The sequence below is a fragment of the Capricornis sumatraensis genome, chromosome 2, assembly GCF_032405125.1.
Source record: "Capricornis sumatraensis isolate serow.1 chromosome 2, serow.2, whole genome shotgun sequence".
Classification (NCBI taxonomy): Eukaryota; Metazoa; Chordata; class Mammalia; order Artiodactyla; family Bovidae; genus Capricornis; species Capricornis sumatraensis.
In genome coordinates this window covers 152,954,186-153,098,364 of record NC_091070.1, presented here as the reverse complement: position 1 = coordinate 153,098,364, position 144,179 = coordinate 152,954,186, and the positions used below count along the sequence as shown (strand labels likewise).

At 37.0% G+C, this 144,179-nt stretch overlaps 1 protein-coding gene and 1 pseudogene across 1 annotated transcript; one reads left to right on the top strand and one right to left on the bottom strand.

Moving 5' to 3' along the window:
* Positions 1-25,173: 25,173 nt before the first annotated feature.
* HFM1 (helicase for meiosis 1) lies at positions 25,174-138,967 on the bottom strand. The gene is made up of 38 exons (XM_068966228.1): positions 138,897-138,967; positions 132,668-132,780; positions 131,141-131,450; positions 122,130-122,395; positions 121,819-121,866; positions 111,903-111,973; positions 111,338-111,470; positions 110,464-110,615; positions 109,830-109,907; positions 109,196-109,354; positions 106,701-106,901; positions 106,530-106,618; positions 101,749-101,792; positions 101,541-101,642; positions 101,011-101,156; positions 99,962-100,056; positions 99,222-99,355; positions 98,369-98,416; positions 96,374-96,454; positions 85,379-85,470; positions 83,827-83,933; positions 83,686-83,733; positions 75,153-75,250; positions 74,944-75,072; positions 67,647-67,732; positions 67,329-67,412; positions 67,047-67,204; positions 64,522-64,625; positions 63,926-64,072; positions 42,122-42,202; positions 41,764-41,879; positions 38,355-38,434; positions 37,382-37,488; positions 32,785-32,898; positions 31,320-31,410; positions 26,231-26,342; positions 25,986-26,137; positions 25,174-25,243 (listed from the first exon to the last, which is right to left on the bottom strand). Exons 1-38 carry the CDS (start codon positions 138,965-138,967, stop codon positions 25,174-25,176), a joined length of 4,317 nt encoding a protein of 1,438 aa, XP_068822329.1.
* LOC138072647 (LIM domain transcription factor LMO4 pseudogene) lies at positions 113,267-113,765 on the top strand (annotated as a pseudogene).
* Positions 138,968-144,179: the final 5,212 nt, after the last annotated feature.

Genomic DNA, 144,179 nt, shown 5'->3' with positions numbered 1-144,179 from the left:
ATGGTTTTTCCAGTAGTCATGTATGGATGTGAGAGTTGGACTGTGAAGAAAACTGAGCGCCGAAGAATTGATTCTTTTGAACTGTGGTGTTGAAGAAGACTCTTGAGAGTCCCTTGGACTGCAAGGAGATCCAACCAGTCCATCCTAAAGGAGATCAGTCCTGGGTGTTCATTGGAGGGACTGAAGTTGAAGCTGAAACTCCAATACTTTGGCCACCTGATGTGAAGAACTGACTCATTTGAAAAGACCCTGATGCTGGGAGGGATTGAGGGCAGGAGGAGAAGGGGACAACAGAGGATGAGATTGTTGGATGGCATCTCTGACACAATGGACATGGATTTGGGTAGACTCTGGGAGTTGGTGATGGACAGGGAGGCCTGGCGTGCTGCAGTTCATGATGTCACAAAGAGTTGGACATGACTGAGTGACTGAACTAAACTGAACTGATGATAGTTCAATTTTTAATTTCTTGAAGAACATTCAAAATTTACTAAAGTGGCTGCACCAATTTACAGTCCCACCAACAGTGCAGAAGTTTCCCTTTTATTCACATCCTTGCCAATGCTTGTTACTTCTTGACTTTTAGATGACAGCCATTCTGACAGATGTGAAGTGTTAACTCATAGTGGTTTGTATTTGCGTTTCCCTGATGATTAGTGATATTGAGAACCTTTTCATGTACCTGTTGGCCATTTGTACATCCTCTCTTAAAAAATGTCTGTTGAGGTTCTCTGAGGCCTTTCTTTCTCTCATATCTCATAATCTGTCAATAAACCCTACTGGCTCTACCTTAAAACTACACTCCAGGTTTGACCACTTATCACCATCACCACCAGCACATAGTGGTCCAGGCCACCCACATCTTTTGCCTAGATTCTGCCAGAACTTCCTGATTAGTCTTCCTTGTTCTCCTTTAGCCCATTCCCCACACAGCAGCCAGAATGACCCTGCTAAAATTAAAACATGCTGGGTCACCACTCAGCCCAGAACCCTTCCTACGACTTCCCACATGGTGCAGAGTAAAGCCAGGTCCTTACCAAGCCCTGCAAGGCAAAGCTGATTTCGTCCCAGCCCTGCCCCATTCCGGCCTCATTTCCTGCTTTTCCCTCCCACCTCTGCTCCTGCCCCAGAGGTCTCCCCACTCCTCCTCCGGTGCCAGCAGTGAGCTTCTACCTCATGCTTTTGTACTTGCCTTTCCTCCCTATCTAAGTTCAGACCTTCTCAGAGAAGCCTTGCCCTGGCCAGTCCAATAAACCCCACTCCAGACTCCTTTCATTCCCTTCCCTGCCTTATTTTTACTCTTTATCACTGCCTAACATACTAATATTTTATGTACTATGTCTTTGCTTTATTTTATCTATTTATTTTATGTCTCTTTCAGGCAAGCAAGAGATTTTTGTCTCTTTTCTTCACTACTGAGTCCTCATTGCCTCAAATAGTGCCTGGCATACAGTTATGTAATAAATGGGTGAATCCCCAGGCTCTGGGAGTGGGTCTTTGGTGAGAGCACAATGAAGGAAGGTGGAATTGCACTGTGCAAGTGGTGGAACCATGGTTTGTAGGGGAGACAAGCTCCTTGAAATGAGGGCCTGCCTCATGGTCCCCATGATTTCCTCAGCATCTGCCATATGGCTAGGCCCCAGCAGCTGCTCAGAAATATTCTTCCAATGAGCATACTTACTTTAGATTGAAGAAATCTGAAAAAAGGAATGGGGCAAATCCAATCAGAGTTGTGATTTTAGAATCTTCCTATAAATCCTCAGGTTACACAGGAGTCTGTCACCTGGGTACCCTCTTGTTAGGCCACCTTTTTCTTCAATTTTTAAATAAAAATACCTCAAGTCTTGTGGGGCACAAGCTATGGGAAGTCCAGTAACCTTACCCAAAGGATCTCAGTAAACCCCTGGGCCTCTGCTCTCTCAGTCACCCGTCTCACTAACCACTTGGGCCTGCCAACACTCCGCCTGACGTGTGTCAGCACCTTCTTGGGCTGCTCCCCTCTCTCGTCCCATGGAGACCACCCCTGTGAGCCCTGGTAATACAGCGTCTGCAGCAGGCTCATTCTAAGATCAGGGTTATACAACAAATTTGTTGGTGGTGGTTAGTCACTAGGTCATGTCTGACTCTTTTTGCAACCCCATAGGCTATAGCCTACCAGACTCCTCTGTCCATAGGATTTCTCAGCCAAGAATACTGGAGTGGGTTTGCCATTTCCTTCTCTAGGGGATCTTCCCGACCCAAGGATTGAACCCAGGTCTCCACATTGCAGGCAGATTCTTTACCAACTGAGCCACCAGGGAAGCCCCCTATACAACAATATATGAGACACTTAATATGAAAACTTGTTATCCCTGTTCCCAAAAGTTCTTTGTCTTCCCTCACACTGACCACCACTGCCCCCTGACCGGCCCCAGCCTGAGGTTTCTCGCTGCCCTACTTTTCTCCTCAGGCCACACAGACCCAGACAGGATAAGCCTGGCCTGTATGTATAGTTCTTTTCTTTGGGTCTGGCAGAGTTTCCGGAAACACCTTCGCCTCCCATGTTAGGACACTGAGACCAGGTCTTATAAAGCTGTTTCCATTTCAACTAACTGTGTGTGAATTTGGAAATATGGTTTGGATTATCTCAATTTATTATTTTGTGAGCACTATTTCCAACCTGGAAATGGTTACAAAATTGCTTCCTTCTCAACCCAAACGTGTGGTGGAAAAATTAAGAACAATTCAAATAGGTCTCACCTCACCCGAGAGCCAATAATTCAAACCACAAAGTCCCACTCAAACCCTGACTTTATCAGCCACTGTGGATTAAGGGGTGGGAAAAGAGAAGGTCGGGCACTGGAGGGGGTGCCCCAGCTGTTTGCATTCACTAGGCCATGGGGTGTGGGAGGGAATTAAAGCTACCAGAGACCTGCTTGCACCTCACTTCAATCATACTTGTCTTAGGGATCAAGTTGCAAAGAACCACTTGCGTCTAAGAGCAGGCTTCACTTTAGGAGGACAAGCTGGCCTCCCAGCCACCTCTGGAGGATCTCTAGCCTGAAGATCAGCAGTGTGTGAGGCTGGTGATTGCGGATCAACACTCGTTCTACTTCAGTTCACCTCACCCAGAGGTTCTCATAGTGTGGTCTCCACACCAGCCACATCAGCGTCAGGTTTACCTGGGAACGGATAGACACACACCTCTCAAATCCCACCCAGACCCACTGAATCAGCAAGCTTGGGAGTGGGGCCCAGGAATCTGTGTCTTCAAGACTGAGGACCACTGATTTGGCCTTCTGTACAGCCTCTGTGCAAAGTCAGGCCTTCCAGCCTGATGAAATCCGATCAATCCTTTTCATGTAAAAAAACAAAACAAAGAAAAAGAAGCCTAACTTTATTTTTACAGAGAGATGGACAAAAAAGGCACAGAGAGGATACTGATATGATGATCTAAATTACTGAGCACGGCAATGGTCTGCGTGTCCATATCTTTGGATGTCAGGTGCTAGTAAGGTCAGTCCTCCAGTGACCAGCAAAGGATGCACAAATGAATGAGGAAGTCCCGTGAACTGTCCACTGAGCTGTCACAATACCCCAGGGTCCTCTCTTAGAACCAACTCACTTTTAGGTGTACCTAATGGAAGCCGTGGCCCTCGCAAATCTGTGCCAAATTCTGTACCAACATCCCTCCATCTCACAACCCTAGGTAAGTATTTCTTCTTCATTTTATAAACAAGAAAACTCAGGAAATTAACTGTTCACGTTCACACAGGAAGTAAGTGATGGAGCTGGAATTCATCTTAGGATCTTGAACTGCAAAATGCCTGCTCTGTCTCAAGGCAAAATCCTGCCTTGTCTGATTAGAAGTGGTGAGGGGGTGTTTATAGGGCAGCACATAGGGCGCAGGAGAAGGAAATGCTCAGGCTATGTGTGTTAGTTGCTCAGTCGTGTCCGACTCTTTGCAACCCCATGGACTGTAGCCTACCAGGCTCCTCTGTGTGGGATTCTCTAGGAAAGAATACTAGAGTGGGTTGCCATTCCCTTCTCCAGGGGATCTTCCCAACCCAGGGATCAAACTTGCAGCTCCCACCTTGCAGGCAGATTCTATACTGTTTGAGCCGTCAGGGAAGCCAAGGCAAACTGGGGCCTGAAAACCAAAGAGTCCCAGCAGCCACTACTGAGTGGTAAACTGGTAACAAGAATTTATTTTCACAAAGACGTTCATATGTCTTCACTCAAATCTAAAAGGAAGGGAAATATGCAATTATTGTAGAAATGCTAAAATGCAATATGGTTACACTGAATGGATTAAAATTTAAATATCATTTAAGGAAGACTGAGGGAAAACAAACCCATTTACTGATGATGTTGGCTAGATAAAGTGTCCCTGCAGTATACTTCTATTAAGCACATGGTGAGCTTTTGAAGAATGGGTTTAGTCTTCAGTTCTGGACAGGTAAATAAATAGTGTATCCATTTCCTGTATTTCACCCCACAAACTCAAGCAATGATGCTCAAAGAATTACTTCTGCAGTCTGGACAGTCAGCATACACCTGGAAATGCACTTTAGAGAGTTTAACTGAAACCAACCAAAAGTCAGCACTGGTTATTACTATTATTGTTTTAATAAGCATCTTCAGCAAACCTACCAATCTTCCCTAAAAAAAAAAATCTAATTCTTTTTCCCTGGTGACAAGGGAATAACTTATGAAAATATTGCCTTGCAGTGCAAAGAATGATGCGATGGCAGACAACACTCAAATTGGCGATTATTTAGTACTCGGGCCTCCTGCCTGTTTCTAACATGTTGATTAGTTCTGCCCTTGCCAGGCGGGTTGTGTCTTCCATGTGAAATGCTAGAGAAAGCAGCAGCATTCCTATTCCAAGATGGAAGAAATATTAATTATTCCTTGGAATCCTGTGGAATGAAGTGGGATTTGTTTTTTCCTTCCTTTCCCCAAACATAACAGGAGAATTATTTCCTAATAATACTTCCAGTAGGCCAGACTAGTATAGATGGAACATAATTTTTAATAGGCAGTGGCCTGGAACCTGACAGATACTGGCAGAGTGGGTGCCCCTGTTTTAAAAAGCTGAATGTGGCTGACAGTAATATCACTGCTTCCTTACGTCTATTAGAGTCAGTGTAAGGTTAGACAAATACATTCCCACCAGCACAAAACAGCAACCTTCCAAAATGTATGTCAGTGGTGTATTTACAGCCAAATCCAGAAGGGGCTTGTACTTCTTACACTGCTCCCATTAATGAGACAAATGTCAGCATCCATAAGCTATTTTTTTTTCCTGCTTATCAAATCTTTCAAAAAATTGATAACTAGTCTTTATAGATTGTGAAAGTCAGATATAACTCTGACTGTATTACCTCACTGGACCCCTTGGGGTAAACTTATCACCTGGAAACCATTTTACATGGACAATTTGACTTTCATGTGGAGTGTCATAGTGTACCCTGGATGGAAATCTAAAATAAAATATCTGGACTACAGCCTTCCTCTTGGTGGGATTTATGATTCCCTCAGTACAATAATTTTGAAAATTGTATCCCTTATGCTACAAGACTTGATATATTATTAACTGCTTGAATTGGAAAAACTTTCCAATAGGCTTACGTGCTATCTAGAGGCATGGATTAATCTTTTTGGAACCACAAGCTTATCTCCAACTGTTTTTCAGCAGTCTAAACTGCCCACTTCATCTTCTGTCTAGAGCAGATGAGAGTGTCCATCTCCTCTCTGGCAGCAGAGCTGGGAGGCTCTGCTTTTAGCAAAGCTCTTCCGGAAGACGATGACCATTGACACACTAGAGAATCAGTTGTGCTCAGTTAATCACACCCCAGAGAGTCCTGCATCCACTGGTTCTGCTTCTATTTCTCATGGCATTTTCCGGTTTTAATTCTACTCTGGCAGAACTAAACTGGTGTACAGAGAATGCTGGTAGGAGGGAGTCGGTGGGGGCGGGGTGGTGCGGAATATTATTTTTGTGAACTTAGGGAACAGATTGTTTTTAACTTTAAGGGACTTGTGCTGCCACAGAGAAACTATCCACCTGTCTTCTGCTTTCATGGCCTCTCTTCTCATCCCAGACACTGCACCTTGAAAATCAGCCATGATTTTCTGGTATATAAGAACCACCAGACTCTCCAAAGGCAGAGAGGCCCAGAAAGCTTTCCATGGGGCTCTTCTTATAAGACTCCTTCCCTTCAGCCATGTCAGCTGGGTTGGAAATACATGGAATTATCTGTTTTACAGTCAATTCTGTATGTGGTCAAGATAAGGCTAACTGTCCTAATCTGGGGTCAGCTTCTATAAACATTAATTCTGGGGACATGAAAGTGCAGGGCTTGAGAGCACATTGCAGTAAAAACCAGCGTGTTCTACGGCCTAAGGTGCTGGGAACATGGGAACGTATTTAGGATCAGTCACATGGCTCAGCAGTAAAGAATCTGCCTATCAAGCAGGAGACATGTGGGTTTGACCCCCAGGTCAACAAGATCCCCTGGAGAAAGAAATGGCAACCCACTCCAGGATTCTTGCCTGGGAAGTCCCATGGACAGAGGATCCTGGTGGGCTACAGCCCATGGGGTCACAAAAGGGTCAGACACGACTTAGTGATTAAAAACAACGACACAAGAAAATCTGAAATTCCCTGAAATTTCACAGCTCATGTATGAAAGAATTAGAGGCTCTCTCCAATTTGATAACAATCCTAAAACTTTACGTGATGTTACATATAACATACTGTAAAGATGAAGTAAATTTTAAAAACTATCATTAATAAAAAACAAATTTTTATCAACTACATTACAGGGTAGACTGAACAGGTAGTCAGTTGTAGAGAAAGTGTTATAAAGGTGTATCCAATTAATCAATCAAAGTACGTTAGTTTTGTGGCTTTTGTGAGGCCTATAACTTGCTGTGTTGCTTCTTTTTTATTTGTTCTGCTTTTCTCTCCACTTAAGTAAATATTCACTTTGTACTCAATTTTGTATCAAAAATTTCCAAATTGAATGAACTTTAGGCTTCACAATATCTGGATCTACCCCTGGATGGGTTAATTGCCCTTCTGTAGTAATGGGATGCCAAATTTTGGGTAATATAATCATCTTCTATGTATAATTTAATCAATTGTAGGACTAAGCTTTATAGAATTTATAGTTTTAAAATCTTTATTAAACCTAGAGTTTTATATAATACCTCTTTATGGAAAATATATATAGCATATATCAGCAAATCAACATTGAGATACTTTTTTCAGGTTAACATAACAGAGTTCTGTAAAAGCTTTAAAGTTCTCTGTGAAATACATCTACTTATGGTGAGTTTCTCAGTTTTTCTTTTTACAGACTTCCCTGGTAGTGCAGTGGATGGGAATCCACCTGCCAATGCAGGGGATACAGTTTGAGCCCAAGAGGATTTCACATGCCTTGGAGCAGCTAAGCCCATGTACCACAACTTCTGAGCCTTCACTCTAGAGCCCGGGAGCCATAATTACTGAGTCCTGAGAGCCTAGAGCCTGTGCTTCACAAGAGAAGCCACCACAGTGAAAAGCCTGTGCACTGCAATGGAGAGTAGCCCCTGCTCGCCACAACTAGAGAAAGCCTGTTCACAGCTATGAAGACTCAGCACAACCTAAATAAATAAATTGCTCGTTTTCTTTGCTAGCTGTTTAATTATTTATTAGTCATCTTTAATTATCTCTTTTAAAAGTTTATATATACCAAGGACTTTTATCATCCAGTAAATGTTAACACTGAAGGTTTAAAAATATGTTGAGGATTAGTTAACTGACTCATTTAATGAATAAATAATGCAGTGATCAAATGCTGAATTGATATGGGTAAAGTCTGTAACTTAAAGGATCACAAGATACTATTTTTCTATAAGAAAATCTACAGTTATCACTTGAGGGATCATCATTTACAGGATAAATGTTCTCCCTGAAAGAGGTGCGGATTGGCTGGCAAGGTGAAGGGGCTGGTATGTATTTCTCTGGCTTTCCCAGCAGACAATATACAAGATAAATAAGCTCTATTTTGCAGGTGGGGAAGGAGCCAATAAGCATTGAACTCATGCTCAGCCAAAATTGGGGGCAAATTTCAGAGGAATTCCTCCAGCCAGCATTGGGGACACTTGCCTGGAAGCAGTACAGATGATTCCAGGGTCTGTCTCTTGCCAGCTGTGGACCTCAAGCCACAGGCCATTTTTAAACTTTCTCTGTGTTAACTTTAGGTGATGAAAGTCCTTGGTATATATTCACTTTCAAAAGAGATAATTAAAGATGACTAATAAATAATTAAACAACTAGCAAGGAAAAGAATTATTTATTTATTTATTTCGGCTGCACTGGGTCTTCATTGCTACACACAAATTTTCTCTAGTTGCAGCGAGCAAGGCCACTCTTCCTTGACCAGGAATTGAACCTGGATCCCCAGCATTGGGAGCATGAAGTCTTAGCCACTGGACCACAAGCAAAGTCCCCCTGTCCAATAATCTTTTAGCCAAGCTGTTGGAAAAATTTTAAAATATGGAAACTGGAGCTTCCCTTGAGTGAGTGACTAATTGCTCAGTCGTGTCTGACTCTTTGTGACCCCATGGACTGTAGCCCATCAGGCTCCTCTGTCCATGGGATTCTCCAGGCCAGAATACTGGAATGGATTGCCATTCCTTTCCCTAGGAGATCTTCCTGACCCAGGCAGAGTTCAAACTCGAGTCTCCCGTATTGCAGGCACATTCTTTCCCACCTGAGTCACCAGGGAAGTTTTTAGTCAAAGTGAAGTCGTTCAGTCGTGTCCGACTCTTCGCAACCCCATGGACTGTAGCCTACCAGGCTCCTCCATCCATGGGATTTTCCAGGCCAGAGTACTGGAGTGGGTTGCCATTTCTTTGGCTTTTCACAAACAAGGTTCACCCTGCAGAGGACAGAGTGAAAGCAGAGAAATCACTGCTGTCTCCTCCCCAGGAGGTTCCTGGGCATTCAACCCTCTTCGTTAGCTATGCAGAAAACCAAGTTTGCAGTTGGTAACTTTGGCTGTCACGGAGCCTATGCATTTGTAGAGCATTTAGCTTATTGACCTAAATGTTCCCATGTTTAGGGAAAAAAAAATGTAGTCTAATTAATTCACAATAAAAATCTTCTCATAGAAGATAAAACTCATCTAACCCAAACAGAATTGAATATGTGACAGCATGCAGTCATCAGCACGCAGCAGCCTTAAAAATTACAATATCTGACCTTAATATGTGTGAATCTATCAGGATTCCATTGTCGACATGTATATTTTTCAATATTCTTCTCTAAGCTGAAATCATGTCATTTATATGCAAATGACCACATCCTCAGCAGCTGCTGCTTCTCCGTTGAAGCGGAGGGACTTATTTGCACTTAATAAAGCCTCATAAATAGGTTTTGCTTCTAAAAGGGTGGGGAAGCAGGAAACCCATCATTGCCTTTTACAGTTACAAGCTTCTTTTTGTTTTGAAAGCGAGCGGACACCTCTAAGAGGACGGTTCTCAGTTACCAAAAGGAACAGGGCTCCTCACCCAGTCAGCTTGCCCCTCTTCTTCTTCGGAAACAAATGCTCCGTCCTTCTTGGTACCTTCTTCCCACCACAGCCATGGCCATCGCCAGTCTGCATCTGGGTTGTGATTGAATCCAGACTTTAGTACAAGGAGGACTGTTCTCTCAGTGGAACCTCCTGCCAGGTGGGAAGAGCAGGTGTCCAGCCCCAGGAAGACCCCTCAGGCCCCCTCAGGCTCTTCTGTTTGAAAGGAGAAAGAGGAGGAGGAGAATTCCTCCCCAAGTGGAGGAGAATTTTTCCTCTTATGAGTTATGAGTTTCCCTTTAAAACACTCCACACAGGGAAGGGACAGCATATGGGGACTGTTTGTACCCTCTGAGGGCTCAATCAAACAGCGTTAAAGGAACATTAAAAACTCGGCTTAATTCGTGGGGTAAGCACATAGAAATTCTCCTTCTCTCCTCCCACTCCCATCCTCCTAGCTGGTCTTCTTTGTCAACAGAATTGGATGGAGAAAGAAAAGACTATATGCATTAGGTGTCCATATAATATGAATTCTACCCATTTTCTATTAACGCTCCCATAAAACCTCCCAGGCTTCTACACTGGGGTCAACAGAAATGTCCCATTTACCATTTAAGACCACTTAGGACATGCTTTAAAAAAAAAGAAGAATATTATAGGATAATTGTCTCCTGCTGTTAGATGCTAAGATAAACCTGAGGCACTTATGAAAAATAAATAATGATGGGAAGCAGGTCATTTATTTTTAAAGCACTAAGCTGCTGATTTGGTAATAATGACCTATTATCTCTGTCAGAGTAATAGAGTGTTCCTGGAGTTTCAGTTCTGGTGTGTGTGCAACTGGCATGATAGAGATGATTACACTGTCTGATAAATGTGTATAATCATTGAATATACTGGTTGACAATACTATCATTAAATTGTCACCAGCTAGGCAAAGAGACAAATATCTCTACCATATCAACCTATCAGAGATGTTTATAACTGCGAAAACATCCAAACACAATACTAATGTAAAAGACACACACACACACACACACACACACACACACACACATACATATACACATAAAAATCCAGGCACTAGGAGCAAAATGTAGCCAGAGAAGAGCTGGCAAGAAGTGATACATGGTTCTTTAGTCAGGAGTCCTGGGCTCTAGTCTCATCTCTCCGAGCCTCAGTTTCTTTAATTTTAAAAATAGAGATCATATCTGTCCTGTGTACTTCACAATATTATTATCAGTATCAAAGTTGTAAAAAATACAAAAAACACAAAATATACAAAATGAGTATTATATGCTCAGTCATGTCTGACTCTTTGCAACACCATGGACTGTAGCCCACCAGGCTTCTCTGTACACAGGGTTCTCCAGGCAAGAATACTGGAGTGGGTTGCCATTTCCTCTTTCAGGGGATCTTCTTGACCCAGGAATCAAACCGTGTCTCTTACATCTGCATTTGCAGGGGGGTTCTTTATCGCTAGCAGCACCTGGGAAATCCCTGCAGTCTTTATCAGCATCCATTTCCAGAATTCTTTTCATTTTGCATCACTGAAACTTTGTGTCCACTAAATAATAACCTTCAAATCCCCTCTCCTCCCAGCCCCTGGCAACCACTATCCTATCTTCTGTCTCAATGAATTTGACTGCTCTAGGAATATAAATAGAATCATACAGAATTTATCCATTTGTGTCTCACTTATTACACTTTGCATAATGTCCTGAAAGTTCATTCATGTTGCAACATATGTCAGAATTTCCTTCCTTTTTAGCTTAATAATATTTCATTGTATATATAAGCTGTTCTTGCTTATCCATTTATCTGTTGATGACTACTTGGGTTCCTTCTACTTTCTGGCTATTGTGAATAATGTCATAGTTTATATGAATAGGAAAATAGAAGTATATTCTATTTATGAGTATTCTAAGTATGAATATGTTTCTTTAAGACTCACTTTCAATTCTTTTGGGTATATACCTAGAAGTGGAATTGCTGGATCACATGGTAATTCTATGGTTAATTTTTGAGGAACTCCCATACCGTTTTCTACAGTGTCTGCACCAGTTTACATTTCCACCAGCAGTGCACAAGGGTTCCAGTTTCTCCACGTTCTCAACAAGTCTTATTTTCTGTTGTTTTTTTTTTTTAATAATAGCCATCCTAATGGGTATAAGGTGGTATACACTGGTTTACTTTTAATACAATGATGTACAAGAACCATTGTGTAATATTATCATGAAAATTTTCACATTTGGGATGACATTTTCTTTTATTTTTATTGAAGTATAGTTGATTTACAAATGTGTTAGTTTCGGGTGTACAGCAAAGTCACTCAGTTATTACATATATATTATCTATTTTTTTTTCAGATTCTTTTTCCTTATAGGTTATTATAAAATATTGGAATGACATATTTTTTAACCATAGATTAGATACTAATTTGCCAAGTATGTTCACAACTACAGTTCAGAGTGACTTAGGAACTCCTCTAATACCTGTCATACATATATATATGAGAGGTATATTACAGATATAGCTTTAATGGAAATTTGCCCCCCAGAAATTATTTATATGCTAAATGATACATATAATTCATACATGCATGAAGAGTGATACTTAAGTTTTATAATTTATATGCATGTGTGATCAGTCTCTCAGCTGTGTATGATTCTTTGTGATCCCATGGACTGGAGCCAGTCAAGCTTCTCTGTCCACAGAATTTTCCAGGCAAGACTATTGGAATGGATTGCCATTTCCTCCTCCAGGGGATCTTCCAGATCCAGGCATCAAAGGTTACCACTGAGCCACCTAGGAAGGACCCAAGTCCCAAATGTTTTACTCTTGCTTAATTTTGCATACAGAATCGAGGATAAATAGATTAAAAGACACTGTGCATGGCTGTAAATACCTTTTTAAAAATGTTTTTAGGCTTTAAAAACCTGGGAGAGGGAAATTAACTCACAAAAGGACTGATTTCTTCCCATACTTAGGAACCCTCACCAACAGTCCATTTCGCAAAAGGCCTGAAAATAAACAGGAACAAAGTGAGCCTCTGCTGCAGGACCTCCAAGTCTTGCGTTACAGGCACAGGAAAGTCATTTCAATTCAATCAAAATGACATCAGTGTGGTTCTGTGCCATAAGCCCATTGGATTCTGCTATGACTTAGTGGCTTAAAACAACACAGATTTATCACTTACAGTTCTGGGGGTCAGAGGCCTCCTGGGGATAAAATCAAAGCTACTTGATTTTAAAATCCAGGGTTCCATTCCCTCCAGAGGATCTAGGGAGAGAATCCATATCCTTGCCTTTTCCAAATTCTAGAGGCTGCCTGCATCACTTAACTTGTGTGACCCCCTTCTCCATCATGGACTTCCCAGGTGGCTCAGATGGTAAAGAGTCCACCTGTCACACAGGAGACCCAGGTTCAATCCTTGGGTCAGGAAGATCTCCTGGGGAAGGGAATGGCTATCCACTCCAGTATTCTGGCCTGGGAAATTCCATGGACAAAGGAGCCTGGCAGGCTGTAATCCATGGGTCACAGAGAGTCAGACATGACTGAACAACTAACACTGCTACTACTCTCCATCAATGCGGCATCTTCAAATTCTCTCTTTCTCACCTGAGCTCTGCTTCCACCCTCACATCTCCGCTGATCTGACTCTCCTGCCTCCCTCTTTCATTTATAAGGACCCTCGTGAGTAGGCTGGGCTCACCCAGGATAATCTCCTCATCCTCTATCATCCAGGATAATCTCCTCATTTCAAAATCCTTAACTTCACATCTGCAAAGTTCCTTTTGCATGTTATGTGACATACTCACAGACTTGAGGATTAAAATGTGGACATCTTTGGGGGTCTTATTTTGTCTACCTCAGGGATGGATTACACATTCTTTCCTCAGTCATAGGGCCTAGATATTATCCGTATTTTAAGGTTAATACTTCAAATGGGACAAGCTGGCATTCAGAAAAGCCAGAGTTAATCAGATAAAAAGCAGATATCAGCATGCACTCTTTCACATCACCAAGAGAATCGAAACACTATGACAGTAAATTTGACTTCTTGTCATGTTGAATTCTTCCTTCAGTGCTACATTATCAGAAAGAGGCAGTATTGTTTTAATGTAATTTATATAGTGCCTTCCCCTGAGTGATGAACTGAATATTCCTTAGCATCCTTGGAGAATTAGGCTGTTTCTTTTTATCCCAGCTCAGCCACTCCAGCAATATAATATGCTGCACTATAATATCTGTGTGCGAGAAATAAATCACACTCACTAAATTTAAGGATGTTCACTTAAAGAAATTCCTTTGGAGTTTTTTTTTTTTTTTCTTCTCACTTGAAAATGCTCTTCTTTGGGTATTATAAAGCCATTGACCCATATTAGATTAATTAGGTCAATTAGCCTTTAGGTAGTAATTACCACTCAGATGGCTTTGAATAGTTCCTTTTTAATACAGGTGTGCCCTGAAGAGATTATCAAATTCCTGCCATATAGTAGAATTAAGGAAACATGCATTTAGCAGTTCTTTCTGCAATGTGGTTTGGGTAGAGCAGTGACACTGGGTAGAATAAGCTTAAGGACTTTACCTTTATGAGTTGCTTATTCAAATTCAACCATTGTTAAAAGCCACATGGGTTTTTTCCATTCAGAGAAGCTGTTGATAGCTCTGAATGCTGAGCCTAATTCAAAGCAACTCCCTCTCTTTTTCTAACCTGTCAATAGGAATTCCCACATTTTTAAACTGTCACTGGTCCCAGCACCTAAAATGGGACTCGCATCAGCCAACACATTTATCTGAAACTTTTTGCTTTCTGCTTCTCTCCTTTAACAACATTCCCATATTTATGTTAACATTGACAATAGCTGCCACTTAATGAGTATTTGCTAGGTTCCAGACATTTCACTTTTTAAAATGTTTCATTTATTTATTTATTTTGTCCCCTGGGTCTTAGTTGCAACACACGGGATATTTAGTTGCAGCATGTAGGATCTAGTTGTCTCACCAGGAATCATGCCACAGGCCCCTTGCATGGGGAGTATGGAATGTTAGCCACTGGGCCACCAGGAAAGTCTCCCATTGCACATTATTATGTTATTCATTATTCCTAATTGTTACCGTGAGTTAACAGCTATTTGTTGAAATATTTGCTCTAGATACTGGAGATAGTCAAGTGGATATCCTTTCTCCACATCATAGTTGAGGAAACTGAGGCAGAGGACCTTAGTGAGGTGCTCAGGCCCTGGACGGGGGTCGTTGCAGGCAGCCCAGGGGTTTACAGGGAGCCCAGGGTCTGTCTGGCTCTGCAGCATGGCTCCTCCCACCCCATCAGTCTGCTCCAGTGGGGAGAGGGGTACTGCAACTGCTGTCTCCTTTCAAAGCTGGGTTTGAAAACTCACCGGACTGTTTGGTACATAAGGTTGCTGCTGCTGCTGCTGCTAAGTCACTTCAGTCATGTCCAACTCTGTGCGACCCCATAGATGGCAGCCCACCAGGCTCCCCCATCCCTGGGATTCTCCAGGCAAGAACACTACAGTGGGTTGCCATTTCCTTCTCCAATGCATGAAAATGAAAAGTGAAAGTGAAGTTGCTCAGTTGTGTCTGACTCATAGCGACCCCATGGACCACAGCCTACCCAGCTCCTCCGTCCATGGGATTCTCCAGGCAAGAGTAGTGGAGTGGGGTGCCATTGCCTTCTCCAACATAAGGTTGCTAATGAACTCCAAATCTTTGAGGAAAGTTTAAAGGCACTTTAGGAACCAGGTTGAAAAATAGATAACTCAGAATTACTCAGAACACAAGTTTCACCCCTAGTAATTAAAGGTCTTAATTTTTTTTCAGGAGTCTGATACACATACAGGTGTAAAAAAGTTGATGTACTACTTAAATGAATACATATAAATGTCATGAGGCATAGTTATAGGTGCATCCTTGCTGCTGTTTCTAGGAAGTGAAAGTGAAAGTTGCTTAGTCCTGTCTGACTCTTTGCAACTCCATAAAGTTCATGGAATTCTCCAGGGCAGAATACTGGAGTGGGTAGACATTCCTTTCTCCAGGAGATCTTTCCAACCCAAGGATTGAACCCTGGTCTCCCACACTGTAGGCAGATTCTTTACCAGTTGAGCCAGCAGGGAAGCCCATCAGTTCAGTTCAGTTCACTTCAGTTGCTCAGTCGTGTCCGACTCTTCGCGACCCCATGAATCGCAGCACGCCAGGCCTCCCCGACCATCATCAACTCCCGGAGTTCACTCAGACTCACGTCCATCGAGTCCGTGATGCCATCCAGCCATCTCATCCTCTGTCGTCCCCTTCTCCTCCTGCCCCCAATCCCTCACAGCATCAGAGTCTTTTCCAATGAGTCAACTCTTCGCATGAGGTGGCCAAAGTACTGGAGCTTCAGCTTTAGCATCATTCCTTCCAAAGAAATTCCAGGGCTGATCTCCTTCAGAATGGACTGGCTGGATCTCCTTGCAGTCCAAGGGACTCTCAAGAGTCTTCTCCAACCCCACAGTTCAAAAGCATCAATTCTTTGGTGCACAGCCTTCTTCACAGTCCAACTCTCACATACATACATGACTACTGGAAAAACCATAGTACATTTCTGTATTATCTGAAATTTCTTTTATCCACATTTCCCATTTAGGTCACTCAAACCACCCTCCCAATGACAACAATTCTAACGCATGATATAAATCTTTTAGTTTGCCTATATTTCTACAAAATATTTTTTCTTGTTTTTTTTTTTGTACAGATATTTTAAATATACTTAGATAGCTTCACGTTCTATTTCTTAACATTTTTCACCTAGTACTGATTTTTAGGCCTCTGTTGCTATGTGTACTAGTCTATTGCTGAATTATTTTTTTTTAATATAAATTTATTTAATTGGAGGCTAATTACTTTACAATATTGTATTGGTTTTACCATACATCAACATGAATCCGTCATGGGTGTACATGTGTTCCCCATCCTGACAGCCCCCTCTCAGTTCCCTCCCCATACCATCCCTCTGGGTCATCCCAGTGCACCACCCCTGAGCACCCTGTATCATGCATTGAACCTGGACTGGCAATTCGTTTCACATATATAATACATGTTTCAATGCCATTCTCCCATATCATCCCACCCTCGCCCTCTCCCACAGAGTCCAAAAGACTGTTCTATACCTCTGTGTCTCTTTTGCTGTCTCGCATAGAGGGTTATCGTTACCATCTTTCTAAATTCCATATATATACGTTAGTATACTTTATTGGTGTTTTTCTTTCTGGCTTATTTCACTCTGTATAATCGGCTCCAGTTTCATCCATCTCATCAGAACTGATTTAAATGTATTCTTTTTAATGACTGAGTAATACTCCATTGTGTATATGTACCACAGCTTTCTTATCCATTCATCTGCTGACGGACATCTAGGTTGCTTCCATGCCCTGGCTATTATAAACAGTGTTGCAATGAACATTGGGGCACACATGTCTCTTTCAATTCTGGTTTCCTTGGTGTGTATGCCCAGCAGTGGGATTGCTGGGTCATATGGCAGTTCCATTTCATTTTTTAAGGAATCTCCACACTGTTCTCCATAGTGGCTGTACTAGTTTGCATTCCCACCAACAGTGTAACAGGGTTCCCTTTTCTCCACACCCTCTCCAGCATTTATTGCTTGTAGACTTTTGGATGGCAGCCATTCTGACTGGTGTGAAATGGTACCTCATTGTGGTTTTGATCTGCATTTCTCTGATAATGATGTTGAGCATCTTTTCATGTGTTTGTTAGCCATCTGTATGTCTTTGGAGAAATGTCTGTTTAGTTCTTTGGCCCACTTTTTGATTGGGTTGTTTATTTTTCTGGAATTGAGCTGCAGGAGTTGCTTGTATATTTTTGAGATTAATCTTTTGTCAGTTGCTTCATTTGCTATTATTTTCTCCCATTCTGAAGGCTATCTTTCCACCTTGCTTATAGTTTCCTTTGTTGTGCAGAACTTTTAATTTTAATTAGGTCCCACTTGTTTATTTTTGCTTTTATTTTCAATATTCTGGGAGGTGGATCATAGAGGATCCTGCTGTGGTTTATGTCTGAGAGTGTTTTGCCTATGTTCTCCTCTAAGAGTTTTATAGTTTCTGGTCTTATGTTTAGATCTTTAATCCATTTTGAGTTTATTTTTGTGTATGGTGTTAAAAGTGTTCTAGTTTCATTCTTTCACAAGTGGTTGACCAGTTTTCCCAGCACCACTTGTTAAAGAGATTGTCTTTTCTCCATTGTATATTCTTGCCTCCTTTGTCAAAGATAAGGTGTCCATGGGTGTGTGGATATATCTCTGGGCTTTCTATTTTGTTCCATTGATCTATATTTCTGTCTTTGTGCCAGTACCATACTGTCTTGATGACTGTGGCTTTGTAGTAGAGCCTGAATTATTTTCATAGTATAAGTACTATAAATAAGCATATGCTATTTTCATAATCAGAAAAAATCCAACAAAACTCTTTTTATTGAAAAGATTTCTTCTAACATAAGAGCATAAAATCATAAATTATATGATTTTGTAAATGGAATATCCAACTGGAGAATTATTTATTACACTGAAAATTTTATTTTTCTAAACACCTCTACTTTAGAAATGTATTTGGAATATGTAACTTCTTTCCATAATTGTAGAAAATGCAAAGAGAATATTTCTATGAAGATTCTAAAGTAATTTATTTTAGGAGGCAAAAATTTCAAAAGACAAAGTTATTTTTATAGTGGAAAGTAGTGAAATGAACTTAATAAAGTATGTTCTCACTATATATTAAAAATGAAATTAAAATCATTTAAAATAAAAGAAATATGACATCGCAATGCAAACAGAAATTGAGGAGAATCCCAGAAGGATAGGAAATAGTTGATGGACAGCACAGGAAAATGAAAAGACAACTGAAGGAAGTAATAAAGCCTATGGGGAAAAACTTGAAATTTATATACTGAAAGTTCATAATTTTCAACATAAAAATCTAATAACAACTGATAATCCCTTTCCTTTCTTTAAACTTTAATTTGAGGATAAAAATAGAACTTTAAGAATTACTTTATACAATCATATTTTTATAAGATAGATATCAAATACTCAGTAAGATTTGTGTTTAACTTTCAAACTTCTCCTCAAAACAGTATATTCATAGATGATAGATGCAGAAAAAAAATCACATGTAACTATTTATTATGGGGGAAAGTGGCAAGATGAGAGCCATATTTCAAGCAGATAATGCTTAAGTCCTATGATGCTGGAAAATGTCACAAATAACTGGGTTTCTTCTCTGTCTTTTTTAGGGTAGTTTTCACGTACAGCAGACAGAAAGCTTTATGACACAACACTAACAGACAAGACCAAGTTGTCTTTACAAAAAGGATTTTGTTGAACACAGGCTCTCCTCTCTCTCTTCAAAATATTGGGTTTCAAAATGAAGTCATTGACCTAGGAAAAATAAACAAATAGGCTTCAGGAATCTGAAGGCAGGACAAAAAGCAGGTTAAAGAACAGAAGCTTAAGTGTGAAAACCAAAAAACAAAATAATTACCTGAGGCTCAGTGCCAAATGGGAAGAAGAGATGTCTACTGATATTGACAGGTGACCTGCAAAGAGGACAACCCACTCCAGTATTCTTGCCTAGAAAAACCCCATGGACAGGAGCCTTGCAGGCTACAGTCCGTGGGGTCACAAAGAGTAGGACATGACTGAATCGACTCAGAATGCACATACACATGTATAAAATATATACATAATGAGAGAATTTACCTCAGAGGGCTAATGTAAAGATTAAGGGTATATGCCATCTATGTTCTATGTGCCAGATGGCCTTACTTAGGAAGTTTTTTTAAAAAAGAAAGCATGTTTAACATTTGAGCATCCACCTGAGACTCAGATCTGAATTTTATACTGGAGATTAGTATAGCTGCAATGTTTTCCATAGATCATATTAAGAAATGAAACTTCTTGCACAAATCTATCACTATTAATGATATAGTGAGCAGAAATATGGTCAAGAAGTTGTGCAAGAGAAAAATCAGAAAACAGATGCAGCTAGAAAGCCATTTGCTGAGGTGCAAATATTCAGTTGCAGAGAGCTAATTCCCAAACTAAAACTAAGGAGAAAAGGCATAAGTCATCATCACCATCCCCACCATCATCCCATGACTCAGATAGCTCAAGAGAGTCTCAGTCTTCTGATTCTGAAAGTGCTTCTGAAGAAAATTTTTAAAAAGAAAAAAGAAACATGAAAAAATTCCTGAAAACAGAAAAAAGGAAAAATTAAAGAAAAATGCATCTAGTGAAATGAAGCTGAAAATCTTGAACATGACTCCAGTCTATTGTCTACTCAGAAGAGATACTCCTATACTTGAAAACAGATTCTTACCAGGAACATGAGACCAGAACCTCAGTGGAAAAGGAAAACCAAAAATCAAATGGTCAAGAAAATGAGCATGTGCATGACAAAAATAAAAATTTGATCATGTTATCAAGCAACCCCTAGGACAAATGGAGGCAAAAGTGGATGAGTGAGTTGTACAGATTAATTTCTATTTTGTCTCAATTTTCAAGTTTAGAGACCTGTTGATGAATTTCCTTTATGTTATTTCTGTATTTTCATTGTTTTTAGGTTTTTGGCTTTTTTTTTCTTTTTAATGTGACTTAAACTTGAGCTGATCTTTTGATAATCTGTAACCTGAACAACTTGTCTTGCTAAAATTTTAATAAACTTGAAATGAAAAAAATTGTAGCGAAATTCTTTTAGCTTTAAAAATAGTTCTAATTGGTAAAAGTTGTTTCCAAAGTTAACAATTTAGAAATAATAAAAACAAAGGTGACTTTAGTCATTTGTATAGTTTTAAAGGTTTAAAGCCATCTACTGTCACAGGAGGTAACTTCAGGCAAAATGTTAATGTCAGCTGAATTTTAATTCCTCTTTTAATAAAACATTTTATAACTACAACATAAAATTCATGACTGTAGGTTTATGGACACTTTTCTAAATCTTTCAGAATGCTATGTGGGGTTTGGGTTATTTTGTTTGGATTTGTTTGGGTTCATTTTGTTTTTCCTAAGTATGTAGGGGTTTTTAAGGCAGGTGTTAGTTTAGGGAAAGGTTTCTGAATTGAAATGTGAAAATAAGAAAGACAAAGATTGCTCTTTTGAATTATCTGCTCTAATTTTTAAAAATTTTATGTATGTATTTATTTATTTAAGGTTGTGCTGGGCTTCACTGCATGCACGTTCTTCTCTAGTAGTGGTAAACGGGATATTCTCTAGTTGTGATGCATGGGCTTGTCATTGCTATGGCTTCTCATTGCAGAGCACAGGATCTAGGGTGTGCGGACTTCAGTAGTGTGGCACGTGGGCTTAGTAGCTGTGGCTCCTGGGCTCTAGAGCACAGGGTCAACAGTAGTGGCACACAGGCTTAGTTGCTATGAGGCATGTGGGATCTTCCTGGATCAGGGATTGAAACGTGTCTCCTGCATTGGCAGGTGGATTGTATTACTGAGCCGCCAGGGAAGCCTGAATTATTGCTTTTACGTTACGTTAATAAAACAAAACTCTATAGGGCATCTAAGTGCCTCTCAAAGCTACATAACAAAATACCCAGTTGATGTATGAGAATTATAAAGATAATTTAGACAGTTAGTGAAGAAAACAACCTATACTGAGAGGTAATTAAAGAAGAGCTATACCACCGTGCTACATTTAAAATAGGAAATATATGTGCAGAAAACCAAGTAATAATCATTACTCTTTTATAATTGTCTTCTGGAATGGATCCTCTTAAAATTCTGATATCATCCTCTTCTCTTCCTTTCCAGTGAAAACAAGTGCTTCTTACGCTTTAATGTGCACATAATCACCCGAGGATCTTGTTAAAATGCAGATTCTGACTCAGAAGGTCTGGAGGGAGGCCCAAGACCTTCTAATCAACTCCCAGGTATCTCCCATGTTACTGGTCTTCGGATCAGAGTTTAGGTAGCAAGGTCTTTAACTACTGGCAGCCAGGAGTTGAAATACCAAGAAATAGAAAGTGGCAGCATTTTCCCTTTTGTTTTGTTTGTTCCACTAACTAATCAAAACTCACACTAAATTCTTAGCTTACTCACTTAGCTTAATTCTAAGCTTAGCTTAGTTTACTCCTCTTTGCCCTGATTTCTTCCTCACTGGTACCTTTTCTATACATACCTGTTATTATCTAGGATGCACTCTCCCTCTAGATTAGGGGTCCTTGAACAGTTTAGTCCCTACAGTTCCTGTTCCTATTTTCTAGAAATGGAGTCTTGGTAAAGACACTATTTCATAATCTGCTAAGGAGTAAATTGTGATAACATCTAGAAAAGTGAGTAATCCAGCAATCATTTGTATTTGGCTTTAGAATGTATTAGAATGTGCCAAAGATTTACAATTATATTTTACTTATCATAATATTACAGTAGATTTGTGTGCTCTGACCATAAACCAACCAAGAATGTTGGCGAGGAAGGAATGGGAATGGAGGGGACCTCTGAAAGCATGAGGAAGTACATATAGGAGGGAGGTCTAAGATTAAAATCTTTTCTATGGATGATCTGTGGAAATCAAGAGTTCATTATTCAAGTCCCATGTGATTTAACACAACTCAGACATGACAACTAAATACTGTATTATCTCACCCCTTCCCAATGGGTTATTTGAAGTGCTGTTAAGGAATATTTATTTTCAGTACAAATAGTTACTTACCATTCATCGAACACATACTATGTATTAGTACTTAAACTAAGAACTTTCTATGTAGTGGCTTACTAAATTCTCACTCCATACCTATGAGGTAGCTGCCAAACAGCCAATTAAGGACATTTTTAATCAAAAAAAACTTCTGGAAATTTAACCCAACAAAGATTTTTGTGAAAACTCTGTTGTATGGTTCATTCTATAGGAATAAGTTAACCCAATGTATTTAGAGCATAGCTAATAAATAGGAAAATGAAGGGTTATTGTTCACTTCATGGAAAGAATACCCAGTGACTGTACTCCTTTAAGAGGTCAGTATACATAACAAGGTTTTGAATTACATATATTTAACATACACATACTTTTCCAGGTAAGCACTTGCTCAAATGGCAAATTATCTACCCAAGTGTTTCTAAAATTGGCCTGATGATAGAAAATGACCTGGAGTGCTTCTTAAAACCATAGAACTCCTAGTTCTGTTCACTGGTGATTCTGAATTAGTTGCTCTGAGATGAAGTCTGCCACGTTTGTGTACTTACTATATTATCCATACATTTCTTATGATGAGCAAAGTTTGGGAAACATCAGTTTGCGAGTAAAGTTCAAGCTTCTTATTTTAACATCTAAAGTCTTCCACAAAGTGACCTCAAGGTATAGATCAAACATCTACAACATTTACCTATGTTTATAATTATCTATTCATTATTCCTCCCTCAGAGCTTTGCTCACTGTCCCCTCAGCCTACAATGTCCTTCTCTCATGTATTTGCCCATCAAAATCTTATTCATCTTTCAAAGCTCAGTTCAAATTTTTATCCCTATAAAGGCTTCCTTGACCCCATAGTCAGGATAATTCTCTCTTACAGATTCCTATAGTTCCTTATTTTTAAAAAATACTCTTTATTTACTTTGGTTGAGCTGGGTCTTCGTTGCATACGCAAGCTTTCTCTAGGTGCGGCTAGCAGGGGCTACTCTTCATTGTGGTGCGGGCATCTCACTGTGGCGGCTTCTCTTGGTGTGGAGCACAGGCTCTCGGTGTACGGGCTTCAGTTGCAGCACAGGGGCTCAGCAATTGGGGTGAACTGTCTCTAGAGTGCAGACTCAGTAGTTGTGGTGCACAGGCTTAGCTGCTGCATGGCATGTGGAATCTTCCCAGACCAGATATTGAACCCATGTCCTCTGTGTTGGCAGGTGGACCCCTTCCACTGTACCATCAGGGAATTCCAGAACTCCTATAGTTCTTTAAATCTCTATTGCAGTGATTCTCAAAGTGTAGTCCCTGGAATAGCAGTATCAGCATCACTTGGGAATTTGTTAGAAGTGCAAATTCTAGGCCCCATCTCAGATCTATTGAATCAGAAACTGGGTATGGTGCTCAGCAATCTGTTTTCAAAGAAGCTCTCTAGAATATTCCAACACATCCTGAAACTTGAGGCCCACTTCTCTAATGTATTCTATATTTATTATTGTTATATTATAGGTCTTAACTTCTCTGCCAGAATGTAAAGCTCCATGAGAGCAAAAATAGTGTCTTCATCATTTGTATCCTTTGCACTACCAGGCACAGTACTTTTCACTTAGCAGATCACAATAAGTCTTCTTAAATTAAACTGCTATTTCTTTAGTGTCAAAGTCTATGTATGCTAGATGAGCAGACTGCAGTGAACCAATTTTTCATTTTAATGGTGTTTAATAACCTTTAAAGGTTGCAGCATGATTGATTCAGATGCAGAAACACCAACTGTAAAGACGACTAAAATAAGGGCTGGTTGCTCTTACTTTTCAACAGAGACAAAGTCTCTTAAACTTGTTCTAAGTTTAATACATATGATGCCTCATAAATGTTTACTAATAACAGCCAACAACCTCATCTTCTTCTCGACTTCTCTTGTCTCTAAGGCTTTTATATCTGAAGAAAAATTCCTAAAACTTTTGAAGTGGCTTCAACTTCACACTGTATCTATAAATAAATTAGATAATAAAAACTGCTTAGAGTGCCTATCGGGGAAGGCAATGGCACCCCACTCCAGTACTCTTGCTTGGAAAATCCCATGGACGGAGGAGCCTGGTAGGCTGCAGTCCATGGGGTTGCAAAGAGTCAAACACGACTGAGCGACTTCACTTTCACTTTTCACTTTCATGCATTGGAGAAGGAAATGGCAACCCACTCCAGTGTTCTTGCCTGGAGAATCCCAGGGACGGGGGAGCCTGGTGGGCTGCTGTCTATGGAGTTGCACAGAGTTGGACACAACTGAAGCAATTTAGCAGCAGCAGCAGCAGAGTGCCTATAATACTACATACTAATAAAGAAATCTGAGAGATAACTCACTGGAAAATAATATCAAATAACTTTTGCTGTATTAAAAATCAACATAACAAAGTTTTAGAATTCACCACATTAAAAAACAAGTTAAAGGAAGACAGTCTACACTGATTAACGTTTCCTTTATTGTTGCTTGAAATGATATAAGAATAGGTTCAGACAGTCACTGGATTCTCAAAAATTTTTAGTAAAAAAAAAATCCTTTAGTAAATTAATGGTGAAAAATTGATACAATAAATAGATTTACTGACCTACAAACATTTGGCCTTCACAGAATTTCTTCTTAAGAAAATATTAAATTGGTTCTGGTCTAAATCCAATTAATAACCAAATAATTATTTCTAAATGAAGTTTAATTATCAGCTTATGAAACAAAGCCACCATAAAAGTATTTTTCATGAAGTTACAATATTATGGGGGAAAAATCAGTCCAAATATTTTGTTGCAAAAAAAGCCAACAAAGTTGGTCAAATACAAGAAAAAAAAATCTGAACAAGTATGAACTACTTTTTAAAAATAAAAATCAAGCTTTGTAAGGTGTCTTTATACTTTGTCTTATTAATATAAAAAGCATTTTTGTCTGTTTCAGAAAATACCATCAAATATTCCCAGAAAGGACTTTATTTCGTCAGCTTCATCATCAGGATGATACCTACTGGGGGGAAAAACAAATGTAAAAGTAACTATTTTTATAACACAGATTTATAATAAATAATGTACTAAAAATATAAAATGGATAAACTTGAAGATTGCTGAGAGGTAATTTATCAAATGAACTTCAACAGGCATAATCTTATAGGACGTCTGGAGGAAATTAGAATTCATGAACTATGAAAGGTAGAGACAAGTATATTAGATAGATATTTCTTTAGACATATTAGAAAGTAGCACCATTTAATCACTGTCAACAGGTCTTGAAACCTTGACTATTCAAGAGGAAGAGGGAAACTGCTAAAAGTAACCATAAAAACGATCAGCAGTAGGGGCACTGATTAGACTTAACCAGACTTCTTCTTTGAACCTGTAGAATTATAACAGAAGTTGGGGGCTGAAATACAACTAGAACATTAGAAAAATTAGCTGATCTCATTTCTCAAGTGACCTCATATTTCATATTATCAACATATTGTATTCAAATTAGTAAAAAAGTTTATCAATGTAACACAGTGTTTTAATTACTAGCATCAAAAACATAGGTTCTCAAAAATTGAGATATTTGATATTTTGAATTATCTTAAGGAGCTTAGCTTACCAGCGGTCTAAAATTTTTACATCTTTAAGTAAATAAAACATTTAGGTTCTGATCCTTAAAATGAACCAAGGGAAAAGGAATGCTGAAATTCTTTGTAGAAAGCTTTCACTTGTATAGTCTTAAAATATTTTTAAAGAGTTCTTACCTGAAATCAATCTCCTTTTTACATTCATTTCTAATAAAGCAATCCACTTTCTTATTAAAATTTGAAGAGTTTGATATTTTTTCAGAGCGAGTAAAGCATAGCTTTTCAATCTCTGGTGACAGACTTTGTTGTTTTCTTTCTTGTAAATGGACCTATATTTTGAGGTTAAAAAAGTCAGCAACCATTGAAGGTTTAACTCTTCAGGCAGTATTTAAAATAAAAAAGAGAGAAGTGTTTCTTTTTATAATACTTGCATTTCCAGATTGTTGAGGTAATTGTGTCATGGAGGATGCACCAAACTTGGACACAGCAGAATTTGATAAACAAATATCTGGCTTCTCATGTGATGAAACAAAACTAAAAATCAAAATGAATTACTTGGTCAAATATGGCATATAAGAGAAACAAACCATTCTAATTTAGATCAACAGCAATTCTTTGGAAAATATGATTAGTTTATCATATTTATCACCCATAAAATTGATGCTCTATATCTTAGACTCATGGTGAAGTTGGTGTCTCTTTCTTTTTGACAAAAAAGCAATTTATATATTCCAAATTAAATACAAATACTACTTTTAAAGGCCTACAGAAACAATCATTCAGCAGTTTTCATTAGAATTGAGTCTTAATCATCTGTAATCAAGTAGCCCATAAATCTTCTCTAAATCCCACTTGCTTAACTTTCAGTATCCTTTCCCTATTTTGGTCTCACTGTAGACAGGCATCTCTAGTTATCTTCTCATGTGTAACTGTATCTTAGTGTTCATCTTTAGTCTTTTATATTAGATTCATTCATTAAAAGCATTTATGATTCACTACCATAAGCCACATATTGCACTAGGAGCTAAGTATAAGCGGTAAACAAATCTTTAGGAGGTGATCATCTACACAGGTGCAGACAATAAACAAACAGTAAACATAATTACAGATCCTGAAGTGATATGAAGCAAATGAACTGAGTAATAATATAGTAGATAACAGTGTGGAGCACAAACCCACTTTAAAAAGATGGTCATGGATGCCACTCTGAGGAGGTGACGATTTAAGCTCACACAGGCTAAAATGTGACAGTCATGCAAGGAGCCACAAATAGCAGATGGTGTAGGGAAGAACCACACATATTGCTAGGACAGAATCTTTCTATCTCTTATAGCAAGGAATGGCAAGGAATTAAAACAGTAAAAAGAGTATGAAAGGAAGAGCATGTGTCTCCTTTTCATCATAGACCCTCAGCGCTCACAGGCCTTCCCAGCAGCAACTTCTGGCACCAGTTTCTCAGAGGTTTCTTGATAGAAGTCCATTTTAAACCCACCTATTTTCTGTTGGTCACTTTTAAACTCTTCCAAAAATATTTGTACTTTTCTAAAGTTGTGGTACACAACACTGTTCATATGCCTTGTTACTTTCCTACTTTGATTTGCCTACTTTCTTGACACCCATGGCTTTTTTCCACTGTGATGCTTCTAATCTGTTTACTCTGTATGACTTAGAACCAATGAATGGAAATGATAAAAAGACAAATTTTAAAAGCTAGTGAATGACCTGAGAAATCCAAACATGAAACGAGCACTGTAGAATGAATAAGCTCCTGGTCACTGGAATTGTCTTGGTGGAAACAGCATGATTACTTGCTGGTAATGTTGGATGGTTATTCAAGGACCCAGTGGAAGGGAGACTAAATGACATTTAATTCCTTTCAACTCTGGAATTCTATGAAATCTATGATTCTGTGATGTTGATACTAATGTTCAGTAAAATGACTAAATAATAGCAAAATTATCATATGACACTTACAAACTTAAAAAACATTTTAAAGTAGGAGAAATAACTCTTTAGTAGAATACTGAACCCTGAATAAGAAGTTACCACTATTTCTTCTCTGTGGGAAAGTTTTGGTTCTGGCTATAACCTCTCTCTTAAGTTCTAATCAGGTGCAACATACAAATATATTTTACATTTCTACAAAGATACTTCATGTTGAACATTTCTAATATTATTTTTTTTTCAAATGTCTCATATGCTCTATATCCTTAAGTAATATTTATGTCTACCCACTTGTCATTTATTCTTCCCTGTTCCTTTACTGAAATATTCTATCTATTTCTAAATCTACTCTTGAAATGACTGAAAAATCCAATTTTATCTCTCAGTTTCTATCACCTCTGCCCCAGTTGAGGCCTTATCATAGCCTGCCTTTCTCACTGGCCACTATGCTCCTGGTGGTCCCACCCTCTACAATTCATTCTACATATCACTGCTGGAATGGTATTTTTCTGATTGAATTATATAATCTTAATAGTATAAGCTTAAATAGGCTTATATAGCTTTAAAATCTTGGATGGTTCTTCACTGGCTACCATGGAGATCAGAACCCAGAGCCGGCTAGGCTACAATGGGTATATAAGCATTATTATTATTTTTTGGATAAGGGGTGCTGCAGATACTTAAAAAAATTAGTTGTCAAAATTTAAATGTCAGGAGATGTCACATAAATTTTAGATTCTTAGCTTTTTTTAAAAATCAGAAAATCTGACAACACTAGACTTACAGTTCCTACACTGCAACATCTGGTTAACTCTGAGCCGTGGTTATTCCCTTTAGAGGGGGCACTCTGCAGTTACCCTTGGCCCATCAGATCTGGAAGCAGTTTGAGTCTGTGAACCCTGATGTACTGGATACAGCACAGGTATCTAAATATGGTATTCATGGCCCCTCACAGACCTCAGCAATCTCAGCCTTAATTCTGTGGCAACACTGACCCACTTTACTGACCTTTGAGCACCAGATGCCTTTTCAAACCTTATCCCTTTACATACACTTTTCTACCTGGAATGCATACAGTTCAATTGCTCAGTCATGTCCGACTCTTTGCGACCCCATGGACTGAGCATGCCAGGCCTCCCTGTCCATCACCAACTCCAGGAGTTTACTCAAACTCATGTTCATTGAGTCAGTGATGCCATCCAACCATCCCATCCTCTGTCATCCCCTTCTCTAGCCTTCAATTTTTCCTAGCATCAGGGTCAGTTCTTTGCATCAGGTGGTCAAAGTATTGCAGTTTCAGCTTCAGCATCAGTCCTTCCAATGAAAATTCAGACTGATTTCCTTTAGGATGGAATGGTTGGATCTCCTTGTAGTCCAAGGGACTCTCAAAAGCATTCTCCAACACCACAGTTCAAATCATCAGTTCTTTGGCACTCATCTTTCTTTATGGTCCAACTCTCACATCCATACATGACTACTGGAAAAACCATAGCCTTGACTAGATAGACATTTGTTGGCAAAGTAATGTCTCTGCTTTTTAATATGCTCTCTAGGTTGGTCATAGCTTTTCTTCCAAGAAGCAAGCATCTTTTAATTTCATGGCTGCAGTCACCACCTGGAGTGATTTTGGAGCCCAAGAAAAGAAAGTCTGCCACTGTTTCCATTGTTTCCCCATCTATTTGCCATGAAGCGATGGGACCAGATGCCATGATCTTAGTTTTCTGAATGCTGAACTTTAGGCCAACTTTTTCACTCTCCTCTTTCACTTTCATCAAGAGGCTCTTTAGTTCTTCTTCACTTTCTGCCATAAGAGTGGTGTCATCTGCATATCTGAGGTTGTTGATATTTCTCCCAGCAATCTTGATTCCAGCTGGTGCTTCATCCAGCCCAGTGTTTCTCATGATGTACTGTGCATAGAAGTTAAATAAGCAGGGTAATATTCAGCCTTGACATACTCCTTTCCTGATTTGGAACCAGTCTGTTGTTCCATGTCCAGTTCTAACTGTTGATTCTTGACCTGCATACAGATTTCTCAGGAGGCAGGTCAGGTGGTCTGGTATTCCCATCTCTCCCAGAATTTTCCAGTTTGTTGTGTTCCCGACAGTCAAAGGCTTTGGCGTAGTCAATACAGCAGAAATAGATGTTCTTCTGGAACTCTCTTGCTTTCTTGTTGATCCAACAGATGTTGGCATTTTGATCTTTGGTTCCTCTGCCTTTTTAAAATCCAGCTTGAACCTCTGGAAGTTTACGGTTCATGCACTATTGAAGTATCGCTTGGAGAATTTTGAGCATTACTTCACTAGTGTGTGAGATGAGTGCAATTGTGCGGTAGTTTGAGCATTCTTTGGCATTGCCTTTCTTTGGGATTGGAATGAAAACTGACTTTTTCCAGTTCTGTGGCCACTGCTGAGTTTCCAAGTTTGCTTGTATATTGACTGCAGCACTTTAACAGCATCATCTGTTAGGATTTGAAATAGATCAACTGGAATTCCATCACCTCCACTACCTTTGTTCGTAGTGGTGCTTCCTAAGGCCCACTTGACTTTGCATTCCAGGATGTCTGCCTCTAAGTGAGTAATCACATCATCGTGATTATCTGGGTCATGAAGCTCTTTTTTGTATAGTTCTTCTTTGTATTCTTGCCACCTCTTTTTAATATCTTCTGCTTCTGTTAGGTCCCTACCATTTCTGTCCTTTATTGTGCCCATCTTTGCATGAATTGTTCCCTTGGCATCTCGAATTTTCTTGAAGAGATTTCTAGTCTTTCCCATTTTGTTGTTTTTCTCTAATTCTCTGCATTGATCACTGAGGAAGGCTTTCTTATCACTCCTTGCTACTCTTTGGAACTCTGCATTCAAATAGGTATATCTTTCCTTTTCTCCTTTGCCTTTCACTTCTCTTCTTTTTTCAGCTATTAGTCTTTTTCTTTTATACCTGTTAAACTCAGTTCTGTTTTTGTAATGTTTATTTATTTTGGCTGTGTCTGATTTTAGATGCAACACACAGGATCTTTGGGATCTATGTTGCAGCAGGTGAGATCCTTCCGTTACGGCACGTGGGCTCAGAAGTTGCAGTGCATGAGCTTAGTTGCCCCACGGCATGTGGGATCTTAGTTCTCCAACTAGGGATCAACCTGTGTTCCTTACACTGGAAGGCAGATTCTCAACCACTGAACCACCAGGGAAGTCCATCTCCCTGTCAAACTCTTATTTGGTTTTCACATCTCGTGAAAAGTGAAGATTCCTCACCTCAGCCCCAGAGACCATGATTCAGTAAGTCTAGCATGGGGGCCCAAGAATGTGCATTTTTAATGTGTTCCCCTAGGAGTTGGACATAACTGAGTGACTAAGCGCACACACACACACACACACACACACACACAAGGTAATTTTGATTTGTGTGGTCTGACAAGAGGACTTTGAGAAACACTGCTCTAAGATTAAGAGGGCTTAGCTTGGCTGATACCCTACTGCTTCTCTGCCATCTAATGACATGATCCTCCTCTCTACTTACATGTCATAAAAATATAAAGTCGTAAGTATTTGAAACCAAAGTTCTAAAACTTGCCTCTTAGATGTTTCTCTTTGGAACTGGCCTTTTGATTCTTGGAATGGTAGCTTACTTTCCCCAGTACTTGAACTCAAAGTGTTTCCAAATCCTAGGTAAAGAGATAACATTTTGAAATAAAATACCAAGAAACAGATGAATAAAGATTTTCACAAGTTCTACAAGGACTCTCTCCAAACAGATATGATCTGGTTAAAGAGAGAATGAAAAATTCTCAATAATTAAATTTACTGTACATATATAAAACAAAGGAGTGAAGTTAATGGAGTAAAACTACATAACACATAGGTTAGCTTATTAGTTACTATATTAAAAAGCCCCCAAACCATTTTTATTCATTCATAAGCCATGTAAATGATTAAGTTGAAGTTATTCAATATTTTCAGTGATCTGCAAAGGGCTGACTTCCTGCTGTCAGCCATCCTTGGACAGAGTCTCTCCATCTCGCTATCTTGTCTTTTTTTTTTTTTTTTTTTGCTATCTTGTCTTATACTTACCAAGGTTTTCACTTCTCTGTTTTAGTGAAATAGGCTGAATTTGCCAGTAACTCAAAGGCCTAGTTCCATTATTTTTGGATTGTATATGATTTAAACACAATATCTAATACAGGAGAAACTAATCATTTCCTCTTAATTATTTATTCCTGAAAAGTCAATTCATGTATTATTTCTGCTAGAAATAATATTTTTATGTTGTTTACTAGCATATAAAAATATTTTTAAAAATAGAATATTTTAAAATATTTTAAAATATAGCAGTTGTTTACATGTCGATCCTAAACTCCCTAACTATTGCTTTCGCCCATCCTCCTCCCTGCCCCTCCCAACCCCAGCAACCAGCAAGGACCTAATGCTGGTCCTTGGAATTCTGCTCAATGTTATGTGGCAGCATGGATGTGATGGGAGTTGGGGGAGAATGGGTACATGTATATATATGGCTGAGTCCCTTCACTGTTCACCTGAAACTATCACAACATTGTTAATCAGCTGTACCCCAAGGCAAAATAAGTTGAAAAAAAATGGAACATTTTTGTCTTTCAAAAACATTACCAGAACATGTGAATCCTAAAATGGAGAGCAGGATAGTCTCTTTTACGAGGGAAAATTCAATAAATCTTAATTTGAATACAGCCTTTAACAAGAGAAGGGACAACAGAATAGAAAAAGCTCATTTGCTATATCATCATTATGGAATAATCTTGACCTCTGTCCTAGGGATAGGAAATGTTATTTGTGAGAGGGCCACATTTTTAGTTTTGCTAAAATTTATAATCTGAATAAATCAAAGCTAATTAAGTACATGCACCAAAAAGGCAAATAAAATTAGTTTCAAAAACTTGACTGAAAAACATTCGAGGAATTTCTCATGAATTATTTCATTCTAAAATACATACATTTCAAATAAAATACATATAATACATATATACAAAAATATATACAAATGAAATATATTTCATGCTATTTACCTGATGTTTTTGTCTTCTCAGTTTCAGCTGAAAAGCTAGTAATTTCTACTAAGTTTTCATCATCAAAGTCATCCCAAATTTCATTTCCGAATTCAAAGTTCACTTTCAAAACTTCTGAAAATGAGAAATTACTTTTAATTGTATCTGTCAAATTCTAGTTTCCAGATGCATTAAAATTTCTGTTGAACAGAATTGTTTGAGGGGCTTTTTCACTTGAAGTTGTAGAATAGGTCCATCAAGAAAAATCTGTCATGTGTTTGTATAAGTAAGTATGCTGCTGCTGCTAAGTCACTTCAGTCGTGTCCGACTCTGTGCGACCCCATGGATTGCAGCCTACCAGGCTCCTCTGTCCATGGGATTTTCCAGGTAAGAGTACTGGAGTGGGTTGCCATAGGTACTTTTAAAACCATAAGCATCATTATCTATTGACATATGAAACACATTTTTCAACTATTAATACTAAACAGAGGTCTTGAGTAGTAGTTTTCTAAAGCACTGGGGTCAAGCATTATTGAGTATTGTAGTCAACCAGTTTTATTTACTACATTACATGTAGTGATTGATTGCTACACTAAATTTAATTTTCAAGGTATTTTTATAGATAAAATTAATTTTCCTTCTTAATTCCTGCATAAGAATAATCTTATTCCAAGATTGGATTGTAATAGCTTCTAAAATGGGCTTCCTTCCCATCTCCTTTCCTTACAAGTAGTCAATTTTGAGTATTGCTATGAAAATATATCTTTATTTTTCTGCTGCTAAAATATCCTCAGTGTTATCCACTGTACATAACCTGGTTTTAGAGCCAGAATACCCATTGTATGTAGCCTGGGTTAGAGTCAGACTACCCAGGTGAAAATTCCACCTTTCTCATTTACTGGTTGGATAATATTAGACAAGTAATTTAAACTCTGAGCCTAGTTTTCTCTTCTGCAGAACAGGGATAATAATAGTACCTAACACATATGATTATTATGGAAACTAAATGTCTTTACCTGTGCAGTTTTCCATAGCAGTGTGTTAATAAATAGTGATAATTTGTTTCTCCAAAAAATCTTGTGTATATATATGTATTGTATGTATTTGTTATATGTAAAGGATGTGTGATTGCAGCCATGAAAATAAAAGACACTTGCTCTTTGGAAGGAAAGTTATGACCAACCTAGACAGCATATTAAAAAGCAGAGACATTACTTTGCCATTTCCTTCTGCAGGGGATCTTCCCAAGCTAGGGATTGAACATGGTCCTCCTGCACTGCAGGCAGACTTTACCCACTGAGCCACCAGGAATACAGATAATAGTAAAATGTAGTAGAATAATGAGGAAATGGTTAGTTTTAATATTTACAGTCTTAGTTTTTAATATAATTTATTTAATTGAAACTTTATATAAATAAACTTTAATAATGCCAGAAAGAATCCCCTCATACTCTTATAAGCTCACTCCAGTAAAATTTTTCTTCACTTTAAATAACCTCTACACTATCCAAAACTTTCTCTATCCTTTCACTCCAGCTTCAACTCCAGTTCACATTATTCTAATTTTGTACCTTGATAATACATACATATCTATGTTCTACAAAGAGAAGTAGGTACAAAGTGCAATAGAAATATAGAGAAGAGGACCATCTGGCTAGAGGGGCTGCTGCTGTTGAGTTGCTAAGTGAAGTGAAGTTGCTCAGTCGTGTCTGACTCTTTGCGACCCCATGGACTGTAGCCTATCAGGCTCCTCTGTCCATGGGATTTTCCAAGCAAAAATACGGGAGTGGGTTGCAATTTCCTTCTCCAGGGATCTCCCCTACCCAGGGATCGAACCCGGGTCTCCTACATTGTAGGCAGACGCTTTTACCGTTTGAGCCACCAGGGAAGCCTGGTGTTTAACTGCTAAGGTGAAGGTGAAGGTGAAGTCGCTCAGTCGTGTCTGACTCTTTGCGACCCTGTGGACTGTAACCTACCAGGCTTCTCCATCCATGGGATTCTCCATCCATGGGATTCTCCAAGCAAGAATACTGGAGTGGATTGCCATTTCCTTCTCCAGGGGATCTCCAGGGGATCTTCCTGACCCAGGGATCGAACCCGGGTCTCCTGCATTGCAGGCAGATGCTTTAACCTCTAAGCCACCAGGGAAGTCATGTCCAGTTCTTTTTCAACTCCATGGACTGTCACCCACCAGGCTCCTTTGTCCATGTGATTTCCTAGGCAAGAATACTGGAGTGGGTTGCCTGCTATTTCCTTTTCCAGGGGATCTTCATGACCCAGGGACTGAACCCAATTCTCCTGCTTGGCAGGCAGAATCTTTACTGCCTGAGAAGCCCTGGCTTGATGGGGACTGGCAGCTAAAGAAGGAAGAGACTTGAGCATATTTGTATGCTGGAAAGAAAGAGACCTTAGGGAGAAGATATTGAAAATAAGAGCAAAAGAAGAGAGACAGCTAGTCTCCAAAAGTTCCAGGGGAGGCAGAACTGGAAAAATTAAGATTACAGATGAAAGGATAAACCTTAAATAGAAAAAAAGATAATTCTTTTTATAAAACAGTTAAGGATAGTACAGAAACAGAAAATATATAGTTGTGGGGTGGAAAGTTGAAAGAGTTCATATATCACAGGTTTTGATTTTCAATTCTCCACTGATAACTAAAAGTCAATTTTATTTTATAGAAATGGTATTGCTTGGGAATCAAGAGATATGGAATCTATTTCTAGCCTTGCCATTAATTAGATATGTGATTTTGGACAAGTCATTTAATCTCTTTGAGTCTTGGCTTCTTTCACTGTAAAATGAGAAGTTGCACAAAAGTCCCTTACAATTTAAATTGTACAGTTCAACATACTTTCTCATATAATTTCTAAAATCTTTTCTTCTTCTCTTCTTGAACATGGAATACAGATGATAAAAAATGCCATGTTTTTCTTAAGCAGTCTTAAGAGCAATATTTTAATACATTTAAAATATGTTTTACCACCAAAGACTAATGTGTAAAAAGTATAATGAATATACTCAATTACTATTAATAACAGTATCAGATACTATACTAAGAGTTTACATACATTATCTCATTTAATCCTAAAATTCCTAAAATATAACCAGATGATGGAATTGAGACAAACTAAGTTTTGAAAAGTCACTCAACTACTAAATGAGCTAGGATTTGAACCTAGACAGATTATGTCTATACCCTGCAAGTTTAATAACTATATTATACAACTTCTTTAAAAAAATGGGGGAGGCATTCAGTAAAAGATGGGTATAGTAATACTGGGTATATTAATATTGGGTATAATAATATTGGGGTTTAAAGTATTTAGATGAGGCTTTTATATCATAATAAAAATCACATTTGGAATGGCAGGTGGGAAAGAAACAGAAGTAGAAAAACTATTTAAAGACAATATGAAAGTAATTAGAGGGAAGGATAAACTCTGGTATGGAGAAGGGCAGGGGACAGAGTAGCTATACAAGGAGTAAGTTAGAGGGCTATCGGTTGAAGAGAGATAAAGATAAGAGGGCTAACAATCTTACACTTTCTATCCATGTTGTAATGATATTTCTCAGGCTTTCAACAAATTGGATAAATGCTCTGATATTCTATGTGAGGTTAGGGGATTTTTTTTTAATTTGATATTGGGTCTAATGAGTGCCATTGTGTCATAAGGGGTGGTGGGTACTTAAGTCCTTGTCTACTTCAGATCTTAAATTATGGCTAGTGACAGCAATAGAGTGAAAGAATAAGAGAAAGGGTGGCTATAGAAGTAAAAAAAAATACACATAAGAAATTGTTTTCAGAAAACCCCAAGCTTACCATTTCTATGTACAGGTACTTGAATAAACAACTTTATGGCCAGAATTATTTCTTACATGTTTTAACAGACTGGCTATTGGTACCATGACCCAAAGAAATGGTACTATTAATGGCAGGATAAGGACTAAGGAGGACCCAGGCCTAACACTGAAGAATTTATATGCGTTATTAAATGAGTTATATCTGATAAACTGGGTTATAGTCTCACATTATTATAGAGACTGTAAAAATCATAGTTTTAAGATCTACAGAGATATTAAAGTCACTAAATTTTCTATTCCTTAATTTTAAAGATAAGATTAAACTCAAAAGAGATTAAATAATTTTATCAAGGTAACACAGCTATTTTGTAAAATGAAACTAATTTTATAAACAAAAAAATTATTTCAAATAATTCTAAAGACACATAAAAGTAACAGTTTGGTATTTTAATACTTTAAATGTTCAAAGAGCCCTTATATTCTCAGCTTTTCCTCATATTATCTTTTTAAATTAATTAATTTATTTTAATTGGAGGCTAATTACTTTGCAATATTGTAATGTTTTTTGCCATACATTGACATGAATCAAACAGTCAAAGCTATGTAGGAAAAGATTCTAAAAATCTGTGACAGACACAGAAAGACCATCTGAAATAACAGACCCAAGAATTTGAAACCGGTTCAATAACTGAAGAGAAAAATGTTGACGTTAGTAATGATAATAATTTTAGATGTTGGTTTTTCAATAACATTGCTTGTCAGTCCAACGTAGTGATAAATCATATTCTCTTTCAAGTCAATATCAATAGTAATTTACCTTTGTCTTGATATGCAGATGGTTGTTGTTGCTGACTTTTTGTATCGATCTCATGCTGATCCCTCTGCTCCATTACAGGCAATTCAGGTGTGTTTAAATATTCTGACCTTTATAAAGATCAATAAAACCATTGAAAATGTTAAAGAAAATATTACAATTAATCTGACTTTGAAAACTACTTATTCATATAAGTGAGAAAAAAATTGGTTCATCTACTCAGTACTTCCATGATTAACTGTACTAGCTTGAGTAGTAAAGGGTTAAAAAAAATTTCTGTTTAATGGAAGTGACAACTACTTAGGTCATGTAGTCATCTTCACATGCCCCCATAGATTCCTGATATCTGTGTGTAGCCTTAAAAATTTATTGCTAATGCTTCTTTCAGTTAGATAACAAAAGCTAGGATCTCTTGAAGTACTGTTGGCATCTATTCTGATTGGTCAGTGGCTGTTCTGTACTGACTGTTAAGTACATTAAATGTCATCCCAGCATGTGGAATGTCCTTATCTGGAAGGGAAATTACATATATGTTATTTTTCAGGCATCATAATATAGGAAAAGAATGCTGAGTTCGCATCTAGAGCCCTCTGCTTACTAGGAATATGAGCTTTGGTTATTTCATCTATATAATGAGATAAAAATACCTTGATTTATAAGCCAGGTTGTTGCTAAGGTCAAAAGAAATAATGCACAAAAGCTCAATTTTTAAGTTATACAGTATTTTATAAATCTGAGATATTATTAATATAGAGATGATTTGATCTATGTTAAAAATATACTATAACTACAGAGTTCTGAAAAAACCTGGGGGTACAAAAGATAAAACTCTTATGATGTCATTACCTCATTATAAAACTAACTAATTACTATGATTTAAAGGTAGCCAGTAACAATCTTTCTCTGAGTAAATGATTATTTGGAGAAGCAGTTTATGATGAATAGTTTACCTCAGATATTAACATTATATTTGTACCTTGCTATACTGGGAAGAGAAGGTTTTGGAGCAAAACCAAAGTCTCTAAGGTCCACACCTGGAGATTTATTCACCTGCATCTATTAATGAAAAATAACAAGTTCAACTATCAATTTCACATCAATACCTTTTAACAAATGAGACAAACAGCAAAATCCTGCTGACACACATAGTCCCCAAACCAACAAATTATAAGAAAAACAGGCTAATTCTCAATTCAAATCTCCTTCTCAGGCCCTTCTTAAATGCTGATATTCTTCATGCTTCTTCTTCACTAGGCCATCTTCTCTTTTCACTCTGCTGCTACTGCTGCTAAGTCGCTTCAGTCGTGTCCGACTCTGTGCGACCCCATAGACGGCAGCCAACCAGGCTCCCCCGTCCCTGGGATTCTCCAGGCAAGAACACTGGAGTGGATTGCCATTTCCTTCTCCAATGCATGAAAGTGAAAAGTGAAAGTGATGTCGCTCAGTTGTGTCTGACTCTTAGCAACCCCATGGACTGCAGCCTACCAGGCTCCTCCGTCCATGGGATTTTCCAGGCAAGAGGACTGGAGTGGGTTGCCATTTCCTTCTTTCTTTTTACTCTACATGTTCTCAAAGATCTCATCTGTTCCCATGGCTTCAGTTACCATCTACACATGAATGACTCTCAAATCTGTAGCTCTCTGTAGATTTGAACTCGTTCTCTTTCTTAATTTTCTAGTTCGGCTCTCTCCTGACTTTCAAACAGCTATATCCAACTGTTTATAGAACATCTTTACCTAGACATCTTGTAGGCCTCCAAATTCAATATTTCTCAAATGAACTTTTATCATGTTTCTATTCCTCCAAACTTGCTTTCCCTTTAGAGTTTTTACCCTAGTGAGGCCTCACTTTTTCCCCAATTGCTCAAGCCAGAAAGTGAAAGTGAAGTCACTCAGTCATGTCCAACTCTTTGTAGCCCACCTGGCTCCTCCATCCATGGGATTCTCCATGCAAGAATACTGGAGTGGGTTGCCATTTCCTTCTCCAGGGGATCTTCCTGACCCAGGGATCGAACTCAGGTCTCTTGCATTGCAGGCAGACTCTTTACCATCTGAGTCACCAGGGAATCCCAGAAGGCTGGGTATCATCTTTAACAATTCTTTCTACTTCACCTCTCATAAGCAATTAAGTACCAAGGTAGCTGATTCTACCTCTGAAAAATATTTTAAACCCAGCCACTTCTCTCCATTGTTACTGCCACTACATGAGACTAGGCCATTGTCTTGCCTGGATTACTGTAAAACCTCCCAAATGAATCCTTACGCTCTTTTTCTATTATCTCTAATCCATTCTCTACATTGCACCCAGAGTGAACTTTACAAAACAGCCATTGATTAAAGTCCTTTAGTGATTTCCCTTTCAGGATAAAGTCTAAATCTTTAAAATAGCAAAATTATTTTCATGATCGAGATCCTACTTATTTCTTCACCCTTATCTGTCTCCACCCTCCTACTTGTACTCCAGATATACTGCATTACTTCAGTTTTTAAAAAGATCTGTATCTCTTTCTCTGCCCTGGGTCACTGCATATTCTCTACATCTGAAATAATTTTCTAACCCTCTTCACCACTACTCTAGTATTCACCTCTCTCCATACTTGGCTTATGCCTATATATCCTTCAGGCCTTAGTCATGTTTATCAGGAATCCTTTCCTGGCCTATTGAAAATGGAGTGAGTGTACTTTCTATATAAGTTCAAGTTATCTTACACTTCTGTCACAGAATCACTCATCACACTGTGCTGAAAAAATCTACTTACTTATTTGTATCCTTCACTCAACTGTAAGCTCTATGAGGACTGAGACTAAAACTCTCTCATCATTTTATCTTCCACATCTACTACAGTGCTTGGCACATTCTTGGTGTTCAATGAATATGAAAAGGAAGGAAGGAAGGAATGATGTGGAATATATATGAAAAAAAAAAAAGAATGAAAAACTTGGGATACTAAAAAATAATTGTCTTAGAAAAGGTGGTTGCCATTTCAAACTGCAAACCTTTCCATGTTTCCCAGTAGTCTCCATATTTTAGCCTCATGACTCAGAATCTTCTTTTTATTAAAAAAAAAAAAAACCCTAGAAAAGAAACCAGTCAATCCTGTAGGACATCAACCCTGAATATTCATTGGGAAAACTGATGCTGAAGCTGAAGCTCCAATACTTTGGCCACCTGATGTGAAGAGCTGACTCACTGGAAAAGACCCTGATGTTGGAAAGAGTGAGGGCAGAAGGAGAAGGGAGAGACAGAGGATGAGATGGTTGGATGGCATTACTGACTCAACAGACAAGAGTTTGAGCAAACTCTGGGAGACAGTGAAGGACAGGGAAGCCTGGCGTGCTGCAGTCTATGAGTCGCAAAGAGTTAAGACATGACTTAGAGCTGAACAACAACAGAAAAGAAACAGGTGCTCTGTCATTTTCTTGGCTCTTTTCTGTAGCTTGATCAATTATTTGGCCCTGGATATGATGGCAATGGCATCCCACTCCAGTACTCTTGCCTGGAAAATCCCATGGACGGAGGAGCCTGGTGGGCTGCAGTCCATGGGGTTGCTAAGAGTTGGATATGACTGAGCGACGTCACTTTCACTTTTCACTTTCATGCATTGGAGAAGGAAATGGCAACCCACTCCAGTGTTCTTGCCTGGAGAATCCCGGGGATGGGGGAGTCTGGTGGGCTGCCGTCTATGGGGTCGCACAGAGTCGGACACGACTGAAGCGACTTAGCAGCAGCAGTAGCAGGATATGATGACCAAGGCTTAGAGTTAGTCTGCGAGTGACTTATCAAGAGAAGGAATTCCCATTCCTTCATCACTTGAAAGGGAGACTCTTGCTCAGTACTCATCTAGAAGAGTGATGAGTCACTCTCGTAAGTCACAATTAAAATCAGCTTTAGATTTTCCAGCCCAGTCCACCACAGATGGAGCCACAAAAAGGCAAGAGGATCTAGTTTCAATTGCTGAACCAAAGCAAGCTACATACCCCTCTCCATTTCCCTCTCTCTGGTTTAAAAAATAAAGAAAAAAAGGCTAATGAAGGAAAGGTTTGTATAACTATGCTCCAAACGTGGATTTATAGATTAACTATTAAAAATTACAGTATCTTTCCCTATGGGCTTCCCTGATAGCTCAGTTGGTAAAGAATCTGCCTGCTATGCAGGAGACCCCGGTTCAATTCCTGGGTTGGGAAGATCTGCTGGAGAAGGGGTAGGCTACCTACTCATGACTGAGTCAGACATTTCCTTCACACTTTTCCTAATAGAAACCATATTATGAATAAAAGTCATATTCCTAGTCAAGCCTTTACATAACTCTACTTCTGTGGATACCTATCTAATTGATACACAGAATAATAACTATAGAACAAGGGATAAATGTTATTAAAACTAACCTTAAGACGTTTAACTGGAGGAAGAGATGAAACAGCATTTCTATTTCTTAAATCAGATAAATATGAAGAAATTGTTGATTCTTTCACTTCTGACTTCTGTGCAACTCCAGTTTTACCTATGAAAGGAAATTCTAGATTCTTTAAGTTCAATTTTAGGTATTATTCAAATAAGACCAAATTTCTGCAACATTTCTAATCTAATATTTACTTTTTAAAAATGTCCACAAAAGAATAAAAATTATTTGAGTTATAAGCTGCATAATATAAATATCATGTATAGATAATCAGGGTATGATTACTATTCCTCAAAAACCTTTTAATTTTTAAAATCTGAAATAAACTGTTTTATGGAACTCACAGCAGTCATGTCCACATGTATGTTTATTTTTACAGTGATGATTACATTCTCGGTTCCCAGGTTTTTTGCAGGCAGTCATTCCTAAATCAATATAAGGGGGAAAAATTCTCTTTTTCACTGTATCTATTAACACAACTAATTATAATTAATTTTTATCCACCTCTTTCCTTTATGATGGTATAAAAAGATCATGATTTTCACACTTCCTCAAAAATTTACCCATTTAATATGTATTTTCAAAAGATATTCTGATAACAATCTCCGTGCCCACCATCAGCTCTATCCCAGCTTTTCACAAGAAGCACTGAGTCACCTATAAGCTTCTGTGAACCTCCCTAATATAAACAGAATTAAATATCAAAGAGTATCAGTCAACTCTTGCTGAATGAGGTAGGAATGTGGGTGGAGTTTTGAAACTTTTTTCCTACTTTATACTTAAGCCTGAAGAACCTGGAAAGAAGCAAACCTCATGGCATTTTGTTGGCACCACAGACAGCAGCTAATAGATAGGACACCATGCACACTTAATAAATGTTAGAAAGTGCTTTAGGGATATAAATAATTTGCTATATGAATTCACAAAAAGGAGAGATTGCTTCCAGCATGACCTCTGTAAGCTAGTATTAATATACCTAAATACATAATTTATTCTTCATTTATTATATTTAAGTAGGCTTTTTCTTGATTCCAACTGTCCAAACAACATGTAGGAAGGGAGAGACATTTGAACTGATCCTTGAAGGACAGACATGATCTGGACATGAGAAGGGGACCACAGGAAGATGTCCCAGGTACAGAGCATAATATCCAAAGGCAGCAAACGACAGACTAGAGAAAAGAATTGGTATATTTTCGCTGGAGCACAGATTTTTAAATAAATTAGAAGTGCTGGAGATAGTGAAGAGCTTTGAATACTTCTGTAATCTTTCTTGGACCTTTACTCTTCATTTTCAGTGTGTTACTCAATCAACCTTTTTCAAAGCATGGCATAGCTAAACAAAGATAATATCTATATGGCACCCTGGGGTAAATGAATAAGGCTGCCCACCACATGAGGGAACTAGTTAGATGCCATGAGATTGAGGAAATCAATGTACTGGGTACTGAATAAGTAATAAAATATTACTGGCAGTTGGAAGCTAATAGCTAAACCATAGTGTTCCCAACTGAACATAAACAATTTTGGCAAAATATAAACAACACTCAGATAAGGCCACTCTATGATTATAATGGAAGACAGATATGAGACTACTATATAATTCTGAAAGTAGAGACAAGGACACTGAAGAACCACAAAAATAACTAAACATCTCCCTCTTCTGGCTAACACAAATGACTACTATTTCTTTAATCCGTTCATCTCCAAGACAAGACATACCAAAATATCCAATACCCTACTTGCCAACAGCACCCAATCTAGAATTGACCTCTGCTTACCCTAAGTCCTTCTAAGAATCGCCTGTCACAAGCTGAACTCCTATAGTAGGTTCCTCCTGATTCCCTGAGATGAGCCACAGTTCTGCAGATGCTATACTTTCCTTTGAGGCAGCAAGTTAGAAACTACCTAACTTTCTTCAAATATGGGCTTCCCAGGTGGCACAAGGGTAAAGAATCTGCCTGCCAATGCAGGAGACACAAGAGATACAGGTTCAATCCCTGGGTCAGGAAAATCTCCTGGAGTAGGAAATGGCAATCCCCTCCAGTATTCTTGCCTGGAAAATATCATGGACAGAGGAGCCTGATGGGCTACAGTCCATGGGGTTGAAAAGATGGGATATGACTGAGCGACTGAGCATCATCATCACCTCAAATACAGGTATGCTCCTAGTGGCCCTTTCCTGAAAGTTTTTAACATTATATTTCACAAGGTGTGCCACAGATTACTGGTTGAGAAGTTTTGTCCCAGTTCATGATCTCTGGTTTCCTTGAATCCAGTCCTACCAGGCTACAATTTATTTTATATGCTGTTGCTTAGTTAATCCTCTCAAAATTCAGCTCTGACCAGATCATCTGCTCACTTAGAAACATTAGTTAACTCCTGCTGCCAACAAAATTAATTCCATATTTAAGGTCCTCTACGATGTAATTCTTATCATCCCTTTTAGGACCCACATTAACCCTTACCATCAAAATATATCTATTTGCCATTAGTATTCAAACAGTCCCAAGCCTTTCTATGATTGTACCTCTGATATTACCTCTTGTCTTAGAGACTTTGTCTATCAGAAGCATATCAACTTTCAGTTCAATTCAGTTCAGTTCAGTTGCTCAGTCGTGTCTGACTCTTTGCGACCCCATGAATCGCAGCACGCCAGGCCTCCCTGTCCATCACCAACTCCCAGAGTTCACTCAGACTCACGTCCATCGAGTCAGTGATGCCATCCAGCCATCTCATCCTCTGTCATCCCCTTCTCCTCCTGCCCCCAATCCCTCCCAGCATCAGAGTCTTCCAATGAGTCAACTCTTCGCATGAGGTGGCCAAAGTATTGGAGTTTCAGCTTCAGCATCATTTGCTCCAAAGAAATCCCAGGGCTGATCTCCTTCAGAATGGACTGGTTGGATTTCCTTGCAGTCCAAGGGACTCTCAAGAGTCTTCTCCAACACCACAGTTCAAAAGCATCAATTCTTCAGCACTTAGCTTTCTTCACAGTCCAACTCTCACATCCATACATGACCACTGGAAAAATCATAGCCTTGACTAGATGGACCTTTATTGGCAAAGTAATGTCTCTGCTTTTCAATATGCTATCTAGGTTGGTCATAACTTTTCTTCCAAAGAGTAAGCATCTTTTAATTTCATGGCTGCAGTCACCATCTGCAGTGATTTTGGAGCCCCCCAAAATAAAGTCTGACACTGTTTCCACTGTTTCCCCATCTATTTCCCATGAAGTGATGGGACCAGATGCCATAATGCCATGATCTTCGTTTTCTGAATGTGGAGCTTTAAGCCAACTTTTTCATTCTCCTCTTTCACTTTCATCAAGAGGGTTTTTAGTTCCTCTTCACTTTCTGCCATAAGGGTGGTGTCATCTGCATATCTGAGGTTATTGATATTTCTCCCGGCAATCTTGATTCCAGCTTGTGTTTCTTCCAGCCCAGTGTTTCTCATGATGTACTCTGCATATAAGTTAAATAAGCAGCCAGTATATTGTCAAGGTGACAAAATACAGCCTTGACGTACTCTTTTTCCTATTTGGAACCAGTCTGTTATTCCATGTCCAGTTTACCTGTTGCTTCCTGACCTGCATATAGGTTTCTCAAGAGCCAGGTCAGGTGGTCTGGTATTCCCATCTCTTTCAGAATTTTCCACAGTTTATTATGATCCACACAGTCAAAGGCTTTGGCATAGTCAAGAAAGCAGAAATAGATGTTTTTCTGGAACTCTCTTGCTTTTTTGATGATCCAGTGGATGTTGGCAATTTGATCTCTGGTTCCTCTGCCTTTTCTAAAACCAGCTTGAACATCTGGAAGTTCACGGTTCATGTATTGCTGATGCCTGGCTTGCAGAATTTTGAGCATTACTTTACTAGTGTGTGAGATGAGTGCAACTGTGCGGTAGTTTGAGCATTCTTTGGCATTGCCTTCCTTTGGGATTGGAATGAAAACTGACCTTTTCCAGTCCTGTGGCCACTGCTGAGTTTTCCAAATTTGCTGGCATATTGAGTGCAGCACTTTCACAGCATCATCTTTCAGGATTTGAAATAGCTCCCCTGGAATTCCATCACCTCCACTACCTTTGTTCGTAGTGATGCTTCCTAAGGCCCACTTGACTTCACATTCCAGGATGTCTGGCTCTAGGTGAGTGATCACACCATTGTGATTATATGGGTGGTGAAGATCTTTTTTGTATAGTTCTTCTGTGTATTCTTGCCACCTCTTCTTAATATCTTCTGCTTCTGTTAGGTCCATACCATTTCCGTCCTTTATCGAGCCCATCTTTGCATGAAATGTTCCCTTGGTGTCTCTAATTTTCTTGAAGAGATCTCTAGTCTTTGCCATTCTGTTCTTTTCCTCTATTTCGTGCATTGATCACTGAGGAAGGCTTTCTTATCTCTTCTTGCTATTCTTTGGAACTCTGCATTCAGATGCTTGTATCTTTCCTTTTCTCCTTTGTTTTTCGCTTCTCTTCTTTTCACAGCTATTTGTAGGGCCTCCTCAGACAACCATTTTGCTTTTTTGCATTTCTTTTCCCTGGGGATGGTCTTGATCCCTGTCTCCTGTACAATGTCACAGACTTCTGTCCATAGTTCATCAGGCACCCTATCTATCAGATCTAGTCCCTTAAATCTATTTCTCACTTCCACTGTATTATCATAAGGGATTTGATTTAGGTCATACCTGAATGGTCTAGTGGTTTTCCCAACTTTCTTCAATTTAAGTCTGAATTTGGCAATAAGGAGTTCATGATCTGAGCCACAGTCAGCTCCTGGTCTTGTTTTTGTTGACTGTATAGAGCTTCTCCATCTTTGGGTGCAAAGAATACAATCAATCTGATTTCGGTGTTGACTATCTGGTGATGTCCATGTGTAGGGTCTTCTCTTGTGTTGTTGGAAGAGGGTGTTTGCTATGATCAGTGCATTTTCTTGGCAAAACTCTATTAGTCTTTGCCCTGCTTCATTCTGCATTCCAAGGCCAAATTTGCCTGTTACTCCAAGTGTTTCTTGACTTCCTACTTTTGCATTCCAGTCCCCTATAATGAAAAGGACATCTTTTTTGGGTGTTAGTTCTAAAAGGTCTTGTAGGTCTTCATAGAACTGTTCAGCTTCTTCAGCGTTACTGGTTGGGACATAGACTTGGATTACTGTGATATTGAATGGTTTGCCTTGGAAACGAACAGAGATCATTCTGTTGTTTTTGAGATTGCATCCAAGTACTGCATTTCGGACTCTTTTGTTGACCATGATGGCTACTCCGTTTCTTCTAAGGGATTCCTGCCCGCAGTAGTAGATATAATGGTCATCTGAGTTAAATTCACCCATTCCAGTCCATTTTAGTTTGCTGATTCCTAGAGTGTCTACATTCACTCTTGCCATCTCCTGTTTGACCACTTCCAATTTGCCTTGATTCATGGACCTGACATTCCAGGTTCCTATGCAATATTGCTCTTTACAGCATCGGACCTTGCTTCTATCACCAGTCACATCCACAACTGGGTATTGTTTTTGCTTTGGCTCCATCCCTTCATTCTTTCTGGAGTTATTTCTGCACTGATCTCCAGTAGCATATTGGGCACCTACTGACCTGGGGAGTTCCTCTTTCAGTATCCTATCATTTCGCCTTTTCATACTGTTCATGGGGTTCTCAAGGCAAGAATAGTTAAGTGGTTTGCCATTCCCTTCTCCAGTGGACCACATTGTGTCAGACCTTTCCACCATGCCCACCCGTCTTGTGTGGCCCCACAGGGCATGGCTTAGTTTCACTGAGTTAGACAAGGCTGTGGTCCTAGTGTGATTAGATTGACTAGTTTTCTGTGATTATGGTTTCAGTGTGTCTGCCCTCTTGCAACACCTACCGTCAAGACTGACTCAAATAGCACCTCTATCATGGAGATTTAAACATTAGGAAATCACTCTGATCACCTAAATTATAAGTGATTTCTCTCTCCTTTGAGCCCTTATGGCATCTCTTTGTCCCTCTCACTAACTGTATGCTGCCTTATACTTAATGTATTTACATGAAAAACACAGTAAGGAAATATAGGGCACCCTAAACTAGAGTAAGATAACGTGAGTCCTAATATGGGCTGTTCTCTGTAGAAAACAGGGATTAAAAATAATATTGTTTTATTATCTCACAGAAGTAAAAAGATAAAATGAAATTATGTATGTGACTGCATTTTAAAATTAAGTAATAAACTAATATATTAGTATATGTATTAACTCTACTATTACATTAACTAAAGGTTATACAAGTAAGTATAGAATTATTTTGACTGCTATGAAGGAGAGGAGCACAATGCTATAAAACAGGGGAATGGTCTGGTTAGGAATGTTTTGGAAAGCTTCCCTAAGGAAGTAATAATTGGACTAAGGACTGAAAAAAGAGCAGCATTTACAAGGGGTAGGAGAAAGAATGTTTCAGGCAGAGGGGATAGCATATGAAAAAGCTCTAAGACAAGGGAAAGCATGGCACACAGAGAAATTAAAAGGTCAATGTGGCTGATGCTCAGTAAATAAGAGAGAGTGCATGAGATGAGACAACACTGGTAGAAAGATCAGTCTATGTTCCTAGGGAAATGACTCTACCATGGCACTCTGGTGATTGCATGTCACCACCTAGGCAAGGCTCTGCTAGTTACAGAATGCCCTCTGATCTTCCCTGGGACATGTCAAGATATGCGGTCTTGTGAGGAACTGTTTATAGGCCATTTCTCATCTGCCTCCTTGGCTTGTAGGAGGCTCCCTATCTTGCATAAGGCTGCCAAGAGGCAGTTTCTCATCTGTCTCCTGGTTCTAGTCAGGCATACAACCATCCACTTTGCCTCTTTCAGGCACAGCTGTAGGCTATAAAACTGCTTAGCTATAGCCTAGAGTTAACTCCTCAAAAACAAAGCAACTCATCTTTGATGATATCTGGTTCCTCCAGTTCAGTGTCATCCTGTGAGATGATGGATACATGCAGCTGATATCATGCTGATCTTGTTTTGCCATCTGTGTAAGTAATAAACTGTCTGAACACATTTGGGTCTCTTGGGTCCTTACTAGTCAACCCTATTGGAGGTGAAGCAAGACTTACATAGCAGCTGGCACCCCACTGCTACTTAGGAACTCACTGTTTATGTGATAATATGGAAACTTGTTGAGAATGTTAATGATTTGTATTTTTATTCTAAGAGCTATGGGAGCCACTGAAGTGTTTTAATCAAAGAAGGAACATAACTGAATCTGCATTTTGAAAAAGCAATCTATGGAGTGTAGTATGGAGAATGGATTTGAGAGAGGACAGAGTAGATGTAAGAAAACTAGTTAAGAGGTTACTGTAAGAGAATAGATTTGAAAGCAGACAGAGTAGATAAAAGAAAATTATGGTAACAGTCCAGAGTGGTAGCATTAGCAGATTCAAACAGAATGGACTAATTTAAGAGATGTACAGAAGGTAAATGTATTTTTCAAGCAGAATCAAGTTAGTGTTTTTTTTTCTTGAGCAATATTTTATTTTCTCTGAAGCTTTACTGCGTTCCTTTTAGTCTAGCAATGTCTACCTTAAGTTTCCTTATTAGTTCATTCAATATTCCAAAGATAAGGACAACTACATGAAAACATCTTGCCCACTCACTCTCCCTCAATAGTTATCTCTTTTCTAGAGCCCTCCAACCTCCTCCCAATGCAATCTAGGCCTGTACTATAGTTGTCATCCGGGAACTTCCTTTCATTAAGCTCCTGGACTGAATCTACTATTGCTGGATTCTTTGACTTTTTCTTTATTGTTTAACTGTTTTGTTTGATTGTGCTTATCCTTGAACAACTGCCTGAGAGAGGATGTATGAAAGTTAAATTTTCTGAATAATTGAATATATTAAGATGTCTTTACTTTCACACTTAATTAATAGTTTGGTTAGGTATAGAACACAGGGTTGGAAATAATTTTTTTCCCCTGGACTTTTAAGTCCACTGTCTTCTAGCATCTAGTATTGTTGATGAAAACACTAAACTATTTCGATTTTTGTTCCTTGGAAGCATTTACAATTTTCTCTCTATCCATGATGTTTTGAAGTGTTGTCTTCTTTGTAGATCTTCTTTCATTCATCCTAACTAGCACTGTGCTAAGCTGCTTTAGTCATGTCCAACTCTGTGCGACGCTATGGACTGCCAGGCTCCTCTGTCCATGGGATTCTCCAGGCAAGAATACTGGAGTGGGTTGCCATACCCTCCTCCCGGGGGTCTTCCTGATCTGCGGATGGAACCACCATGTCTCTTATGTCTCCTGCATTGATAGGTGGGTTCTTCACCAGTAGTGCCATCTAGGAAGCCCTAAGTAAACCCTTTTGATGTGCAGACTTATGCCTCGCTTTAAGTCTAGCAAATCTTCTCAAATTATTTCTTCTGATTTGTTTTTTCTGTCTTTCTGGAACTCTGATTAGTTGGGTATCAGGCTACAGATCGCCCTCCTGTCTCTTATTGTTTTGCTTTCATTCAGATTATACTGACTTTATCTTCTGGCCCTCCAGTTACGCTATTTTTTTTTTTTTTGAATCATAGTTTTTACTTCCCTGTGCTTACACTTCTTCTCTAATTGATTTTTTTTCATGGTATCCTATTGTTTTATAGTTGCAATTTAATCTTTAATTTGTCTGAGATTACTAATCTATTTATATTACATCTGTGAATTATCCTGTTTTTCTTTTATTCACTTTCTGTTTACTTATTTGGGACTTTCTTCCACATGTTCCAAATTTTCTTTGAATGTCTCTTTATCCATGGCTGTCTGCCTATGCGGCAGTCCTATTATACCTTCACAGATGAGAAAATTAATTCACAAAGAGGTGAAGTAACATGTTCAAGACTATGCAATAATAAGTAGGAAATTTCAGATTTTAATTCAGGTAATCAAATTCCAGAGGCTGATCTCTCAACCACCCTGCTTTACTGGTTATAGCAGCTGCCTTACTTCTCCCCCATATAATGCATTTCATTTACTTAGTGATGAAATTTTATCAAGTAATTACTTACTTGATGAAAGTGAAAGAGGAAAGCGAAAAAGCTGGCTTAAAACTCAACATTCATAAAACTAAGATCATGGCATTATGGCATCAGGTCCCATCATTTCATGGCAAATAGATGGGGAAACAATGGAAACAGTGAGAGACATTATTTTCTTGAACTCCAAAATCACTGTAGATGGTGACTGCAGCCATGAAATTAAAAGACACTTACTCCTTGGAAGAAAATCTATGACCAACCTAGATAGCATATTAAAAAGCAGAGACATTACTTTGACAACAAAGGTCCATCTAGTCAAACCTATGGTTTTTCCAGTAGTCATGTAATGGATATGAGAGCTGGACTGTAAAGAAAGCTGAGTGCCGAAGAATTGAATCTTTTGAACTGTGGTGTTGGAGAAGACTCTTTAAGAGTCCCTTGGACTGCAAGCAACCGAACAGAACTGAATTTACTTAGGAAAGGAATCCATGGTTTATAGGGTGGGAAGAACAGGAGGAAATGCCTTGCAGGTTGTTTTGCAGTAACGGATAAGGAGTCACTTTGTCCCTTATCCAACAACATCTAATAGATGAACTTACAAACATTACCACATGATGGTGCACAATGACTATACACATCTGTTACCAGTGGTGGAAATTATAACTAGGATCTAAAAGTCTAATTATATAGATTCTGCAGACACCCCAAAATTTCAAGGCAGAGTTGACAGAGTTGACAAGTCTTGCTAGGAATGAGAGCTTTATTTCAGCTTGTTTACAGAATACTAGCATATAGATATTACCTAAGTGACAGAAACTTCTACTATATTTCTCTTAGAAATGATACTTCAGAAACATAAGTGCTCCTCTACCCCCACTCCACTCCCTAAGTTCTGAGAATTGTCTGAATTTGTCTTATTAACAAACACAAGCTTACAGAGATTTATAACTGGAAAAATAAGGTTCTGAGAGAAACTTGGCATAAAATGTACATTTAGGGACCAAATTAACAGATCTCATACTCCGTCATTATCAAAATCTGAAATGTATACATTTTCTTAGTTCTGCCACATAATATATTAATTTATATGTTTTTAAAGCTCCAGTTCCAAGTACTTAAAGCAAAATAAATCATTAATGTGAAATAGAAATGCATTTGAAGTGAATACATAAAATTACTTTAACAAGGTCAATAATGACCAATAGAGTAAGGTCAGGTAAGATTTTTTAAAAATCTAGAAAAAAAAACAAATTAAAAATAGGAGGCATCCTTGCCATACTTAGGTTCACATCCTAACTATGTGTGCATGTGTGCATCAGTCATGTCGAACTCTTTGTGACCCCATGTACTATACCTCGCCAGGCTCCTCTGTCCATGGGATTCTCCAGGCAAGAATACTGGAGTGAGCTGCCATGCCCTCTTCCAGGGGATCTTCCCAACCCTGAGACAGAACCCACGTCTCTTCTGTCTTCTGTATTGGCAGTTGAGTTCTTTAGCACTAGCGCCACCTGAGAACCCCCCCTCTTAACTATAAATTCAAATAATTTGGCTATTCATAAGCTTCTGGAGTTAATATTTTTAAAAGAACATTACTTTCATTTTGTAGTTCCTGACACATGGTAATTGCATTGATGCACTTTATAATTTTACTTTTTAAATGAGAAGGCAAATCTCCTTTTAATTTTTGTCAAATATTATACTATCATTTTATCAAAAAAAGGGTAACACTGATGAACTGGAGTCCTTGATTTGCAATTTAATGAATATATACACTGAAAAGTATAAAGAAAAGCAGACTGCTTTTTACTAGTATTTAAATGTACACACTTCCAAAGTGCTTGGGCACTGATATTATCCTTGCATTCTTCAAATACATTAAATTTTCATACTCAAAAGGCATAGCCAATGCAAATGAACTTATTAATGTCAGATTAATTTTCTTCAAATGAAACAAAGCCCATACTTTGACCCCACAGACTGCAGCATGCCAGGCCTCCCTGTCCATCACCAACTCCCAGAGATTACTCAAACTCATGTCCATTGAGTCGGTGATGCCATCCAACCAGCTTGTGCTTCTTAAAGGATAAAAAGCTTAAATGCTAAAAACAAAAGTTAAAACAATTTTTACAACTGAAAATGTGTATTTTCACACTGCCTGATCTTAAAAAAATAGCAAAAATATTTTTCCTTAAAATGTACAAAATGTTTTATCTCTTGGACTGTAACTGTGAGAAACTACAGCTAAAAAATGTTTCAAATGGTTATAGGAAGCACAATAAGAATTTTCAATTCTATTATGTACTGTAAGGTGTATACTTTTGTCTAAATATGGTCCTACAGTTTGACAAAATAAAATATTAAGATATTTGTTGAACCTGAAAGCACATTTGGAAACAATCATTTAAGCAACTAGATTTTCTGAGCTAAATATTTTAACATTTAATAATATGGTCAGACAAGAGGTCAGCAAAACAAATTTGTATTGTTTTGAAAGGCTATTTTCACAACCTCAGTAGGGTACATCTATGATTCCGTCATTGTGTAAGTTTACTGAGAAAGAAAATGCAGGTAGTGTATGTATGTCATACATGAAGAGATAATTATACATCTTTATTTGGGGATATTTGATTTTGTACATAAGAACTGAATTATATATCCAGAATGTATAACTCAGATATAATTCAGATATAATGTATATTTCAAATATAATTCAGATATAATGTATATTTCAAATATAATCTGACTGTATAAATCAGAATGTATAATGGGATGGTTGTATATATAATATGTGTATGTGAACAGGGGATGTGTGTAATAAAACACTTGCCTGATAGGAGACATCTTTGATCTGTTTTCTACAGGGTCATATGGAAAATTTGGGGGACTTTTGCTCTTAAAAAGTCTCAGGCTAAAACTAAGTATAGTAAACATCCTAATTTTCACTACAGTTGCAAGCAACAGAAACAATTCAAGCTTTTTAAACAAAAACAGTTACAACAAAAAACCCCTTGTAGGGTTGGTGGAAATGTATTACATTGTTGATCAGTTAACAAGTCCAGTCCAACTCCTTGTGACCCCATGAACTGCAGCACACCAGGCTTCCTTGTCCTTTACTATCTCCCGGAATTTGTGCAAACTCATGTCCACTGAGTCCATGATGCCATCCAACCATCTCATCCCCTGCCTCACCCTACCCTTCCTGCCCTCAATCTTTCCCAGCAGAGTCTTTTCCAGTAGTACTGGAGCTTCAGCTTCAGTATCAGTCCTTCCAATGAGTATTCAGGGTTGATTTCCTCAGGATTGACTGGTTTGATCTCCTTGCTGTCCAAGGGACTCTCAAGAGTCTTCTCCAGTGCTCAGCCTTCTGTATGGTCCAACTCTCACATCTGTACATAACTACTGGAAAAACCTTAGCTTTGACTATACGGACCTTTGCTGGCAAAGTGATGTCCCTGGTTTTTCAATATGCTGTCTAAGTTTGTCATAGCTTTTCTTCCAAGGGGCAATCCTCTTTTAATTTTGCAGCTGCATTCACCATCCACAGTGTCTTTGGAGCCCAAGGAAATAAAATATGTCACTGTTTCCACTTTTCTTCCATCTATTTGCCATGAAGTGATTAGCCTGGAGGCCATGATCTTCGTTTTTTGAATACTGAGTTTTAAGTCAGTTTTTTCACTCATCAAAAGGCTCTTTAGTTTGTCTTCATTTTTCGGCCATTAGAGTGGTACCATCTGCACACCTGAAGTTGTCAATATTTCTCCCAGCAATTTTGATCCCAGCTTGAGTCTTCCAGCCTGGCATTTTGCATGATGTACTCTTCATATAAGTTAAATAATCAGGGTGACAATACACAGCCTTGATGTACTCCTTTCCCAATTTGGAACCATTTGTTGTTCCATGTCCAGTTCTAACTATTGCTTTTTGTCCTGCATACAGGTTTCTCAGGAGACAGGTAAGGTGGTCTGATATTCCCATATCTTTAAGAATTTTCCACAGTTTGTTGTGGTCCACACAATCAAAGGCTTTAGTGTAGTCAATGAAGCAGATGTCTTTTTTGGGATTCCTTTGATTTTTTTATGATCCAGTGGATGTTGGCTGTTTGATCTCTGATTCCTTTGCTTTTTCTAAATCCAGCTTGTACATCTGGAAGGTCTCGGTTCAGGTACTGCTGAAGCCTAGCTTCAAGGATTTTGAGCATTACCTTGCTAGCATGTGAAATGAGCACAACTGTATAGTAGTCTGAACATTCTCTAGCATTGCCTAATGTTGGGACTGGAATGAAAACTGACCTTTTCCAGTCCAGTGTCACTACTGAGTTTTCCAAATTTGCTGGCATATTGACTGCAGTACTTTAACAGCATCATCTTTTAGGATTTGAAACAGCTCAGCTGGTTTTCCATCATCTCCACTATCTTTGTTTGTAGTAATGCATCCTAAGGCCCACTTGACTTTACACTCCAGGATGTCTGGCTCTAGTTGAGGGACCATACCATCATGGTTATCTGGATCATTAAGGCCTTTTTTGTATAGTTCTTCTCTGTATTCTTGCCACCTATTCTTAATCTCTTCTGCTTCTGTTAGGTCCTTTCCATTTCTGTCCTCTATTGTGCTCATGTTGGCATGAGATTTCCCCTTGGTATCGCCATTTTCTTGAAGAGATCTTTAGTCTTTCCCATTCTATTGCTTTCCTCTATTTATTTCTTTGCATTGTTCACTTAAGGCTTTCTTATCTCTCCTTGCTATTTTCTGGAACTTTGCCTTCAGTAGGATATATCTTTTCCTTTCACTTCTTTTCTCAGCTATTTGTAAGGCCTCCTCAGACCTTGCCTTCTTGCCTCAGACCACCTGGCCTTCTTGCATTTCTTTTTCTTGGGGATGGTTCTGGTCACCACTTCCCATACAATTTTATGAACCTCTGCTCGTAATCTGGTTCTTCAGGCACTCTGTCTACCAGATTTACTCCTTTAAATCTATTTGTCACTTTCATTGTATAATCATAAGGGATTTGTTTAGATCATAGCTGAATGGCCTAGTGGTTTTCCCTACTTTCTTCAATTTAAGTCTTAATTTTGCAATAAGCAGCTCGTGAGCTGAGCTATAGTCAGCTCCAGGTATTGTTTTTGTTGACTATATAGAGCTTTTCTATCTTTGACTGCAAAGAATACAATCAGTCTGATTTCAGTATCAACCGTCTGTTGATGTCCATGTGTAGAGTCATCTCTTGTGTTGCTAGAAGAGGGAGTTTGCTATGACCAGTGCATTCTCTTGGCAAAACTCTGTTAGCCTGCTTCATTTTACACTCCAAGGCTAAACTTTCCTGTAACTCTGACTCTTGGTATCTCTTGACTTCCTACTTTTGCCTTCCAATCTTATAATGAAAAGCACACCCTTTTTTGTTGTTGTTATCTTACAGAATCCAAAAGCAGGGTGGCAGCTAGGGATCAGGAGGGACTGAAACCAAGAAATGGAAAGTCAGTAGAACTTCAACTCTAGTGTTCTCACCTTTGCTTCTTTCTGTACCTTTGCTTTAGTCTTCTCTTACATGGTCCAGCTATCTTTGATAATTTCTGTACATGGTAAAGAACAGAAGGCTATCTGTACTACTGATAGCCTTGATTTTATAGTGCAATCCTAATTCTAAATTGTTTTTCTTAAATAGAAGTATCTCTTTCCTTCTAGGAATTTGGACTTTGGCCTGAATAAAAGAAGATTACGCTAGCTACTGATAATTTTGCTGTCAGAAAAATAGTGGCCAGAACGAAGGTCCAAGGAGAATATAGTATAAACAAGACAAACAACCTACTAGCCCCTTTCTCCTGGAATCACTAATCTACTTTCTGTCATTATGTATATGTCTATTATAGACATTCACATAAATGGAATCATACAATATCTGATCTTTTGTGACTGCTGCTGCTACTGCTGCTAAGTTGCTTCAGTTGTGTCCGACTCTTTGTGACCCCATGGACTGCAGCCTACCAGGCTCCTCTGTCCATGGGATTTTCCAGGCAAGAGTACTGGAGTGGGTTGCCATTGCCTTCTCCATCTTTTGTGACTGGCTTCTCTAATTAGCATGTTTTCAAGGTTTATCTATGTTGTAGCATATATTAGTAGTTTATTCTTCTCTATGGCTGAGTAACATTCCACTAAATGAATATGCCACAGTTTTCTTATCTGTTAGTTGATAGATACTTGGATTGTTGCTACTTTTTGGCTGTTAGGAATAATGCTACCATAAACATTCACATATACATTTTTATGAGTATTTTTTAATTCATTTGGACATATACCTAAAGGAGGAATTCCTGGATCACATGGTAATTCTATGTTTAACTTTTTGAGTGACTGACAAAATGTTTTCCAAAGCAGCTGCACAATTTCATATCCCCACTACCAAAAGTGTGAGAGTTTCAATTTCTCTGCATCTTTGCCAACATTTGTCATTGCCCATCTTTTTTATTAAAGCCATCCTACTGGGTGGTAACACCCTGGTTTTGATTTGAATTTCTGTATTGATTAATGATGTTGGACATCTTTTCATGTTGTATATTGGCCATTTGTAGCTCTTTGAAAAATATCTACTTAAATTCTTTGATCAGTTTTAACTGGGTTGTCTTTTTATTTGTTGAGCTGTAAGATTTCTTTATATATACTAGATACTATTATTTTATCAGATATATGACTTGCAAATATTTTCTCATTCTATGGATTGTTTTCCACATACTTTTTCTTTACTTTCTTGATAGTTTTATTTGAAGCACAAAAGTTTTCAATCTTGATAAAGTCCAATCCATCTGCTTTTTTCCCCCCTCTGGTTGCCTGAGCTTTGGGTATCATATCTAATAAACTACTGCCTAATCCAGGGTCATGAAAATATACATGCATATGTTCTTCTAAGGGTTTTACAGTTTTAATTCTTATCTTTAGGTCACTGATCCATTCAGAGTAAATTTTTATATATAGGATGAAGTAGAGGTTCAAACTAATGCAACTGGTTATCCAGATGCCCAGTCATTTTTGGTGAAACACTATTCTTTCCCATCTGAATTATTTTGACATCTTTGATCATAATCAATTGACCATAGATGTATACATTTATTTCTATACTTTCAATTATATTCTATTGGTCTATTATTATACCAGTACTACACTATCTTGGGAATCACTGATGGCTCAAATGATAAAGAATCTGCCTGCAATACGGGAGACCCAGGCTCGATCCCTGGATTGGGATGATCGACTTGAGAAGGAAATGGCAACCCACTCCAGTATTGTTGCCTAGAGAATCCCAAGAACAGAGGAGCATAGAGGGCTATAGTCCATGGGGTCGTAAAGAGTCAGACACAACTGAGTGACTAACAACGTAACACAAATACACTACCTTGATTAAGTTTTACAGTAGGTTTTGAAATCAGGAATTGTGAGTCTCCATGTATGTTCTCTTTTTAAAGACTGATTTAGCTATTTTGGGTCCATTACATTTCCGTATGAATTTTAGAATCAACCTGTAAATTTCTGTCAAAAGAAGCTAGACATACGGATGGCTAACAAACACATGAAAAGATGCTCAACATCACTCATTATCAGAGAAATGCAAATCAAAACCACAATGAGGTACCACTTCACACCAATCAGAATGGCTGCGATCGAGAAATCTGCAAGCAATAAATGCTGGAGAGGGTGTGGAGAAAAGGGAACCCTCCTACACGGTTGGTGGGAATGCAAACTAGTACAGCCACTATGGAGAACAGTGTGGAGATTCCTTAAAAAATTGCAAATAGAACTACCTTATGACCCAGCAATCCCACTGCTGGGCATACACACCGAGGAAACCAGAATTGAAAGAGACACATGTACCCCAATGTTCATCGCAGCACTGTTTATAATAGCCAGGACATGGAAACAACCTAGATGTCCATCAGCAGATGAATGGATAAGAAAGCTGTGGTACATATACACAAGGGAGTATTACTCAGCCGTTAAAAAGAATTCATTTGAGTCAGTTCTGGTGAGATGGATGAAACTGGAGCCGATTATACAGAGTGAAGTAAGCCAGAAAGAAAACCACCAATACAGTATACTAACACATATATATGGAATTTAGAAAGATGGCAATGACGACCCTGTATGCAAGACAGGAAAAAAGACACAGCTGTGTATAACGGACTTTTGGACTCAGAGGGAGAGGGAGAGGGTGGGATGATTTTGGAGAATGGCATTCTATCATGTATACTATCATGTAAGAATTGAATCGCCAGTCTATGTCTGACGCAGGATACAGCATGCTTGGGGCTGGTGCATGGGGATGACCCACAGAGATGTTATGGGGAGGGAGATGGGAGGGGGGTTCATGTTTGGGAACACGTGTAAGAATAAATAAATAAATAAATAAATAAAAAGAAGCTAGAATTTTGAACAGGGATTGCATTGATTTTTTGAAATAATTTGGGAAATATTGCCATTTTAGTGATATTAAGACTTCCAATCCACAAACATCATATATCTTTCCATATATTTACATCTTTAATTTTTTCAATGGTGTTTTATAGTTTACAGTGCTCACATCTTGCACTGTTAACAAAATGTTAACAAAATTTAACATTTTGTTAAATTTATTAAGCATTTTATCCTTTTTTGATGTGCAATTTTTAACACTGACTCTGTATCCAGTGATGTTTCTAAATTTATATATTAATTTTAATAGTGTATCCACAGAGTCTTTTATATTTTCTAGGTACATAATCATGTTGCTTTCAAGTAATGATAGTTTACTTCTTCCTTCCCAATCCTTATTGCTTATATTTCTTTTAATAAATAGTTATACTGACTAGGACTTTTATCACAATGTTAAAAAGAAGTAGTAATAGAGAAGACCATTTCATCATTCTCCATTTAAATAGGAAAGTTTAAAAAATATTTCAATATTGTATATAACATTTGCTATATATTTTTAATAAAAAATTAACACTGGATTTTTGTCAACCTTTTTTTGACATCCATAAAAAGGATCACATGTTTTATTTCCCTGTTAATGTAAGAATTATATTGATCCATTTTTAAATGCCAAGGCTTTCTTACATAGGTAGAATAAGCTATACTTAACTGTACTGTATTATGGTTTTTAAATATGTAGCTAGATTCCACTTGCTAATAGCTTGAACAATTTCTCTTTCTTTTAATGTCTTTGCCAAGTTTTGAAATCAAAGTCATGCTGGCTTTTGAAAATTAAAACATTAGAAAATATTCATTTTTTTCTAGAAAAGTTTGGGTAAGTTTCACATTGCTGTGCTGTTCTGAGTGCTCAGTCATGTCTGACTCTTTGTGACCCCATGGACTGTAGCCCACCAGGCTCCTCTGTCCATGGAATTTTCCAGGCAAGAATACTAGTGAGCTGCCATTTCTTACTCCAAGGGATCTTCCTGATCCAGGGAGCATAGCCACATCTCTTGTATGGTGGAATATAATATAATCCAGAATCTGCAGATATAATGTCTGCCATACAATAAGAACTTATGAAACCTGCAAAGAGGCAGGACCATATAACTCATATTTAACTATATATGAAAATGAAGTTATCTGAACCTCAGGATTTCTTTATGGAAATATCTTTTTAAATTTCTTCAGTTTTATTACTAGTGTCAAGACTACTCAGATTTTCTATTTATTCTGTCAGTTTTGGTAAGATTTCTTGTCAAGGTATTCATTCCTTTTTACCTAAATTATGTCAAATTTATTGGTAAAGTTATTTATAATATCTTGGCAGATTCTTTTATGCTTATAAAATCTGTAATGATATTACCTTTTCATTCTTGATATTGTTAATTCATGTTTTATCTCTTCATTTTCAGTCTTATGTGGTCTTCTGTGTGTTTATCTCTTCCTGGGTTTGCTGAAATTCTGAATCTGTGGGTTGATGTCTTTCACTGTTTTGGAATGTTCTCAGCCCGTCTCTTTGAATACTACATTTGTCCCATTCTTTCTCTACTCAGACTTTATGCATATGTTAGCATTTTGAGTATTATACTCTTTTGTGTTCTTTCTGTTCTCTTATCTCTGGGGCTTCTGTTTGGATATTTTCTATTGATATGTCTAACCGTTCATAAATCCTATGTTTGAACATATCCAAACTAACATTAAACCTACCTAATGAGTTCTTCACTCAAGATACTACATTTTTCAGTTCTAGAAAGTTCATTTAAATCTCTATGGAATTCCAATTTTCTGGTGAAAATTTCCATCATTTCATTCATTTTGTATATTTCTTCCCCCGTTGTTTTATAATCTTTAAATGCCAACTCTACCATTTGAATCACCTACAGGGCTGTTTCATTTTCTTATATAGTTAATTATGAGTCATATGGTCCTGCCTCTTTGCAGGTTTCATAATTTCTTATTGTATGGCAGACATATCTGCAGATTCTGGATTATGTTATATTCCACAAGCAAGGGTTTGCTTTTTTCTCTGTCAGGAAAACATAGTGAATGGCTGATCCCACAAACTATGATGCAGCAAAAAAAAAGTGCAGTTTGGTGCTGTTAACTTGATAAATAACAACTAATTGTTGTGTGTATAATGTAGAATAAAGAAGATTAGTGGCATTCTATCATTTTTGGAATCATTGAGAATCAAATTTCTCAGCATGGCAGAAAGGAGATACAGATCATTGAGTATAGATCATTGACTTTAAGGATAAATACTATAGCTTGGACATTTAACTATAAATAAATTATGTATTTTGTCTTTAAAAACAAAAAATCACATATTTCATAATTTTGTGCATGGAAAAAAGTAAGAGATAATCTCTCAATGGCAATGAGCTCCTCAAGCACACAAATTATTTATCATGAAAAGAAACCAGGGATCTTTGGAGAAAAGGCTTATTACAGGTCTGAGGCTAGAATTATAAAAGGTAAGCCTAGAATATCATATCATCCCACACAGCATGAAAGCTATCAAAACTACTAAGGACATAGCAAAAGGATTCAGGAGCCAATCTGGTATATCTAGATGGTATCAAGATGATATATCTATGATATTTATGAGTAATCAGCAATTTGAATATTAACTCAGTATTGGGTAATAATTAGTTATCATTAGTTTTTTATGTAATGCAGTTATTTTTTCTTAAATCCTTACCATTTACAAATATATACTAAAACAGTTATGGAGGAAATAATATAATATCTGATTTTCTTCAAAAAAATACAAGAGGAAATATGAACAGAGGTACAGATGAAACTATATTAGCCCTGAGCTGATAACTGTTTAAGGTGGGTAATGGGTACATATATACTTCTTTCTACTTCTCGATTTGAATGTCCCATAAAAAAAAATTGTCACCTGTTTTGTCTTATCAAATCTGTTAATTCTTGTACATCACTTACTCTCTCCCTAACATGGCCATAAGAATGGAGTGGGTATGAAAAGGGGAAATATATATTAAAAAATAGTCAATTTTTTTCACCAAAAATCACCCTGGAAGGTTCTTGAGCTTTCTTTGAAGGAGTACAAAATGCTGCAGTGTCTCTTTGGAAGGAGCCTGAGGTCCAGCAGCAGCCTAAGTGAACCTCAGCTGAAAGGAATTGTGACAACGGTATTCAGCCAGCAGGGATATTTCCTGAAGATGCACCCAGATGGTACCGTCAATGAGACCAAGGACGAAAACAGCGACTACACCCTCTTCAATCTAATCCCTGTGGACCTGCATGTGGTGGCCACCCAAGGGGTGAAGGCCAGCCTCTATGTGGCCATGAATGGTGAAGGCTATCTCTACAGCTCAAGATCAAGCCCTGAGACTCTGGAGTGGGAGCACTGACTCCAAGACCCTAGACTACCAGAGAACTAACCCTAGGGAGTATTAAATAGTGAGAACTCACACAAAGGAAACCACCTGAATACAAGACCCAGCATCACTCAACCACCCTGTGAAGGACATCTCATCTAAACAACAAACAAAACAAAAATATAAACCCAATCATCAGCAGACAGGATTACCACCTTACTCAGCCTTGCCCATCAGAGGAAAAACAACAACAAAAAAAACTCAGCACAAATCTCACCATATACAAAGCTTACACAAACCACTTGATCAACCTTAGGAGGGCAGAAACCAAAAGGAAAAAAAATTCAACCTTTTGGCCTGGGAAAAGGAGACCTCAAACATGATAAGTTTTTAAAAAATATTGAAAAGTCAGAGAAATACTACACAAATGAAGGAACAAACTAGAAACACAGAAGTCCAAATAAATGAAAAGGAAATACAAAAATTACCTGAAAAAGAATTCAGAATAATGATAGTAAAGATGATCAAAACCCTCAAAAACAGAATGGAGAAAATGCAAGAATCAATTAACAAAGACATAGAAGAATTAAAGAATAAACATACAGAGACAAATACTACAATTACTGAAATTAAATACTCTAGAAGGAATCAATAGCAGAATACCTGAAGCAGAAGAATGAATCAGTGAGCTGGAAGATAAAATGATGGAAATAACTTCTGAAGAGCAGAATAAAGCAAAAAGAATGAAAAGAACTGAGGATAGTCTCAGAGACTTCTGGGACAATATCAAACACACCAATATTCAAATTATAGGTGTCCCAGAAGAAGAAGAGAAAAAGAAAGGGTATGAGAAAAATTTTGAAGAGATTATAGTTGAAAATTTCCCCAACATGGAAAAGAAAATAATCAATCAAGTCCAAGAGGGGTAAAAAGTCCTATATAGGATAAACCCAAGGAGAAACATGCCAAGACACATACCAACCAAACAAAGATAGAATAGTAAAAGCAGCAAGGGGAAAGCAACAAGTGACATACAAGGGAAACCCCATACATTTAACAGCTGATCTTTCAATAGCAACTCTGCAGGCCAGAAGGGAATGGCAGGATATATTTAAAGAACTGAAAAGGAAAAACCTACAACTAAGATTACTGTATCCAGCTAGGATCTCATTCAAAACTGATGGAGAAATAAAAAATCACCCCAATTTGACAAATACTAACTAGAAGAATTCTTACGATATATTATTAATGCAATTATTAGAAAGCCTAAACATCTAATTCCAGAGTATCCACAATCTAAATGAAGCAATACTATACTGATGATACCATCTCCAGCCTTATATTTGCTTTAATGCAAAACAGGAATAAACACGGCTGTTTACCTTTTTTGGGCCCTGCTACAGTAGATATATCTGAATGTTCAGAATGGGAAATCTCTGTTTCTGATTTTTTTTGTATAATTATTTGATTTCCAAATCTCTTGGGTCCTAAGTAAAAGACTGTAAATTTCCGCTGTATATCAAGTCCAACTGGAAAAAGAAAAAAAAGCATACAAATGCTTAAGTCATATATATTCATGCATGAGATCATTTATTTATTTTTATACCTCTTATATTTTATACCTCGTTGAACTAAAAAGCCTAACAAGTTCAGGAAATAAAAATGTTTTAAAGAAACGTTAAAAAAAGTATAACAAGTGAAAAAGTACACATCTGTCATAAAAATAAAAATCAATGCTCCTACAATAATTGAAATTTACCTTAAAAAAGAAAATAGCCATAAATGAACAGATGAAAATTTAATTTTATTATCCTTGTCTACACTATCTTTACATCCCCAAAGAAACTTCCTTTAAAATTATTCATTTTACTTAAATTATTTTTACACAATATCACTTATGTTTCTGTTTACATAAATGAAAATTTTAAGTGTTATCATATTTTTTACACTCATGTATTCATTATTTCAATGAACTTACCGTATTCTGAACTAATAAGATTTATGCTAAGATCTTCAGATTTAACAGCTCTCCTCACATCAAACTTTTTAGCCCAATTTCCAGCTTTTAGTAAAACAGAATCCCTGAAAAAGGTAATGTGTCACTTAAATTGTGATCTTGAATCTTAAATGAAATAATAAATTAATTGCCAAGGGCTAATTGATACTAAGGTATATCCCATCTGGTAGTAAACTTGTCAGTTTCTGAAAACTACTTTCCCCAAGTTCTTTGCATAGGGAAAATGGAATTTCAATGGAGCTACTATTTCCATAATTTACTTAACTATATGTTCACCCAACAGCTGGTTCTAAGTTGCATACAATCACTTCAGGCCCACCTGTACATATAGTTGTTCTTGACAACCTATGATCTTGCCCTTAAATCACTACCACTTTTAAATGGCTATACTTACATTACATGGATTTGTGAGAACTTTGAGTATTTTTTAAATGATATGAAATAGTTTGTACCTAATAACATCATATCACCAGCAGTCAATTCTGTGATTGAACTTATTTTAGCCTCCTATAGTCTAAGTCATTAGATTTACTTGTCACAGAGAATATAAAGATTAATATAAGTATATATTTTCTTTAAGTGTATTATGGCTAGTTGCAGGAAAGCAATTATCAGTGAAAAGCATATCCTTATCAGTCACTGCACCCTCTTTAGGATCCTTGCATGGGGTGTTTTAGGAAAGTATCTTCCAGTACACTGGCAACAGTTAGGATATTCCCATTTCAGTTAGTACCATCCTGAACTTACAGGTATATTATATGCTTAGAAGCATATACTCTGGAGTCAGAATGCTGGGCTTCGAATCTAGTTTTTGCTATAGACTACCTATATAACAATTAAACAGTTTAATACCTGGAACTTACTAAGTGCTCAAAAAGTATTAGCTGCAGCTACAACTATTATGCTCAGAATTTGCTTATGACACCCTGGGAGACAATATATGAGAGTATCAGAAAAAAGGCTAAAGTAAAAATTATAGAATGATATGCTAGAGAACAAAATATAAGGCAAGGTATCTCCTTTATCTATTGGATCTGGTTGCCTGGGTCCTACAGTGGCTCTAGCAGTTAAATTTTAATACAGAAATAGAAAATATGTTTTGAAGATTGCACTCAAAGAGTAATAAGGTCATGAATTATAGGAGAAAAGCAACAAAATAAGAAAGTTCAGCAATAATGAAATAGAGCTACTCCTAAAGGTTATCTATTACTTGTTTCAAACCAAAGACTTTATACTTTGTTAATTTGAGTATTCAGTTCAGTTCAGTTCAGTTGCTCAATCGTGTCCAACTCTTTGCGACCCCATGATCGCAGCACGCCAGGCCTCCCTGTCCGTCACCAACTCCCAGAGTTCACGTCCATCGAGTCAGTGATGCCATCCAGCCATCTCATCCTCTGTCGTCCCCTTCTCCACCTGCCCCCAATCCCTCCCAGCATCAGAGTCTTTTCCAATGAGTCAACTCTTTGCATGAGGTGGCCAAAGTATTGGAGTTTCAGGTTTAGCATCATTCCTTCCAAAGAAATCCCAGGGCTGATCTCCTTCAGAATGGACTGGTTGGATCTCCTTGCAGTCCAAGGGACTCTCAAGAGTCTTCTCCAACACCACAGTTCAAAAGCATCAATTCTTCGGCGCTCAGCCTTCTTCACAGTCCAACTCTCACATCTATACATGACCACTGGAAAAACCATACCCTTGACTAGATGGACCTTTGTTGGCAAAGTAATGTCTCTGCTTTTCAATATGCTATCTAGATTGGTCATAACTTTCCTTCCAAGGAGTAAGCATCTTTTAATTTCATGGCTGCAATCACCATCTGCAGTGATTTTGGTGCCCAAAAAAATAAAGTCTGCCACTGTTTTCACTGTTTCCCCATCTATTTCCCATGAAGTGATGGAACCGGATGCCATGATCTTCGTTTTCTGAATGTTGAGCTTTAAGCCAACTTTTTCACTCTCCTTTCTCACTTTAATCAAGAGGCTTTTGAGTTCCTCTTCACTTTCTGCCATAAGGGTGGTGTCATCTGCATATCTGAGGTTATTGATATTTCTCCTGGCAATTTTGATTCCAGCTTGTGATTCTTCCAGTCCAGCATTTCTCATGGGGTACTCTGCATAGAAGTTAAATAAGCAGGGTGACAATATACAGCCTTGACGTACTCCTTTTCCTATTTGGAACCAGTCTGTTGTTCCATGTCCAGTTCTACCTGTTGCCTCCTGACCTGCATATAGGTTTCTCAAGAGGCAGGTCAGGTGGTCTGGTATTCCCATCTCTTTCAGAATTTTCCATAGTTTATTGTGGTCATAAATAATCTAAAACAGACCTAATATTAATACCTCCTTTAACAGATAATTTCTTTTGTTCCATTATAGAATCAGGAAAATGTAATTTAATTGACCCCACCATTATTTTACTACTCTTTTCTTCAGCAGAATTTTTCTTTTATGATACATGCTTAAAAATAAATTAAATAGAAATTTCATACTTACATAATTTTGTGCTTAAAAACCAGTTGATTATCTGCATCACCTATGATCAAGGTGACATAGTGAGAATTTGGTGCTGTTCTTTTAGTTCGTAGCTGTTCAAAGTTTCTTAACATAACAGTCACTAATATTTCTGCCATGGTATCACTATATCTTGTAATCTTTAAAAAAGGATAGGTATAAAATGTGTTAAAAATAACCTTACTACTTATACTCAGCTCCAAATCAGCTATGGGTAGCTTTACTCCTGAAAATCAAAACATATGAAAAATAGAAAATATTTACCTGTTCCACTTCAAGTTCATATTTTGGTAGATACATCACTGTTTCTTTTATCTGAGTTCCAAAAGGGGGATGTCTATTTAAAATCTAAAACAACATATTTATATCATTATGTTCTTACTACAACACTAAAAACTCTTTTAGTAAAATATCTTTTATAGTTAACAGTTTTAATATACTTATTATCCAAAATTTTAAATTAAAAATATATATGACTATGACAGGGAAAATTATTTTTTAGTAGAAATAAAGATATAAATGTCAGGCTTTGGAATGTATATAGAATTCAAGAAATATTAGGAATAATTAAATATTAAATACCAGCTCAAGTTCCCTTGCATCTGTTTCTTCTATTTTTTTAAAAGAAGTCAAACCTGCATTTACCATAGCATTTGATAATGTTATACCTGTGGAAAATTAATCAAACAGTAGTTTTTAAACAATACATTTTAAACTAAATCTACACTTAAATATTTAATATCTACATTACTAAAAAAAGAAAATCTGAGAGCAGATTTAAACGTTTTAAAAAGATAGTCTAAATTGGATTGATTGGGCTGTGACATTATTTGGTTGTTCATATTTATTTTTTCAAACTCAAATAGAACACACATATGCTTTATAAAATAAAGAGGAATTCTTTGATTCACGTGATGTCTCAACCCTTAGTTTTACCTTATGTCATCCACAGAGCAAGTACCAAGAAACATCTATGGTTATACTCGTGTTTTTTTTTTTTTAAAGGCAACATGACTCAAGGATGGAATACTGTTTTATGAAGCTATGGCTCTCTGAGCATTTGTCTTAGAAATTGAGTTCTCTCTCTGTTGCTGTACTAATTTAGATAATTTTACTCTTCTGCCTAAAATTTCCAATGTCTTTCCATTGCATTTAGAATAAAGTGGCAATTTCAAACTCTCTTACCTATGTGACTTGACTACAGCCTACCTCTCCACTTTAATTTCCTGCCACTCCCCTCTTGCTGACTATACTGCAGTCACATTGGCTTTAATTTTGCTCCTTAAACACATCAAGAGCTCTTCTGCCTTTGTACCTTTTCTGTTTCTTTATGCATTTAAGAAACTGTAATTTTTAATTCTTATACTCACGTGAATGAATTTACCCAAATCCTCAAATAGAAAATATTGTCAGAAGTATAAATTTCCAAAGTAGTACCACCTTGTTTAAGGAATATATATTACTGGGGAGGGTATGATGATACTCCTTTCCTTACTCAAAGCTGACTATTTTTGAGAATTTCTCTTACTCATTCTTAAGACACAACTCCTAGTATTCTTAATTCCTTAATTTTAATTTCCATTTTCCCTTATAATATTTCCTGAGTTTTAATTTTTAGCTGATAAACACTGTTGAAAATCAACTTGTATTCATTACTTTTTCCTGATGCTCAATTTACTTATTTGTTTGGATTCTCTCACTTTTCTATTACATGAATTTTGCTGGGCAATATTTCTTTCTGTTCAGCTGTACTGAGGAACTGTGAAAAACATGTTTGTGTTCAACAGTTTGGAAGGGATAGAATGCAACTGATGCCCAGACTGACAATATTCTAGAAAGTCAGAAAAACTGACTTCTTCAAATATAGTGAAATTTTATTAATAATCATTTTATGGATAATTCATACTTTAATCATTTTGCTACTTGTGACCATTTAAGATTATGCAATGATAAATAATTTGTACTTTTCTGGAAATATTTCTATAAATTTAACTGTTAGTGAAACAGCTGTTTTAAAAAGATTGTGCAATTTAATTGATACTATTAGACTTAAGCTCCAACCAACACTGCATGAGCATATTCATAACCTTATTTTATCTCCCTACAAGACTTTTAGTTTTTGCTCATTTGGTGAGTGAGTATTTTTTCATTTTTACAGTTTTACTGACTGACTATAACTGATTTACAATAAACTTGACATGTGATTTCATGTGTTTATGTGTGTATGAGAAACTATCACTACAACCAAGCTAATAAACATTATTGCCTCTAAAAGTTTTCTTGTGCCCCTTTGTAACTTGTCCTGCCCTTCCCACACTGTCCCTAAGCAACCACTGATCTACTTTCTATTACTATTCTATTTTCCAGTCTTTCATTTAAATGTAATTAGTCTGGCTTCTTCTACTCTGTATGATTATTGTAAGATTCATCCATGTTGTTATTTGTGTCAACACTTCATGCCTTTTTATTGCTGAATATATATATCCATACCATGGAATATAACACTAATTTCCATTTGCCTGTTCATGGATATTTAGGCTGTTTTCAAATGTCTTTGTTACTAGAATTGTGTGTCTACATGTTTTTTTTTCTCTTGGGTACCTAACCATGACAGGACCAGGTGGCATGGTAGGTTTATGCTGAACTTTTAAAGAAATAATCAAATGGTTTTCCAAAGTGGTTTTAACATTTTACATTTCCACAGTGAGAGTTTCAGTTGAACCATATTCTCTCCAGCATTTTGTCAATTTTTAATTGTGTACTGTGTGTACTGTATAATTTTAATTGTGCTAAATTAATTAAATAAATTTAATAAATTTTTCATAAATATAATTAACAAATTTAATTTTGATTTTGTGGATGTGTACTGGTATCACATTGTCATTTTAATTTGCATTTCTCTTATGACTAATGATGTTGAACACCTTCTCAGGCGCTTATTTGCCATATACACATCTTCTTTGATGTTTCAATCTTTTTGCCCACTGTTTTATTCAGTGGTTTGTCTTATTATATATTCTAAGTACAAGTCTTCCATAACATATATGTTCTGCAGATATTTCCTTACAGTCTGGTGGCTTATTTTCTCTTCTTCCTCTTCCTTCTTTAACAGTATTTTATGAAAAGCAAAGTTTTAAGTTTTTATTAAATCCACCCTTTTTTCTTTTATAGTTTGTGCTTTTGCACTGTATCTAAGACATCTCTGCCAAATCCAAGATCACTTGTTGCCTCTGAAGATAGAGGAAAAGGGCTATGATCAAGGAATCAAGTATTCTCTAGAAGTTGAAGGCAGGAAAATAGATTCACCCCTAAGGAAAACAGCCTTGCCAAACTTTGATTTTATCCCAGTGAGACCCACATCAGAAATCTACAGAAGTTTAAAGATAATAAATTTCTGGTGCTTTAAGCCACAAAGTTTGTGATAATTTGTTTTAATGGCAATTAGAAAACTAATATAGCATAGTTTTTCTAATTTTAGCTTCTGATTTTTTCTTACTAGTATATAGAAATAAAATTAATTTTAACATATTGATCTTGTATCTTTCAACCATGCTTAACCTCTCCTGCCTTCCATGGAATTTTCTACATGGATGACCATGTGATCATGTATTAATAAAAACATTATACTTCTTTCTTTTCTAACCTGTACGCTTTTTATTTCTTTTTCTTGGCTGATTGTACTGAGTAGAACTTCTAGTATAATGTTTACTGGAATTAGTAATAGCGGGCATCCTTATTTCATTCCTGATCTTAGAGGTAAAGCATTCAGTCTTTCACTATTAAATATAACGTTAGCTACAACTTTTTCATCGAAAAAGCAAGAGAGTTCCAGAAAAACATCTATTTCTGCTTTATTGACTATGCTAAAGCCTTTGATTGTGTGGACCACAACAAACTCTGGAGAATTCTTAAAGAGACAGGAATACCAGACTACCTGACCTGCCTCTTGAGAAACATATACGCAGGTCAGGAGGCAACAGGTAGAACTGGACATGGAACAGACTGGTTCCAAATAGGAAAAGGAGTACATCAAGGCTGTATACTGTCACCCTGCTTATTTCACTTTTATGCAGAGTACATCATGAGAAATGCTGGGCTGGAAGAAGCACAAGCTGGAATCAAGTTTGCCAGGAGAAATATCAATAAACTCAGATATGCAGATGATACCACCATTATGGCAGAAAGTGAAAAGGAACTAAAAAGCCTCTTGATGAAGTGAAAGAGGAGAGTGAAAAAGTTGGCTTAAAGCTCAGCATTCAGAAAATGAAGATCATGGCATCTGGTCCCATCACTTCATGGGAAATAGATGGGAAACAGTGGAAACAGTGTCAGACTAGAATCCACACTGGTCTGCTTGCTGATGGACCTGGCCACGCGCTCAGGCCAGCTGTGTGTGTGAAACCAGGTTAAAAGCCCAGGGCCTCAGGGAAGACGTCGGGCTGCCTCACTTTTCCGAGTCTAAAAATGGGATGACGACCTAGGGCTTTTGGTGACAGAGTGTGCGGCTCTAAAGCTCATGTTTCAGCTTTCTTGCGTGTTTAGCTTAGGTTTTGTGAGTGCATTGCTATTTACCCCATGAAATCACGTGTATAACACTCTGCTTTGTAACTGGATTGTATTATCTCTTTTTTCTGTTACCACCCATTTCATATTAGCTGCATTGTTAGTCAGCTTATAATTAACCATGAATCATTTTAGCGGCCTGTGAAGTGGAAACTAGTCCATTTGGTGGTCTTTTGACACACTGTTTTTATAATTTGCATCATTGGCTAATTAGTTGATATTTAAAGTACTTTGACAATTTCTCTGTGGTTTCATGCTTGATTTCTTTCCGAGTATTTGTTAAGGAACAGTTCTGTATGTTTTCCTTGCTGTTGGAGTTCTCTGACAGTGTGTCTGCTTTCATCATTGGTTTTGATTTCCTGTTGCATCCTGTTGTCTGCTTAGTCATCATCAATCCAGACCCCCATCCCCTGCCCCCGAGGCTGTAGTTTACCCATCCATCTCTCTTCTCCCGTCCCCCCACTTGCTCTGGTCATAGCCCTGCTGTGGTCCACAGTGTGTGTGCCCTTAGTCGGGTCTGTGCTTTGTCTTCATGTCTCATTAAATGGTGTTTTTCCCCCATAGCAGTAAGTTGAATTGGTGTATCACTATGCAGTTACAGGAGAAGGCAATGGCAACCCACTCCAGTACTCCTGCCTGGAAAATCCCATGGACAGAGGAGCCTGGTAGGCTGCAGTCCATGGGGTCGCACAGAGTCGGACACGACTGAAGTGAGTTAGCAGAGTTAGCAGCCAATTCACTGCAAATGGTGATTGCAGCCATGAAATTAAAAGATGCTTACTCCTTGGAAGGAAAGTTATGACCAATCTAGATAGCATATTCGAAAGCAGAGACATTACTTTGCCAACAAAGGTCCGTCTAGTCAAGGCTATGGTTTTTCCGGTGGTCACGTATGGATGTTAGAGTTGGACTGTGAAGAAGGCTGAGCGCCGAAGAATTGATGCTTTTGAACTGTGGTGTTGGAGAAGACTCTTGAGAGTCCCTTGGACTGCAAGGAGATCCAACCAGTCCATCCTAAAGGAAATCAGTCCTGAATATTCTTTGAAAGGACTGATGCTAAAACTGGAACTCCAGTACTTTGGCCACCTCATACAAAGAGCTGACTCATTGGAAAAGACTCTGATGATGGGAGGGATTGGGGGCAGGAGGAAAAGGGACGACAGAGGATGAGATGGCTGGATGGCATCACAGACTCAATGGACGTGAGTCTGAGTGAACTCTGGGAGTTGGTGACGGACAGGGAGGCCTGGCGTGCTGCGATTGATGGGGTTGCAAAGAGTCAGACACGACTGAGCGACTGAACTGAACTGAACTGAACTCATAGGTTTTTCATAGATGTCCTTCATCAGTTTGAGAAATTTCCTTCTTTTTTAAATTTGTTGAGTTTTATTAGAAATGGATTTTGCATCTTGTCAAATTTTTTAACATTACTGAGATGACCATCTGGAATTTTTTAGTTTAATATGATAAATTACACTGATTGATATCAAGTGGTAAACTCATCTTGTATTGCTGGAATAAACCACATTTGGCCATGATATGTTCCCCTTTTTATTTACCACTGGTTCAATTTGTTAAAATTTTATAAAGAATTAGTGCGCTTATATTACTAAGGGCTACTGGTCTGTCCTTTTCTTGAATGTCTTTGTTAGGTTTTGATAACAAGGCAATGCTGGCCTCAGAATGAGCTGGGAACTATCACGCCCCCCTCCTTTAAATTTTCTGAAAAAGTGTTTAGAATTAATACCGCTTCTTATTTAAACGTTCAGTAGAATTCACCAGTGTAGCCTTCTATGCATAGGGTTTTCTTTGTAAGTTTTAAACTACAAATTTATTTAACAAATATATCCTACTCATGCTGTTTCTTCTTGAGTGGACTCTGTCAATTTGTGTTTTCAAGGAATTTTTCCATTTCATCAAAGTTGAGGAATTTAATGACATAAGGTGTTTTATAACATCTTCTTTCTATCATTTTGTTATCTATAAGATCTAAAGTTATATCTCACATTTTTGTTATTGGAAATTTGTATCTTTTTATTTCTTGATCAGTCTGACTAGAGTGTTAATGATTTTAAAATAATCATCTGTTTCATTGATTTTTTAAAATTTATGTTCTTTCAAAATTATTTATTTTCTGCCCACTTTGGGTTTAATTTGCTCTTTTTCTCATAACATGGAAACTGAAATTATTGTTTTGAGATCGTTCTTCTTTTCTAAGTAAGTGTTTAGTGCTATAATATTAATAGCCATTTTAACAAAGTTCAAATTTTTCTGAAAGTTGTGATTTTTTTAAATGTTGTATGTAACCTCCTCCTTAATTCAGAAATCATGCATTTGTGGAGTGGGTGTGGCATTTGCTTTGCCACGACTTATATACTGACAGGAAGGTGAGCCATTAATCAAGAAACTTTCTTCTACTTTGACCTTACTTTCATGATCCAATCTCCACCTTCACCCCAGCTCCCAGGACTGGTCAGCTCCTGACTGATTTCCCTCACTGATTTCAAACCTCAAGGAAATACAAAGTAGTAATTCCTCACAAAATAGTTAGAGATCTTTGTTCTAAGGAATAATCAGAGAACCCTTAGCAACTCATTACCTAAAATTTTAATGTCCCCAAGATGCATATAAAGTTATAAAGTTAATAAGACTATCAGTCATGAAATAACAACTGTCTTTTTGGAGTCCTAGCTATCTAAGAAGGAGTAGGGTCACAAAGCCAAAGACCCTAAACTGGAAAATTCCAAAGTGTTTGAGGCATATCCCAGTCTTTGTAAATAGCACCCTCTAGAGTTTTGCAATTCGTGTTGTGAGCTAGATCCTAACAGACAGGAAATAAATTTGTCTACAGAATTTTACAGTATCTCTATGAAAATCAGTGCTAATATTGAAATGTTACTGAAAAAAAGAGAAAAAAGTATAAATAAGTGGCATAATTTTTTGTAATGAATTAGGGATGACCAGGACTACTAGCTCTGTACCTTGTCATTGAGATCAAAACCAAACAGTCATAACAGTAGAAGAAAGAACACAATATAGTTACCTAATTACTAAAAAAAAATTTCATTCTGGTTTCAGAACAAATTTTAAAATAAGAGTATTCATTTGTATTAGATTTCCAAATTGATTTCAAACGAATTCTTTAAGCAGAAGAAAATGAAAATCAGATTTTCAAGAGAGGGAAAGTACAACTTACTTAGGCCCATAGGCACAATTTTCTTTAAAGGTCTACCATCATAGAACAATTTTCCTAACAGTGAAATACAAAAATAAACTGCAGACATTGATACACCGCCTACCTGTACTCAGTACCTACCAATTTTTTCCAGCTGTTTGGATACATGTGGAGAGTTTTCCCAAAGTTTACATCTAAAACATTTAGCTAAAATCAAACTGTTCAATAATACAGCAAACTTTTCTTGAGTAGCCACAAAATCTGATAACCCTAAAAAAAAGTTTCCAGTATTAAATGTAGTTACTATTTTATGGGGAAAATATTGAAAATCTAATAAGCCTGTAACATACATCTTGTAATTCGTGAGCCATTTCTGAAAATCTTTGAGGTATCTTGTATCAAAGCAAAGTCTTGTACAGGAATGCATCCTAGCTGAGCCTGAATAAGACTGGGGAAAGAAGAAATTTCATTATTTCTTTTTTCTTTAAAAAAATTTTTTTTCCTTTACAATACTGTATTCGTTTTGCCATACATCAACATGAGTCCGCCACGGGTGTACATAAGTTCCCACTCCTGAACCCCCCTCTCCCACCTCCCTCCACATACCATCCCTCTGGGTTATCCCAGTGCACCAACCCCAAGCATCCTGTATCAAACCTAGACTGGCGATTCGTTTCTTATATGATACTATACATGTTTCAATGCCATTCTCCCAAATCATCCCGCCCTCTCCCTCTCCCACAGAGTCAAAAAGTCTCATTATTTCTTTTTAAAAGTTACTATCTCACAATATTTGACTTAGTGACTGAAGTCTGTCTTCTTAAAATTCCTCTCTGCCTTGATGTCTGTAACATTATACAGCTCTGTATCTTTTATCATTATTGTTGCAAGTTATTGTTGACTTCCTCTTCCCAACCTCTGAAAGGTCAGTTCTTATTTCTCTACTCTTCTTTATTTACTCAACCTCTCTTTCTCTCAAAAAAAAAAAATCTCATTTCTTCTCAAGACTTTCATTATAATCTCTAGACTGATAAATTTCAAATGATCACAGGGCACTTGCACTTAGACTGTTTTTTCTTTCCACCTCAATACATCTAAAATTGTTTTCATATTCTTCTCCAATGCAGCTCTGTCTTTGAACTTTACCATATATAAGTATTATAGAAAACAACACAATTTATATAAACAAATATTTATTAAGTGCCTACTGAGTTGTAAAGCATCCTGTTAGGTGCTGAAGATTCTGTTCAACATTTGAAGGTTGGTAGCTTATTAGTTCGGAGAAGGCAATGGCAACTCACTCCAGTATTCTTGCCTGGAAAATCCCATGGACGGAGGAGCCTGGTAGGCTGCTGTCCATGGCGTTGCTAAGAGTTGGACATGACTGAGCGACTTCACTTTCACTTTTCACTTTCATGCATTAGAGAAGGAAATGGCAACCCAGTCCAGTGTTCTTGCCTGGAGAATCCTGGGGACAGGGGAGTCTGGTTGGCTGCCGTCTATGGGGTCACACAGAGTCGGACACGACTGAAGCAACTTAGCAGCAGCAGCAGCTTATTGGTTGATTATTAGAAACAAGCAGTTGCTTGGCTATAAAAATTTGAGTGGTGATAAGAGGGGAGAAAAGGAGTTACTATCTATTGTAACTACTGTATCTCAGGTCTTTGCTACCTCTTTTGTCTGTTTACTTATCTAACCAGGCCTTGATATGCAAATCCCCCTAAGAGTCTAACTAAAATTATTAGACTCATATTTTCTGGGGGGATCTCTTATAAGATCAAAAACTGGTATACAAAGAGAAAGGGTAGAATAGTTATATTTCATGGCTTGCTTTTAGTAAACAATATATGCAAATAGAAAGAAGCAACTAACTCACATCTCAGAATGGATGTATATAGCTGAAACTATAGACTAATTGGGGCTTCCCTGGTGATTCAGTGGTAAAGGACTTGTCTGCCAATGCAGGAGACATGGATTTGATCCCTGGCTCAGGAAGATCCTCTGCAGAAGGAAATGGCAACCCACTCCAGTATTCCTGCCTCGGAAATCTCATGGAGTTGCAAAAGAGTCAGACAGGACTAAACAACAACACAACAGACTAATTACTTTTTTTGGCTACAATATATTGTAGCCATATATTGCATATATGCTTCTGAAAATTATTTTGCTACATCTATTTAGAAATGATTATACACTCCAACGTTCATAGTAGCATTATTTACAATCACCAAACAGAAGCAACCTAAGTGTTCATCAACAGATGGATGGATAAAGATTGTGGTACATAAATATACAATGAACTACTACTCAGCCACAAAAAAAAAAAAAGAATGAAATTTTGTCATTTGCAGCAACATGGATGGATTTGGAGTCATTATGCTAAATGACTGGAGGAGGGCATGCCAATCCACTCTAGTATACTTGCCTGAAGAATCCCCATGGACAGAGGAGCCTGGCAGGCTATAGTCCATGGAGTTACAAAGAGTTGGACATGACTGAGTGACTAAGCACAGCACAACATGCTAAGTCAAATAATTCAGACAGAGAAAGACAATTATTATATGATATCACTTTTATGTCTTATCTAAAAAATACAACAAACTAGTGAATAAAGCAAAGAAAAAGAAATAGATTCACAGATCCAGAGAACAAACTAGTGATTACCAGTGGGGAGAGAGATGGGGACAGGGCAATATAAGGGTAGGAGGAATATAGAGTTATTATGGAATTATACGAAATCATGTGTGTGAAACTTCTAAAAATTGTAAAGCACTGGCAGGAAAGCTATGACAAACCTAGACAGTGTGTTAAAAAGCAAAGATATCACTTTGCCGACAAAGATCCATATAGGCAAAGTTATGGTCTTTCCAGTAGTCAGGTACAGTTGTGAGAGCTGGACCATAAAGAAGGCAGAGCACTAAAGAATTTATGCTTTTGAACTGTGGTGCTGGAGAAGACTATTGAGAGTATCCTGGACAGCAAGGAGATCAAACCAGTCAATCTTAAAGGAAACCAACCCTTAATACTCACTGGAAGGACTGATGCTGAAGCTGAAGCTCCAATACTTTGGCCACGTGATGTGAAGAGCTCACTCATTTGAAAAGACTCTGATGCTGGGAAAGATGGAGGGCAGGAGGAGAAGGGGGTGACAGCGGATGAGATGGCTGGATGGCATCACCGACTCAATGGACATGAATTTAAGCAAACTCTGGGAGATAGTGAAGGACAGGGAAGTCTGGCATGCTGCAGTCATGGGGTTGCAGAGTCAGACATGACTGAGCGACTGAACAACAACAAAAATTAGAAATTAACAACAAAAGAATGACTATTTTAAAAAATTACTACTTTAAAAATTTTAAACAATGTAAAATAATTCTTAAAGAGGAAACCAAAACTAAAAACTAAAGAAATTATAAACTATTTAGAAAGAACAGCAATAGATTTAGAAAACCTATAGAATAGCATTAGAGTTACCACTCAAAGTGGTCCTGGCTGGAAAATTTGTCTGAAATATTTTATAAAAAATTTAAAAAACCAAAATAAATGGAGAAAAATACAACTGAAAAGATTACAAAAAGAAGTAGATGGGAAAAAATAAAGACAAAATGAGAAATTAATGAAATAGAAGATTATAGGAAAGATAAAAAGTGTAAAATTAATAGAATATTAAATATGATCAATAAGTCAAAAATAAATGGCTTTAAAAGATCAAACTTTAGAAATCGCTAGCAAATCTGATTAAGAAAAAGGAGATGATACAAATAATATTGGAAATTAAAAAAGACATATATTTAGAGGAAATTTTACCTTATTAGAGTACAAAATACTTTATGTCATAAAAACTGACAAGCTGGGTGAAATGAACAGCTTAGGAATATATAAATTAACAATAATTTATTCAAAAAAATTAGTAAAAAGAACAAAAGATATGAAATAAATTGCTGAGAAATCCAACTTTTAGATTCAGTGACAATGGTGAGCTATAACGGGTAGCTGGCTCTCTTCTTTGAACTCAAGAATATTTTTACAAATAAGTGAGAGAGAGGTTGATGGATTCCAGAATCAAACCCAAAAACTATGAGAAATTCTCTGGTAGTGAAACACTAGAAACTTGACAAATAAAACAGTAATGAGACAAAGATATTTGCTCTCTCTGAAACTAGAGAACATATATTAAAAGCTCTATCTACAACAAGAAAAGAAAAAGTTGTAAACTATTAGAAATCAAGAGATAAAACCATCACTATTTATAGATAATATGGTTGTCTCTCTAGGTAATCCCAGCAAACCATTTAAAGGACAACTCATATTATTAAGGGACTTCAGTGAGAACCAGGTAAAACAATCAAAATTGTTCTTGACTGACTATAAAAAGGAATGTAAAGGACTCACAATATTAAACTCTATAAAATACCAAGAAATAAACCTATCAAGAAATATAAAACCTAGTTCTAATGAGGTGGATGAAACCGGAGCCTATTATACAGAGTGAAGTAAGTCAGAAAGAAAAACACCAATAGAGTATATTAAAGCACATATATGGAATTTAGAAAGATGGTAACAATGACCCTATATGCAAGACAGCAAAAGAGACACAGATGTAAGGAACAGACTTTTGGATTCTGTGGGAGAAGGTGAGGGTGGGATGATTTGAGAGAATGGCACTGAAACATGTATATTATCATATGTGAAAGAGATTGACAGTCCAGGTTTGATGCATGAGACAGGGTGCTCAGGGCTGGTGCACTGCGATGAACCTGAGGGATGAGATGGGGAGGGAGGTGGGTGGGAGGTTCAGGATGGGGAACACATGCACACCCATGGCCGATTCATGTCAATGTATGGCAAAAATCACAACAATATTGTAAAGTAATGAGCCTCCAATTAAAAAAAATTAAACAAGAAATAGAAAACCTAAATGATGAGTTATAAAATATCACAGAAAGACAGAAAGATCTGAGTAGATGGCTAGAGATATCATACTTTTAGATTTCAGTACTGAGAAAGACGAATTCTTCCACAAACTAATCTATAAAACCAATTTCGAAAGGCCTTTTCCTAGATCTTGACAAACTGATTCTAAAGTTCATAAGGAGGAAAAATCCAGGAATATTCAAAATGTTTTTTAAAGAACATTAAGAAGGGATTTGCCTTGCTGCTGCTGCTACTGCTAAGTCACCTCAGTCGTGTTCGACCCTGCGCAACCCCATAGACGGCAGCCCACCAGGCTCCCCCATCCCTGGGATTCTCCAGGCAAGAACACTGGAGTGGGTTGCCATTTCCTTCTCCAATGCATGAAAGTGAAAAGTGAAAGTGAAGTCGCTCAGTCGTATCTGACTCCTAGCGACCCCATGGACTGCAGCCCACCATCCATGGGATTTCCTAGGCAAGAGTACTGGAGTGAGGTGCCATTGCCTTCTCCAGGGACTTGCCTTACCAGATAACAAAACATGCAATAAAATGGTAGTAAGTAAAGCAATGTGGTATTGTCACAGCAACAAAATAAACAGACTAACAGTAAGTGTCCAGAATCACACCCTTAGGAATATAGTTTATGTGAAGATGGCATTCCAAATCAATCGGCAAAGAGAAAGACAACATTATTTATTAAACACTCCTGACTATCTTTCAGGGATGAAATATAATTAAATTCTTAATTTATATCACATATAAAAGTTAACTCCAAACCTATGAGAAGCCTTTAGATAAAAATCAGATGATTTTGAAGTATTAGAAGAGATGATAGGAAAAGTCCTATGATCTTAGGATATGTGGCAGACTGCTTTATCTATGTAACACTCATTTTCTATTTCCATCTTAATAGCAGAATCCTAATATTAATAAAGGCACAGTAACAACATGACATTTCTCTGTCTCCTTTGCACTTGGCTGTAGCCATGTACTTGTGAAAGTGTTATCTGAGACTTCCAAGAAACCTATTGAAAAGAAAAAGGATATTCAAGTGTAATAATGGCTGAATCTCTAGCAGTCATTATGAACAATGAGGTGACCTTGAAATAGCAGTCGTGTGGGACAGCAAGGCAGAAAGACAGGAATATAGATTTGAAAATTTTTTAATATAATTTTTCACTCATTAGATTAACAAAACTTCAAAGATACAAAACAATTATTGGTAGGATATATGGAAATCATTCTTTTTACACTGTGGATGACAACTGTAAATAAGAGAAGCTTTTTGAATGCAATTTGCATTAAATATTAAATCTTCTTATGTATACCCTTTCACCTGGAAATTCTTGAAAAATATGGCATAAATATAAGGAAGTTCATTTCAGCCTTATTTGTAATAAAGCCATCTAACTCTTCATCAATAAAGGAACGGTTAAAAATTATAGTATGTTCGTACTATAGAATACATTGCTGTTAAAATACACATTGGTATTAAATGAGGTTAACATGTGTAGGTACTAATATAGAACCTTCATATCACAAGAGCAATAATTACAGTAAGACCTTTTTATATACAGATATAACATGTCTATTAGCACATATTAAATATATATGTACTAAATAAATAGAAAGGAAATTGGAATGGCCCACAGAAAATTACTGATAATAGTTACTTCTGGGGGTCAAAGGAGACCTGATTTTTTGCTTTATAAATTTTAATTTTGAATCTTCAAAAATGAATCTATGCATGACTTATTATATAGGTAATTTCTATAAGAATTATATAAGAAGAAACAAATATGAAAAGAAATCACTGATTTGGAAACACATCCTATAAGTTCACTGAAAAATACCAACTAAAGAAAACAGAGCTAATGCTGAAGAAGACAGACCTCAGAATTATGAAAAATTAAAAACAGTGATAAAGGGCAGAAAATTGAAGGATAAAATTTTTAAATTAAGAGGATTTACACCTGCCTGTAAAAGAACCGATCTGAAATTCAGCAAAGTAATAAGAATATGAGAGAGACATGAAAGTGGTAAATATTAGCCTTCATTACCCACCAAAAGACTGTACATTTTAGATTAAGAAAATGCCCCTCAGACAGTCATTCTGCCTAGTCATGTCAAGTAGTGACATAAAGTGGAAAATTACAAAAGAAAGCTAATTCATGATACATGTGTAAGCAAGTGTGCCAAGTTGCTTCAGCTGTGTTGACTCTTTGCAACACTATGGACTATAGCCTTCCAGGCTCCTTTGTCCATGGGACTCTCCAGCCAAGAATACTCGAGTGGGCTGCCATGTCCTCCTTCAGGAGATCTTCTTGACCCTCAGGAATCGAACCTGATCTCTTACATCTCCTGCATTGGCAGGTGGGTTCTTTACCACGTGCGCCACCTGGGAAGCCCTATGATACATATAGAAATAATTATAAAGTCATGAATTTTACGAACCTGACAGTCCTAATCAAAAGAATGCATGATCCAATCTAAGGCAAGGTAAGTGAAAGCATTAAAATTGCAAATATAGTGTTCCCAACAAGATGCTTGTGCAAAATTATCTTGATTTAATTTGACTCAGTAGTCAATGCAACGGGGTATATTGAGAAATCCATTGTGAGACTCAAGAGACCTAGATTCTAATTCTATAGCTGCCCTCACTATAGCAACATAACCTCAAGCAAGTCACAACTTACCTAGGCATCACTTACTTCATTTGTAAAATGAGAGGATTGGGGTACATGATCTCTAAGTTCTGTATGATCTCTGCTGCTGCTGCTGCTGCTGCTGCTGCTAAGTCGCTTCAGTCGTGTCCGACTCTGTGCAACCCCATAGATGGCAGCCCACCAGGCTCCCCCGTCCCTGGGATTCTCCAGGCAAGAACACTGGAGTGGGTTGCCATTTCCTTCTCCAATGCATGAAAGTGAAAAGTGAAAGTGAAGTCGCTCAGTCGTGTCTGACTCTTAGTGACCCCATGGACTGCAGCCCACCAGGCTCCTCTGTCCATGGGATTTTCCAGGCAAGAGGACTGGAGTGGGTTGCCATTGCCTTCTCCTGTATGATCTCTAGGGATATTTAAATTTCTAGAGAAACATGGCTAAGAAACAGAACACTAACTTCTGCCCTCCAAGCTGTACATCTGCCTGATGAGTAAGTATACAAACAGTGAGAAGTTTGTTTCTGAGATGTCCAGGTATTTGGGAGATAAAAGTTTAATAAGACTTTAGGAAGTATCCTAGAGAAAGAGTGACCTCCTTTAGCTAAGGAGACAAAAGGAAATTCTTTGGCCAACTGGTTTTATTGAACCCCATGAAAAAAATCATTTTTATTTGAAGTCACATGATTTAAATCAAGTTGCTTAACACTAAGATATAACTACTCAGAAAACCAAGCACTTGGCATAGCAGAAAAAGTATCATTGCCTGTGTGATTGCAAACTGAGTAAAGTCATTACAAACTACAACGTAATTTTAGTTTACTCTTCCAGTTACTCTCCTCTGTACAGACTTCCCATTGCTGGCAGAACAGTCACCCCATTATCACATATCCATTCCTTCACTCAGGTTATTTCTTTTAATATGTCTTTCCTAGAACATCACTAATGTTCTAAAGACATTTACTACATGTGTTTTCATACTGTCCATTATTTTTATACACATGGTTCTCATTCAAGCCAACGTGAAAGTTCTTGTAGATGAGAAGCACATCTTCTTTCTATTGTCTACCATGCCTCAACAGATCACACTCTCAATGTTTGTTGATTTAAAAATTCACAAGTTATCTTTTTAAATTAAAGACTGAGAGTTTGGAGAAATTAATTTTACATCTGCATTCTGACTCCTCATTCTTATGTAAATGTTCTTTCTTTGTATTAAGGAAAACAAACTTTTAAATTTATAAAAAACCTTCATAAACATGAATCATGGACAAGTAATTAGTATTTTAAGACATTTAACAATTAATTTTCTTTACCAATTTACTTTCATTTCTCTTGTTTTAATCCTTCCTTCCATTGGAAATCTGGAAATAAACAAGGCAAACTTTTATTATTATTACTTATTTTAGCTGAATGAAACCTTTTAAAAACTTATTTAAAACATTTAATTTCTGTACCTGATAGTTATCCGATTTGGATCTTTGTTCAAAGTATTCAATGCTTTCTTTTCATTTATTCTTAATTGTACATCTAGAAATTCCTTGCAGCTGGCTATCATTGTGACCTATAAAATTTCAGCATTTATTCATTTGGTTACGTCCATTCTTTACTTCTTTTCTCTCATTTATTTTTCTTTATCTATTTATCTTTAATGCTCCTTTGAGACATCACATTTAGCACATTTTGCCTCATACATTTTGCTTCTTTAAGGATTCATTCATTCACTGACAAATATTTACAAATACCTGTTATATATGCCAGACACTCTGCTACACACTAGGACTATACCAATAAGATTGTAAAGGTTAACAAGATGAAATTTAAAATATTCAGCCTAGCATGTGCCATATGATAAAGCACTCAATAAATGAAGATTTCATTACTACCACTACTACTACTGTTATATTATTGTTCAGACTTCTATAGTTTGCAAGTGGTTACACTTATGGAGGATAATTTTTTAATGAAAAAGAATGCTGTTGGTATAAAAAAATTTATATTCTAGAACCTACCTAATTCTCCCAGATGATTTTGAGCAAAGCACTCTGCTTTGAGTTCTCACACCTATAAAATGAAACTAGCACCTTTTCTAATTCTAATTCTCTTTTACACTTACAGAACTCAAAATCAGATGGGTTAATGTTAACTCTTAATTTCTTCTCAGTTAAAAATAATATTTAACACAACACTGAAATCAACTATACTTCAATAAAAAGTAAATTAGAAGAGTATTTACATGAAAATACAAGCCTTCTACTCATCAATTTTGTACAATTTTTAGTCTCAATATAATAATCTTATTGCAATAATCAACTTAGATATTTTAAATAAAAATAGTTTAAATTTGAGAATAAATATAAAAGTCATGTTTCATGTGCATATTCCCAGTTAAGGAAGGAAGGAGCAATATAGTCACAGGTGCCAAAAATATGACCATGCTTCTATTCACTGCCGTAGCTACAAAGGTACCCCACTGGCAATATTTTAGGATAGCCTGTTTTTACTTCCCATTTTCTCCAAAATTAGTTCTTTTTTTCTGGCCTATCACCAATACTATTCTCTTTCTACTGTTATTGTTATTCTGATGCAAAGGATTTAGGGAAGAGTTGCAAGTAAGAGGCATGTGTCTTTCATTCATGGCAGACTTTTGTAAAATATCATGCCACACCATCTTGGAATCTTTCTCAACATACTATACTTGGTAGCCACTACCAAGGTAATCAGAATTATCACGTAAGTTGAAAGGTAGTTGCTATCCTTTCTTTGGGTATGTATATAAATTTTCTTAGCCCTAATACAAAGATGCTATTGGAAATATATTCTAAGGAGTAATATTCCATATTTTACAATTAAAGGCAAATAAGGAGGAAAAATATATGCACTACTAGAAATGCTTTCTTTTCTGCTCATTTATTCTTAAATTGCAGGAGATATACAGATCAGTTGTTTCCCCAATATTATTTTATACTATATCATTGTATACTTAGTTTCTTGTGAAAATTAATTTACCAGATCTGATAAAGTTTCTTTTCCACTGATTGTACAAAATTTCTTCACTGTCTCAAATGTAATATAATACCAAGCCATCAATCTTCCTGCCTCTGGAAAGAGATGGAAAAATAAACATTCCAAATCAGCTGATACAACTTGCATTTTCATCAGTTTAACACACATTTCTTTAGCATCTCTACTGTGCCTTTAATAGCATCAGGTATAGAAGACACCAAAAAATCTAGAATCAGTTTCTGGAAGTTACAGTTTAGCTAGGGAGATAGCCACATGTGAAATAGCTAGACTAGAGGACAAAATCCAGTTAATAATAATGTTTACATATAACAACTTCATACTGAGGAGATTCAGCCTAAGAGAATGGTCACTGTGGGATTACATTCTAGAGAAAATGGGCTTTGAGTAGCATTTTAAAGTAAACTATAGGCCTTAGCAGAAAGAAATATAGCCATTATGACCTCAGGAAAGAACAAGACTTGTTTATCAAAAGAGTAAAGTTAAAAAGACTATCTTTAGAATACTCTAAAGATATATAGCTTGATAAACATACAACTACAAAATCAGGTCAAAATGACCTGCTTGAAATACTTGAGCTGCTGTTGCTGCTGCTGCTGCTAAGTTGCTTCAGTCGTGTCCGACTCTGTGTGACCCCACAGACAGCAGCCTACCAGGCTCCCCCGTCCCTGGGATTCTCCAGGCAAGAACACTACAGTGGGTTGCCATTTCCTTCTCCAATGCATGAAAGTGAAACGTGAAAGTGAAGTCGCTCAGTCGTGTCCGACTCTTCGCGACCCCATGGAATGCAGCCTACCAGGCTCCTCCATCCATGGGGTTTTCCAGGTTTTTCAAGAGTACTGGAGTACTTGAGCTACCACTTAGTAGTTATTAGGTAATCATGTGCAGGTTACTAGTTTCTTAGTGTAATAGGGGAATGATAGAAGCATGCATCTCATATGTTTGTCATGAAGAAAAATAAATGCAGTAATATATACATAGTACTTAACACGGTGCCTAATATTAAATAAATGTTGCCTACTTTTATTATCTAAACATGGTGAGTGATAGAATATGGAGACTCTAAAAGATCCCTGAAATGCTATTAAAGGAGCTTAGATTTTGGTTCTGATTTGTAAAATAGCAGAGGACCACTTACAATTCTTGAGCATTATTTTAATGAAATTGGAATTTGAAACTAAATTGTTTTGGAAATAAAACATTAGGTTGGCTGAGGGTAGGAGGATGGGCAGAGTGAGGATAAGTAATTGATGAAATGGAATTCATTTAAAAGGTAACTGGCTTCAATTATAAGTTGTCAAAAACAGCACAAAGAATTTCAAGTCTTGTGAACACACAGAAAACAGCTGAGTAGAGGAAAATGGTATACTGCTTCTCAACGAAAGGTCTATTATTTACCTACATGCTGCAGGTTTTGCTGAAGAATAAAGAATGTGACATTCCATCACTTAGAGTCATCAAGAACAAGGTACAGCAGACAGAACTTAGACTCAGAAATAGCTACTTTCTCAGTTAGGAGTCTAGTGAACATGTTCAGCCAAAACATGAGTAATGCATTGGTTCATAAAAGTGAGATTCTAGGGGCTGTATGTGAGACACAATATGACTACCAAGGGAACTAATATATATTATATTTGAAAGTGAAAGTCGCTCAGTCTTGTCCAACTCTTTGTGACTCCATGTACTATACAGTCCATGGAATTCTCCAGGCCAGAATACTGGAGTGGGTAGCCATTTCCTTCTCCAGGGGATCTTCCCAACCCAGGTCTCCTGCATTGCAGGCGGGTTCTTTACCACTTGAGCCATGCTCCTCTTATCCTGTGCTGTGTTGTGCTAAGTTGCTTCAGTCGTGTCTGACTCTGTGTGACCCTACGAACTGCAACCCACCAGGCTCCTCTGTCCATGGAATTCTCCAGGCAGAGAGTACTGGAGTGGGCTGCCATGCCCTCCTCCAGGGGATCTTCCTGACCTAGGGATCGAACCCATGTCTCTTAGTCTCCTGCATTGGTAGGTGGGTTCTTCACCACTAGAGTCACCTGGGAAGCCCCTTCTTATCCTAGATGTTTATAAATTACTATAGGGTTATCTCCCTCCTGGAGAAAATGAAAGTTTTTGAGAAAAGGCTTATATTTGCTGGCTGATTAGTAAGAATGAAAGTTACCTAGCTAAGGTATATAAATAACCTAGAAATGAAACTATGAAGAAAATGAGTCAAGGGAGACAGAATGGAAAGAATTTTAAAAGATTTGCAAGTGAAGAGAGAAAATAAAGAGACAACTGGCTATCAATATAGTTTTTGAATGATAAGTATTTTCACAGTAGCAAATATAGGGTATTTCAAAGTAAAAGTCATACAGTTGGACTGTGGGAAGGGAACTAAAGGTGATGAGAATGCACCTATCATATATCCTACTGCAAGAAGTGCTTTGATGGATGGTCCCAGCTGCTGTGTTCTGAATCTATTACTATGCACACAGCAAGATCACACTTTTCATGAGATGCTCCAAACAAATGACTGAGCATGGCAGGAACATTAAGGTAGACCTTAATGGGACTCCTTGGATGGGCAACTTTGAATTGAAGATTCCCCATCAACTTTGCCAAACAGTCTTAGGACTGTACTGCAGGATAAAATTCTCCTTCCTTTTATCTTTCCTTTTCCTCCTTCCTTCCTTCTCTCTCCTTCATAGAGGTAAGATCTGCATCCCAGTTGAATGACTTTCTGTGCCTCTTGCAGTTACTGTCCATTTTCACTAGGTTGTTAATCCTTAAATTTGCACAAAATAAGACTTGGTCTTTTGAGCCCTTCTTCCATATACATTAGCAGGCAGAAGAGCTAAAAACCCAGACAAGAACACAAGCATACAGATAAAAATACCTAGATACTTGAGTATTATTATTACAAATTAAAAAGGCAAAAGCAAGAAGCAGAATTACTGGAACATACAGTCTAAAATTTAATACAAAAACAATACTCAAAGAGATAAAATAAAATAATAGTAAAACAACAGATCATGAAGTCATAAAAAAGAATTAATTAGAAATAACATGTAAAGAGCATCCACCCACATTAACAGCAGGCTTAGTAATTGTGATGGCAAAACCACTTCAGCATTCTTGCCTTGAGAACTCCATGAACAGTATGAAAAGACATAAAGATATGACATTGAAAGATGAACTCCCCAGTTTGGTAGGTGCCAGGAAGCTTGGCATGCTGCAGTCCATGGAGGCATGAAGAGTTGGACACGACTGAGGAACTGAACAACAACAACAAAGTAATTATGAGCCAATCCCTCTGCTGAAGGCAACCAAATCAGAAAAATGAATTACATGAAATATTTTTTACTAATCATCAAAGAATTAACATGATATTTATCTGGGAGGGCACTTAAAACCAAAAGAATAAGCACACACAAAATATTTATAAAAACTGACCACATACGGGTCCATAAAACAATTCTCAACAAATCTCAAAAGACTGAAATCATACAGAGAACATTATCTGATACAAAGCAACTGCATCACATATCAAGAACAGTAACAATGAAACTAGAAAAGAAAAATAATTAGAAAACCATCAGATGTACAGAAGTTACAAACTAGATTTCCAAATAATCCAAAGGTCAAAGAAGAAATAGTGGAAATTAGAAAATACAACGAACTGATTGATAACAAAACTATTACAAACCAGTTAATAAAAATTCTTATCCTTAAATAAATACATGCTGCTGTTGCTAAGTCGCTTCAGTTGTGTCCGACTCTGTGCAACCCCATAGACAGCAGCCCACATGGCTCCCCTGTCCCTGGGATTCTCCAGGCAAGAACACTGGAGTGGGTTGCCATTTACTTCTCCAATGCATGAAAGTGAAGAGTGAAAGGGAAGTCACTCAGTCATGTCTGACTCTTAGCGACCCCATGGACTGCAGCCTACCAGGCTCCTCTGTCCATGGGATTTTCCAGGCAAGAGTACATAGTATTCCTATATTTTTACGTAAACCTTTATTTCCTATAAGTATATAGTATATGCATTCCTATAAATTCATGTATAAAACTGGATACTAAAAATAACAATGCTTATGGAAAAAAAGTATTGAGGCAAACAACAAATTCATACAACATTGTAACAAAAGAACTAACCTAAATAATCCTAATAAAAATGCTAGCACAGTTAAAAATATGTTAAATTCCTCATAAAGAAATATGTACATTCATGTATATGTAACACTTTGTGTGTGTTTAAAGTAACTTAATGGTTTAGGGTGTAACAAGAGTTGAGGATGCTGAGATAATAAACACAAAGGACAAAATATCCGATGATTGGGAATTGCATAATATGTGTTTTCAAAGCAGAATATATGACCAACCTCAGCACAAAGGAGTACATAAGAGGGCATCATCCACAATAATTCTTCTGAGAATTCAGCTGAATTCAGCTAGAAAGTATATTTTATGTTAAGCTGCCCGGATACTTGGTCAAATATTATGCTGGGTGTGTTTGTAAGGATGTTTCTGGATAACATTAACATTGAATTGATAACACTGAACACTGATAAAACATTAGTGTTCTTTGCAATATTAATGGATATTCCATTTAAAAGATTTCTCTGGGCAAATAAAAATGTAAAAATCCGAGGCTAACTAATTTTGGCTCTTTCTTACTGTCTTTCTTCTTAGCATATTTAATATGTCATTGAAACCCATGATTCTCCTAAAGAAGATAGTTTAGAGTAAAACTGCATTCTCTATTTCAGTTTGGAATCTCTTCCCCACACCCTCAGAATACAGATTGAGATAAACTGTGAGTATGACACAAAGATCTGAATAGATTTTCACTATACTATTTATTGAAATATCACTCCCAGGGCAGTAGTTCCCAAATTTACATGCAAAAAATGCATCCAGGGTTCAAGCTTAAAATCTGAATTACCAGATTTTACTCCTAGAAGTTGAGGATTTTAAGTCTTGAGTAGGGCTCATTAGTTTCATTTTTAACATAACAGCACTCTTAGATGATTTTGAGAGTAAGTAGTTAACCCAATCACACTTAGGAAACATTACCCTGCTATGTGATAAAGAATATTTTCAGCTCCAAGACTGGATTGTCCTTTGGACACATCCTGCCTAGTCATGCAATGAGTGAGGAATGAAAGAGAAACCAAAGACATCAAACATTTTATAATTTTAGGCTTAACAAACTGGTTAGGCTATTGAGAAGGAGGGGCAAGTAGAGATATTTTCCTAACCTTGGACAAAAGAGAGTAACAACTCATGTTTGCAGAATTTTTTTCCTATAAATGTTCATTATCCCATTTGATCATCATAACAACCTAATAAGGTAAATATACATATTATATATTCTTGTAATATAAATTCTTATTTTACAGATATATATTAGTACTAAGGCTCAGTGAGTTTAAGGTCCCAGCTAGCATAGTGGCAGAAATGGAACTGAAATCCAGGTATTTAAAACAAAGATTTTATGTTCATATCACTGTATAATATTCCAGGTCAAATTAACCGTTATATGCTTCCGAGTGTCAAATTTCATGTCATATATGTAAATAAAGATTTTCAATAGAAAATTAATTGTCGGGAGCCGCTTTAGGCATTACTGACAAAATGGAGGCACAGCCCCAGGTCTCCTCTCCTCATTCTGCAGGCACGGACCCGGGATGAAGGAGTTCAGTTCAGTTTCAGTTCAGTGGCTCAGTCTTGTTCGACTCTTTGCAACCCCATGAATTGCAGCACGCCAGGCCTCCCTGTCCATCACCAACTCCCAAAGTTCACTCAGACTCACGTCCATCGAGTCCGTGATGCCATCCAGCCATCTCATCCTCGGTCATCCCCTTCTCCTCCTGCCCCCAATCCTCCCAGCATCAGAGTCTTTTCCAATGAGTCAACTCTTTGCATGAGGTGTCCAAAGTACTGGAGCTTCAGCTTTAGCATCATTCCTTCCAAAGAAATCCCAGGGCTGATCTCCTTCAGAATGGACTGCTTGGATCTCCTTGCTGTCCAAGGGACTCTCAAGAGTCTTCAACACCACAGTTCAAAAGCATCAATTCTTCAGTGCTCAGCTTTCTTCACAGTCCAAATCTCATATCCATACACGACCACAGGAAAAACCATAGCCTTGACTAGACGGACCTTAGACGGCAAAGTAATGTCTCTGCTTTCGAATATGCTATCTAGGTTGGTCATAACTTTTCTTCCAAAGAGTAAGCATCTTTTAATTTCATGGCTGCAGTCACCATCTGCAGTGACTTAGGAGCCCCCCAAAATAAATTTTGACACTGTTTCCACTGTTTCCCCATCTATTTCCCATGAAGTGATGGGACACGATGCCATGATTTGATTTTCTGAATCTTGAGCTTTAAGCCAACTTTTTCACTCTCCACTTTCACTTTCATCAAGAGGCTTTTTAGTTCCTTTTCACTTTCTGCCATAAGGGTGGTGTCATCTGCATATCGGAGGTTATTGAGATTTCTCCCGGAAATCTTGATTCCAGCTTGTGCTTCTTCCAGTCCAGCGTTCCTCATGATGTACTCTGCATAGAAGTTAAATAAGCAGGGTGACAATATACAGCCTTGATGTATTCTGTTTCCTATTTGGAACCAGTCTGTTGGTCCATGTCCAGTTCTAACTGTTGCTTCCTGACCTGCATACAGATTTCTCAAGAGGCAGGTCAGGTGGTCTGGTATTCCCATCTCTTTCAGAATTTTCCACAGTTTATTGTGATCCACACAGTCAAAGGCTTTGGCATAGTCAATAAAGCAGAAATAGATGTTTTTCTGGAACTCTCTTGCTTTTTCCATGAACCAGCGGATGTTGGCAATTTGATCTCTGGTTCCTCTCTGCCTTTTCTAAAACCAGCTTGAACATCAGGGAGTTCACGGTTCACGTATTGCTGAAGCCTGGCTTGGAGAATTTTGAGCATTACTTTACTAGTATGTGAGATGAGTGCAATTGTGTGGTAGTTTGAGCATTCTTTGGCATTGCCGTTCTTTGGGATTGGAATGAAAACTGACCTTTTCCAGTCCTGTGGCCACTGCTGAGTTTTCCAAATGTGCTGGCATATTGAGTGCAGCACTTTCACAGCATCATCTTTCAGGATTTGAAACAGCTCAACTGGAATTCCATCACCTCCACTAGCCTTGTTCGTGGTGATGCTTTCTAAGGCCCACTTGACTTCACATTCCAGGATGTCTGGCTCTAGATGAGTGATCACACCATCGTGGTTATCTGGGTCGTGAAGATCTTTTTTGTACAGTTCTTCTGTGTATTCTTGCCACCTCTTCTTAATATCTTCTGCTTCTGTTAGGTCCATACCATTTCTGTCCTTAATCAAGCCCATCTTTGCATGAAATGTTCCCTTGGTATCTCGAATTTTCTTGAAGAGATCTCTAGTCTTTCCCATTCTGTTGTTTTCCTCTATTTCTTTGCATTGATAGCTGAAGAAGGCTTTCTTATCTCTTCTTGCTATTCTTTGGAACTCTGCATTCAGATGCTTGTATCTTTCCTTTTCTCCTTTGTTTTTTGCCTCTCTTCTTTTCACAGCTATTTGTAAGGCCTCTCCAGACAGCCATTTTGCTTTTTTGCATTTCTTTTCCGTGGGGATGGTCTTGATCCCTGTCTCCTGTACAATGTCACGAACCTCATTCCATAGTTCATAAGGCACTCTTATCTATCAGATCTAGGCCCTTAAATCTATTTCTCACTTCCACTGTATAGTCATAAGGGACTTGATTTAGGTCATACCTGAATGGTCTAGCGGTTTTCCCTACTTTCTTCAATTTAAGTCTGAATTTGGCAATAAGAAGTTCATGATCTGAGCCACAGTCAGCTCCTGGTCTTGTTTTTGTTGACTGTATAGAGCTTCTCCATCTTTGGCTCCATAGAATATAATCAATCTGATTTCGGTGTCAACCATCTGGTGATGTCCATGTGTAGAGTCTTCTCTTGTGCTTTTGGAAGAGGGTGTTTGCTATGAGCAGTGCGTTTTCTTGGCAAATCTCTATTAGTCTTTGCCCTGCTTCATTCCACATTCCAAGGCCAAATTTGCCTGTTACTCCAGGTGTTTCTTGACTTCCTACTTTTGCATTCCAGTCTCCTATAATGAAAAGGACATCTTTTTTGGGTGTTAGTTCTAAAAGGTCTTGTAGGTCTTCATAGAGCCATTCAACTTCAGCTTCTTCAGCGTTACTGGGTGGGGCATAGACTTGGATTACTGTGATATTGAATGGTTTGCCTTGGAAACTAACGAGAGATCATTCTGTCATTTTTGAGACTGCATCCAAATAATGAAGGAGTTAGAGCTTGTATTCTGACTTGTTTTTTCCTCTCCTCATCTGAGTTGACTGAAAAGGAATATTAAGGCGCTTATTGTTCTTGAGAGGAGCATGAGAAGGCAAAAGCCTTCTGCAGCTGTGCCCAGAAAATAATTCATGAAGTTAATCATTGACATTTGTTCAAGGACTTTTACAAAAGAGTGTTCCAGGATGAGCACATAGGCCATAGCTTGAGGCCATGGGAGGGCTTGCTATCTGAAGCCTATTTGTGAGAAGAATGTTTATGGTAAAGGAGTTTACTGAATTTTAGGGCTTAGAAATAATTAAAATAGTTAGAAGTTAAAGATTTAAGGAATGTTGTAAAGTTAGCATATTTTACTATAGCTTATAGAAGTTAGGAATTTTTAGAGACACTATAGCTAGAAGCCTTTTTAAGAGATAGTGAGCTCAGGATGTTAAGGGCAAACAGGATTTAGGAAGATAAGTAGTAAACCTAGGAATGTAGCATGAGTTACAATGTAATCACAAGTTAACCATAGGACACATTAGTGAGTGAAAAAAAGTGAAGTCACTCAGTCGTGTCCGACTCTTTGTGACCCCATGGACTGTAGCCTACCAGGCTCCTCCCGCCATGGGATTCTCCAGGCAAGAGTACTGGAGTGGGTTGCCATTTCCTTCTTCAGGGATTTTCCCTACCCAGGGATCAAACCCGGGTCTCCAGCATTCCAGGCAGATGCTTTAACCTCTGAGCCACCAGGGAAGCATTAGAGGAGGTAGATAATAGATGATAAGGTTGATTTCGAGAGAATCACTGAAGCAGGAACTCTGTTTGAAGAGTAACAGTGATTTATGGATATAATATATCTGGGAGAGGGGGAACTGAATATGTCAAACCTCCGACCTAATGTTTTTGTAAAAGTATAAAAGACAATCTTAAACTTGAAATAAATAGGCAGTCCAAGAAAACTGAGAGGCTGTCTCATTTGCCGACACCATTCATCCCTTCAGGTTGAATCCCTGGCTGCTGGAGCTGGACTCCGGCAATTAATGGTCAAATGTTATACTAAAGGTGCAAGACCTAGATCAAAACCATAATTACATAATGACTATAGCTTAACCTGTGAAGGTAAATTATGTTTTCAAAGAAATTATCATAAACTGAGAATAAAGGTCCAACATCTGCATGTTTAAGAAGTCCATCAGTTCAGTTCAGTTCAGTCGCTCAGTTGTGTCCGACTCTTTGCAACCCCATGAATCGCAGCACGCCAGGCCTCCCTGTCCATCACCAACTCCCGGAGTTCACTCAGACTCACGTCCACTGAGTCAGTAATGCCATCCAGCCATCTCATCCTCTGTCGTCCCCTTCTTCTCCTGCCCCCAATCCCTCCCAGCATCAGAGTCCATAGTAAGGCAAAAAAAGTCAGCAAGCAAAAATTCATTAAAGAAGCAGAAAAAAGAAAATCAAAAGCAAGTTAAAAAGAATAAGATTAATCAAGTAATATTCACTGATGATGAAGACAGCAAATAGTATATATATCATTTGTTAGGTATGTTTAAAGGCAGAAGAAATGGTATCAGTGGATTCGAGAAGTTCCACAGGGAAAGAATGACAGTGGGAATAATATTCTTGAGAATTAAAGTATATAAAGAACAGATGATGAAGTTATATTAGTTTTCCCTCCTATTGTATAGCACAGGGAACTCTACTCAATACTTTATGGTGACCTAAATGGGAAAGAATTCCAAAAAAGTGGGAATATATTAATATGTATATGTATAGCTGATTCACTTTGCTGTACAGTAGAAACTGAAACACAACATTGTAAAGCAACTATATGCCAATAAATCTTTTTTTAAATAAAATGACAGGGTTAAAAATAAAAAAGGAAGAAGTTATATTAGTGATTCTCATGACTCCTCAGTGAGACATCCTAGAATACAAAGAAGGTAATTCTCACAAACAAGTTAGAATTACCAGAATGAAGATGATGGGAGAAGGAAAAAAATGTTATAAATCTACGGCTGAGAGTTACGGAGGTAAATTGTTTTTAAAACCTTATACAAATAAAAACATGACACAAAATCATACATTGCTATGGTATGGTTGCAAGTACATAAAAATGCATTTAAAAATAGATGGATACATGCAATGTTAGATAGTCATATATTGATTATTTTCAAACTTTTCTATGCTTCCCAATTTTTATTAGGCAAAGTACAATGAAGTCAATATTTTTCCCCAAGAAACTTCTAATCATGTGTGCTAAAAACTACAAAACATTCTTTCTTGCTTCTATTATACCCTATATAGAATCAAAAAGAGAGAGGCAGAGACAGAGAGAGAAAGAGAAGGCACCTAAGTAACCATCTTCATAAGCCTTGTTTGAAGAAGTAAGAATTGGCAAAAGGTTAGCTACAAGAGTTACAATGTGACTGAAGCAACCCAAAGATTTGAACTTTTCAATCCTCTGCTAAAAGTCACCAAAGTTAGTGAACAGAAATTTAATGCCTATCAAAAAGACAGCTCTATAATCTTATAAATAGGACTCATATAAATTTATCATGCTAATAATGATGATACCCTGTTGAGAACTGAAGCCACAATTTAATTTTACCATCATCTAAATTTTAGTGGAAGAAATGTTTAAATTTAGTCTTAATTGTTAAATTTACTAACAACAATGAAAAAAATTACCAGTTGGTTTGAAATTAATATCTTCATCCATTTTTATCAGGTCCAGAGATGACAAATCATTCAGATTCTTCAAACACAATTCTGTTTAATTATAAAAAACACATTTTAACTTTAATAAAATAAAGAAGCAACAAAAAACAGAATTTATTATTAAATATTCTGAAGTTGTGTTTCTGTGTAATTTTTCTGGGAAGAACTGTAGTCCCTACTTAAGTGGTAAAAACAAAACAAATGAAAAAAATCTCATTTAAACAAAAGAGCCAACTAGTATGCTGAAAATTTTTTTCTAACAGTAAAAATAATAAAAATAATACTCAAGTGATAACATTTACAACTTAAAATAATATATTTATATTATCTCATTTAATCCTCAAAAAGACCTGAATGAAATTGAAGGTTTAGGCTATGTAAAACATGTGAGATGTGTTCCAAGAATAAAGAGAGTGCAAGGACCTGAAGTGGGAACAGCTTGATGTGGTTAAGGAACAGCAAGATAGCCAATTTGGACAGAATGGAAAAAAGGAGGGGAAAGTGACAAGAGATGAAGTCAGAGAAACAGGCATGGGGATATCAAACAGGACTTTGTGGTGAAGGTTTGTATTTTACTCTTTAAGTGTGATGGTAAAGCTGCTTCCCAGGTGGCGCTAGTGGTAATGAACCCTCCTGCCAATGCAGGGGACCTAAGAGATGTGGGTTCGATCCTGGGTCAGGAAGATCCCCTGGAGGAGGCCATGGCAAATCACTCCAGTATTCTTGCCTGGAGAATCCCACGGACAGAGGACCCCAGCTGGCTATAGCCCATAGGGTCACAAAGAGTCAGACATGACTAAAGTATTTAGCAAACACACACATTGGTAAAGCTACTGGAGAATACAGAGAAAGAAAATTTAACCAAATTAAGGAAACAGCATAATCTATGCTAAGGATCCTTCCTAAGAAATTTAAGGCCGACCTCTAAGGAAACCAAAACATTCTATCCAGTTACATAATAAATTCAGCTATTCGTTATAGGGAAAAATTAGCCATTCTATAACAACTGAAAATAAGACAAATATGAACTGTTAAGTAAGAACAGTTTAGAAAAGTTAAAACATTACAGTTACCAGAATATAGCAAGATATTTCTTGGTAATATTTCATGAAGTATTTCTCTTTTCATGTGTATTTGATCATTTTGATTAAAAAAAAATAGGCTTTTAAAACTCCATTTCAAATTTGGTCAATACAGAAAGGATAGTACAACTATTTTACAGATCTGTTTCTCAACAGCAGCATTATTAATGTAAGTATCACTTATCAGCATTTTTTAACAATATATTTATTCTTTAAGAATGATTTTACTTCTTCATCCTTATCTCTGAATTTTTATTTGCCATATGTGTATATCCAAGTAGAGAATAAATTAAAATTGGCTAAATATTTTTAGGGATGTAACATTTTTTTTCTTTTACTGGAAGACAGTCTCAGTACATTGTAGAGGCAGCAGTTTCTACTCCTAATAAATGCTCAACAATCTTCTGATATTTTCAAAGATACGTAATGAGTATGAAAATACTCATTTCAAAAATGAGATAATGAAATTAACTGAAAACTAAAACTGAGGTTTGACAGGAATACTTTATTAGCACAGACTGGGATAAGAAGCCCATAATCAAGCTAGGTTTATATTTTCAATTAAAATTAAACTAGAAAAGGAAAATAAATAATAAAATTGTATATCTATAGGCAACATTTCCAAAGACCAAAATCATTTTTAAAAACAAATTAATCAATGTCATACAAAGGAAGATATTCTGATAAAATTAATAGATTAATTCAGAAAAAAAAGTATACGTGCAAAGCTTTATTTACTTGTGAAAAGGGAAATCCATATATTTTTTCTTCAAATAAAGTAATTTTTAAAAATATTTTACTGGACTATTCCTAGTTTCACAATAACTAGACCATTTCATTAAAATTTATAGAATATAATTTTTTAGAAGGAAATGCATCTAACCTTGTAATTTTGATTCAATTCCATCTTTGTTCAATCCAGATGCAAAACCTATTTAAGTTATGAAAATTTATTAAAAATAAAATAGAATGAGATTTATTCATCCTTAGAGGCTTACTTTGATACCCCAGTTAACTAGAAAAGAGTAATCTAACTAAATCTTAAATAGAAGAAAAAAGTACTTAAAGTTAAAAAAAGGCTTAAACATTTATAGAAAATAACCATTGTTGTAAAATCCTTTCAATATCAATTGGCTTTCCTTTGTTAATTTTATTAGATAACAGTGACCAGGAATATTATATGTATTTTTTCCTCTTACAGATCTGAAACTTTTGAACCTGTGGATAGCAAGTCAGGTTTTAATTTAATATTCTGCAATTCAAGCATTTTACTTTATAATCTTTACCACATGAAAGAACCCTCTAGAAGTAACATAACCATAGATGTTAGCTTTAGAAGGAAGATGAAAATTCCAACATCAACAGTATTATCATATATTTTGGTTTGAATACCAGTTCAGACAAAATTCAAAAACTGTTTTTGATTTTAACCACCAGGGAAGCCCTTTAAATTATTTTAAATAATTCTAAGCATTTAAAAAATTTTTACTGGAGACAATTTTTTTCTAAAAGGTCTATTTTTTAGTGTTGATTTCAAGCCTTATTAAAAGACTAGAAGTAAAACAGATAAAGATTTCTCATGTTTGTCTGCTCTTGCCTCTAAATGTATTTGTTATAGTTGTTACTTTTACTTCTGCTACTTATTAACTTCTATAATCTATTCTGTGACCTATTAGTAAAAAGTAGGCCCAATTGGCTTGATAAAATTACTACTCTTCAAAATCAAAGTAACAAACCATAATGAGATGGATTTTTCAAGGCTCTGATATAAAGCAAGGTTGATCGTATCCATTCCAAAGCAATATTCACATTTGTGATGGTATGCAATACTATCTCTGCATTTAAATGCTCAATAAGATGTCTGTGCAAACTAATGGGGGGAAAAAAAACTTTTCATTAGTAATATGCATTTCAATGTCATAAAACTCATTGTTTAGAATAATATTTGAATAATTTAATGATACAGTTGAATATAACTGAATAATATTGCTACTTTAATGATTCATGAAAGTTAACTTAATTTTCAAAAATATGAGTAAACCTTAACGTCAGTTTAACTTTTCAAAAGTTACAGATTTCTTTCTACTCCATGACTCTAGAAGACAATATTGCTTTAAAAAAAAAGGGTGGGGAATAGATTACATCCTATTTTCCCCAAGAGTATTATAATCAAACACTTTACTAAAAGGTCTCAGAGTACCTGTCTCCTATTATTATGCAAATTTTAAAGATGTGAAAATTATATTCCTCTCATTACTAATTTGGCCTTTTATAACAAGAATACATGCAACTGCATGCTGATAAACAATGCTAAACAACTATTTCACGGTCTTTTTCTAACTATTAATTTCTTAAAAGAATAAACTTTCTAATTAGGTTATTGAAAAATTCCAAGAAAATGGCCTTAGAAAATCCCTAATAAAAGGAAAATTACAGGACATATTAACATTATTTTTTGAAATATTTTACATATTACCTGCTTTCTATAGTGTCACTGCAAGCAAGCATCTGAATATACTTCTCTTTTGTGCTTAACCGAGTCATAATAACTGCAGTAGCGGTAGTGTCAAACTGGAAGAAAAGAAAAAGAGAGAGAAATTTAATAAAGAAAAGTACATGTTGATACCAATTTTCTTCAATAACTCAAGATTTTTATTTTATATTAAACAATTCCCTGTCTTAAACAACAGGTCAAAAAGACCTTAAAAATGCTTCTGAATTGAATGTTAACTGAAAATTTACCTTAAAATCCTCCCAACAGTATAGACATAAAAATACCACTTTGGTTTCAATATAACAATTTCGGCAGTAGTAAAACCAAAACAAACTTAGGTAACTGGTTAAAAGCTGCAAGATTTGGTGTATTTCACATATAATCTAAATTATCCTATTAAAATTATAAATTTGTGTAACATAATATTTTGGTGTTCTCTGAAAAGATATCCCTCCTAAATTTTACCTTAGTCCATATAAAAAATGACTTTTTTTATTTAATAATGTGTCAGATTATGCCATGTTTTGTAATGTATATGGGCTGATTTTTAATTGTCACAATATCAGGGGACCACTACTGGCATTTGTGATAGTATACAGGGATGCTACATGTTCTGCAATGTATGAGTCCTATGGAATGAAAAACAGTCCCATCCAAAATGCCAACAGCATTTCCATTCAGTATAAAAAGCAAACAAAATAAAACAAAAAAATCCCCAAAGCCAAAAAAAAACCCAACCCCAAAACCCTGTAACAGCATACATTCACAAACTCAATCATTCATCAACAAGTAGGAGTTTAGAGGGAGTGAAGCGAGTACTTGAGACTTGTGAAGGGAGTTATGTGGGACTTTGATGAGACTTGTTTTACTTCTACTCCTTCATGAAAGTAGTAGATTTTCTTAGTTACATTTATTTTTAAACCTACTTTAAATATGAAATATTAATTTTTTAACAAAGAATACACATTTCTTTTTGCTTTTTTACATTGTCTTTAAAATGAATTACAAAAAAGTGAAATACTGTCACTTACTTGAGGTCGACCAGCTCTACCAATCATCTGTAGAATATCTGTTTCACTGTATTCTTCAAACATTCCTCCAGCATAATGCATTGTAGATTTTATAACCACTAGGTGAGCAGGCAAATTGACTCCCATGGCTAAGGTACTGGTAGTAACTGTATCAAATTAAAGAATATTACTTTTAAGTCATATAACTTTATTGTTTCAGCTAAAAGTTTTCTTATAAAAGATATATTTTTATAAATATATAACAATAAAAACATATATAGGAAATTTAGAATAAAAAGAAAGAAAAGAACATCACTATGTAAAATAAAATATCTTAAAGCTGAAAAACTACTAATTCTTACTTTTCAAACTACACAGTGTTTGCTAAAATTGCAAGAGAGTTTACTGTAGCACATATTTGTATGGGTAGTTATAATTTAGATTCTTGGAAGAAAAACAGAAATAAATAAGAATACCTGAGTTTTTTTCTTTTTCTCTTAAAGTAGTTTCTAAAAGATCTTACAATATCCACAAGAATATGTTTTACTTACAAAGAACTGGTATATCTCCAACAGTAAAAGCTCCTTCAACTACTTTTCTATCTGACAGTTCCATACCAGCATGATGATAAGCAACACCATGTATTAAGATATCTACAAAAGAAGAATGTCATCTGTCATGTACTTTTAAAGTTAATTAGTAATTGGCTCCTTTTATCTATAGGTAAAAATATGATTTAGAAATTATCTCTAAACCTACCTCTCAGTTTTGAATCTTTTATGGAATATGCACACTTTCGTAACCTATTTAAAAAACACAAAATTATTGAGTTTTTCATATTAGCATCAAAAACTTGGATAGTGTATTACTTAATTATTTTGAAGATTACAGATATCAAAATATGTTTATAACATCATTTTTCAAAAACCATCTTCAATAAGTAGAGACTATCTAAATTTCACACTGAGAAGTCCCTAATCTTACAACTAAGCAAAACAAAAACAGAAACCCCTAGATAATCCAATTTTTACAAGGGCAGAGGACCTGAATAGACTTTTTTTTCAAAGATGACATTCAAATGGACAACAGAACAAGAAAAGGTGCTCAACATCACTAATCATCAGGGAAGTGCAAATCAAAATGACAATGAGATACCACCTCACACCTGTCAGAATGACTGTTATCAAAAAGACAACAAATAACAAGTGCTGGTGAGGATGTGGAGGGAAGGGAATCCTTGTGCACTGTTGGTGGGAATATAAACAAATGTAGCCACTATGGAAAACAATATGGAGATTTCACAGAAGTTTTAAAATAGAACTACCATATGATCCACAAATTTCATTTCTAGGTATTTATTCAACAAAAATAAAAACACTTAATTCAGAAAGATATACGCATCCCTATGTTCATTGCAGCATTATTTACAATAGCAAAGATATGGAGTCAATATGTGTCCAACAATAGATGAATGGATATATAAGATGTGGTATACACACACACACACACACACACACACACACACACACACAGAATATTACTCAGTAGTAAAAAAGAAATGAAATCTTGCCATTCATTGGTAACCACACAGATAAACTTAGAGGGTATTATGCTAAGTGAAGTAAGTCAGATAGAGAAAAGCAAAAATTATATGATTTTCCTCATATGTGGAATCTAAAAAACAAAACAAATGAACATAGAATAAAAATAGAGTAATAGAAACAGAAAACAAACAGGTGGTTGCCAGAGGGGCGGGAGGAGCAAAGAAATGTGTAAGGGAGATTAAAAAGAACAAACATACAGTTACAAAACATGAGTCATGGGTACAAAATGTAAAGTGTGGGAATACAGTCAATAATTATGTATCAATATTACCTTATATAGTGACAGATCATTATGACAATCATGACAATCGTCACTAGACTTATTATGATGATAATCTTGAAATGTACAGAAAACACCATATCACTCTGTTGTATAACAGGAACACTGACCCCACTGTGTTGAAGGTCAATTATACTTCAAAAAGGAACAAACAAATTCATGGAAAAAGATGGTGGGGAAGGGGAACTAGATGAAGGTAGTCAAAAGGCACAAACTTCCAGTTATAAGATAAATAGGTGGTGGTTGTTGTTCAGTCACTAAGTCGTGTCCAACTCTTTGAGACTCCGTGGACTATAGCACATCAGCTTCCTCTGTCCTTCACTGTCTCCTGGATTGCTCAAATTCATGTCCATTGAGTTGGTGACACTATCTAACCATCTCATCCTCTTCCATCCCCTTCTTCTTTTGCCTTCAATCTTTCCCAGCATCAGGGTCTTTTCCAGTGAGCTGGCTCTTTGAATCTGGTAGCCAAAGTACCAGAGCTGTGCTTCAGCAACAGTCCTTCCAATGACTATTTAGGATTGATTTCCTTCAGGACTGACTGGTTTGATCTCCTTGCAGTACAGGGGACTCTCAAGCATCTTCTCCAGCCCCACAATTCAAAAGCATCAGTTCTTCAGTGCTCAGCCTCTTTTGTGGACTAACTCTCATTTCCATGCATAAGTACTGGAAAAGCCATAGCTTTGACTATACAGACCTTTGTCAGCAAAATAATGTCTCTGCTTTTTAATATGCTGTCTAGGTGTGTCATAGCTTTCCTTCCAAGGAGCAAGTATCTTTTAATTTCAAGACTGCAGTCACCACCTGCAGTGATTTGGGAGCTCAAGAAAATAAAATCTGTCACTGCTTTCACTTTTTCCTGTTTGCCATGAAGTGATGGAACCAGATGCCTTAATTCTAGTCTTTTTTAATGTTGAGTTTCAAGCCAGCTTTTTCACTCTCCTCTTTCACCCTTATCAAGAGGCTCTTTAGTTCTTCTTCACTTTCTGCCATTAGAGTGGTATCATCTGTATATGTGAGGTAGTTGATATCTCTTCTTAATGTCTTCTGCTTCTGGCAGGTCCTTACCGTTCTGTCCTTTATCATCCCAACCCTTACGTGAAATGTTCCCTTGATATCTCCAATTTTCTTGAAGAGATCTGTCTTTCTCATCCTACTGTTTTCCTCTATTTCTTTGCATTGTTTATTTAAGAAGGCTTTCTGGTCTTTCCTTATTATTATCTGCATCTCTGCATTCAGATGGGTATATCTTTTCCTTTCTCCCTTGCCTTTTGCTTCTCTTCTTCCCTCAGCTATTCATAAAGCCTCCTCAGACAACCATTTTGCCTTCTTGCATTTCTTTTTCTATGGGATGGTTTTGGTCACTGCCTCCTGTACAATGTTGTGAATCTCCATCCATAGTTCTTCAGGCACTCTGTCTACTAGATCTAATCCCTTGAATCTATTTGTCATCTCTACTGTATAATCATAAGGGATTTGATTTAGTTCATACCTGAATGGCCTAGTGGTTTTCCCTACTTTCTTCAATTTAAGCCTAAATTTTACAATAAGGAGCTCATGATCTGAGCCACAGTCGGCTCTGGGTCTTGTTTTTACTGACTCTATAGAGTTTCTCCATCTTTGGCTACAAAGAACATAATCAGTATGATTTTGGTATTGATCATTTGGTGATATCCATGTATAGACTTGTCTCTTGTGTTGTTGGGAAAGGGTGTTTGCTATGACCAGTGTGTTCTCTTGACTAAACTCTGTTAGCCTTTCTCCTGCTTCATTTTGTACTCTAAGGCCAAGCTTGCCTGTTCTTCTGGGTATCCCTTGACTTCCTGCTTTTGAATTCCAATCTTTTAAGATGAAAACTACGTCTTTTCTTGGGGTTAGTCTAGAAGGTGTTGTAGGTCTTCACAGAACTGTTAAACTTCAGCTTCTTCGGTATCAGTGGTTGGAGCATAGACTTGGAGTACTGTGATGTTGAATGGTTTGCCTTGGAAATGAACCGAGATCATTCTGTCTGTTTTGAGACTGCACCCAAGACTGTATTTTGGACTATTCTGCTGACTCTGAGGGCTAGTCCATTTCTTCTAAGTGATTCTTGCCCACAGTAGTACATATAATGCTCATCTAAATTAAATTTGCTAATTCCCATCCATTTCAGTTCACTTACTCCTAAGATGTTTAATCTTGCCATCTCCTGCTTGACCACATCCAATTTACTTTAATTCAAGGACCTGTATTCCAGGTTCCTAGGCAACCTTGTTCTTTACAGCATTGGATTTTACTTTCACCACTAGACACACCCACAACGGAGTGCTGTTTCTACTTTGGGCCAGTCACTTTATTCTTTCTAAAGCTATTTATTAGTAATTGCCCTCCTCTCTTCCCCAGTAGCTTACTAGATACTTTATGATCTGGAGGGGGCTCATCTTTCTGTGTCATATCTTTTTGACTTTTCATACTGTCCATGGGGTTCTCCAGGCAAAAATACTGGAGTGGGCTGCCATTTCCTCCTCCAGTGGACCAAGTTTTGTCACAACTCTTCCCTATAATCCATCCATCTTGCATGGCCCTGCATGACATGGCTCATAGTTTCATTAAGTTACACAACCCCCTTCACCGTAACAAGGCTATGATCTATGAAGGGGAAGATAAATAGTTACTAGGGATGTAATGTTCAATATGATAAATATAATTAACACTGCTGCATGTTATATATAAAAGTTGTTAAGAGAGTAAACCATAAGAGTCTCATCATAAATGAAAAACATTTCTATTTCTTTAATTTTGTATCTATATGTATAGATGACAAATATTCACTAAACTTAATGTGGTAACCATTTCATGCTATATGTAAGTCAAATCATTATTTTTTATACCTTAAACTTATATAGTGCTAGATGTCAATTATATCTCAATAAAACTGGGAAAAATAAGGAAATGAGTAAGTATAAATAAAACCATCCAAAAAAAGAGAGAAACCCACGAAAGCTCAGGAAACACTTTCACTATGAGAACACTACCAATTAACTACATGAAGTCAACTAAATTTTTTTTAATGTAAAAAATTCTTAAATTTAAATGCATGATATGCAGAAAAACTATTTTTTAAAAAATCTACGGAGACCAAAGTAAACAAAGTGTTGGGTATGTTAGACAAGTTTAGAAACCTTAGTAACAGAATCTTGGATAGAAAGAACGCCTAGAATGTTAACATTTAACAATTAGGTTCAAGAAGTGAAAAGGGACTGAGACTGAGTAGAAAGCAAAATAGGAAGAAACATGGTAGACAGTGATCATGAAAACACACAGACTGGTGTTTTTAAATAAGGTGGGAGTGGTCAAAAGTGTTAGAGGCTCCTGAGAGATGACTTGACAAGACTGGCTTTAGTAAAATATTACAACAGATGGATTGAAAATGAGTAAAAAATGAAGAAATATGAATAATCTTTCAAATATGGCTATGAAATAAAGAAGACAGGATCACAGTTGTACTAAGATTCATTGCCTTATTAATCCTTTAAATTACTATCATCCTTATTTTACAGATAAGGAAGCAGGTTTGGAAAAGTCAAGTAGCTTGAAAAGGTCAACCCAGTTTTCTCATCTCATTTAGGTTATCCCTGAAAGTCTTTCTACGTACAAGAAAATATTTTTAAATATACCTCTGTTTCTGTTCCACAGTCATAATAAATTTTGCATCTTTCACAAGAACAGAAGCAGCCTGTTGCACACCTTTCCTTGTTGCACAAAACTAAAAACGAATGAATATTTTTATATTAATCATATTAAAAATTAAACATTACATTAAAAAATAATCAACCAACAATCCATACCACAAGTGTAGGTTTCTGATCAGAGTATGTTTGTATAATACTGGCAATTTTGTAGTTGAGGGTTAAATCAAACTTGAATTCAGTTTGGTTATCACTGCAGGGAAACCCAAGAACCACTTTCCGAAGTTTCACTGGTCTATGTCTCTCATCCATTTTCAGACATACAGCAGATCTTTCACCATCTGAAAGCCATTCTGCAATCTTTAAATGAGAGAAAAACACACAATGAATTTTTTTCTAGTAAAGTTTTATGGCTAACATGCCCAATTACAGATCACCTTAAAGTCAAGGTATACAAATATTTAGTCAAGTAGTCTTTTCAACATTACATATTTTAAAGACACTGCTACTGCTGCTGCTAAGTCACTTCAGTTGTGTCCAACTCTGTGTGACCCCATGGATGGCAGCCCACCAGGCTCCCCTGTCCCTGGGATTCTCCAGGCAAGAACACTGGAGTGGGTTGCCATTTCCTTCTCCAATGCATGAAAGTGAAAAGTGAAAGTGAAGTCGCTCAGTCATGTCCGACCCTCAGGGACCCCATGGACTGCAGCCTTCCAGGCTCCTCCATCCATGGGATTTTCCAGGCAAGAGTACTGGAGTGGGGTGCCATTGCCTTCTCCATTTAAAGATACTATTCAATTGATAAATTGGTAAATATTTTCAATTAGCAGTGTTTCAAGATTACACCCACTTTTCAACATGATAAACTTTCAATTATTATTACTTGGTTTTATTTTCCTCCTATAGAGTCCAAATAAAAATTAATTTCAACAAAGAAATTTAATTTCTCAGTAGCACTGTAACTTCTTTGCTATTTTTCAGAACTATGCTCAGATATAGCTGATACTTCTTTTGTGTTATACTGAATACTAGCTGAATAGTAGCAAATGACTAGCATAGGCTGGCGAAGGTTGACAACTTTTCCAAACAAAGAACAAATAAACACTTGTGAGATGGAAATCCCAAAAGCATATTTCAGACTCAACTCTAGAATCCTTAGTTAATTTTTGGAATTGTGGAGAGCAATCCTTAACTTTACATAGACTGGTTAGGCTTCATGCTCTGCTCTGAAACTGTTTCTTTGACAGGAAGATTAACGAGTTTCTAATTGCATAGGAAGGAATTATTAAACCATCTTCAAGGCTCTCATAGTTAGGGATGAGAACAAGAATTTACAATTTGAGAAGGCCAAGGATAAAGGCAAAAACTGAGGAACAGGACTTATAGAAAGAGACAGATGGTGTTCACAGAAGTTATGATTATCACAAAGGCAAAAACAGTTTCAAGAATTAGAGTACTGATATTTAGTAATTGCTTACAAATCAATATAAAAGTTTAGCAGCCCACTGTGAAAAAGGACAAAATCTATGACCTGGCAAATTGAGAAAAAAAATAATTTAAAGTGATTGACTAAAATATTAAAAATATTTACTTCAGTAGTAATCAAAGCAGTACAAAATTTTAAAATAAGGTACCATTTTAAATAACAAATGAGAACTATTTATAAGTAATAGTAACAATAATTTCATTACATTATCCAGCGTTAGACTACAGATAAATAGCTGATGGTAGAAGTATAAATGAATATAACATTTATTGGCATGGAAACACTTAAAGGTAGCATGTAAATCATAAATGAGTATGCATATTATGAATTCATCAATACATCTAGAAGGACAAATGTTGGGTTTTTGTTGTTTATACATACTTTAAAAATTTCTCTATTAGTTTTGAATATAAACAAAACAAGTTGTCATTTTAAAAATAAAAATGGTTAATTGTGTTAAAGGCAAAATTTTATACTGGATTAGAGAATACTGTATAGCAGCTTTTATGAAAACAATTCCTAAGAATTAGCTGAGGGAACAAGTCACCTTACAAGTAGGCTGTTAAGTAAATAGGAGTGAGAAAGCAGAGTGAGACTGTCCTATTTTTCAAGCTTGCCAAAAAACTGAAGAAAAAAGTAGGACATGTATTTGTTATAGAAAGTATAATATTGCACAATTATTTCTTTACCTGTTCGTGTACCCTATTAACTATGAGATCCTCCTGAAGAGCAGGTTTTATATGTTTTCACTTTTGCATCTATTGTGAGTGCTTATGACAATTCCAGGCAAACAGAAATGGGGGAGGTGGGTGGCAATCATTCAACTAATTATTTTTATTCTCTATCATATTTGCTAGACAACTAGAGTCAGCTGGTTACAACAATCATATTAATCAACTTATTATGAAATGTCCAAAACCCATGAAATTATGACTTTTAGATACTAATAAACAATGGACTTGCACCAAACATACTCTATTAAATCCACTCAACCAAATTTCATGGCCTTAATACTGTCATATCTGTGAGATCTAACCATAACTTCCCACAACATACCTTCCAATTAAATTGGTTAGGTGATTTACAGAGAAAAAACTCACTTTTCTCTAAGATTAAATATTTCACTAAGCCATAAAAACAAAATGAATAGGTTAAAATTCTAGCTTACATCCTCAGCATTTGGAATTGTTGCAGATACAGCCACAAATCTCATTGGAACAATACTGGTGGTATTTTCTACAGCATGAGATAAAAACTGCACAGTTTTCATTCTGCTGACTACAACTTCAAGAGTTGGTCCACGATTTTCATCTTTTACAACATGTACCTGAGAAAAAAATTAAGACTCATTAGCCAAAAATAAAAATCTATCTAGTCAACTAAAATGTAAAACAATATTAAACACACTTTCCTAAGAAAATAAGCATTTTCCCTTTGAAGGGATAAAGCACGTATAGAGTTTTTCCATTCAAATCATCTCTTCATGGGAGAAGGCAATGGCAACCCACTCCAGTACTCTTGCCTGGAAAATACCATGGGCAGAGGAACCTGGTAGACTGTAGTCCATGGGGTCGCTAAGAGTCGGACACGACTGAGCGATTTCACTTTCACTTTTCACTTTCATGCCTTGGAGAAGGAAATGGCAACCCACTCCAGTGTTCTTGCCTGGAGAATCCCAGAAATGGGGGAGCCTGGTGGGCTGCCGTCTATGGGTTTGCACAGAGTCGGACGCGACTGAAGCTACTTAGCAGCAGCAGCATCTCTTCATGTTTATATCTGAAAGTGAATAATGTGTTCACTACCTCATCAATGAGAAACAATCGAACCAGCTGGACCAAAGAGTTGTCTCTCCATTTTCTAGTCATGCTATCCCATTTTTCCTAGGAAAAAAATGCCAGTGGTTTAATATGATAAGGAATTATGATAAATATTAAGATACTGATAAAATTTTAAGATGACATTACAAACTCTGGGCAATATTTTAGTTATTAATATTTTAGTTAATATTGATGTCTTAAAAGTATCCTAAGAGACTTAAGGAATTTTGATGATATTGTGTTTAAAAAACTGAACCCCCATTTATTTTTAACTTTAATTCAAAATTATAGTCTAATTACCCTTTTTAAGCTCTGCCAAGGTCCTCCCTCTATAATACATTATATTTGGATAAAAGAATACAGCAGCAAGTATGATTATAAATTGTCCACAATAACAAACTGCCTATCCATATCTTTTGCCAATTTACTCCCTTTAGTTGTTTATCTTTTACTTAACGGACTTGTTAGTGTTCCTTATATACCCTGAACAGTAGTACTTTTTGTTTGTTTGCTTCACATTGCAAATACATTCTTCTACTTTGTATTTTCTCTTAGTTTTTATTCATGATAAAGAGATATTTTCTAAAAAACAAAAAATATATATATAAATAACACCTACTGGAGTTGTCATAATAATATGGGCATGCTGAATCTCAAATAAGTCATCCATTACTGTATCTCCAGTGAGTTCTTTACAATTCAATCCTATTGGCCCAAATTTTTTTTTCCAATCATCAAAACGCTGACTACACAGGGCTTTTATTGGTGCCACTGCAATATAAGATATCCATTTTGAATGTCAGTGCAATTTAAAAATTATCTTCACAAATGTTAATAAAGTTAGCACACATCTAGATGCTACCTAATATAAGTTAAAAGTTAATAACATAAACATATTCAGATATATAAAGTTAATCACTAAGCAGAACTAATAAGAGAAAATTGTAATAGTGAAGAAAGGTAAGGCAGGAAATTATCACCCTTTATGATCACTGCCTTTTTTTAACCATACATATAAATTTGAGGGGGCTTCCCTCATGGCTCAGATGGTAAAGAATCCACCTGCAATGTGGGAGACCTGGGCTCAATCCCTGGGTTGGGAAGATCCCTTGGAGGAGGGCATGGCAACCCACTCCAGTATTCTTGCCTGAAGAATCCCCATGGACAGAGGAGCCTGGCATATTACAGTCGACAGGGTTGCAAAGAGTCATGACATGACAGAGTGACTAAGCACGTACATTTTTTGATGAAAAAAATTTTAATATATATCTTAAAAAGGAGAGTAGAGGGAAACCTGGGAAAATATGTTTTGAAATCTGGGAAAATGTGTTTTGAATTCAATGTTAATAGGACCAAATGTGATATGTCTTTATTTAAAAAGTATGAGAAACTAAATAATAATTTTATGCCTTGAATTTGAACTTATTTCTTACTTTTACCTCAATGGTTTTTTATTATTATGATTATTAGCTTTTCAATATACAGATACTTACTGTAAACAATTTTAATGTTTGACCATGGCAATGGTACTTCCATTAACAGTCTTGTTATAGCTAGTTCAAACACTACAGTTTTCCCAGAACCAGTTGGAGCACAAATCACAAAATTTCTATCTGTATAAAGAAGCTAAAACAATAAAATTTAATCAGTCATAGGATAGAATTTTTGAATTCTCAATTTGTTAGAAAATATGCCTTAGGAAGAGTCTATGGAATAATAGTTCAAGCATCTTAACTTCTAAACTTACCAAAATAAGCTTGCTTTAGATCTGCCACTCTCAAAAATTAATACTATTAATAATTTATCAAGTTTTGTCAAAGTAATATGCTAGACCTAGAAGTAAATAATTTAGCTTTCAAGACATTTTTATAAATCTAAACAACCCACCTATGAAAATTACATGCATTCATTTAATAAACATTTTTTGAGCTTCTATAATGTACCAATCACTGATAGCACTAAGGACATAAAAATGAATGTGATCTGCTCCTTGTCCTTACAGAGCACACAATCCAGTAAGAAAAGGTAGACAGGTAAATAATTAAACAAAATACTTACATCATCAAAGGCTTTGGACTGTATATAATTGAAATATGGGAATTCTTTGAAAATACTTCTAAATTTAGCAGCTGAGAATGACATTAAGGAGTCAAACATTTCAAAATTAAAAAAATTGGTTACTCAACTGAAAAATTAAATCAATATTGACTGACAATATTTAATTTTGAAGCTTTAATACTTGTATTTTGGCATCATAAGAAAGGAACAGACAGCTACAGAGGGAAGGATGGAGATGGCATCACGAGAGGCTCAACTAAAAGAAAGGATCAGTGAACTTAAAAAGACAGGACAGTGGGGTTAATGCAATCAGGGGAGCAAAACCAAAAAGACTGAGAAAGAGTGAAATTAGCTTAAGGGACTTACAGAACAACATCACGTGGACCACTATACACATTATAAGGGTCCCAGAAGAAAAAGACATAAAGGGGAAGAAAGCTTATTTAAAGAAATAATGTCTTAAAACTATCCTAGCATGGGGAAATAGACAATCCAGATCCAAAAAATCCCAGAAATTACCAGAGAAGTTAAATCTCAAGAGACCCATACTGAAACACACAGTAATTAAATTGCCAAAAGTTAAAGACAAAGGGCTTCCCTGACAGTTCAGTTGGTAAAGAATCCGTCTACAATGCAGGAGATCCCAGTTCAATTCCTAGGTTGGGAAGATCCACTGGAGAAGGGATAGGCTACCCACTCCAGTACTCGGGTTTCCATTGTGGCTCAGCTTGTAAACAATCTGCCTGCAAGGCGGGAGCCCTAGGTTTGATCCCTGAGTTGGTTAAGATCCCCTGGAGAAGGGAAAGGCTACCCACTCCAGTATTCTGGCCTGGAGAATTCCATGGAATATACAGTCCATGAGGTCACAGAGTTGGACACAACTGAGCAACTTTCACTTTCACTTGCTGAACAAAAGACAAAGAGAGAACCTTAAAAGCAGCAAGGGAAAAGCAACTCATTACAAAGGAATTCCCATAAGACTATGAGTGAATATTTCAGCAAAACCCTAGTGGAGCAAATTGTAGAATGATAATTTTGGGGTGTGGAAAAAAAAAACTGCCAACCAAGAATGTTTTACTTAGCAAAGTTTTCCTTTAATTCTGAAGTTTTCGCTAGAAAAAAACTGAAGGTGTGGCAGCACTTGCTGCCGCTGCGCCGTGCTGCACGGGCCGAGGGCTCCTGCAGCTGCTCGCGGGAGCCGGAGGCGGAGAACGGCGAGGAAGAGATTGACGCTACTGCTCCCCGCCGCCCGCCACTTACGCAGGGCCCCCCAACTCAGCCTCAGAGCTGCGCGTTAAAAAAAAAAAAAAAAAGGCAGCCGCCGTCACCTCTTGCAATATTGCAAGATAGGGGAAAAGCAGACCATGGTGAATTCGGGCAGCACCTCCCAGCCGCCCCTGGTGACAGCCGGCTCCCTTTCCTGGAAGCGGTGCGCAAGCTGCGGGGGCAAGATTGCGGACCGCTTTCTGCTCTGTGCCATGGACAGCTACTGGCATAGCCGGTGCCTCAAGTGCTCCTGCTGCCAGGCGCAGCTGGGCGGCATCAGCACGTCCTGTTACACCAAGAGCAGCATGATCCTTTGCAGAAATGGCTACATTAGGTTATTTGGGAATAGTGGTGCTTGCAGTACTTGTGGACTGTCTATTCCCTGTGAGTAAACTCGTCATGAGGGCCCAATGCAATGTGTATCATCTGAAGTGTTTTACATGCTCTACCTGCCGGAATCACCTGGTCCCGGGCGACAGGTTTCACTACATCAATGGCAGTTTATTTTGTGAACATGACAGACCTACAGCTCTCATCAATGGCCATTTGAATTCACTTCGGAGCAATCCACTACTGCCAAATCAGAAGGTCTGCTAAAAGGTCAGAGTAATGCAGAATGCGTGCCTTCATCTCAGATCTCGTTCATCACAGGTGGATCCCATGTGTCTTCAGTAGACAAGTCACCTTTGTAGCTAGCACCAGTGCCAGCTCTGTGCCACTGCACCTTCTTTGGTCTTGATTGCTCTTCCCGCATTTATGGGTGTATTAAAATGACTGAATATGAACATTAAGGACTCTGTGAACTTGAGCTAATGGGAGACTGTAGAGAAAATGAAAACAGACCCACTGGAGGACATCTTTGGGGGGGGTGGCCTTGGGAGGAGGGAAATGACTAATGAAGCTAATTAAAAGAAGCGTTCAAATCTGCTTTCCACCCTTATTAACAATTAGCAGGGCACTGGCCAGAGTTTGTACCCTGTGTTTTACCTTAACAACATTCTGTTTCTCTTTGTATATTTGTGTTGTAAGGAAATGTGTTTCAATCAAAACTGAACATGAGATAAAGGAAAGAGATGTGGCTTTTGTGATATTCTATCACAGACACTTTTATTGTATCTCTGTAAAATACATTGTATGTATGCATGTAAGTGTTTTTATCCTAATGTTGCTACTCCCATGGCAAAGACACACACACACAAAAAAAATCAGGCTTATAACAGCTATTATGTAGAAATTCCCCCCTACTTCTAATTTGCTGAATGAAGAAAAAATCTTTTATTTGTGATATTTTCAGAGACATTTGCTCTAGTATGGTGTGTTTAAATAATAAAAGCTTAAAAGAAAAAAAAAACAAACCTGAAGGTGTTGGTTACCACTAGACCAGTTTTACAAGAAATGCTAAAAGAAGTTCTCCAAGCTGAAATGAAAGGATGATAATAAAGGTAGTTAATCACTTATAAGTCCAGTATAATGGTTAGAAGATAAATAATTTAATAATAATAATTTATTATTGGATACACAATATTAAAAGATATAAACTGTGGCATCAGAAACAAAATGTGAGGAAGTCAGTATAAAATTGTAGAGCTTTTGTATGTGTTCAAATTTTTTATCAGTTTAAAAGAGACTGTTAAAACTGTAAGACTTTTTAATGCAAGTCTCAAGGTAACTACAAAACAAAACTCTACAGTTGATACAAAAGATAAATAGAAAAGAGCAAAAACATACCATTATAGAAAATCATCAAATCACAAAGGAAACGAACAAGAGAAGAAAGAAGCAACAGAACTACAAAATGTCAAAATACATTAAAGTGGCAATAGTAAGTCCATCTCTATCAATAAATACTTTAAAGGTAAATGGAATAAAATTTCTAATTAAAAAACATAAAAGTGGCTGAGTGGACTTAAAAAAAACAGGACTAACTTATTTGCTGCCTACAAGAGACTCATTTCAGCTTTAAGGATACACATAGATTGAAAGCAAAGGGATGGAAAAAGATATTCTATACAAATGGAAATCAGCACATAGTAGAGTAGCTCTACTTATATCAGCAAAATAAAGACAAAAACTGTCATAAGAGACAAAGAGGTCATTATACAATGATAAAGCAGTTAATTCATCAGGAAGATATAGCGATTATAAACACTTATGCACCAAACATTGGAACACCTAAATATATAAAACAAATATTAACAGATTTGAAGAGAGAAATAGACAGCAATACAATAATAGTAGGGACCTTCAAGATGCCACTTTCAACAATCGATCATCGAAAAAGAAAATCAGTAAGGAAACACTGGGCTTAAACTATGCCTTACACCAGATGGATCAAACAACTATATACAGAGCATTCCTTCCAGCAGAAACAGAATATACATTCTTCTTATGTGCCCATAGAACATTCTCCAAGATAGATCATAAGTTAGGGGACAAAACAAGTTTTAATAAGGTTTTAAAAGAAGACTGAAATCATATCATGCACCTTGTCCAATCACAATAACACAAAACTAAAAACTAACTAAAAGAAGAAAATTGGAAAATGCACAAATATATGGAGATTAAACAACGAGCTCCTGAACAACCATTACGGTTAAAGAAGAAATCAAAAGGGAACATACCTTGAGACAAATGAAATGAAAACACAACATAGCAAAATTTATAGGATCCAATAAAAGCTGTTCTAAGAGGGAAGTTTATAGTGATAAGTACCAAAAAAAAAAAAATCACAAATAAACAATCTAACTTCACACCTCAAGAAACTAAAAAATGAGGACTGAAATAAGTCCACAGTTAGCAGAAGGAGGAAATAATAAAGATTAGAGGAGAAATAAATTAAAAGAAACACCTGAAAAACAACAGGAAAGGTCAATAAAGAATAAATTTATTCTGAAGAATAAATTTAAGTAAGTAAAAGATCTGTATGTTGAAAATTATAAGACATTGATGAAAGAAATTGAAGACAAAAATAAATGGGAAGATATTTCATGTTCATGGATTCAAAGAATCAATATTGCTGAAAGTCCACACTACTCTAAGTGATCTACAGATTCAATGCAATCTCTATCCAAATTCCAACAGCATTCTTCACAGAAATAGAAAAAACAAACAAAAACTCATAGAAAACCACTTAAAAAAAAACAAACCCCACCTAAAGCAATAAACACTAAGAAAGAAGAACAAAGCTCTCCAGCCTTGTTTCCATAATATGCCCTGATTCAAACTATACTACAAAGCTATGGTAATCAAAACAGTATGATATTGACATTAAAAATAGACATATAGATCAATGGAACAAAATATCCAGCGAGAAATAAACCTATGCCTATATGGTCAATTAACTTTCATCAAAGGAGCCACAAACTAGGAATGGATAATCTCTTCAATAAATGGTGATGGGAAAATTGGATATCCACATGCAAAAGAATGAAACTGGATCCCTATCTTACATTATATGCAAATATAAGGTCAAAATGGATTAAAGACTTTAACAGAAGACTTGAAATCATAAAACTCCTAAACAAAAACAAAGGGGAAATGCTTCTTAACATTGGTTTGGCAATGATTTTTTGGATTTCATACCAAAAGTGAAAGCAACAGATGCAAAAATAAACAAGTTTAATTATATCAAACTAAAAAGCTTTTGCACTGTAGAAGAAACCATCAACAAAATGAAAAGGCAACCAATGGAATGGGAGAAAATATTTGCACACCACACATCCACCAAGGGTTAATATCCAAAATATACAAGGAACTTACAAAACTCAAAAAACAAATAATCCAGTTTAAAAATAGGCAAAGGATCTGAATGGACATTTTCCCAAAGAAGGCATACAAATGGCTAACAGCACGTGAAAAGGCACTCATCATCCCTGGTCACTAGGGAAATGCCAGTCAAAATCATGAGATAGCACCTAACACCTACACATCAAAAAGATAAGAGATAAATGCTGGCAAGGATATGGATGAAAGGGAACCCTTGTACACTGCTGCTGCTAAGTCGCTTCAGTCGTGTCCGACTCTATGTGACCCCACAGACGGCAGCCCACCTGTCCCTGGGATTCTTCAGGCAAGAATACTGGAGTGAGTTGCCATTTCCTTCTCCTCCTTGTACACTACTGGTAGGGATATAAATCGAAACAGTCATTATGGAAAAGAGTATGGAGTTTCCCCAAAAAATTCAAAACAGAAGTACATATGATCCGGCAATCCCTGGGTTATATCCAAAGGAAACAAAATCAGTATCTCAAAGAAATGTCTGTACACCTGATTTCATTGCAGTTATTATTTACGGTAGTCAAACCATGGAAACAACCTAACCATTAAGAAATGAATGGATAAAGAAAATATATATACAACAGGCTATTATTCAGCTTTTAAACAGAAGGAAATTCTGCCTTTTGTGACAACATGGATGAAACATCATACAAAGTGAATTAAGTCAGACAGAGAAAGACAAATCCTGCATGGTATCACTTACAAGTGGAATCCTAAATAAAAAGGTCAAACTCATAAAAATGAGTTGCCAAGGGCTGGGGATATAGCAGAAACAGAGGCTGGTAAAAGAATACAAACTTTTAGCTATAAGAAGATTAAGATATGAGGACCTAATGTATAAAATGGTGAGTAGAGTTGAAAATAACTGTATTATTTGCTGAGAGAGCTGAACTTATATTCTTACTCCCCCAAAATTTAAAAAGGTAAATATGTGAAGTGACAGATGTGTTAACTAACTTGATGGTGGGAAACTTTTGTAATGTATATGTTTATTAAACTACCATACTGAACACTTTAAATATAGTATAAATTTATTTGTCAATTATACCTTAATAAAGCTGGGGTGGAGGAGGAATTAAATTATTCCAGTCCCCAGTCACATTTCATATTCTGAAAAGAACTTATAAAGTTCTTGTAGAGAAACAAGACTATCCAAGGGTTATACTCTGACAATAAGATCTGACAGAAGAGATGCAAATATATATATGAAAATATATCACAACTAAGCACAAAGTTTATCTTTTCCAGAGTGATATTTTTTTCTTATTCATCTTGATTAGGCCACTTGCTTTTTATCTCTTTTTTAAAATCCCAAATTTCATTTTTTCAAACTGTTGATTATGTTTCATTAGCTGATCTATGTTGTTGCTGGTCACTTAACCCCTTAATCCCTTTGTTTTTGGTAATTTAGTTGTGCTAAGTGGTGGATTTAATTGCAATTATCAGCATATTGGCTCAACAGGAACTTAAATCAGCCTTCCTCTAAGGAAGCCCCAAAATATTAGTAGATATAAAGAATAAACTGTCTCCTTTCCAAGTTAAGAGTCTATTGCCAGTTGGGGAGATATTAGTATTTACATGGTATTCTTATTAGTCTTGAGTCACATTTGTCAACTACACTTAGTAAACACTATGCAGAATACATTTCTAGATTTAGAAAGCTGAGGAAGTTGTAAATAAAGAAGAAAGTGAGTTCCAGAAACTGACGCAGTTACAATCTATTAGGAGATATAAAACAGATAATACATTTCAGAACACAAGTATGTAGTTATTTAAGCAATTACATTTTTATAAAGATTTAAAAAATTTGACAGATTGTGGTAAGTGATCCTGTTAAAAGTTAAACCAAAGCACATTACAGCTCTGCTCAAATTCCTCCATTTCTCTCAAAGTATACGGCCACAAGGCCCTACATAATCTTGCCTCCCCACTTCACCTTTGTGTTTCTGACCTCGTGTCTACTACTCTTACTTCTCATTCATTTCCTCCAGCTTCTTTGTCTAAAGACCTACCCTGATTCCTGGGCTTCCCTGATAGCTCAGTTGGTAAAGAATCTGCCTGCAATGCAGGAGACCCTGGTTCAATCCCTAGGTTGGGAAGAACCACTGGAGAAGGGATAGGCTACCCATTCTAGTATTCTTGGGCTTCCCTTGTGGCTCAGCTGGTAAAGAATCCACCTGCAATGCGGGAGACCTGGGCTGGGAAGATCCCCTGGAGAAGGGAAAGGCTACCCACTCCAGTATTCTGGCCTGGAGAATTCCATGGACTGTATAGTCCATTGGGTCGCAGAGTCGGACACAACTTCACTTTCACTCTTCTTTCTTTACCTTAATTCTTCTATTTAATTCTAATTCTAAACGTCTATTCCAGCATTCCCAATTTAATCTCCTTTACTCTGCCCCATATTTTTCTTTTCTCATACTACTTATCACCTTCTAAAATACTATAGGACTTATTTATATACTGTTACAATTGTTCCCCACCTCCATCTCAAAATGTTAACTTCTCAAGGGTAAGAATTCACTGTCTGTTTTCTTAACTGGCATATCCCAAACCTGGCACATAGTAAAAACTCAATTTATGCAAGTTCGTATATATTAAATCAAGCAGATAACTCACAAATCTTTAGTTTACTTTCAGTTGTATATTGTGTCAGAATACTCATTCCAAAACAAAAACATAATACTAAGTTTGTCAATCCATCAGCTTTTGAATGAATCTCATTTTTTCCTTCAAAATATATCCCTTCCTTTAAAATATTTATTTTTAACAAGCCCACAAGTTGGTCATCATGCTGGTTTTTCTCTCATTAGGTAGTTCCATGTCAATTTACACTTGCAAAAATGAATCTATGATTCAGAGTAGATGTAAAATCAGTTTTCTAGTTTATGAGAAAACTCAACTACTAAGTACATCATTCATCATCACTATCAACACTTGATATTGAATTTTTCCTTTTGTCCAACAAATTCTCAGCAGTCTCCCAGTAATTACATGTTATAATAGTGTATGGGGGGGAGGGGATGTTTGCAGTCCTGAAAATGACAAAGTACTGTGGCAGGATCAATGTGATCAAACTTCTATAATCCTCAGGATTCAAATACAGCAAAATTATGTAAAATAATCAGAAGGTAAGTCCAAGAAATCCCCAAAGTCTCAAATTATCATGAGTAGGATACAGTCTTCCACTTTAAATACACACTTGGAAACAATAAAGTATAGTAAGTTCAGTGAGTTTGACAGAAAATGAATACAAGGGACACAAGAGTAGGCAGCAGTCTTAACTAACAAAGAGACCTAAGTAGTAGGACAACTTCAGCTGTGCTAAGATAGCAAGAAAATCTTTAAAACTCTTCAGAAATAAGTGTCATAATATGGCAAGTTCATGTATGGGATAAGATTTTCCCATCATACAGATAATGAAACTAACTGTTTACTGCTAACATGCTTCCTACATTCCCACACCAGAATTTATTTAGGTCACCATACAGAAGGAAATGCAGCAAGACTGAGATGCCATGGTGAACAGGAGCACTAATGGCTAGCCATGTGTGACATTATTATATCATCGTTTATAACCCTTCTATAATCTGCTCCTCCCATTCCACCCACTCATTTATCTGCACTGGAGGGAATTTTCACAAGCGGCCAAGCAAACATTTTCTAACTATATCAGAATTATCTCAGTCCTCAGGATACCCAGGATAAGAATCACTCATCCCTAGATTTCTCCAGCTCAACTACCTAATATCTGAAATTCAGTTGTTTTGCCAACTAGATCATTACTTTTGTGGATTTTAGAACATTCCCCAGCTTTGAGTCACTAATTCCATAATCCTAAAGCATGGTTTTGGTAATGTAACTTGACTTGCTCAAAAATACTTCATGGTTTCTCTTCATGGCTTAATAAATATATAAAAAGTAAAAGCAAAAACTTCTGACTTGGTATTCATGGCATTAAATGATCTAATCCTAATATACCTGCCAATCATTATTTTCTATTAATACTACCCCTTTTTAATATAAATATATTTATTTTAATTGGAGGCTAATTACTTTACAATATTGTACTGTATTTGCCATACATCAACATGAATACTACCCTTTTAATCATAACTTTTTCACCTAAGCTGGAATTCTTGTTCTTTTCAAACATATTCCATACTTTCTTATCCTCCCCCTTCCTCATGGGCTACTTTTTTGCCAGAACAACTTCCCTACTTTATATGGCTTTCAATGTATTTAAAAATAAGAAGATACACAAGGTTTGATCCTTGCCTTCAAGGAGTACATAGGTCAAAGGGAAATAGTCACAGAAACAGCTGATGAATTATAAAATAGAATAAATATACTGTAACAGACATACACATGCTATCAAAGAAAAAATGTTACCTTCAGATACATACTCAAAACATACATACTCAAAATATCTACGTTGGAAATGCCCAGAAATATAAAATAGTATAAACTACAAATTAGGTTCTTTCAAAAGTTACTCAATTTGTAAAAATGTCCCCAATCCATAGAATATCCCATTCTGTCATTTCCCCTACCCATGTTTATACCAATACCTAAAGAATAAGAAATTATCTGTATCAATTTGTAAGTAAATATGCTAAAAGTTCATTCAATAATATAAATCTCGTATCTGTACTTGCCACTGACTGGTAACCAACAGTTCACTGGCACCAGTCTGCAGACGACACTTTTAGTAGCACGATCACACATATTGGGACTCTTACATGACCCAAAAGATCCACATTTCCCTCTTTTGCTCTGTCAGCCAAAACAAACAGAAATGCAATGAAATAAAATGCTTTAAAATTATGACTTTAAATATAATGCTGATGTAGTAAAATACCTTAAAGGATACGAATTTCTGTGACAGCCTTCAAGGAATCTAAACCTTTTTCTGTTACCCCTAGGAAAAAAAAAAAAAATCCTACATTCTTACAGATATTTTTAAACTTTTCCATAAAAGCTACTTCATTAGAATTTGTATAAACTTTTTACTAAGAGAATAGATAAAACAATATTAGATCACAGGTTTAAAAATGCAATATAATAAATTGCACACAGAGTGACAACATACAAATACAAAGAATATTTTTGTATTCTTACCTATACTAAGAAATACAAACGAGACTGTACTCATAAAATCAACTGAAAAAAGCAAGAAATTACCTTGAACTGTATGAGGCTGGGATGCAACTGGAAAAGATGGTGCTTTGATTATGCCTTCTCTGATTTCAGAAGCAAAAAGTGTATCACTGGCTGTCAAAATGTTACAGTCTGAATATTGAGGTTTCTGCTTACTATTGCTACCTTTCCATGATTTCCCTTTGTTCACTTCTGTTTGGACAGTTTTCACCGAGCCAATATTAGAGTCCAAGTTTTCACTGTCATTGGAATAAACAGCCTCATCTATATTATCAGATATTTTAAATAACCTGCAAAAAATTTGCATATGCAATCATCACTTAGAATGTAAAAAACTAGCATAAAATTGGTTCCTTTAAAAATACCTATAGGTCATGGCTTATTAGAACACAAAAGCTAATCATTTTCCTAAAGTGCTGCTGCTGCTGCTGCTGCTAAGTCGCTTCAGTCGTGTCTGACTCTTAGAGACACCATGGACTGCAACCTACCAGGCTCTGCCGTCTATGGGATTTTCCAGGCAAGCGTACTGGAGTGGGTTGCCATTGCCTTCTCCTTCTACTAAAGTATGATTTGCTAAATTTACCGATAATGGCTTATTAGAACACAAAAGCTAATCATTCTTCTAAAGTATGATTTGCTAAGTTTACCACCGAATTATGTCTTTTCACTTTCTTAAAACTCAGATAAATCCATCTGTGGTGGCCACCCTCTGAGACAGCTCTGATGCTCCTTGTATCCTGGTGCTCACACTTTTTTGGAATCATCTTCTTTGAATCAGGACTTGCCTATAAGACTAGCAGAGTGCTGTGGAAGGACAAGCATGTGACATCTAAGGCCAGGTCATAAAAGATTGTCACTTCCACACAGTCTCTTAGATCACTCATTCTGAGGGGACCTAGCCATTATAACATGAGAACACTGAAGCAATCCTACAAAGCAGCCCATGTGGACAGGTTCTTGTCAGTAACTAGCACCAACTTCCCAAGCACTGTTCAATAATCATTTGAGTGTAAGAAATGGCTCTCCGCAAAGTTCTGTAAAACAAAGAAGAGCCATCTTTATGACTGTAATTTACTATAGTTGACTGGTTCAAAGACAATCCATCAAAGTAATTTGTTCACAATAGCCCTAAGGGAAGAAGTGATCAATAAGATTCCTAATAATACAACACTAGCACGTTACAGAATAAGTAATAGAGCTGACAGCAGGTTATCAGTCTTACGGAATTCTGTAAGGAATGACACCCAAATAATTACAATACAAATAAATACAAAATATTTTCTGCTATTTTCACTATTAATCTTAATGATAGGTTTTTTTGTGTTGCATCCAACACTTCACTTCACTTCACTTCAGTTGCATCCAACTCTTTTCCACCCCATGGACTATAGCCCCCAAGGCTCCTCTGTTCATGGGATTTCCCAGGCAAGGATACCGGAGTGGGTTGCCATTTCCTTCTCCAGGGGATCTTCCTGACCTAGAAATCGAACCTACGTCACCTGCATTGCAGGCAGATTCTTTACCATCTGAGCCACCAGGGAAGCCCAAGTTTTTGTATAAGAGCCAGTCATGTATGGATGTTGAGAGCTGGACTATAAAGAAAGCTGAGCACCAAAGAATTGATGCTTTTGAACTGCGGTGTTGGAGAGGACTCTTCACAGACCCTTGGACTGCAAAGAGATTCAACCAGTCCATCCTAAAGGAAATCAGTCCTGAATATTCACTGAAGCACTGATGTTGAAGCTGAAACTCCAATACTTTGACCACCTGATGTGAAGAATCGACTCATCTGAAAAGACCCTGATGCTGGGAAAGACTGAAGGCGAGAGGAGAAGGGGATGACAGAGGATGAGATGGTTGGATGGCATCACTGACTCAATGAACATGAGTTTGACTAAACTCCAGGAGTTGGTGATGGACAGGGAAGCCTGGCATGCTATAGTCCATGTGGTCGCAAAGAGTCAGACATGACTGAGTGACTGAACTGAACTGAATTGAATCTTTCAAAAAACTAGAGACATGTATTCTAAAACAAACTATAGAGCTGCATCTTCCAATGGTAGCAGTACTGTTTTTGAAGACAGAAAATTCAAAAGCAGATGGTTAATCTTTCATAATACAACAGAATCCCATTTTAAAATGGTATTGAAAATAAGGAAAACACCGATGCCAACAGTGTTATATGCTGTGATATCACTTAAAAGCACAGATTTTGGAATCAGACAAACCTGGGTATAAATCAAAAGTTTCTCCACTTTCTATCTGTATGACTTTAAAGTTAGAGTTTGAAATAGATTCTTCCAACTGTAAAAATATTATCCACACAACTATTTATTTAAATTTCCTGAACCTCAGATTCTTCCTAGGTCCTTTGGCTCTTCCACTCCACACTCTCTTATGTCCTTTGCTTCTTTACTGAATTTTATATTTACTTCTTGGTCTTAACAAAAATATTTACTTGCCCTGGAAAACTCTCACTCTTAAAAAAACTCTTCAGTTCAGTTCAGTTCAGTCGCTCAGTCATGTCCGACTCTTTGCGACCCCATGAATCGCAGCATGCCAGGCCTCCCTGTCCATCACCATCTCCCGGAGTTCACTCAGACTCACGTCCATCGAGTCCGTGATGCCATCCAGCCATCTCATCCTCAGTCATCCCCTTCTCCTCCTGCCCCCAATCCCTCCCAGCATCAGAGTCTTTTCCAATGAGTCAACTCTTCGCATGAGGTAGCCAAAGTACTGGAACTTCAGCTTTAGCATCACTCCTTCCAAAGAAATCCCAGGGCTGATCTCCTTCAGAATGGACTGATTGGATCTCCTTGCAGTCCAAGGGACTCTCAAGAGTCTTCTCCAATACCACAGTTCAAAAGCATCAATTCTTCGACACTCAGCCTTCTTCACAGTCCAAATCTCATATCCATACATGACACTGGAAAAACCATAGCCTTGACTAGACGGACCTTAGTCGGCAAAGTAATGTCTCTGCTTTTGAATATACTATCTAGGTTGCTCATAACTTTTCTTCCAAGGAGTAAGCATCTTTTAATTTCATGGCTGCAGTCACCATCTGCAGTGATTTTGGAGCCCCTAAAAATAAAGTCTGCCACTGTTTCCACTGTTTCCCCATCTATTTCCCATGAAGTGATGGGACCCGATGCCATGATCTTTGTTTTCTGAATGTTGAGCTTTCAGCCAACTTTTTCGCTCTCCTCTTTCACTTTCATCAAGAGGCTTTTTAGCTTCTCTTCACTTTCTGCCATAAGGGTGGTGCCATCTGCATATCTGAGGTTATTGATATTCCTCCCAGAAATCTTGATTCCAGCTTGTGCTTCTTCCAGTCCAGCATTTCTCATGATGTACTCTGCATATAAGTTAAATAAGCAGGGTGACAATATACAGCCTTGACGTACTCCTTCTCCTATTTGGAACCAGTCTGTTGGTCCATGTCCAGTTCTAACTGTTGCTTCCTGACCTGCATATAGGTTTCTCAAGAGGCAGGTCAGGTGGTCTGGTATTCCCATCTCTTTTAGAATTTTCCACAGTTTATTGTGATCCACAGAGTCAAAGTCTTTGGCATAGTCAATAAAGCAGAAATAGATGTTTTTCTGGAACTCTCTTGCTTTTTTGATGATCCAGTGGATGTTGGCAATTTGATCTCTGGTTCCTCTGCCTTTTCTAAACCAGCTTGAACATCAGGGAGTTCATGGTTCACGTATTGCTGAAGCCTGGCTTGGAGAATTTTGAGCATTACTTTACCAGCATGTGAGATGAGTGCAATTGTGCGGTAGTTTGAGCATTCTTTGGCATTGCCTTTCTTTGGGATTGGAATGAAAACTGACCTTTTCCAGTCCTGTGGCCACTGCTGAGTTTTCCAAATGTGCTGGCATATTGAGTGCAGCACTGTCACAGCATCATCTTTCAGGATTTGAAACAGCTCAACTGGAATTCCATCACCTCCACTAGCTTTGTTCATAGTGATGCTTTCTAAGGCCCACTTGACTTCACATTCCAGGATGTCTGGCTCTAGATTAGTGATCATATCATCATGATTATCTGGGTCATGAAGATCTTTTTTGTACAGTTCTTCTGTGTATTCTTGCCACCTCTTCTTAATATCTTCTGCTTCTGTTAGGTCCATACCATTTCTGTCCTTTATCGAGCCCATCTTTGCATGAAATGTTCCCTTGGTACCTCTAATTTTCTTAAAGAGATCTCTAGTCTTTCCCATTCTGTTGTTTTCCTCTATTTCTTTGCATTGATTGCTGAAGAAGGCTTTCTTATCTCTTCTTGCTAGTCTTTGGAACTCTGCATTCAGATGCTTATATCTTTCCTTTTCTCCTTTAAGTGGACAAAACTGCTAATTCTCTCACATTTCTTCTCCACACCAAATTTACACCATTACTTTTCCACTCTCTCACAAAAGTATCTGTGCTATCTAGCTATGCAACATTGTATTCCTCCTCATTGCATATATCCTATATCAACCTCTGGTCACTTTAGAATCTTTTCCTCTTAATTACAAGCTCTTCCATAAACTGGGTTGTTGTTGTTCAGTTGCTCAGTCGTGTCCGACTCTTTGTGACCTCATGGACTGCAGCACGCCAGGCTTCCCTGTCCTTCACCATCTCCCAGAGTAACTGAGTTACTTCACCATCTACGTAGACAACTTATTCAAAATTTTACCCTCTACATTTCTTAGCCTTTTATCTCTAGTAGCTTTCTCCCTCATCTGATTTCAGTCACCTACTCTCCCGCCTTAGATGTTATCATTATCCTCTTCTCAAAACAATAATTCTAAAAAAATCATTTTCTGACCACGACCTCCTATCCTTTTAGCTTGTTTGCTCAAGGTACTAATGAGGTCAAAGAACAAAATTACTATAATCAACTTCTTTATTTTCTCCCAAACCATCTTCCCTTTCACTTTTCTCAGGTACCTTGAATGCATTTAATACCATGACATATCTTTTCAATCACTCTCTTATCAATATTCTAAACCCCTCTACCCTTTTATACTTTTATCATACTTATCTTGCAAATCTGAAATTCTATGTAAATCTATCTACTATTTTTTCATAAATGCAGTCAAGTGGTAGAACGCTATTGAAAAAAGCACAACTATTAGGTGGATGAATAATATTCAAATTCAAATTCACATCAGCCAAGACTGAAGAAACAAAATCAATATACAAAAATCAATTGTATATCTACACACTTTCAATGGACAATCTGAAATTCCATTTAAAATAACATCAAAAAGAATATGTACTTATGAGTAAATGTAACAAAATAAGTATAAGACTTGTCCACTGAAAGCTACAAAATATCTTCGAAAGAAATTAAAGAAAATCTAAATAAGAGGAAAGGTATCCCATGTTCACAGATTGGTAATCCTAAGTAAAATGCTTTTTCAAATCTGTGAGTAATTCTAGCAAAGTATTATACCAAATGCACGGTAGTGAGAACTCCCAAATTTGTAGACTGCAAGGCAGAAATTTGGATAGCCTGTCACCCTATTTGTGGCTGGCATTTGAAGTAGGGTAGTCTTGTGGGACTGAATCCTTACTTAACTCTTGGAGTGTGATGCTAACTCTAGGAGTTAGTAAGAAGATTGAATTATATTCTTGGACATCAATTGGTATTGAAGAATCAGATAAATGGATGGTAAGAAAACACTCCAGACTTTCCATTTATGGTCAGTGGATTATCAGTGCAAGTGCCATGTCATTCAATGGGGAAAGAACAGTTTTGCTTTGCTTTTAACAAATGGTGCTGGAACAACTGGATATCTATGTGCTAAAGAATGAAGTGGGCTTCTACTTTGTACTATATTCAAAAATTAACTCAAAATGGATGATAGACCCAAATTTAAGAGCAAAATCTTAGAAGAAAATGTAAGAGTAAGTGTTTACAACCTTGGATTAGGCAATGGTTTCTTAGATAGGACACCAAAAATCCAATCAAAAATTAGAAAAATTGGACTTCATCAAAATTAAAAACTTTTGGCCAGCTAAGGATATGAACAGAAAAGTGAAACACAGCACACAAAATGTAAGAAAATATTTGCTACTCATATAACTGATAAGGTATTTTCAACCAGCATAAGTAAAGGACCCTTAAAACTCAACAATAAAAAGACAACACAATTTAAAAACAGATCAAGGTTTGAACAGACATTACTCCAAGTAAGATAGGCAAATAGCCTATAATCACACGAAAAGCTGCCCAACACCTTTAGTCAGCAGAAACACATGAATCAAAACCACAATGAGACATACATCACAGCCATTCTGTATGGCTATAATAGAAAAGACAAACAACAAGTACTAGCAAGGAGGTGGAGAATTCAGAAACTTCATACACTACTAGAGAAACTGTTCAGCAGTAGGCTGCAAGTCCATGGGGTCACTAAGAGTTGGACACGACTGAGCGACTTCACTTTCACTTTTCACTTTCATGCACTGGAGAAGGAAATGGCCACCCACTCCAGTGTTCTTGCCTGGAGAATCCCAGGGACGGGAGAGCCTGGTGGGCTGCCATCTATGGGGTCGCACAGAGTCGGACATGACTGAAGCGACTTAGCAGCAGCAGCATAGTTACTTTGTAAAACAATTTCGCAGTTTCTCAAAAAAAGATAAATATAGAGTTAATATATGACCCAGCAATTCCACTTCTAAGTATAAATCCAAAAGAATTAAAATACATTTGACCCTTGAACAACATAGGTTTAAACTGTATTGGTCTATTTATACTCGGATTTTTTTCTTCTTCAATAAATACTACAGTAGTATATGATCTGAGTTGGTTGAGTCCACTGATGCAGATCTACAGATAAGGAAAGCCAACTATAAAGTTGTACTTCAATTTCTGACTTCCCAGGAGATCAACACCCTAATTAAACCCTGTGTGTTCAAGGGTCAAATGTATATATTCACACAAAAACTTACATCTGAATTCTCATGGCAACATTATTCATAATAGCCAAAAAGTGGAAAGAACTCAAAAGTTCATCAACTGACAGATCAATAAACAAAATGTAATATACCCATTCAATGAAATGTTACTGGCCATAAAAAGAATAAAGTACTGATGTATGGCAGAACATGGTTGAACCTTGAAAATGTTGTCCTAAGAGAAAGAAGCCAGACAGAAAAAGCTGCACTTATAATATTAAATATCTAGAATAGGAAAACCCACAGAAACAGAAAACAATTAGTAAATGCCAGGGGCTGGGTGAGAGATGGAGAAATAGGGAGTAACTTAATGAGTATAGAGTTAGTCTGGGGCAGCAAAAATTGTATAGTAGTGATGGTTGCACAACTCTGTGACTATTCTAAAATCTATAAATTGTACACTTTTCAAAATAATGAATTTTATGATATGTGAATTACATCATAATAAAATTTATTTAAAAATTCACAGACATCAACCTCAACTGGGACCTTCACAGTGTCCAACTCTACCATTATTCTAATTAGAGTGCTTTCCCATTCTCCATAATTTCTTCCACCCTTCTCATACTTGCTCAATACCTCTACTTTCCCCCTCAAATTCCACAGATGACTCCATCTCTTATGTCACAGAAAAAAGAAAAACCATCAGTGATATCTCCTCTGAATCCTAAACCCATATATCCAATTATCTATTTGGACATTTTGTACATACTTAAAACAACATGTACAAATTTGTACTCATCACCTTCCCCTATTCTTCCTTTGCAGTTTCTATATCATGAAAGAACACTATCAATCTTTCATCAATCTGGCCCAAGGCAGACATTTAGGAATCAGGTCCTAGGTCAGGTTACCATTTTCTCTCATCTAGACTAATAAAATAATCTAAATGACCCTTCACAATGTATTCCAGTTCTCTTCTAATTTATCCTACTGGGGCAAAAATGGACTTTAAATAAAAAAGAATATCTAATTTTACTTCTCTGCTTAAAACCCAGGACCTTAGGGCAACAGTTCTCACTTTTGTGTGCCTAACAATCGTTCAAAAAATGTGTTAAAAATGAAGATTCCTTGGTCCCATCCCCACCTTGATCCAGAGTGTGATTCAACAGATCTAAGGAAGAAACCAGGAATCCAAATTTTTTAACAAGCACTCCATGTGATTCTGATGCAGTGAGTTCACAGGGCACAATTTAATAAGCACTGAAATGGCAACCCACTCCAGTACTCTTGCCTGGAGAATCCCAGGGACGGGGGAGCCTGGTAGGCTGCCGTATATGGGGTCGCACAGAGTCAGACATGACTGAAGTGACTTAGCAGCAGCAGCACCTTAAAAGTACAAAATGTTTCACTCCCTACAAGATTCTGAATGACTTAGTCCCTCCATACTTTGTCTCTTAGCACGCTCTCATTCTCTCTTACTTTAAACTAGAAAAATTTCTAAGAATAAAAGCTCTGTGCTACTTTAGTCCATTTGCACAGACTATTCCTTCTGCCTGGAACACTCTCCTTTATTTGCACTCAGCTTGACTTTATTCTTCCTTAAACTTACAAAATCATTTCCTCAGGGACATCTTCCCTGATTGTGCAGCAGATTAGGATCCCATATTAACAGCCATTTTCAAACGATGGTCAAGATTCAGAGTTCATAGGATCAAAACAATTTCCATAACACTTTTTCCCCATCATTTTAATTTACAGTATGGTTAAATATCAATAGATATAATCCAAAAAAGCAAAAGCTCTTATGGGAATCCTCAATAATTTTTAAGTGGAAAGGGGTCCTGAAAACAAAAAGTCTGAGAACCTCTGTTCTAACCATATATCTCATCAAAATAATTGTCATACAAAAAGTGTTTAATTATTTTTAGTTACTACTTGCCTTTCCCTCAATAAACTGTAAGCTCTCTGAAGGCAAGAACCTATGGCTAGAACTCAGTTAAAAGAGTGTTGAGTACACAGTAGACCTCTATTTGTTGTTGATTTTTTTTCTCATTCAGATTCTATCATATTTTAAACTTCTGGAGATACACATAAATATTCAACTGTATCACTGAATATCATTTATTTCATTTAATTAATTACCTTTTACAGAAGGCTGACATGCTCCCTCCTTTATCTTGTGCAGAATTAACTAACTTTGTATCATCTGGAACATTTTTCTCAAGTTCTATCTCAGTGCCAATGTGATTTTTGCATTTCTGAGAAGAACCATATGTTAGCTTGCCAGCAACATGTAAGTCATTGTTACCTGCCCCTCCTAAATTTAGATCATCTTCTTCATATTCATTAGAAGGGAAGTCAAACTGGAATTTTTGAGTTTGTGAAACATAATTTGTGTCTTCATTAGTTATCCTTAAATTTGATGGTAACATTTTTGATCTTTTATTCTGACCTACAAAAAAGAAACACTTTAATTACTACACATTCTCCTTGAAAACAAATTTTAAAAACGATGATAGAAAAATTTAATAAGATTTTTCAAAAGAGCTTACTAGGTGAATAAGAAAAATAACAAAATGATCTGTAATACCATATGTGATTTTGAAATACAATAGTTGTTACTCTTATGGTACATCATAACTGAAGGATAACTCTAAATTAGTTAAGAAATATTGAAATTAAGTTTGAAATTTAAATTAAGCCTACATTATAAAATAGGTTTAATTTCTGACCCACAGAAATAACCATAACTGAAAGTGGATTGCAAGAATACTGGGATGGGCTGCCATTTCCTCTTCCAGGGGATCTTCCAGACTCAGAGATTGAACCCATGTCTGTTGTGTCTCCTGCACTAAGAGGCAGATTCTTTACCACTGCACCATCTGGGAAGCCCCAAAATTAAGATAATAGAATGTTTTCATCAAGGCAACGGAACTTTAAAGGTGTCTTTACAGAGACTTTAAAAGCATCTTTGAAAGTCTGGAAGGCATTTGGAGGCCTTTTTAGGCCTTAAATTTGCCTTATCATTTACACTATACTAGTATACATACATATTATATATATGGGTGTGTGTTTATTATAACACACAATAGAATTACTACATTCTATATATAATTTGCTATATATGAGTATAAAATATATAAAAATTTTGAAACTAATAAAATTTACATGCATGAACCTACTATTAATTTAAAAATCAGTTTTACCAACAATATCACATTAGATCACATATACTATTTGAGTGTGTTTGTTTTCTAACTTTGTAAAGATGATAACAAACTATATAGTTTTTGCATCTTGTTTTTTTCACTCAATGTATTTCATGAATCTGGTTTCCTAAACCAGAGGATCCTACCTTTAGTAAAGTCTAAGACAGAAACTAAATAGCAGTGACAGTTTTAATGGGATGAGGAAACAAATTCACAGAACAATATAACAGGTGTGTGTGATAGTATATTTTGTGCCTGTAATATACATATGTGTGTATATGTATGCATGGAGAAGGAAAATGTTTCAGATTTTACAGTTTGGTGACCACTATTTTGAATAAGTTTCTAACTTTCATTTTATTCCATTAAAATAAAAGAAATGAATATTTCAATATTAGATTTTTTTACATTGACATGAGCTGAATGGATTTGACTTCACAACTTACATGTAATACTTTACCTAACAATTTATGACTTTCTATTTCTTCCTCTAATGCCTGAGTATCTGGAATTTCTGAAATCAGTGGAGCAGGTGGAAGAAACCAATCCAAAGATTTTTCACTGTCTAGGTGGCTATATAAAATACAAAAATATGAATTTATGTTAACAAAGATATAACATCAGAAACTATGTATTTATTAACTAAACATAACTCAGTTACAGACTGGAAAAGGTCAGTTTTCATTTCAATCACAAAAAAGGGCAATGCCAAAAACTGCTGTACAATTACAGTCATTTCACATGCCAGCAAGGTAATACTTAAAATCCTTCAAGCTAGGCTTCAACAGTACATGAACTGAGAACATCCAGATGTATAAGATGGATTTAGAAAAGGCAGAGGAACCAGAGATCAAATTGCCAGTATCTGTTTGATCATAGAAAAAGCAAGGAAATTTGAGAAAAACATTGACTTCTGCTTCATTGATTATGCTAAAGCCTTTGACTGTGTGGATCCCAATAAACTTTGGAAAATTCTTAAAAAGATGGGAATACCAGACCACCTTACCTGCCTCCTGAGAAACCTGGATGCAGGTCAAGAAGCAATCATTAGAAATGGACATGGAACAACAGACTGGTTCAAAATCGGGAAAGGAGCACATCAAGGCTGTATACTGTCACTCTGCTTATTTACCTTACATACAGAGTACATCATGAGAAATGCCAGGCTGGATGAATTACAGGGTAGAATCAAGATTGCCAGAAGAAATATCAATAACCTCAATACGCAGATGACACCTCCCTTATGGCAGAAAGTGAAGAGGAATTAAAGACCCTCTTGGTGAAGGTGAAAGAGGAGACTGAAAATGCTAGCTTAAAACTCAACATTCAAGCCAAAGTAATCTTGAGAAAGAAGAATGGAACTGGAGGAATCAACCTGCCTGACTTCAGACTATACTACAAAGCTATAGTCATCAAGACAGTATGGTACTGGCACAAAGACAGAAATACAGATCAATGGAACAAAGTAGAAAGCCCAGAGATACATCCATGCACCTATGGACACCTTATGTTTGACAAAGGAGGCAAGAATATACAATGGAGAAAAGACAATCTCTTTAACAAGTGGTGCTGGGAAAACTGGTCAACCATCTGTAAAAGAATGAAACTAAAACACTTTCTAACATCATACACAAAAATAAAATGGATTAAAGATCTAAATGTTAAGACCAGAAACTATAAAACTCCTAGAGGAAAACATAGGCAAAACACTCTCTGACATAAATCACACAAAGATCCTCTATGACCCACCTCCCAGAGTAATGGAAATAAAAGCAAAAATAAATGAAGGGAACCTAATTAAACTTAAAGGCTTTTGCACAATGAAGGAAATTACAAGAAAGGGTGAAAAGACAGCATTCAAAGTGGGAGAAATAACAGCAAATGAAGCAACTGACAAAGAATTAATCTCAAAAACATAAAAACAGCTCATGTAGCTCAATACCAGAAAAATAAATGACCTAATAAAAGAATGAGTCAAAGAACTAAACAGACATTTCTCCAAAGAAGACATACAGATAGCTAACAAACACATGAAAAGATGCTCAACATCACTCATTATCAGAGAAATGCAAATCAAAGCCACAATGAGGTACCATCTCACGTCTATCAGAATGGCTGCTATCAAAAATTCTACAAACAATAAATGCTGGAGAGGATGTGGAGAAAAGGGAACCCTCTTTTACTGTTGGTGGGAATGTGAACTAGTACAGCCACTATGGAGAATAGTGTGGAGATTCCTTAAAAAACTGGAAATAGAACTGCCATATGACCCAGCAATCCCACTCCTGGGCATACACACTGAGGAAACCAGAACTGAAACAGATACATGTACCCAATGTTCATCACAGCACTGTTTACAATAGCTAGGACATGGAAGCAACCTAGATGTCCATCGGCAGATGAATGGATAAGAAAGTTGTGGTACATATACACAATGGAATATTACTCAGCGATGAAAAAGAACACATTTGAATCAGTTCTAATGAGGTGGATGAAACTGGAGCCTATTATACAGAATGAAGTAAGTCAGAAAAAAAACACCAATACAGTATATTAAAGCATATATATGGAATTTAGAAAGATGGTAACAACAACCCTATATGTGAGATAGCAAAAGAGACACAGATGTAAAGAAAAACTTTTGGACTCCGTGGGACTTGATGAGGACGGGATGATTTGAGAGAATAGCACTGAAACATGTATACTACCATATGTGAAACAGATCACCAGTCCAAGTATGATGCATGAAACAGGGCACTCAAAGCTGGTACAACCCAGAGGGATGGGATGGGGAGGGAAGAGGGAAGGGAGTTTGGGATGGGGGAAACATGTACACCCATGGCTGATTCATGTCAATGTATGGCAAAAACCATGACAATATTATAAAGTAATTAGCCTCCAATTAAAATAAAGTAAATTAACAACAACAACAACAAAAAAAAACCAGCATTAAAACATCTAAGATCATGGCATCTGGTCCCATCAGTTCAGTTCAGTTCAGTTCAGTTCAGTCACTCAGTCGTGTCCGACTCTGTGATCCCATGGACCACAGCACACCAAGCCTCCCTGTCCATCACCAACTATTGGAGTTTACTCAGACTCATCTCCATTGAATCGGTAATGCCATCCAACCACCTCATCCTCTGTCCCCTCCTGCTTCTGCCCTCAATCTTTCCCAGCACCAGGGTCTTTTCAAATGAGTCAGCTCTTCACATCAAGCGGCCAAAGTATTGGAGTTTCAGCTTCAACATCAGTCCTTGCAATGAACACTCAGGATTGATCTCCTTTAGGATGGACTGTTTGGATCTCCTTGCAATCCAAGGGACTCTCAAGAGTCTTCTCCAATACCACAGTTCAAAAGCATCAATTCTTCAGCTCTCAGCTTTCTTTAGAGTCCTACTCTCACATCCATACATGACCACAGGAAAAACCATAGCCTTGACTAGATGGACCTTTGTTGGCAAAGTAATGTTTCTGCTTTTTAATATGCTGTCTAGGTTGGTCATAACTTTGCTTCCAAGGAGTAAGCATCTTTTAATTTCATGGCTGCAGTCACCATCTACAGTGATTTTGGAGTCCAAGAAAATAAAGTCTGACACTGTTTCCACTGTTTCCCCATCTATTTGCCATGAAGTGATGGGACCGGATGCTATGATCTTAGTTTTCTGAATGTTGAGTTTTAAGCCAGCTTTCTCACTCTCCTCTTTCACTTTCATCAAGAGGCTCTTTAGTTCTTCTTCACTTTCTGCCATAAAAGTGATGTTATCTGCATATCTGAGGTTATTGATATTTCTCCCAGCAATCTTGATTCCAGCTTGTGCTTCATCCAGCCCAGCGTTTCTCATGATGTACTCTGCTGCTGCTGCTGCTCCTGCTGCCACTAAGTCGCTTCAGTCATGTCCGACTCTGTGCGAACCCATAGACGGCAGCCCACCAGGCTCCCCCGTCCCTGGGATTCTCCAGGCAAGAATACTGGACTGGGTTGCCATTTCCTTCTCCAATGTATGAAAGTGAAAAGTGAAAGTGAAGTCACTTAGTCATGTCCGACTCTTCGAGACCCCATGGACTGCAGCCTACCAACTTCTGCCATCCATGGGATTTTCCAGGCAAGAGTACTGGAGTGGGGTGCCATTGCCTTCTCCAGATGTACTCTGCATATAAGTTAAATAAGCAGGGTGACAATATACAGCCTTGACGTACTCCTTTTCCTATTTGGAACCAGTCTGTTGTTCCATGTCCAGTTTTAACTGTTGCTTCCTGACCTGCATACAGATTTCTCAAGAGGTAGGTCCCATCACTTCATGGCAAATAGATGGAGAAAAAATGGAAATGGTGACAGACTTTACTTTCTTTGGCTCCAAAATTCCTGCAGTAACTGCAGCCATGAAATTAAGACATTTGCTCCTTGGAAGAAAAGCTATGACAAACCTAGACAGTGTGTTAAAAAGCAGACACATTACTTTGCTAACAAAGGTCTCTATGGTCAAAGCTATGGTTTTTCAACAGTTGTGTATGGGATGTGAGAGTTAGACCATAAAGAAGGCTGAGCACCAAAGAATTGATCCTTTCAAACTGTGGAGCTAGAGAAGACTCTTTGAGAGTCCCTGGGACAGCAAGGAGATCAAGCCAGTCAATCCTAAAGGAAATCAGTCCTGAATATTCATTGGAAGGACAGATGCTGAAGCTTCAATACTTTGGCCAGCTGATGCGAAGAGCCAACTCATTGGAAAAGATCCTGATTCTGGGAAAGATTGAAGGCAAGAAGAATAGAGGATGAGATGGTTGGATGGCTTCATCAACTCAATGAACTTGAGTTTGAACAAACTCCAGGACAGAGAAGCCTGGTGTGCTGCAGTCCATAGGGGCACAAAGAGTTGGACATGACTGAGCAACTGAACAACATTCAGTTACAAACTCTTAAACTTAATGTACTACCTTTCTGTGATAACCTCAATTTATCCTTATAGAGCAGCGTATAGCATATCCTTATACATTCTCAATCTTTTTTCCTTGTGTGTCATGGGATTAATGATACTGCTCTGAGGTATGCTACCTAAATAATGGCTATAACTCCATTTTATTTTCTCCAATTCAAATGTTGTGACAGGGATCTTAAATCTGCTCCAATATAAAAAAAGAAAGTAATATATCATTCCAAAACTTTAGCATCTTAACCAATACAAGTTAGCAAATTACTGATGATACACTGGACAACTAATCATGGGTCATAAGTGTGTATATGACACCAAAACATTATTACAAATCAATGTCTTAACTCAAATATTCCTGGTCCAAAACCATCTATGACAACAGAAAATCCAAGAAACCAGTTGAAATTGACAATCAGTTTGAAAACCTGCAGTAACTGATGAGATTTTTGTCACCCTATTAGCATCTGCCTATTGCCCTATTGTTCAACTGTGATCCTATTAACATGTAATGTTTTAATATCTCGTTTCCAACCTAAGTTGGCTTGTCCTTCATTAGAACAAAGATAAGCATTGGGAAACAGAAAATAAAGTTGAAGAACACATAAACTGTCTAAGCCAAATCCTGAGGATTTGATGATCTTTTTTCTTATTGCTTTGTTGAGGGTTTTATCTCCCCAGAAAAGGCCCAGTCTTTCACTTTTATACATCTCATAGCACCTCAAACATAGCTACTGCAGCTCTATTTTCCAAATCAAAAATCTGCAACACATTACCTGACAATATCTAACACATTGTCTGACAATACACCAAAACAACTGAAATTTAGGACTATGTCACAGAGTTCTAAGATCATCACCAGGGTCAATAATTCCCTAGGGTGACTCATAGGACTCAGCAATATAGTCCTACTCATGACTGTTAGGTGAAGTCTGAAAGAACTAACAATACATTGTATTGTTAGAAGAGCAACCATATGTTCCAAATTTGCTGATGCCGGTCCTGATTAACAACTGTCATTCCATTTGGATGCACTCTTTCACTCTCAAAAGTGTCCCAGTCTGAATTACATGGTCACATTATTTATGAATGATTCTTCCATATATGTGTTGAACCTCAAGCTGACTATAAGTTTTTTAAAGTAAAAGTCTTTAAAGTCTTTAAAAGTCTTATTCAGTCAATATTTGAATAAATGAAAGAATAAGTGAGCAATAAATAATTTACACAATATTTCACTAAAAAAGAATAGAATACATAGAAAACTTAGAATTAAAATGATTAACATGTGAAAATCCTTAAAAGCCAGTATTTAACAGACTCCCTATTCCCCAATTCATATTTCCTTTGGTGTCACATTTTTATTTCCACCCCTGATTACTGCTTGCATTGAACCTGCCTATCACACTTGGCCTTTGGCACACTGCCCTTTCTGTTTCCAAAAACTGCCATCATCACTCCTTGTCCTGAGCTACTCTTTAACCATTACTTTCAGTCTTTAGCCAAAAGTAACTTGAACAAACCAGAAATGCAAATAAATGAAAGCCAAATAGGCAAGAATCTATTCTATTTTTAAAATGATAACATGTTAAACTTCAGTTATTCCCTTATACCTGAATTCCATGTTTACCAAGTATATACCTGAAATGTCATTCCCTGTTGATTCCTTATTTTTTATTTATAAATTTACCAAAGATAAAACTAAAATGCGGTAAAAATAAAAAACCAAAAACAACAGACTGCTATTTTTTAAAGCAGACTTACTTTTCAGCCTCATCTGTTTTTTCAAAAAACAAATTATCCAAGGAAAACAAGGAGTCATTTGATTCCAACATTGTTAAAAGCTGGACTTTGTCATAAATCTAAAAAATACCAAAATCCAATTTATAGCCTATTTACAAAGATGTAGAAAAAGTTTTTCTAGATCCATAAACTATAATTATTAATTTCCTAAAATAATCACAGTCTTTCTTCTGCAACTTCCTCCTAAGTGCTTAAATATTCAAATACATTACTCTGTTATCCACTCATTCACACATAGTCACACATGTATGCCTCTCTTCATGCTGCACAAATGCTTAAAATGTGTTTTCTTCCATTCTCCACCTGACATATTCCTACCCATACTTCGTGGTACAGGTCAATGTCATTTCTTCTTCAAAGGCTTCTCTGAATTTGTCCTCTTATGGAAAACAGAATTAGTGACTCCTTTTGGGCCCTTAAAATACTTTGTTAATACCATTATTTTTGAATATAGTGCATTTTATTGTGATATTGTATAGCATAGTACATTTTATTGTGAATGTGTTTGTTTTTAAAAATATACTGTGTACATATGCAGGGATTTCCTTCAAAATCAAGGGACAGAGTGGACTTACTTCAAAATAAATAGGAAAATGTTAAGGAATACTGATGAAAAAGATTGGCAATGAGTTAATAATTGCTAATGCTATGTAACAGGTATGTGGAGTTCCTTATAATGTCTATTTTTATATATGTTTGAATTTTTTAAAATAAAAATATTAACAAGTTTAACACATATATGTTTATATTCATATTATATAATACACACATATATATGCTTAAAAAGATAATTTTTACATTCAGCAGTGTTATCTAAATGTAAAGGATAAAAACATTCAGTATTGGCTACCTGAAAAAATAACAAAAATCTGGGCTTCCTAGGTGGCCCAATGATAAAGAATCCACCTGCCAATGCAGGAGACACAAGAGACTAAGGTTCAATCGGAGGGTACAGAAGATCCCCTGGAGGAGGCAATGGAAATCCGCTCCAGTATTCTTGCCTGGAAAATCTCATGGACAGAGGAGCCTGGCAAGTTCCAGTTCATGGAGCTGCAAAAAGTTGGACACGACTAAACACACTAGCGCACACACACAATAGAACCACGTCTATGGATACATACAATTCTTCCCCCTGCACATCAACACTACATCTCAATTTTTTTTCTAATTTCTGAAACATAAAACTCTACACGACAAAACACAAAATCAGATGCACATATCATAAAATATAAGCCACATTTCTATTCTGTGATAGTTAATATACTGCAAATCTTTCCTTAGGATGGAAACTAAAATCAAAGACACTATTTGAGCGCCATCTCGTGGAGAAATCCACATTACCAAGTCAGAGCTACTGCTGCTAAGTCGCTTCAGTCGTGTCCGACTCTGTGCGACCCCACAGACGGCAGCCCACAAGGCTCCCCCGTCCCTGGGATTACACTGGACTGGGTTGTCATTTCCTTCTCCAATACATGACAGTAAAAAGTGAAAGTGAAGTCGTTCAGTCGTGTCCAACTCTTAGTGACCCCATGGACTGCAGCGCACCAGGCTCCTCCGTCCATGGGATTTTTTTCCAGGCAAGAGTACTGGGAGTGGGGTGTCATTGCCTTCTCCGACCAAGTCAGAGCAAGTCCCTTCAATTTTGAGCCCTCCCTGATGTGATGAAGAGACACATTATTACATCAGGAAGTGCCTGGGGAAAAGAGAAATGTTTCCACATGTACCCCTTTACAAAATGCTACTAACAAAGGGCTAAATTTTATTACATTAGGACTGTTTTTACTTTATCAGAATATTGTGGGGTTTTTCATTTGTTTAGTTATTGGGCTTTTCTCCTTTTCATCTGTTTAGCATAGTTGCCCTCTTCATTTTTCTCAATTTATTAATCATTTAGTCACCAAAAAAAAAAGCAAACTTCAAACAAATTAGCATGGTTCTATAAATGTTTTAAACAATTTAATGATGTGAAAAATAGAAGCCTAGGGTAACAGGGCAGAGAGGCAAAAGGGAGTTACTCAGAAATTCCAACTGGAGTCTTCAACATGTTTAAAGTAAAGAATTTCAAAAGTTGAAAACAATTACTTGATAAACAAAAATGCCAGTCATGTTTCTATAGCATTCAAAAGTAACCAATAAAATGTTCCTTTTCTAGTCTTAGGAGAACTATGTAATCTTAAACAACAGAAAGAGTTTTCCAAATTAAAACTCACCAGATCCCTTTTATATGGCTATGCTTCCTCAGAATATAAGTAGAAACTCTTAAGGTTAACACACATGTGTTTGAACTCTTTATTCTAAAAGAAGCTGCAAGCAAAACAATAAAACTGCAAATTAAAAATATTTGGTTCTTAAAAAATATTTCATAAACTAATCTAAAAACCTTCTATATAAACAGCAAATATTTCCAAGAGAACTTTTAGTTTGATGTCTAGTTCTGACATAAAAGAGAATATAACTTGTTTGGGTCCATAATAAAAACATTGTGTATATATTTTCATACTGATGCAGCCCTATGAAAGAAAACATCCTTTCTACCTAAAATACTGCATCCCCATATTGTGCATTATTTTTCTTCACAGCACTAATTTATAACTGCTCAGTTGTTTATCTTTCTCCCTGTAGAGAGAACCAGTTCTTTTTATTTACTAATGTATTCCTTTAGCTCATAGTTGATGATCCATAAGAATTCTCTGTGGAATAAATGCATTAGCAATGTTCAGTTTACAAAAATAATTTTAAATAAAAATAACTTTCCATCAATTCTGAGTCTTAAAATTTTACCCCCCAGATCTTTAATGCTGTTTTAAAATGTAATTTTTTTCTAGTTCAAGATACATGTAATCAAATCATGAAAGTTTTAAAAGACCACAAATTTGACACTTGAATTATGTAAATAAAAATTTTTTAAAACACAGGCCTGACAAGGACCTTGCCATACTTCAATATGAGTTTGTTATTGAAGAAATGATAGATTTTGGATTTTTAGGTTGAGTTAGATTTTCTGAGTACGTTTCTGTGTTAGATTACTTTTTACAAAGTCCTAGTTTCAGCGTGTATGAAATTGTTATTTAAGTGTTTGCTTTTGCTCTAACCACTCTTAAAACACTTAAACTGTTTTTGTAACTACATAATTTGATGTGTTGAAATGATCTACACCTTACCTAATTATTTTAGTGACGACTTAGCATTTTACCTTCTACATCCTTATTGTATAAAGTGTTCAGATCCGTTAGTTATCTCTTAAAACTTTTACTCTCAGAAATACACATTTCACAAGTGCAGAAACCTAGATAAGAAATACTGATTTGCCAGAAATCGGTAGTCAGTGAAGACTCAGACCAACATTCACTGGAAAACCGTCACAAATGACTGCAGGGAAGTTGACAAAGAGAATGAACGTGGGAACAAATTACCACCCTGAGTCTCAGCCAGGGAGAGGTCTTTACAGTCGGAGGCCTGATCTCCACCACCTGCCCGGTGAGACGCAGGGGGCCGAAAAGCTACAGCAGGAACCGAATTGGGGTCTGAGGCACAAACATCCCCCTGATGTACCCTAAATCCGAGCAAGCGCACCCCAGATTCCCAGGCGCGCGGCGGAAGTCTTCAGGCCAGGCGAGTGACCACGACGCGGGCGCGACCGCCGCCACTGGGCCCGGGAATCTAGGGTCGCGTTCCTGCGGACTCACGGCTACATGCGCGTCGCCCCGGGCGTGAAACACACTTTGGAATAAACACGCGAGACTCCGGGAACCGCCAGAGCAACGCACGATTCCGCTAGCGTTGTAGGCGGGCGGCCGGCCAACCCGTCCCTCACAAGCCGGAGCCGCCTCAGGCCTCGCCTCGCACCTTCTGACTGGAAGGCGGCTGAGGAACCGCGCGGGCTTGGGCTGGGACGTGGTCCCGCCGTCCGTACTACCGACACCTCCCCGCGCGCGTTTCCTGCCGCCCGACACTCGCCTTGGAAAATCGACCACTTCCCGGCAGCCACCCTGGCCTCCCTCCCCGCTGGGTCCCTGTTCTCCCATCTTTTCCTTCCGGTGAGAGCCCCGAGTCCCAGTCCCCACCTTCCCCAGCGGGCGTCCGGGCTTCCCCGAACTCACCTCCTCGCCGGCCCTGGGAGCCGAGCGCCTATTCACCGGCCCGGAGGACCCCCAGCCTGGCTAAGCCGAGCTCCAAGCAATGGATCGCCGGAGCCCCCAGCCTCTCCCTTTCCGCCTCTCCTTGTTTTCTCCAGAAGTTTATAATCCCTTTTAAATTATGGCTCTCCGGATATGGCTGCCTATTTTCGTTGAATAGAATGCTTAATCCTTCCCTCGGTTCTTGGTAATTTTAGTTAAGTGGATTTATGGATTTAGATGGTGTTTGTCTTATGTCTGGCCTATATCATTTACCATGATGTTTTCAGAGTTTATCCATGTTGTAGCAAGTATCAGAGTTTTATTCCTTTTAAGGTGAGCTTCCCTGATAGCTCGGTTGGTAAAGAATCTGCCTGCATGCAGGAGACCCTAGTTCAATTCCTGGATGGGGAAGATCCGCTGGAGGAGGGATAGGCTACCCACTTCAGTATTCTTGGGCTTCCCTTGTGGCTCAATGGGTAAAGAATTCGCCTGTGATGTGGGAGACCTGGGTTCGATCCCTGGGTTGGGAAGATGCCCTTGAGAAGGGAAAAGCTACCCACTCCAGTATTCTGGCCTAGAGAATTCCATGGACTATTGCAGAGTCAGACACGACTGAGCGACTTTCACTTTCATTCCATTTGTGGTCTTGAAGAAGACTCTTGAGAGTCCCTTGAACTGCAAGGAGATCAAACCAGTCAATCCTTAAGAAAATCGGCCCTAAATATTCATTGGAAGGGCTGAAGCTGAAGCTCCAATACTTTGGCCACCTGATGTGAAGAACTGACTCTTTGGAAAAGACCCTGATGCTGGGAGAGATTGTAGGCAGGAGGAGAAGCGGAGGACAGATTATAAGATGGTTGAATGGCATCACCTACTCGATGGATATGAGTTTGAGCAAGCTCCGGGAGTTGGTGATGGACAGGGAAGCCTGGCGTGCTGCAGGCAGTGTCCATGGGATCACAAAGAGTCAGACAACACTGAGTCCATGAAACTGAATTCCATTTGTAGGTATATACCACGTTTTGTCCAACCTTTTGGGTATTGTGAATAATGCAGCTAGGAAAAAATGGTATATAAAACTCCATTCTGGAACTTATGGTTGGGCGGGGGATAGTTAGTGCGTTCG

What these genes read in the sequence shown, in the direction of transcription:
- HFM1 (XM_068966228.1), bottom strand. Translation starts at nt 138,967, where the DNA reads ATGTTGGAATCAAATGACTCCTTGTTTTCCTTGGATAATTTGTTTTTT. An exon ending in AGAAAGTCATAAATTGTTAG is followed by an intron (nt 131,451 to 132,667) that starts GTAAAGTATTAC and finishes TCTTTTTTGTAG; the next exon opens with GTCAGAATAAAAGATCAAAA. An exon ending in AAAAAGGAGATTGATTTCAG is followed by an intron (nt 25,244 to 25,985) that starts GTAAGAACTCTT and finishes TTTTCCCCCCAG; the next exon opens with TAGGTATCATCCTGATGATG.